The sequence below is a fragment of the Oncorhynchus nerka genome, linkage group LG7 (genome assembly GCF_034236695.1).
Source record: "Oncorhynchus nerka isolate Pitt River linkage group LG7, Oner_Uvic_2.0, whole genome shotgun sequence".
Lineage (NCBI taxonomy): Eukaryota > Metazoa > Chordata > Actinopteri > Salmoniformes > Salmonidae > Oncorhynchus > Oncorhynchus nerka.
Window position 1 is genome coordinate 19,170,228 of NC_088402.1, and position 143,253 is coordinate 19,313,480.

The 143,253-nt window shown below is 44.4% G+C and overlaps 1 protein-coding gene across 1 annotated transcript; it reads right to left on the bottom strand.

Annotated features, from left to right (window-relative positions):
- Positions 1–21,378: 21,378 nt before the first annotated feature.
- LOC115132682 (zinc finger protein 385D-like) lies at positions 21,379–118,446 on the bottom strand. Its single transcript, XM_029665403.2, has 8 exons — positions 118,311–118,446; positions 112,240–112,361; positions 34,239–34,349; positions 32,030–32,195; positions 24,188–24,439; positions 23,680–23,861; positions 23,341–23,445; positions 21,379–23,004 (listed from the first exon to the last, which is right to left on the bottom strand). The coding sequence occupies exons 1-8, from the start codon at positions 118,318–118,320 to the stop codon at positions 22,762–22,764; spliced, it is 1,191 nt and encodes a 396-aa protein (XP_029521263.2). The 5' UTR covers positions 118,321–118,446; the 3' UTR covers positions 21,379–22,761.
- Between the last annotated feature and the right edge of the window lie 24,807 nt (positions 118,447–143,253).

Below are 143,253 nucleotides of genomic sequence, written 5' to 3' on the forward strand. Positions count from 1 at the left end.
CTTGCTTGCTAATTCGGCCTGGTAACTGCTAGCTTGTTTAGCCCCGGTCCGCTAACTGCTACCTTGTTTAGCCCTGGCCTACTAACTGTTAGCTTGTTAGCACAGGCCTGCTAACCGTCTGAATCGCCGCGTCCCAAACACTCACTGGACCCATATTTACTTTCTCTTTTTGATTTTAAATTTGTTTATACCTTCCGGTAACCTGCCTCACCCAATGTGATACGGAACAGGGCTCCGGGCAGCCGAGCGGAAATGGAGGAAAACTCGCCTCCCTGCGGACCTGGCATCCTTTCACTCCCTCCTCTCTACATTTTCCTCTTCTCTCTCTGCTGATAAAGCCACTTTCTACCACTCTAAATTCCAAGCATCTGCCTCTAACCCTAGGAAGCTCTTTGCCACCTTCTCCTCCCTCCTGAATCCTCCTCCCCCCCCCCCTCCTCCCTCTCTGCAGATGACTTCGTCAACCATTTTGAAAAGAAGGTCGACGACATCCGATCCTCGTTTGCTAAGTCAAACGACACCGCTGGTTCTGCTCACACTGCCCTACCCTGTGCTCTGACCTCTTTCTCCCCTCTCTCTCCAGATGAAATCTCGCGTCTTGTGACGGCCGGCCGCCCAACAACCTGCCCGCTTGACCCTATCCCCTCCTCTCTTCTCCAGACCATTTCCGGAGACCTTCTCCCTTACCTCACCTCGCTCATCAACTCATCCCTGACCGCTGGCTACGTCCCTTCCGTCTTCAAGAGAGCGAGAGTTGCACCCCTTCTGAAAAAACCTACACTCGATCCCTCCGATGTCAACAACTACAGACCAGTATCCCTTCTTTCTTTTCTCTCCAAAACTCTTGAACGTGCCGTCCTTGGCCAGCTCTCCCGTTATCTCTCTCAGAATGACCTTCTTGATCCATATCAGTCAGGTTTCAAGACTAGTCATTCAACTAAGACTGCTCTTCTCTGTATCACGGAGGCGCTCCGCACTGCTAAAGCTAACTCTCTCTCCTCTGCTCTCATCCTTCTAGACCTATCGGCTGCCTTCGATACTGTGAACCATCAGATCCTCCTCTCCACCCTCTCCGAGTTGGGCATCTCCGGCGCGGCCCACGCTTGGATTGCGTCCTACCTGACAGGTCGCTCCTACCAGGTGGCGTGGCGAGAATCCGTCTCCACACCACGTGCTCTCACCACTGGTGTCCCCAGGGCTCTGTTCTAGGCCCTCTCCTATTCTCGCTATACACCAAGTAACTTGGCTCTGTCATAACCTCACATGGTCTCTCCTATCATTGCTATGCAGACGACACACAATTAATCTTCTCCTTTCCCCCTTCTGATGACCAGGTGGCGAATCGCATCTCTGCATGTCTGGCAGACATATCAGTGTGGATGACGGATCACCACCTCAAGCTGAACCTCGGCAAGACGGAGCTGCTCTTCCTCCCGGGGAAGGACCGTTCCATGATCTCGCCATCACGGTTGACAACTCCATTGTGTCCTCCTCCCAGAGCGCTAAGAACCTTGGCGTGATCCTGGACAACACCCTGTCGTTCTCAACTAACATCAAGGCGGTGGCCCGTTCCTGTAGGTTCATGCTCTACAACATCCGCAGAGTACGACCCTGCCTCACACAGGAAGCGGCGCAGGTCCTAATCCAGGCACGTGTCATCTCCCGTCTGGATTACTGCAACTCGCTGTTGGCTGGGCTCCCTGCCTGTGCCATTAAACCCCTACAACTCATCCAGAACGCCGCAGCCCGTCTGGTGTTCAACCTTCCCAAGTTCTCTCACGCCACCCCGCTCCTCCGCTCTCTCCACTGGCTTCCAGTTGAAGCTCGCATCCGCTACAAGACCATGGTGCTTGCCTACGGAGCTGTGAGGGGAACGGCACCTCAGTACCTCCAGGCTCTGATCAGGCCCTACACCCAAACAAGGGCACTGCGTTCATCCACCTCTGGCCTGCTCGCCTCCCTACCACTGAGGAAGTACAGTTCCCGCTCAGCCCAGTCAAAACTGTTCGCTGCTCTGGCCCCCCAATGGTGGAACAAACTCCCTCACGACGCCAGGACAGCGGAGTCAATCACCACCTTCCGGAGACACCTGAAACCCCACCTCTTTAAGGAATACCTAGGATAGGATAAAGTAATCCCTCTCACCCCCTTAAAAGATTTAGATGCACTACTGTTCCACTGGATGTCATAAGGTGAATGCACCAATTTGTAAGTTGCTCTTGATAAGAGCGTCTGCTAAATGACTTAAATGTAATGTAAATGGAATCGCCATTATTTTTAATTTTTAGAACACACTCAAGAACCTCCAGAAGCTAACCAGCTAACTAGCTACAAGCTATTTAGTCATTGTTAGCCACTGCTAACTGTTTTTTAACCTGGATAACACTCGCCAGTCCAGCTTCCCTGCCCCATCCACCGCTGCCCCCCTGGACACTGATCACTTGGCTACATAGCTGATGCATGCTAGACTGTCCATTAATCACGGTACTCCATTCTGCTTGTTTATGTTTTATCTGTCGGCCCCAGCCGCACTCAGGCTCTGTGTGTAGTTAATCCGACCCTCCCTGCCTAGCCTACGCCATTTTACCTGCTGTTGTTGTGCTAGCTGATTAGCTGTTGTTGTCTCACCTACTGTTTTAGCTACTGTTTTAGCTAGCTCTCCCAATTCAACACCTGTGATTACTGTATGTCTCTCTCAAATGTCAATATCCTTGTATACTGTTGTTCAGGTTAGTTATCATTGTTTTAGTTTACAATGGAGCCCCTAGTTCCACTCTTCATACCCCTGATACCTCCTTTGTCCCACCTCCCACACATGCGGTGACCTCACCCATTACAACCAGCATGTCCAGAGATACAACCTCTCTCATCATCACCCAGTGCCTGGGCTTACCTCCGCTGTACCCGCACTCCACCATACCCCTGTCTGCGCATTATGCCCTGAATATATTCTACTATGCCCAGAAATCTGCTCCTTTCATTCTCTGTCCCCAACGCTCTAGGCGACCAGTTTTGATAGCCTTTAGCCGCACCCTCATACTACTCCTCCTCTGTTCCGCGGGTGATGTGGAGGTAAACCCAGGCCCTGCATGTCCCCAGGCACCCTCATTTGTTGACTTCTGTGATCGGAAAAGCCTTGGTTTCATGCATGTCAACATCAGAAGCCTCCTCCCTAAATTTGTTTTACTCACTGCTTTAGCACACTCTGCTAACCCTGATGTCCTTGTCGTGTCTGAATCCTGGCTCAGGAAGGCCACCAAAAATTTGGAGATTTCCATACCCAACTATAACATCTTCCGTCAAGATAGAACTTCCAAAGGGGGAGGAGTTGCAGTCTACTGCAGAGATAGCCTGCAAAGTAATGTCATACTTTCCAGGTCCATACCCAAACAGTTCGAACTACTAATCTTGAAAATTACTCTCTCCAGAAATAAGTCTCTCACTGTTGCCGCCTGCTACCGACCCCCCCTCAGCACCCAGCTGTGCCCTGGACACCATTTGTGAATTGATTGCCCCCCCATCTAGCTTCAGAGTTTGTTCTGTTAGGTGACCTAAACTGGGATATGCTTAACACCCCGGCAGTCCTACAATCTAAGCTAGATGCCCTCAATCTCACACAAATCATCAAGGAACCCACCAGGTACAACCCTAAATCTGTAAACAAGGGCACCCTCATAGACGTCATCCTGACCAACTGGCCCTCCAAATACACCTCCGCTGTCTTCAACCAGGATCTCAGCGATCACTGCCTCATTGCCTGTATCCGCTACGGAGCCGCAGTCAAACGACCACCCCTCATCACTGTCAAACGCTCCCTAAAACACTTCTGTGAGCAGGCCTTTCTAATCGACCTGGCCCGGGTATCCTGGAAGGACATTGACCTCATCCCGTCAGTTGAGGATGCCTGGTCATTCTTTAAAAGTAACTTCCTCACCATTTTAGATAAGCATGCTCCGTTCAAAAAATGCAGAACTAAGAACAGATATAGCCCTTGGTTCACTCCAGACCTGACTGTCCTCGACCAGCACAAAAACATCCTGTGGCGGACTGCAATAGCATCGAACAGTCCCCGCGATATGCAACTGTTCAGGGAAGTCAGGAACCAATACACGCAGTCAGTCAGGAAAGCTAAGGCCAGCTTCTTCAGGCAGAAGTTTGCATCCTGTAGCTCCAACTCCAAAAAGTTCTGGGACACTGTGAAGTCCATGGAGAACAAGAGCACCTCCTCCCAGCTGCCCACTGCACTGAGGCTAGGTAACACGGTCACCACCGATAAATCCATGATTATCGAAAACTTCAACAAGCATTTCTCAACGGCTGGCCATGCCTTCCGCCTGGCTACTCCAACCTCGGCCAACAGCTCCACCCCCCCCGCAGCTACTCACCCAAGCCTCTCCAGGTTCTCCTTTACCCAAATCCAGATAGCAGATGTTCTGAAAGAGCTGCAAAACCTGGACCCGTACAGGTCAGCTGGGCTTGACAATCTGGACCCTCTATTTCTGAAACTATCCGCCCCCTATTACCAGCCTGTTCAACCTCTCTTTCATATCGTCTGAGATCCCCAAGGACTGGAAAGCTGCCACAGTCATCCCCCTCTTCAAAGGGGGAGACACCCTGAACCCAAACTGTTACAGACCTACATCCATCCTGCCCTGCCTATCTAAGGTCTTCGAAAGCCAAGTCAACAAACAGGTCACTGACCATCTCGAATCCCACCGTACCTTCTCCGCTGTGCAATCTGGTTTCCCGAGCCGGTCACGGGTGCACCTCAGCCACGCTCAAGGTACTAAACGATATCATAACCGCCATCGATAAAAGACAGTACTGTGCAGCCGTCTTCATCGACCTTGCCAAGGCTTTCGACTCGGTCAATCACCATATTCTTATCGGCAGACTCAGTAGTCTCGGTTTTTCGGATGACTGCCTTGCCTGGTTCACCAATTACTTTGCAGACAGAGTTCAGTGTGTCAAATCGGAGGTCATGCTGTCCGGTCCTCTGGAAGTCTCTATGGGGGTGCCACAGGGTTCAATCCTCGGGCCGACTCTTTTTTCTGTATATATCAATGATGTTGCTCTTGCTGCGGGCGATTCCCTGATCCACCTCTACGCAGACGACACCATTCTATATACTTCCGGCCCGTCCTTGGACACTGTGCTATCTAACCTCCAAACGAGCTTCAATGCCATACAACACTCCTTCCGTGGCCTCCAACTGCTCTTAAACGCTAGTAAAACCAAATGCATGCTTTTCAACCGTTCGCTGCCTGCACCCGCACGCCTGACCAGCATCACCACCCTGGATGGTTCCAACCTTGAATATGTGGACATCTATAAGTACCTAGGTGTCTGGCTAGACTGTAAACTCTCCTTCCAGACTCATATCAAACATCTCCAATCGAAAATCAAATCAAGAGTCGGCTTTCTATTCCGCAACAAAGCCTCCTTCACTCACGCCGCCAAACTTACCCTAGTAAAACTGACTATCCTACCGATCCTCGACTTCGGCGATGTCATCTACAAAATTGCTTCCAACACTCTACTCAGCAAACTGGATGCAGTTTATCACAGTGCCATCCGTTTTGTCACTAAAGCACCTTATACCACCCACCACTGCGACTTGTACGCTCTAGTCGGCTGGCCCTCGCTACATATTCGTCGCCAGACCCACTGGCTCCAGGTCATCTACAAGTCCATGCTAGGTAAAGCTCCGCCTTATCTCAGTTCACTGGTCACGATGGCAACACCCATCCGTAGCACGCGCTCCAGCAGGTGTATCACTGATCATCCCTAAAGCCAACACCTCATTTGGCCGCCTTTCCTTCCAGTTCTCTGCTGCCTGTGACTGGAACGAATTGCAAAAATCGCTGAAGTTGGAGACTTTTATCTCGCTCACCAACTTCAAACATCTGCTATCTGAGCAGCTAACCGATCGCTGCAGCTGTACATAGTCTATCGGCAAATAGCCCACCCATTTTCACCTACCTCATCCCCATACTGTTTTTATTTATTTACTTTTCTGCTCTTTTGCACACCAATATCTCTACCTGTACATGACCTTCTGATCATTTATCACTCCAGTGTTAATCTGCAAAATTGTAATTATTCGCCTACCTCATGCCTTTTACACACAATGTATATAGACTCCCCTTTTTTTCTTCCTTTTGTGTTATTGACTTGTTAATTGTTTACTCCAAGTGTAACTCTGTGTTGTCTGCTCACACTGCTATGCTTTATCTTGGCCAGGTCGCAGTTGCAAATGAGAACTTGTTCTCAACTAGCCTACCTGGTTAAATAAAGGTGAAATAAAAAAAAAAAAATAAAAATTTTGTAAATATTTTTTATAATGAATCAATTATGGTATTTCTTCCATACAAACGTGTTGTTTTAAGAATGAACAATTAATATAGCTAATTAATATCATCAGAATCCAGCACGGAGTAGCAAGATTGGGTGCTTGTCCAGGATAGCGCTACCATCTGGTGAAATGCTGATCCTAAAACTGGGTGATACAGATGTCAGAGCTGCCATGAAGACTGCAAGAGTTATCCAGAGAGCTGAGGCTACAGGGACGACTTTGAGAGTCACCAGAGAGCAGATTAAGACATCCAGTATCCAGTAATGATGGTAAAGTGTCACAAGATTATTTGGAATCTTCAGAAACAGTTATTTTTATTTATTTAACCTTTATTTAACTAGGCAAGTCAGTTAAGCACAAATTCTTATTTTCAATGACAGCAGAGGAACAGTGGGTTAACTGACTTGTTCAGGGGCAGAACAGATTTTTTCATTGTCAGCTCAGGGATTTGATCTTGCAACCTTCCAGTTACTAGTCCTACCCTCTAACCACTAGGCTACCTGCCGCCCATCAATGAATGGAAGCCAGCTGCACACACTATCAATGGCACTAGACAACGAGAGCGAAAGAGACATTCCAGAGGCATCGGAGTCTAACGAACCAGAACTTTTTGACTACATCATGGGTGAGGAGATACTGAAGCTGGAGGACAAGGGATTGTCCTATCTACTTCACCTGCATGATCAACTTGAACTATTATCAGTCACAGACAATGACTGACTGATACTATTATCAGTCACTGCCCGAGACCAACAACACATCAACAACCAAAGACACACTGAGCAATGGGTCAGCACATGTAGCACCCCTGGTTGCAGAGCAGGTATCTGGGTTGATGAGGGTTACTGATGTAGCAGCACTGTTTGCCAGTAGAGAACTCTTTGCCAAGGGTTGAGATCCAAACCATTGAGACTTTGTTAACTGAAGGCCAGCTCCACATGACTGCAGCAAGCTGAACTACTGTCCCCATTGATGGATGAATTGAAGTGTCCCTGGAGCTTCTTAGTAGTAAACATGGGAAATGGCCATACGTGTGCCTGTGCTAGTTAGTCAGAGCTGTGTAGACTGTCCAGTACTAGACTTTAATGTCATAGAGGAACTCATCAGAGAAAACAGTGAACAGACTGATGGTGTCAATCTCAGTGCACTGCTGAGTGAGTTGATGAATGTAAAAGAAAAAGCGGTTGAAACCATGGTCTCTGCAATTAAAGTGATGGCCAATGAAGAAATGTCTCAGAGCTGTGTGGTAAAAGTGTGAAAGAAAGGACTTACCATTCCTACAGGTCAAATAGCTGAGTTAAAATTTAGAATCAGGGCCTGGCCGGAGGGAGGAACAATTGTGTTCGAGCCAGCCATGGACAGCCATTGCCCAGAAGGTTTTCAGCTGTTTCTATGCCTCGTGGATGTGTCCTGTGGAGCCTCGATGGTGGTAAAGATTCAAATTCAGAATTCCAGACAACATGACATGTATCTCTCTCAGAGAACTGTGTTGGGTTGGGTAGAGTTGATGGACGACATCAGACCTGTCATCACAGCACCTGACTGTCAGAAGAAGCATGTGAGTCAGTCTAGTAATGCTTTTCAATGCTCCACTCAGCTTCACCATGAGAAGAGAGTGTCACACACCAGTTGGATCCAGAGACAAATGGCACCCGCCTGTTGACTTAGAACATCTACAGGAAGAGGAACAAAAAATAGTTAGAAGAATGCTATATGAAGGATCTGATGTGTTCGCACAGGAAGATGGAGATATGGGCTGCATTCCGAACCTTAAAACTCAACTTGAAGGATCACACGCCTGTCCAGAAAAGTTACAACTCCATTCCGAAACCTCTATACAAAGAAATGAAAGAATATGTCCACAACCTACTGGAGAGAGGCTGGATCAACAAATCTTCATATTCATCCAAAGTGGTCTGCGTGTGCAAGAAGGTCAGCAGCCTGTGGTTATGTGTCAACTTCAGGGAGATGAATCGCAAGACCATCCCTGACCATCATCCGTTGCCAAGGTTTACAAGACCTGTTTGATAACCTAGGGGGACACACATGGTTCTTGATACTCGACCAAGGCAGTGCTTACCACCAAGGCTTTGTCGATGAATGCTTAAGACTAGCCATCGCGTTCAGCACCCCCTGGGGTCTATATGAGTTGGTTCGCATCCCCTTTGGTTTGACCCTTTGGTTTGACCCGCTTTCCAGAGGTGTATGGAAGGAGTTCCAGAAAGCATGAGAGACGACAGCTGATCTTCATATCTGGATGATGTTCTCTGCTATCCCAAGACGTTCAGTGAACATGTGGAAGGCCTAAGAAGAGTGCTTAGTCGGATGTGCACAGTATCAAACTGGGCCCGAAAAGTGTGAAGTCTTCAGACGCCGAGTGAGGTACATAGGTCAGATCGTATCCAGCAAGGAAGTACAAATCGACCCAAAAGACTTGGAGGCTGTGTTGCGGCTAAAGGAGACGGACCCACAGACAGCTGGAGAGGTCAGAACACTTCTGGGATTCTTCGGCTACTACATGTCGTTCATCCAAGATTTCTCCAGGATGGCCAAACCCATATTTGAGTTGCTACAAAGTCCATCAGAAGAAAAGCCCAAATCAACCAGAGGAAAAACCCAGGCCAAAAAGGTTAGCAATGGACAATGGCATCCCAAGACACCAGTTCAGTGGACGGCTGTACACAGAGCCATCATAGCCAAGTTGGTTGACATGCTAACCAATCCACCCATACCCAGACTGTGACTTACCATTTTTTTTTACCATTTTTGCTCCACACTTACGCTTCCAATGAGGGTCTAGGGGCTGTCCTTTACCAACATCAGAATGGGAGACTATGTGTAATCTGTATGGGTCCAGATCGTTAACTCCAGCAGAGAAAAACTACCACCTCCATTCTGGCAAACTTGAGTTTTTAGCAGTTAAATGGGCGATTCTGTGACAAATTTAGAGACCATCTATACTATGCACCCACCTTATACCGTAAACACAGACAACAACCCTTTGACCTATGTTCTGAGCACAGCTACACTCAATGCAGTAGGTCACCGCTGGGTTGGGGAGTTGGCTGACTTTCACTTCAACTTGAAATACAGGCCTGGGAAAATGAATGCAGACACTGACATACTGTCTCGTTGTCCTGTCGTTCTCCACAACCACGTGGGTGAATAAACAGAATCTATTTCACCAGAAGTAATCTCAGCGGAATGGCAAGGAAGCAGAGCAGTGAAAAATGAGGATTTTCCATGGGTGGCTGTGCTGCAAGTCAACTCTAGAGAGGGTGGTGTGTCACCTGAAGGCGTGCCTGCCATCACACCAGAGGATATTAAGGCTGCATAGCACGAGAATGCTGCATCATCTTACTGAAAAACAAGATGGAATCCAAATGAGAAAGAGAAAAAGCTCACGGGAACAGAAATAAAGAGACTAGTGAGTGGAACAAGATGGTCATGGAAAATGGAATCCTGTACAGAAAGGCAGTAAAACGAAAACAACTTGTACTAACCAGCAAGCTGAAGTCAGTGGTGCTGAAGTACTTACATGACGACGGAGCAGACAAAGTGATCCATCTAGTCAGGGAAACATTTCACTGGCAGCATGAAATAGAAGACTATGTGATCAAACAGTGTGCATGTATCAAGCAGAAACGTCCCTGTCACGTATACTCCCTCTCAGGCCTCTAGGTCATCAGGCTACTGATTATCCCGCACACCTGTCACCATCGTCAAGCGTACCAGCGCCTCAGGACACTCACCTGGACTCCATCACCTCCTTGATTATCTTCCCTATGTCTATCACTCCACTTGGTTCTTTCCTCAGGTGTTATTGACTCTGTTTCATGTTGGTGCATTGTTTGTGTTTCATGTTAATTGTTTTGTTTATTTATTAAAACACTCACTCCTGTTCTTGCTTCCTTACTCTCAGCGCACATCGTTGCAGTCCCTGTGTTCCAAAGAAAGCACGTATGTGTTCTATCACCATCAGTGCACCATTTGAGCTTCTCTCTGTCGACTACATGCACCTTGAGCCAAGCAAAGGAGGCTATGAATATATTATTTTTACTGGTAGATAATTTCACACGCCTTGCACAGGACTAACCAATGACGAACAAGTCAGGAAAAACTGCAGCTGAGAAGATATTCCAAGACTTCGTTCCTCTGTTTGGCTAATAAGTTTCACCACGACCAAGGCCTCGCAAACAACCGGTTCCAGAGACTCCAGCAGCTTGCAGGGATCTCACACACTCAGGGATCTCACACTCTCAGGGATCTGCAGGGATCTCACACTCTCAGGGATCTGCAGGGATCTCACACTCTCAGGGATCTGCAGGGATCTCACACTCTCAGGGATCTGCAGGGATCTCACACTCTCAGGGATCTGCAGGGATCTCACACTCTCAGGGATCTGCAGGGATCTCACACTCTCAGGGATCTGCAGGGATCTCACACTCTCAGGGATCTGCAGGGATCTCACACTCTCAGGGATCTGCAGGGATCTCACACTCTCGAAATACCCCATACCATCCACATGGTAACCCTGTGGAACGGATTAATAGAACACTCCTGCAGATGCTCCGTACTCTGCAAAAAGAGAAGAAGACAGAGTGGAAAGACCATACACCAAACATCATCCATGGCTATACCTATACAAGGCACGAGGCAATGGGATACTCACAATTTTTCCTCCTGTATGGCAGGTTCAACCTTGAACCAGAAATAGTGACAAGAACCCAACAAACATCCGTAGAGAAGTGGGCAACAAAGATGCAAGATGCAAACAAAATCGCTTCTGAGAACAGTGAAAGTGATCGAGTCCTTGTGAGGAACCTATCGGAAAGAGGTGGCCCCGGGAAACTCTGTGTTTACTGGGAGAAGACAATACATAGAGTTGTGGAGATAATTAGAGAGGGTCCAGTGTATAACATCCAGTCAGAGTCTGGAGACAACACTCTTTGTGTACCGGAACCTCCTGTTACCTGTAAATGACTTGCCAGTGCATCAAGACACTCTATCCAAACCTGTGAAAACACCAAGACAAAAACAGACAACCATCAGTAACCTGATTTACCAAGAATCTGACAGTTCAGATGAAGAGGAAAGCTACTATACTAACCAGCACAGTCCTCAGGTCCATCAGATCGATGTCAGACAACAACCAAGTCAACCAGAGTGACATACCAGACTGCAAGCTACTGCTCAGGAGTTCAGACCTACAGTGGCACAGAAAATAGAACAGATCCAGCAACAGTCTGAAGGACCTGAACAGCACGGAGTGGAGGATGAAGTGCAGGAGGAACTCCAAGATGTTGTGCTAGTACAGTGGCAAGAGGTCAATGGAAAGGAAGACTTACCTGTGAGAAGGTCCAAGCGCACTGTAAGGCTCAGAGAAATGCTTAGCTATGAGAGTCTGGGACAACTTGTTACCTGCCACGCCCTCTACTGCTCATTCTGTGTCTCATTGACCTGCCGCCACTCCCCTAGTGCTCTCTCCCTCTCCCCCTCTCTCTGTGTGTGTGTGTGATTGTGAGGGCAGAGACAGGTGTGCTGGAGTCAGAGCAGATCCCCACCAGCTGCAACCTGTTCCATAATCAAGACCTCTACAAATACTCAGCCCTGCCACTTCCACGCTGCCAGATCGTAATCTCTGGTCATTCTGCCCGCTCTGACTCTGCTTCCTCGCTCCAGCTCCAGTCCTACGTCACGTCATCCTGCTACTCTGTCCTGGTTACCCCACTGCTCCCTTGGATTCCCCTCCGGACCTGCTTACCTCTGTTCCAACCCCTCTCGCTCCAGCCTCAGCCTCCGCACCTGGTTTCCTGCAACCCGCCCGAGCTTCCCCTGGTCTGCACTCCATCTTCCCCCTGTGTATCAATAAATACCTTGGTTACTTCATCCCAGTCTTTGCGTCTGAGTCTGCTCTTGGGTTCCCCTGTTCCACTCCACGTAACACAACTGCCATACCAGTTATGAAGGCAAGGAGCAAACGCAGTTGTGCTCAATTTTTACATGGTGCCTGGAAACATAATGACTTATCTAGTGTTACAAGGAGGTTACTGGCACGAAGGAACACCACTTGTCTGGACATGCTAGACACTGAATAGAAATTGACTTATAGATGTCAGGAGTCAGGAGTCATCAAAAAGAGGAGGGGAGAGTGTACTTGTCACGAATCCCGCTTCCTGAGTCTGTGTTTGCCTGTGTTTCTGTCCTGGAGTGTGTTTCCGGTGTCCTGGAACGCACCCTGTCTGGTTGCCGGGCGAATTAGCTTGTTGGGAGATCGATGTTCACCCGCACCTGTATCCCATCAGTAATCTGCACACCTGTCCTGATCATCACCTCTCCCCTTCAAAGGCTCTGACCTGACATCCATTCCCTGCCGGATCGTTAGCCATGAACAGTATGTTGTGCCATAGTATCAGCCTCAAGTTGGATAGAATTTGTTTTGTTGTTTTTTACGTATTGCTTGCCTTAAACTTACCTCCGTTTGTTCTGTCTTCAGTTACTCACCCGGATCATTTACCCCATTCCCGCCTGGTCGTCGGAGGATTCCGCTACCCCATTGGATCCACCTATTTACTCCCATCAACTCACCACCGCTGCCCGCTACGCCACCTGGATATATCTACCCATTCACATTCACTTGTAAATAAATACTCACCTTCTTCCTACTCTCCTTGTCCTGGTCTGCTTCTGGGTTCGATTTTGAAAGAACGTGACAGAACGATCCGGCCAAGGATGAACCCAGCGGACCTGGACTCCGTTTGCCATGCCATTACCCAGCAGGGGAAGACATTGGGACAACACAAGACGGCGCTACAGGAGATAGCGGGTTCAATCCAGAACTTATCTGCTAGCTTGACACAAATCCAGGATCAGATCAGTTTGCCGGCGATTCATTCACCACCTGTTTCACCCACCTCACCTGCCGTGTCTGGTGCGGTTTCCTTCCGTGAACCCAAGGTACCGACGCCTGATAAATATGAAGGGGATTTGGGAAGATGCCGTTCTTTTCTTATGCAGTGTGGGTTAGTGTTTGATCTGCAGCCCCATTCTTACGCCACTGACAAGGCTAGGATAGCCTTTGTTATTGAACTGCTGCGTGGAAGAGCTCTGGAATGGGCTTCAGCCATTTGGGAACGACAGGAGACCTGCATGGCTTCATACCAGGAGTTCACGGGAGAGATGAGAAAGCTTTTTGACCATCCAGTCCGAGGTAAGGACGCAGCTAAACGTTTGTTCACTCTTCGCCAAGGAGCTCGCAGTGTGGCAGACTTTATGATCGAGTTCAGGACATTCTCTGTGGAGAGTGGTTGGAATGAGGAGTCACTACAAGCGGCTTTTTACCAGGGGTTGTCGGAGCAACTCAAGGACGAGCTGATATCCTATCCAGAGCCTAGTGACCTAGACAGCTTGGTCACCTTAGCTATACAGGTAGATAATAGAGTCCGAGAGAAAAGGAGGGAGAAGCAGTGGGGTCCATCTAATCAATCTGAGACTCGGTTACCATTCGGGTCAGGAAGTGGACCAGAACGTGTTGATCATTTTCCCTCACACGGGATTAGTGGAGGAGTCCTGCCGCCAGATCCTGAACCTATGCAAGTGGGGCGGCACGGGTTAACTAAGGACGAGCGCCAATGTAGACGTGAGACCAACAGCTGCCTCTACTGTGGTAGCTCGGGACATTACATCTCCGTTTGTCCTCAGCGCCCGTTAAACTCAAATCAAATCAAATCAAATTTTATTTGTCACATACACATGGTTAGCAGATGTTAATGCGAGTGTAGCGAAATGCTTGTGCTTCTAGTTCCGACAATGCAGTAATAACCAACAAGTAATCTAACTAACAATTCCAAAACTACTGTCTTATACACAGTGTAAGGGGATAAAGAATATGTACATAAGGATATATGAATGAGTGATGGTACAGAGCAGCATAGGCAAGATACAGTAGATGGTATCGAGTACAGTATATACATATGAGATGAGTATGTAAACAAAGTGGCATAGTTAAAGTGGCTAGTGATACATGTATTACATAAGGATGCAGTCGATGATATAGGGTACAGTATATACGTATGCATATGAGATGAATAATGTAGGGTAAGTAACATTATATAAGGTAGCATTGTTTAAAGTGGCTAGTGATATATTTACATCATTTCCCATTGTTAAAGTGACTGGAGTTGAGTCAGTGTCAGTGTCAGTGTGTTGGCAGCGGCCACTCAATGTTAGTGGTGGCTGTTTAACAGTCTGATGGCCTTGAGATAGAAGCTGTTTTTCAGTCTCTCGGTCCCAGCTTTGATGCACCTGTACTGACCTCGCCTTCTGGATGATAGCGGGGTGAACAGGCAGTGGCTCGGGTGGTTGATGTCCTTGATGATCTTAATGGCCTTCCTGTAACATCGGGTGGTGTAGGTGTCCTGGAGGGAAGGTAGTTTGCCCCCGGTGATGCGTTGTGCAGACCTCACTACCCTCTGGAGAGCCTTACGGTTGAGGGCGGAGCAGTTGCCGTACCAGGCGGTGATACAGCCCGCCAGGATGCTCTCGATTGTGCATCTGTAGAAGTTTGTGAGTGCTTTTGGTGACAAGCCGAATTTCTTCAGCCTCCTGAGGTTGAAGAGGTGCTGCTGCGCCTTCTTCACGATGCTGTCTGTGTGAGTGGACCAGTTCAGTTTGTCTGTGATGTGTAAGTTTGGGAGGTTTGTTAGCGAGCCAGTTTCAACCTCTCAAGAGCCCTGTCAGACCTCGTTTTCCCACTACCCTCATAAATAAGAATCAGAGTTAGCGATTAACGCTTTCATCGATTCAGGTGCCGATGACAGCTTCATTGATGCCGACTTAGTGGAACAGCTGGGGCTTTCCAAGGAGCAATTACCGGAAGCCATTGAAGCAACCACTCTGAACGGCAGTAGACTGGCACGGATCACTATGAGGACTGAACCGGTTAAGATGTTGTTGTCGGGGAATCATTCAGAGGTTATTTCTTTTTTCATTTTGCCTTCCCCCCCATGTTCCTCTGGTTCTTGGATACCCCTGGCTAAGAGAACACAATCCTTCGTTCGATTGGGTGACTTGTAAGGTAACTAGTTGGAGCATTGAGTGCCATGCTAACTGCCTCAGGACTGCCTGTTCTCATGCTGTCCCCAGTCGGGTCAGTGAGTCTGCTCCTCCTGATTTGTCCCCGGTTCGTGAAACATATCACGAGTTGGGTGAGGTGTTCAGTAAGCAGAAAGCTCAGTCACTTCCTCCCCACCGACCTTATGATTGTACAATTAAGCTGTTCCCTGGAGCTGCCTTTCCCAAGGGACGGTTATACAGTATTTCTCGACCTGAGCGGGAAGCCCTGGAGACCTACATAAAGGAGTCTCTTGCTGCAGGTCTCATTCGTCCCTCGTCATCACCCCTGGGAGCTGGATTTTTTTTTTTGTGAGTAAGAAGGATGGCTCTCTTCAACCGTGTATTGATTATCTGGGGTTGAATGATATTACGGTCAAGAACAAGTACCCCTTGCCCTTGATGAGCTCCGCTTTCGATTCTTTACAGGGTGCTACTGTGTTTACGAAGCTTGATCTACGCAATGCGTATCATCTGGTTCGGATCAAAGAGGGGGACGAGTGGTTGACTGGATTCAATACACCTATGGGACATTTCGAGTACCAGGTGATGCCGTTTGGACTTTCCAACGCTCCAGCAGTGTTCCAAAGTTTGGTGAATGACGTGCTGAGGGATATGATCGGTCTGTTTGTGTTCGTTTACCTGGATGACATCCTGATTTTCTCCAAGGAGCTTTCCAGCCACATCCAGCATGTTAAGCAGGTCCTGCAGCGGTTATTGGAGAACCGTCTGTTTGTGAAGGCAGAGAAGTGTGATTTTCACGCCCACACTACATCCTTCCTCGGGTACATCATCTCCAGGGGTGAGATCAAGATGGACCAAGAGAAGGTTCGGGCGGTTCGGGATTGGGCCCGGCCCGGTACGAGATTGCAGCTCCAGAGATTCCTGGGATTTGCGAACTTCTATCGGAGGTTTGTCCGTGATTACAGCCGGGTGGCCGCCCCTTTAACTGCTCTGACGTCTTGCACCAGAATTTTCTGTTGGACTCCTGAGGCAGACCGAGCATTTCTGAACTTGAAGAGCCGATTCACCAACGCGCCGATTCTCTCTCAACCTGACACTTCCCGTCACTTTGTTGTTGAGGTGGACGCGTCTGATGTCGGGGTGGGCGCCATCCTGTCCCAGCGTAGCTCCACTGACGGTAAACTCCATCCCTGCGCCTTCTACTCTTGTCGTCTTTCACCAGCTGAGAGAAACTACGATGTGGGTAACCGGGAGCTTCTCGCTGTGAAGCTTGCCTTGGAGGAGTGGCGTCACTGGTTGGAGGGAGCGGAGCAACCGTTTGTGGTCTGGACTGACCACAAGAATCTGGCTTACGTGCAATCGGCTAAACGTCTCAACTCCCGTCAGGCCAGGTGGGCTTTGTTTTTGGACGCTTCAATTTTTCCCTGACGTTCCGACCTGGGTCGAAGAACGGCAAAGCGGACGCCTTGTCCAGGATGTTCTCCAAGACGGATGAGAGTGGGGCCAAGACTGAGACGATTCTTCCCCAGAACCTTGTCGTGGGAGCCGTTACATGGAGGATTGAGGAGGATGTGATGGCGGCCCTTCGGACGCAGCCCGGCCCCGGTAACGGTCCACCCGGTCGGTTGTTCGTGCCTGAGTCGGTCCGTTCTGCTGTTCTTCAGTGGTCCCACGCCAGCAAGATAGCTTGTCACCCTGGCGTTGCTCGGACTATGGCGCTACTGCGCAGACGATTTTGGTGGCCTGCCATGGGAGAAGATACCCGGAGGTTTGTTGCCACATGTCCTGTTTGTGCTCAGAACAAAAGTACCAATCGGCCCAGCTCTGGGCTTCTTCACCCCCTACCTATTCCTCGGCGACCTTGGTCGCATCTGGCCCTGGATTTTGTCACGGGATTGCCCCCTTCTGTTGGGAACACGGTCATTCTGACCATTGTGGACAGATTCAGCAAGTTTGCTCATTTTGTCCCTCTCTCCAAGCTTCCATCTGCCACGGAGATGTCCGAGATCCTGGTTAGGGAGGTTTTCAGGGTCCACGGATTGCCCAGTGACATTGTTTCTGACCGTGGTCCTCAGTTTACCTCTGCTGTCTGGAGATCCTTCTGTTTGGCCATTGGAGCTACAGTCAGTCTCACTTCTGGATTTCACCCACAATCTAATGGTCAGGTGGAGAGAGCCAACCAGAAGATGGAGTCCACGCTGCGTTGTCTTGTCTCCTCTGATCCCACCTCTTGGTCATCTCAATTACCCTGGGTCGAGTATGCCCATAATACCCTTCCTTCATCTGCCACTGGGATGTCCCCTTCCAATGCCTGTACGGATACCAACCTCCCTTGTTTCCTTCTCAGGAGAGGGATCTTTCGGTTCCTTCTGTCCAGGCCCACATTCGTCGTTGCCACCGGACCTGGCATCGGGCCAGGAAGGTCCTCCTTAGAGTTTCTGACCGGTATCAGATCCAGGCGAATCGTCGCCGTATTCCTGCTCCCGCTTATACCATCGGAGATAAGGTTTGGTTGGCTACACGGGATCTTCCTCTACGGACTGAGTCGAGGAAACTGTCACCAAAGTTCATTGGTCCGTTTGTGGTGGAGAGAATCATTAACCCTGTTGTGGTCCGACTCAAATTGCCGGCAACGCTTCGAGTACACCCCACCTTTCATGTCTCCTGCCTCAAGCCGGTTCTCCTCAGTCCTCTGTTGCCCCCTCCTCCTCGTCCTCCTCCTCCTCGGATGATCGGAGGTGGTCCTGCCTACACGGTGCGCCGCATCATGGACTCCAGACAGCGGGGTCGAGGTTTCCAATATCTCGTGGATTGGGAAGGATATGGTCCAGAGGAGAGGAGTTGGATTCCTCGGCGTCAGATCCTTGATGACGACCTGCTTCGTGACTTCTACCGCCTCCACCCTGGCGCTCCAGGTAGTCCGCCCGGTGGCGTTCATCGGAGGGGGGGTACTGTCACGAATCCCGCTTCCTGAGTCTGTGTTTGCCTGTGTTTCTGTCCTGGAGTGTGTTTCCGGTGTCCTGGAACGCACCCTGTCTGGTTGCCGGGCGAATTAGCTTGTTGGGAGATCGATGTTCACCCGCACCTGCATCCCATCAGTAATCTCACACCTGTCCTGATCATCACCTCTCCCCTTCAAAGGCTCTGACCTGACATCCATTCCCTGCCGGATTGTTAGCCATGAACAGTATGTTGTGCCATAGTATCAGCCTCAAGTTGGATAGAATTTGTTTTGTTGTTTTTTACGAATTGCTTGCCTTAAACTTACCTCCGTTTGTTCTATCTTCAGTTACTCACCCGGATCATTTACCCCATTCCTGGTCTGCTTCTGGGTTCGATTTTGAAAGAACGTGACAGAACTGGGTTGAAAACAAACTCACTAAAAACAGACATATTTTTTAAACCAATTTATTTATATATTTGTCTTAATTAATCTAAATGGCATATTCTGCATGCTTTAGCATTAGTATTCCATCAGGCCAATAGATGGCGATGTTGCACTGTGGTAGTAGGAGAAACAGCAAGTTCTGGCCAAGCACATGCATCATTCTTCAGAATAAAGAAAACGGCAGAACTTTGCAGACGTTAAACTTGTGTCCATTTTTTCTACTATTACATGTATGTAATAGAACTTCCAATCATTCTAATATAGAATGAATATGTAATAACATGCTGTAAAACAACTTTGTCAAGGTATTATCACATTAGGAATGGTTTTGTGTCGAACTGAGTGAGAGAAGGACATGATTTACAATGAGTGAGAGTAGCTTGATGCTAGCTGAGGTAAAAACAATTTACAAGTCACAGAGACTATGTTTACTGAGTAGCTCACTTGATTTTTATAAAGAATCCATTTGTTAGGAATTTCTGAGTTTGTTTTACATGTTATTGGTTTTATGTAAAATTGTGCTCATGAGCTGGTAAACTGGCTGTGCACGCTCAGTCTGGACCGTGGACTTTTAGTGCAGACAGTGCGGGTGCATGAGAGAGAGACGATTTTTACAGAGGTGCCACTATTTTACAGCTGAATGTATTGTTGTCAGTTTTCTATATCAGTAGCAGCATGTAGAAATACATTCAGTTATTTTTGACTTCATATATAAGTGTTTCTGTTGTATGAATGTGATATACATTTTGGTTTTCATTTGAAATCATACAGTAAGACAGGGTTATTTGTGGAATATTTTAGAATTCTGCTTGAGGTAAAGTGCATTTATGTTGTGTAATTGAAAGTGTGCACTTGTTTGATGTGAAGGTTTTAAAAGTACAATCAAGAAAATAGACAATTGAACAAGAGGAAAAAGTTCCAGAACTTTGCAGACATAAACTTGTGTCCGTTCTTTTTATTATTACAGGTCACCTCAGTTACAGACTTAGGCCGTTTGTTTGTTTGGCTAGCTAGCTGGCAATTGTTTTGATTCGAATGCCAGCCAGTGTCCGGAGGTTGAGGATGGAGAGAAGCGGAAAGCAAGACGGCACAGTAGATTTGTGCAGTGATGAGGATCTAAGGGAAGACTAAGTTGGAAGGCTACTTTTGAGTTATTATTGAAATGTGGTGTGCTTTCCGGCACCACTTGACTGCCACAGCTTCACTCAAGTGGGTGATTCATTTTGTTAGTACTGAAGGAGTAGCTAACTAGCTACACTTATACAGAGTCCATGAACTGGAGTAGGTGAGTTTAAACTCAATCCAAATCCTACCATGGAGAAGCCACACAGACAGCAGGGATGGTGAGACACCTAGATGACACCGTGCTGCCTGCCGGCCCCCCAGACTTGCTTCAGAGACCATCTTTGTTTGCTTGCCCTCTTTGACCACCTTCCTCCAATGAACATTCAAGCCATGAACTTTCCCGACCCTCTTATGACCTTCCATCTCATGAATTAAATCGTTTTTCTCTAAAGTTCTTGTATTTTTTTGTTGCTTTAAAGCACTTTCAGATTCTTCATGTGTTGAGTAGCTCTTTAAAAGTTGAATCAATTATTATTTTTTATTGTGTGCGTGCGTGTGAGTGAGACTGCAAGAGAGAGATTGAGACGGAGGAGGAGAGAAAGAAAGGGAGAGGAAGTGAGAGACAGAATGAGGTGAAGAGCAGAGCAGCCCGGCTTGGCCAGAGGGCTAAAAGGGGGTCTGTTGTCTGACAAGCGCTGGAATATTAAATATTACCCTGAGTATCCCACACACAGATGTTCTCAATCACGGCTCCAGAGAATGAATGTAAGCAATATGGCAGCCATGTTGAGAGGGAGGATGAGGATGCTGCTGTGATCGAGCGAGGGGTGCTGTGTGATCGAGCGAGTAGATATTAGCATTAGTGGCGGACTTCGGTGATATAGCAGGAATCGGGTTTATTTCTGAGAGACTGATGACCACTCCATGAGCAATGCAGTAGGTTCAAAGGTAACATAAAGGTCATGACCTCTGAAATGAATGAAGTGGTAAATTGAAGCATATCTAAAATGTTACATACACACACACAATCCATCTTGTTAATCTCATCTCAAACCACTGAGTTGAAGAGAATGGGCTTCTTAGATCCTTCAAGCACATCCGTAAGAGCAGCAGAAGATCTGATCTAATGAGTGGGACGTTGTTTATATAAGAGCCTTCCTTCATCGTGGCCATTAGGCTAAAAGCACTTTACATGTACGACTAGAATCCCCCAAAAGCACTTCTACTTTTCTCTCAGATGTATGCTGGTATTCTTAGTCACTGAAGGTCGACTGGGATTGAGCTGATTATAAACATGTCTTCCTCTGAAACAGTTCCTTAGATGAAGTACATTTGAAAATAATTCAGACCCCTTGACTTTTTCCACATGTTGTTATATTACAGCCATATTCAACAAAACAAAAATCATTAATCTACACAAATTACCCCATAATGACAAAGCAAAAACAGATTTTTAAATTTTTATTTGCAAATGTATAAAAAACAAACTGGAAATATCACATTTACAGAAGTATTCAGACCCTTTATTCAGTACTTTGTTGAAGCACCTTTAACAGCAATTACAGCCTCAAGTCTTCTTTAGTATGACGCTACAAACTTGGCACACCAATGGGGAGTTTCTCCCATTCTTCTCTTCAGATCCTCTCATGCTCTGTCAGGTTGGATAGGAAGCGTCACTGCACAGCTTTCAAGTCTGGGCCACTCAAGGACATTCAGAGACTGGGCCCGAAACCACTTCTGCATTGTCTTGGCTGTGTGGTTCAGTTCGTTGTCCTGTTGGAAGGTGAACCTTCACCCCAGTCTGAGGTCCTGAGCGCTCAAGAGCAGGTTTTCATCAAGGATATTTTTTTACTTTGACTAGTCTCCCAGTCCCTGCTGTTGAAAAACATCCCCACAGCATGATGCTGCCACCACCATGCTTCACTGTAGGGATGGTGCCAGGTGTCTTCCAGACGTGACGCTTGGCATTCAGGCCAAAGAGTTCAATCTTGGTTTCATCAGACCAGATAATCTTCTTTCACATGATCAGAGTCCTTTAGGTGCCTTTTGGTAAACTTCAAGGGGGCTGTCATGTGCCTTTTACTGAGGAGTGGCTTCCGTCTGGCCACTCTACCATAAATGCCTGATTGATGGAGTGCTGCAGAGATGGTTGTCCTTCTGGAAGGTTCTCCCATCTCCACAGAGAATATATGATAATATGTATATTGTAAAAAATCCTGTTAAGGATGTCTTTATCAAATAGTTGTATTTGATAGGGGTTAACCGTTAACCCCTTCTTATAGACTACCTCCCACCAAAACATTAGATATACCAACATATGTGTGATTAAATGGATCTCTACAGAGATTCATGGGGCCTGGGTCCTCCTGTGCACAGCAGCATCTCCCAGACAATAAAGTCACGGTCAAGGAGCACATTCCTGTTGTGATTTATCTGAAGAAGTAAAGCCAAGGGGATTACCTGTAAGTAATAAATAATTGAGGCCCATCGTTTGAAGCCAAAATGAAGGATCTGCGTCTCTTAATTCATTTCAGTTTTTCAGAAATTCTTGAACGGGACCCAAAGAGGGATTAGTATCAAGGTAAGCAACAAATTCTTTATTGAAAAACAATACTCATATTTCATGACAAACACACAAACGAACACATGAACACACACCCACACACGCACACACGCACACACTCAAGCATCGCACAAAAACCAACATAGACACCCTGGTCCAAGATGGTCAGTAGAGATAAATACTCTGAATCTGATCCCAACTCTGTTTCCAACTTTACAGACTGCAGTTTGTCTGTACTGGTCCCACAGAGTTAAGTTCTGGTCCATCTGACATGGGTCTGAGTCAGGAGTAGACCAAATCTGGTTCAGGTCTGTGTCAGTACGGTGAGAACAGAACTGATGTATGTGCCATACGGAGAGGTCCTGGGGCAGGATGTAATAGGGGCTGGTGGAGGAGGGGCTGAGTCTGAAAGAGGGCGGAGCCAGATGTAGGGGCAGGGCACAAATGGAACGGGGACAGGGTTGCCATGGCAGCAGCAGCAGCGAGGGAGAGATGGCTCTGTAAGAGGCGCGAGACGAGAGGCTTTGCCAAGTCCTCCTTCCTCAGAGTGATCCCAACCTGGAAACCACACACAGCGTGATCAAAACACTTCTACAATTAAATCACAACCAGTCTACAATTAAAATCACAACATGATCACAACATGATCACAACCAGTCTACATTTAAATCACAACATGATCACAACCTGTCTACATTTAAATCCCAACATGATCACAACCGGTCTACAATTAAATCACAACGTGATCACAACCATACCGCTATCACACCTATTCCACAATCTACAACACTTTGCAAAACAACTCCAATCCAATCATACCAGATGTAAACCACAAACAGTCCACAACAAAACCTCCAGTAAAGTACTGCCAAAAGACAATAATGTGGTACTCACTGTCTGCAGATTCTGGTTGCATTGAGGCGGCAGACCATAGGGGCTAAACTTGGGCTTGGCTGGCTTCCCTGCTGCACGGTCTTTATGCCTTCTACTGCTGATGTGCTGAGGAGAGAGAGAGGGGCGGGTGGAGAGAGTAGTGGGGGCGACACTGATGAGGGAGAAGGAGATGTCTTAGCCACATGGGTCAGTCTAGCTCATAGATTCATCAGGTCACAGGAAATGAACGGAAACACTAAACCTAATTAAAATCCATCTTTTTCCTCTCATCTCTGGAACGCAGATGTATATATAGTCATAAAAGGGCGGATTTCAGTTTAAATACAGTATACAACTAACCTGTTTGAGTTGTGTCTCGGAGTTGACGTGCACATCGCAGATCTCACAGTGGAAAGTTTTGTTCTGTAGCCCAGTCGACACCTCAGTGGGAGTGGCCAGCTTGGCTTTGACCCCTGACCTGGGGAATGACTTTATGGCTCCGTCGCCGCTCCTGGCCTCCAGCATTGTCTTGTGTTTCGTGCCTGACAGGGTGAAAGGTCAGATGGGTCAAAGGTTAGAAGCAGAGACGCCAACTAAGTACAGTATTAAAAAAGTGGGACATCACACTCTAGGAGCTCAGAAGCAAAAATGTAATATGCGTTATTTAAAAAAAAAATTCAGATACAAATATTTAATATCCAACGTTTCGACAGCCAAGCTAGCCAAGCTGGCCCTTGGGAATAGGGAGTGAGTGATCGATTGGTGTGGTATTGACCCGATGAGAGCAATGATTAAGAAGACGGACTTGTTGCAACATGATGATGACACACACCTGTGCACAAACAGGTCAGTAAAGCTTCATTCTCACCACTGTTGTGAGCCTGTAGCTGGGATGCAGAGTTGACCGCCACCTTGCAGAGAGAACAGTATAGTAGTCTCTTAGCCTTCTTTTCCTCCGACTCCACAACCTCCTCCACCTCTCCCTCCATCTCCTTCTCCACCAGGGGACAGAGTGACAGAGAGGGGTCAGAGGGCATTTCCATGGATACAGATGGGCTGCAGGTCGATGGAACCACCCTAGAGGCAGAGGGTGGTGACAACATGGCTCCGGCTGTGACATCTACACAGAAGATTAGAAAAGAGCATCGTGATAAGGGTTTATCCCTCCATTTTCTGTCATCGTAAAATGAAAACAAATTTGAGTGTGGTGAATGGTGAATTAGTGGGGAGAGTGTTTGTGTGTGTGACAGTGGTGGTGAGAGAGAGGGGAGATAAGTTAACTCTGATGCTTTCTTCTCTCCTACATCAACCTCTAACAGAGTCTCTAATGCTGATTACCACTGCAGGGTCTGCGTCCCAAACGAGCCCCTATTCACTATCTAGTGTACTACTTTTGACCAGGGCCCATTTTCGCAAGCATCTCAAGTTTCTCAACTCTTACCATAACTCACGGAGACAGATAAAAGAACACCAGTGTGTATGAGATTCATTAGCTGTAATCTTGGTAATAATCCAAGACTTCCTATGGGTAAATCCACTTGAATTCAATCGCTTTTTGACAGCACCCCTTTTGATTTGAACAAAACCTTCATTACATACAGTATTTGCCCATTGTTGACTTGCTCAGAAAGTTACTTTTTGGAACATTCAAAACATTCAAGAGATAGAAGTCCGGAAAGTTGACCTTTTTTGATCACTGGAAAAGATAAACGGTTGAGATTGATGTCTTTTAAAAGTTGTCAAATAATTCTATAATTTATTGAATGTTTTATTGATTTATAGCAATTATGGCATTTTTTTTTTGCCTTAAGCATCAATTATCTAAAATGTGTCCAAATGTTTTCATATTCGCATATGTTGTAGCTTAGACCCTATTTGACATCATCTGAGGTGTTTGTGTTGTGCCAGCCATCTGTTGAGACAGCATGCTCTTGAATACAGTGTCATATTTTGACTGTTAAATGTACTAAAATGGGAATGAAATAGAAATTTTGACTTTCAAATAGTACCACAAAGATGGTTGGACATCCACACATCAGAGAATGTTGAGTTGAATGGGAAGATCTGTGGTTTTAAATTATACTGTCAATCCTCCATAGGAGACCTACAGATGTAGGATCTTAATTTGATCACTCTTTTATTTCTGAGAATCTTCCTGCCTAGTAGGAAATGCAAACTTGTGGGGTATTTGAGTTTTGAAAGGCTTCTAAAGTTAAAGTTAAAATGTAAATTAAATGTCAATGGTGTACCAGCTGAATTGCAATAGTCCAAAGGGATAGCTCCATTCTATGAATTCTATTTCTATGATTGAAATGACACCCTGTATTCAAGACCATGTTGTGTCTCAACCAATGGCGGGCACAGCACAAAAACCTCACATCGGTTCAAGGCTACAACATATGCGAATATGAGAAGAATCTGAGATTAAAGGTTAAAAAATATATTGTATTCATTAAAAAAATGTTTTCTTTCAAGATGTTTCAAAATAGATGGACAACTCTGTTAATAAGCTTTTAAATTATATTAAACTCAACTGTTTATCTTTTCCAGTGATGAAGACATAGATGTCTCATTGTATGAGCGGGAATACAAAATGGGTCAACTTTGAGCACCTGTTTAGGCATTCAGGTCCAAAAGGTCCCTTTCTGACCACTTCTTCCATGGTCTTAATTCATCTGGATTTACCCCTATGGGAATCTGATTCCATTTCTCAGAGTAGTTCTTCCATGGTCTTAATTCATCTGGATTTACCCCTATGGGAATCTGATTCCATTTCTCAGAGTAGTTCTTCCATGGTCTTAATTCATCTGGATTTACCCCTCTGGGAATCTGATTCCATTTCTCAGAGTAGTTCTTCCATGGTCTTAATTCATCTGGATTCCATTTAGTTCTTCCCTTAATTCATGGGAATCTGATTCCATTTCTCAGAGTAGTTCTTCCATGGTCTTAATTCATCTGGATTTACCCCTCTGGGAATCTGATTCCATTTCTCAGAGTAGTTCTTCCAAGGTCTTAATTCATCTGGATTTTTGGGAACCCCTCTAGGGAATCTGATTCCATTTCTCAGAGTAGTTCTTCCATGGTCTTAATTCATCTGGATTTACCCCTCTGGGAATCTGATTCCATTTCTCAGAGTAGTTCTTCCATGGTCTTAATTCATCTGGATTTTTATCCCCTCTAGGGAATCTGATTCCATTTCTCAGAGTAGTTCTTCCATGGTCTTAATTCATCTGGATTTTGGATTTACCCCTCTGGGAATCTGATTCCATTTCTCAGAGTAGTTCTTCCATGGTCTTAATTCATCTGGATTTACCCCTCTGGGAATCTGATTCCATTTCTCAGAGTAGTTCTTCCATGGTCTTAATTCATCTGGATTTTGGGAATCTGATTCCCTCTGGGAATCTGATTCCATTTCATTTCAGAGTAGTTCTTCCATGGTCTTAATTCATCTGGATTTTAGTAGTTCTTCCATGGTCTTAATTCATCTGGATTTCTGGGAATCTGATTCCATTTCTCAGAGTAGTTCTTCCATGGTCTTAATTCATCTGGATTTACCCCTCTGGGAATCTGATTCCATTTCTCAGAGTAGTTCTTCCATGGTCTTAATTCATCTGGATTTACCCCTCTGGGAATCTGATTCCATTTCTCAGAGTAGTTCTTCCATGGTCTTAATTCATCTGGATTTACCCCTCTGGGAATCTGATTCCATTTCTCAGAGTAGTTCTTCCATGGTCTTAATTCATCTGGATTTTCCCCCTCTGGTCTTAATTCATCTGGATTTCTGAATCTGATTTATCTGATTTACCTCTCAGAGTCCATCTGATTCCATTTCTCAGAGTAGTTCTTCCATGGTCTTAATTCATCTGGATTTACCCCTCTGGGAATCTGATTCCATTTTCAGAGTAGTTCTTTCCATGGTCTTAATTCATCTGGATTTACCCCTCTGGGAATCTGATTCCATTTCTCAGAGTAGTTCTTCCATGGTCTTAATTCATCTGGATTTACCCCTATGGGAATCTGATTCCATTTCTCAGAGTAGTTCTTCCATGGTCTTAATTCATCTGGATTTACCCCTATGGGAATCTGATTCCATTTCTCAGAGTAGTTCTTCCAAGGTCTTAATTCATCTGGATTTACCCCTCTGGGAATCTGATTCCATTTCTCAGAGTAGTTCTTCCAAGGTCTTAATTCATCTGGATTTACCCCTCTGGGAATCTGATTCCATTTCTCAGAGTAGTTCTTCCATGGTCTTAATTCATCTGGATTTAGTTCTTCCCCTCTGGGAATCTGATTCCATTTCTCAGAGTAGTTCTTCCATGGTCTTAATTCATCTGGATTTACCCCTCTGGGAATCTGATTCCATTTCTCAGAGTAGTTCTTCCATGGTCTTAATTCATCTGGATTTACCCCTCTGGGAATCTGATTCCATTTCTCAGAGTAGTTCTTCCATGGTCTTAATTCATCTGGAATCTTTCCATTTCTCAGAGTAGTTCTTCCATGGTCTTAATTCATCTGGGAATCTGATTCCATTTCTGTAGTTCTTCCATGGTCTTAATTCATCTGGATTTCCCCTCTGGGAATCTGATTCCATTTCTCAGAGTAGTTCTTCCATGGTCTTAATTCATCTGGATTTATGGTCTTAATTCCTGGATTTACCCTCTGGGAATCTGATTCCATTTCTCTCTCAGAGTAGGGAATCTGATACCATTTCTCAGAGTAGTTCTTCCATGGTCTTAATTCATCTGGATTTACCCCTCTGGGAATCTGATTCCATTTCTCAGAGTAGTTCTTCCATGGTCTTAATTCATCTGGATTTACCCCTCTGGGAATCTGATTCCATTTCTCAGAGTAGTTCTTCCATGGTCTTAATTCATCTGGATTTACCCCTCTGGGAATCTGATTCCATTTCTCAGAGTAGTTCTTCCATGGTCTTAATTCATCTGGATTTACCCCTCTGGGAATCTGATTCCATTTCTCAGAGTAGTTCTTCCATGGTCTTAATTCATCTGGATTTACCCCTATGGGAATCTGATTCCATTTCTCAGAGTAGTTCTTCCATGGTCTTAATTCATCTGGATTTACCCCTATGGGAATCTGATTCCATTTCTCAGAGTAGTTCTTCCATGGTCTTAATTCATCTGGATTTACCCCTCTGGGAATCTGATTCCATTTCTCAGAGTAGTTCTTCCATGGTCTTAATTCATCTGGATTTACCCCTATGGGAATCTGATTCCATTTCTCAGAGTAGTTCTTCCTTGGTCTTAATTCATCTGGATTTACCCCTCTGGGAATCTGATTCCATTTCTCAGAGTAGTTCTTCCATGGTCTTAATTCATCTGGATTCCATTTTAAGTTCTTCCATGGTCTATGGGAATCTGATTCCATTTCTCAGAGTAGTTCTTCCATGGTCTTAATTCATCTGGATTTATTCCCCAGAGTAGTTCTTATGTCTTAATTCATCTGGAATCTCTGGGAATTCCATTTCTCAGAGTAGTTCTTCCATGGTCTTAATTCATCTGGATTTACCCCTCTGGGAATCTGATTCCATTTCTCAGAGTAGTTCTTCCATGGTCTTAATTCATCTGGATTTACCCCTATGGGAATCTGATTCCATTTCTCAGAGTAGTTCTTCCATGGTCTTAATTCATCTGGATTTACCCCTCTGGGAATCTGATTCCATTTCTCAGAGTAGGAAAATTAGAGGCTTGGATTGAGATGATTATACTCCATTATCTGCAGTGAGACAGACTGGAAATAGGGAATTTGGGAACTTTGCCTTGGTAATGGTGATTAGGCCTGTGAGGGTTTGTTTGTCTGTTTTCATTGACTGTCTCTCTAAAATGGCAATAAGGCTGTTTGACAAAGTCATCATCACAAAGCTCCCCTGTTTCTTCCACACACAGAAAAACTCACTCTATCGCTATCGCATGAAATCAAAATGGTCTCTTACTATGTCGCATATTTATCAAACAATATGCCTCCCACTCTCTAAAACACTCATGCACACCAACAAATATGATAAGGGAATGTATCAAACACCTGGAAACCATGGAAACCATGGATTTGATACCATTTCACTGATTCCGCTCCAGCCATTACCCCAATTAAGGTGCCACCAACCTCTTGTGATATAAAGACACATACACACTCCCAGATCTGCAGAGATTAACAAGCAACGCAAACTCCTACGGCTGTGGATGCATACATACTCACAGATCTGCATACATTACAAACACACAAGCAAAGTGCTGCGTTTGAACCTCTAAAGACTGAGAATATACAGTTGAAGTCGGAAGTTTACATACACTTAGGTTGGAGTTATTAAAACTCGTTTTTCAACCACTCTATAAATGACTTGTTAACAAACTATAGTTTTGGCAAGTCTGTTAGGACATCTACTTTGTGTAGTAATTTTTCCAACAATTGTTTACAGACAGATTATTTCACTTATAATTCATGGTATCACAATTCCAGTGGGTCAGAAGTTTACATAAACTAAGTTGACTGTGCCTTTAAATAGCTTGGAAAATTCCAGAAAATGATGTCATGGCTTTAGAAGCTTCTGATAGGCTAATTGACATCATTTGAGTCAATTGGAGGTGTACCTGTGGATGTATTTCAAGGCATACCTTCAAACTCAGTGCCTCTTTGCTTGACATCATGGGAACATCAAAAGAAATCAGCCAAGACCTCAGAAAAAACATGTAGACCTCCACAAGTCTGGTTCATCCTTGGGAGTAATTTCCAAACGCCTGAAGGTACCACATTCATCTGTACAAACAATAGTACGCAAGTATAAACACCATGGGACCACGCAGCCGTCATACCGCTCAGAAAGGAGACACGTTCTGTCTCCTAGAGATTAACGTCCTTTGTGCGAAAAATCAATCTGAGAACAACAGCAAAGGACCTTGTGAAGATGCTGGAGGAAACTGTTATAAATGAATCTATATCCACAGTGAAACGAATCATATATCTACATAACCTGAAAGGCCGCTCAGCAAGGAAGAAGCCACTGCTCCAAAACTGCCATAAAAATTCCAGACTAGGGTTTGCATCTGCACATGGGGACAAAGATTGTGCTTTTTGGAGAAATGTCCTCTGGTCTGATGAAACAAAAATGGAACTGTTAGGCCATAATGACCATTGTTATGTTTGGAGGAAAAAGGGGGAGGCTTGCAAGCCGAAGAACACCATCCCAACCGTGAAACACCGGGATGGCAGCATCATGTTGTGGACTGGTGCACTTCACAAAATAGATGGCATGAGGATGGAAAATGATGTGAATATATTGAAGCAAGATCTCAAGACATCAGTCAGGAAGTTAAAGCTTTGTCGCAAATGGGTCTTCCAAATGGACAATGACCCCAAGCATACTTCCAAAGTTGTGGCAAAATGTCTTAAGGACAACAAAGTCAAGGTATTGAGTGGCCATCACAAGCCCTGACCTCAATCCTATAGAACATTTTTGGGCAGAACTGAAAAAGCGTGTGTGAGCAAGGAGGCCTTACAAACCTGACTCAGTTACACCAGCTCGGTCAGGAGGAATGGGCCACAATTCACCCAACTTATTGTGGGAAGCTTGTGGAAGGCTACCCGAAACGTTTGACCGAAGTTAAACAATTTAAAGGCAATGCTACCAAATACTAATTGAGTGTATGTAAACTTCTGACCCACTGGGAATGTGATGAAAGAAATAAAAGCTGAAATAAATCATTCTCTCTACTATTATTCTGACATTTCACATTCTTAAAATAAAGTGGTGATCCTAACTGACCTAAGACAGGGAATTTCTACTAGGATTAAATGTCAAGAATTGTGAAAAACTGAGTTTAAATGTGTTTGGCTAAGGTGTATGTAAGAATCAGACTCAACTGTATGTATGTATACAGGGTATATAGGGTCTGAAAACTTCTAAAAACCTGTTTTTGCTTTGTCATTATAGTGTATTGTTTGTAGATTGATGAGGGAAAAAAATATTTAATTCATTTTAGAATAAGGCTGTAATGTAATAAAATGTGGAAAAAGTAAATGGGTCTGAATACTTTCCTGAATGCACTGTATTTAATATGTATTTAGGGTAAGGTAGAGGAAGGAGTGTTTAATGCCTTTCAGCCTTTTAGTCCATCTGCACTTTTTGACAGTGAGGATAGACAGGTGCACACAAACACGTGCACATGCACTCATGAACGCACGCACACACACACACACACACACACACACACACACACACACACACACACACACACACACACACACACACACACACACGCGTATGCACGCAGTGCACACAAGGGGAAAGACTGCCCCCTCTCATTGAAGCCACTGAAGTTCAAGGCACGGTACAGTCATTGAAATCAAATCAAATCAAATCTTATTTGTCACTTTGTACACACGGTTAGCAGATGTTAATGCGAGTGTAGCGAAAATCTTGTGCTTCTAGTTCCGACAATGCAGTAATAACCAACGAGTAATCTAACCTAACAATTCCACAACTACTACCTTATAGACACAAGTGTAAAGGGATAAAGAATATGTACATAAAGATATATGAATGAGTGAAGGTACAGAACGGCATAGGCAAGATGCAGTAGATGGTATCGAGTACTGTATATACATATGAGATGAGTAATGTAGGGTATGTAAACAAAGTGGCATCGTTTAAAGTGGCTAGACACACACACACACACCACACCACACACACACTAACCTGTTGAACTGGGTTCTGAGCCGGGCGGCACAAGGCAGGGTGATATGCTCTTGGTCGTGGTTTCCTTGGATACTGTGTCGGGGGCTCTGGTCTTGCAGTCCAGTGGGTTGAGGGCTTTGAGCCTCTTGAAGTGTTTGGTACCATTGTAATGGGATGAGGCCTGGCTCTACACAGAGAGAATAGAACCAGAACCACTGAGTCACACAAGCGACAACAACTCCAATGACCATGCAGTAGTAAGAACTCAAGTCATCAAGTCATATAGCCACAGGGTCAAGCCAGAGATCTAACATTATTAGTGTTTCATCAGTTATCAGATGCTCTTATCCAGAGCAACTTATAAACTCTGAGATTTTCATCTCATACATCTCATCCAATATCAAACCTGTGCCATCCGCAAAGTATATGTACTGGTTAACACCACACAACACTTGGTATATATGTACTGGTTAACACCACACAACACTTAGTATATATCTACAGGTCAACACCACACAACACTTAGTATATATCTACTGGTCAACACCACACAACACTTAGTATATATCTACTGGTCAACACCACACAACACTTAGTATATATCTACTGGTCAACACCACACAACACTTAGTATATATCTCTGGTCAACACCACACAACACTTAGTATATATTTATTGGTCAACACCACACAACACTTAGTATATATCTACTGGTCAACACCACACAACACTTAGTATATATGTACTGGTCAACACCACACAACACTTAGTATATATCTACAGGTCAACACCACACAACACTTAGTATACATCTACTGGTCAACACCACACAACACTTAGTATTTATATATACTGGTCAACACCACACAACACTTAGTATATATGTACTGGTTAACACCACACAACACTTAGTATATATTTATTGGTCAACACCACACAACACTTAGTATATATCTACTGGTCAACACCACACAACACTTAGTATATATCTACTGGTCAACACCACACAACACTTAGTATATATCTACAGGTCAACACCACACAATATATTTACTTCAACACCACACAACACTTAGTATATATCTACAGGTCAACACCACACAACACTTAGTATATATCTACTGGTCAACACCACACAATACTTAGTATATATGTACTGGTTAACACCACACAACACTTAGTATATATCTACAGGTCAACACCACACAACACTTAGTATATATCTACTGGTCAACACCACACAACACTTAGTATATATCTACTGGTCAACACCACACAACATTTAGTATATATTTATTGGTCAACACCACACAACACTTAGTATATATCTACTGGTCAACACCACACAACATTTATTATATATCTACTGGTCAACACCACACAACATTTATTATATATCTACTGGTCAACACCACACAACACTTAGTATATATGTACTGGTTAACACCACACAACACTTAGTATATATCTACTGGTCAACACCACACAACATTTATTATATATCTACTGGTCAACACCACACAACATTTATTATATATCTACTTGTTAAGTTCAAACTCTGCAAGCATCCCTGGTACTGCCCTGTATGTGGTGAAACTCTGCAGCATCCCTGGTACTGCCCAGTATGTGGTGAAACTCTGCAGCATCCCTGGTACTTCCCTGTATGTGGTGAAACTCTGCAGCATCCATGGTACTGCCTTGTATGTGGTGAAACTCTGCAGCATCTCTGGTACTGCCCTGTATGTGGTGAAACTCTGCAGCATCCCTGGTACTGCCCTGTATGTGGTGAAACTCTGCAGCATCCCTGGTACTGCCCTGTATGTGGTGAAACTCTGCAGCATCCCTGGTACTGCCCTGTATGTGGTGAAACTCTGCAGCATCCCTGGTGCTGCCCTGTATGCGGTGAAACTCTGCAGTATCCCTGGTCCTGCCCTGTATGTGGTGAAACTCTGCAGCATCCCTGGTGCTGCCCTGTATGCGGTGAAAGTCTGCAGCATCCCTGGTCCTGCCCTGTATGTGGTGAAACTCTGCAGCATCCCTGGTACTGAACTGTATGTGGTGAAACTCTGCAGCATCCCTGGTACTACCCTGTATGTGGTGAAACTCTGCAGCATCCCTGGTACTGCCTTGTATGTGGTGAAACTCTGCAGCATCCCTGGTACTGCCTTGTATGTGGTGAAACTCTGCAGCATCCCTGGTACTGCCCTGTAAGAGGTCAAACTCTGCCTACCTCTGAGTTGAACCTCAGTCGGCAAACGACACACGATGAGCTGGGTTTCCTCATAAAGGGCGTGGTTAGTCCAAATCCTGGACCAAAACGGGATTTGTGATCACGGTCCATCTGCAACAACAAGAGTGAAAAGGTGTTGAATTACTTTGGTATGGCTAGGGCTGAGGCAGAAGTGAAGGTTGAGCAAGATGTCAATGTTAAAGTGTACCTTAAATACTCTCACACTAGGGCTGTGGGGGTCATGACATTTTGTCAGCTGGTGATTGTCAAGCAAATAACTACCAGTCTCACGGTAATTGACCATTAATTAACATAAACACATTTAGCATCTCGTGGCTTCCACACATAGCCTACAAGCCACTGACATAAATCTTTGGAATATCTACATTTAAAAAAGTCTAATAAATCAATATAATATAGCTTACACCATAAATACACATAAATCCATTATTTATTTTAGACCAGTCTAAAGATATTAAAACATATTTTTCAGTTGAACAGAATAGCATACTCTGAGCTATCCTTATGTTAGGCCCAGGTCTGGCTATGCCATATGGCCGTATACACTAGTTAATTTAAGGTAGTAGACAAGATTTGCAGAGAATTCAGTGGCATTATTTTATATTATAGTATGAAGAATACAATTGAACATAGCTGAATAAAATAGAAAGGAAATTTTCTCCAAATTATTTGAGGGAGTGTCACATGCGGCTTTTCTGTGTTGAGTGAGTAACAAAGAAACTGGTCCTCCTATATGCTTAATTTAGGGTTATTTATGCAACTTGAGTTGTGATACAAACATTGGGCTGTATGTTTTGATTTTAATACATTCGAAGGCTGCATGATGCGACTCTAATGATGATTTGAAAAGGCATGAGCTCTGCTTTATTTTTTGTGCAGGCTGCACACACTTTATCAGTCTCTCATTCACAATTTGACAAGCACTTGATAATGTCTCGATTTTCCCGGCAGCATCCCCTTTGTGTGGTAGTTGGGCTGAATATAATAATTATAATACCCTTCTCCCGGCTGAGTGCTCCGAAGCACCTCTCACTCACATGGCTCTCTCAGATATCTAAATTCTTATTAAGCCCGTCATGTGATCGGGTCCTTCTCACAGGCTACAAGTGAAGACAGACACATCAGGGATGCAACTGCGAAATTCCGAGGCGCATATTGAAGAATTATCCATATTTACTATTCATCAGCCAACAAGATGAGTAAGCCTAACGAATATCAAAAGCACTAGCCTATGTCAATATACTATCCTGCATAGTATAAAAATTCACTTATTCTATTCTGTGCGAGAAATAAATATTCCAAACATAGTCTGGGATGGGATAGATCCCAAATGAATACAACCACTAGCATCAAAAACAAAAAACAATGAGGCGGATGCAACAGATCAGAAAGTTTAGCTTAAAATGTTGATAAACTATTAGGCAATTTCTTCACATTAAGCGCAGCAATGCACACACGGTAGTAAGCTCAAATGTTCCAAAATGCAATCAATTAGCGGGAATTCTCAAAAGTGATCACAAATGCAATTATGCATGTAAAGCTTTTATTATAAAGGTGTATTTTTATGGTGAAAACTATGTTCCCCAAACTTTAAACTCAACCACTGCGTGTGTTAGGCACTATACCTGTTGTAAAGCGGATTAATGTGCTTCGTTTTAAGAAGTAATTTGGCCCCTTCAGTTGTGATACAAAACTCAAAACATATAGGCATATGGGCTAGGCTACATGAGGTGTGCGATTATGATTTGAACAAAAACAACAAAAAAGGCATATGCTGTTTCTTGCCTTACTGCTATGGTGGCAAGATTAGAAACATTATTATGCAAATGCACTGTATGAGCCTTAAACCTGTACATTTCCACTGTCTGTTTCTCTCATGTAAGAAGCCATTGTATTTTCCTCTCTTGTTTCTGAGAGACTTGGTCATGCGGCCAAAGACAAAGAGCCTCTAAGAATGACCACAGATTTTGGTCCATCCTGTTCTTTTCGTATCTTTCAAGGGCACAGCTGTGTGGAGATATGAAGAGAACAGAGACTAGCTTGAGCAGCAGAGAACATTCTACCAGCAGAAAGGAGTAACAAAACTGGCGTTATCACTAGTTTGTGCACTATGTTCCCACCATGATCCTCACACATCTGCTAAACTGCCATGTAGACAGTGGTTGTATTTTCCTATAAAGGCTGAGACCCAACTCTTGCTTGTTTGGCTCTTAACTCTGCAATGTTGTTGGGTGGATTGTTAACCGGCTCCAGATTTGTAAACCTTATAATAAGAAGTGAAGAATCTGCAGTCTCTCTTCCTTTTGATTAGAATTTCCACGACACTGCACAAGCTGGGCATCATTCACAAATGATAATATAATAGGCTAATATTGTCACCCATCAGACTAATCTTGATTTAATCTTGTCTTTACATATACTAAATAATATACAGTACCAGTCAAAAGTTTGGGCACACCTACTCATTCAAGGGTTTTATCTTTATTTTTACAATGTTCTACATTGTAGAATAATATTGAGGACATTAAAACTATGAAATAACACATATGGAATCATGTAGTAACCAAAAAAGTGTTAATCAAATCAAAATAGATTTTAGATTTTAGATCCTTCAAAGTAGCCACCCTTTGCCTTGATGACAACTTTGTACACTTTTGGCATTCTCTCAACCAGATTCACCTGGAATGCTTTTCCAACAATCTTGAAGGAGTTCCCACATATGCTGAGCACTTGTTGGCTGCTTTTCCTTCACTCTGCGGTCCAACTCATCCCAAACCATCATGGGTTGAGGTCAGGTGATTGTGGAGGCCAGGTCATCTGATGCAGCACGCCATCACTCTCCTTCTTGGTCAGATATCCCTTACACAGCCTGGAGGTGTGTTGGGTCATTGTCCTGTTGAAAAACAAATGATAGTCCCAGTAAGCGCAAACCAGATGGGATGGCATATCCCTGCAGAATGCTGTGGTAGCCATGATGGTTAAGAAATTGAATTCTAAATAAATCACAGACAGTGTCACCAGCATAGCACCCCCACACCATCACACCTCCTCCTCCATGCTTCATGGTGGGAACCACACATGCGGAGATCCGTTCACCTACTCTGCGTCTCACAAAGACATGGCGGTTGGAACCAAAAATCTCAAATTTGGACTCATCAGACCAAAGGACAGATTTCCACCGGTCTAATGTCCACTGCTCGTGTTTCTTGGCCCAAGCATGTCTCTTCTTATTATTGGTGTCCTTTAGTAGTGGTTTCTTTGCAGCAATTCGACCATGAAGGCCTGATTTACACAGTCTCCTCTGAACAATTGCTGTTGAGATGTGTCTGTTACTTGTACTCTGTGAAGCATTTATTTGGGCTGCAATCTGAGGTGCAGTTAAATCTAATGAGCTTGTCCTCTGCAGCAGAGGTAACTCTGGGTCTTCCTTTCCTGTGGCGGTCCTCATGTGAGCCAGTTTCATCATAGCACTTGATGGTTTCTGCGACTGCACTTTCAAAGTTCTTAACATTTTCCAGATTAACTGATCTTCATATCTTAAAGTAATGATGGACTGTCATTTCTTTTTGCTTATTTGAGCTGTTCTTGCCATAATATGGACTTGGTATTTCACCAAATAGGGCTATCTTCTGTATACCACTCTTACCTTGTCACAACACAACTGATTGGCTGAAACGCATTAAGAAGGAAAGAAATTCCACAAATCAACAAGGCACTCCTGTTAATTGAAATGCTTTCCAGGTGACTACCTCATGAAGCTGGTTGAGAGAATGCCAAGAGTGTGCAAAGCTGTCATGAAGGCAAAGGGTGGCTACTTTGAAGAATCTCAACTTTAACATATATTTTGATTTGTTTAACACTTTTATGGTTACTACATGATTCCATATGTGTTATTTCATAGGTTTGATGTCTTCACTATTATTCTACAATGTTGAAAATTGTAAAAAAAAATAAAGAAAAACCCTAGACTGAGTAGGTGTGTCCAAACCTTTTAATTGTACAATATTTGAAGAATCTCAAATATAAAATATATTTATTTAACACTTTTTTGCTTACTATAATAAAGAAATAATGAAAACCCTTGAATGGTACTGTATGTTGGAATTTGTTTTGATTTAGAATAGACCATTATCATGCTCCTTTCTCAAAACAGGGGCAGGGGAAAAAATACATGTAATCTATGCACATAAATAGCGAATGGAGGACACATTTCCCATGGTTCATTTTCATGCCAGCCAGATACTGTAGGCTATACTCCTGTTGTAAAGACAAGCAATTTGCTAAATATTATGAAAGTTGACAAATAGTTATTGTAGGCCTAGCCTATAGAAAGCTGATGGGTTCCTCCTCTTTTTAATAGAGGCCATCAAAACTCTATCTTCTCATGCAATTGCATACCCTATAGAAATGTTGCACAACATGAGCTCATGGGCTCTCATTAAGTGTTTGATTAGATTTTCAATTACATTTGCATTGATGCAGAGTGATAAGAGGGACAATAGAGTGCTGAGTACCAAGCAGTTAGCACATTTGGTAGGCTACTAATGACCATAAGCAGCATCAGAGCTTGGAGAAGCCTAATTACTGTGACTAAATGGTCACGGGGAATTTGACTGCCGTCATGACTCGTGACCACCGGTGTGGCGTTAATATGGTTACCGTAACAGCCCTATCTCAGTCTTAAACAGGCTTAGAGTAATGGTCCTTCCTTTACTTATAACATATGGTGACCTATGCAGACCTACCTTCCCAAACCAAACCAGAGGGAAAATGTGGTATGGATAGGGTTAAGAGAAGGGTTAAAAGAAGACTTAAGAATATCAAATCAAATTGTATTTTTTATTTGTCATATACACATGGTTAGCAGATGTTAATGCGAGTGTAGCGAAATGCTTGTGCTTCTAGTTCCGACCATGCAGCAATATCTAACAAGTAATCTAACCTAAAAATTTCACAACAACTACCTTATACACACAAGTGTAAAGGAATGAATAAGAATATGTACATAAAAATATATGAATGAGTGATGGCCGAACAGCATAGGCAAGATGCAGTAGATGGTATAGAGTACAGTATATACATATGAGATGAGTACTGTAGAGTCTGTAAACATTATATAAAGTGCCATTGTTTAAAGTGGCTAGTGATACATTTATTACATCAATATTTCCATTATTAAAGTGGCTAGAGTTGAGTCAGTATGTTGGCAGCAGTCACTCAATGGCTGTTTAACAGTCTGATGGCCTTGACATACAAGCTGTTTTTCAGTCTCTCGGTCCCTGCTTTAAATGCACCTGTACTGACCTCGCCTTCTGGATGATAGCGGGGTTAACAGGCAGTGGCTCGGGTGGTTGTTGTCCTTGATTATCTTTTTGGCCTTCCTGTGACATCGGGTGGTGTAGGTGTCCTGGAGGGTAGGTAGTTTGCCCCCGGTGATGCGTTGTGTAGACCTCAGTACCCTCTGGAGAGCCTTACCGTTATGTGCGGAGCAGTTGCCGTACCAGGCGGTAATACCCGACAGGATGCTCTCGATTGTGCATCTGTAAAGGTTTGTGAGTGTTTTTGGTGACAAGCTGAATTTCTTCAGCCTCCTGAGGTTGAAGAGGCGTTGCTGCGCCTTCTTCACCACGCTGTCTGTGTGGGTGGACCATTTCAGTTTGTCCGTGATGTGTATGCTGAGGAACTTAAAACTTTCCACCCTCTCCACTCCTGTCCTGTCTATGTGGATAGGGGGCTGTACCATCTGCTGTTTCCTGAAGTTTACGATCATCTCCTTTGTTTTGTTGACGTTGAGTGTGAGGTTATTTTCCTGACACCACACTCCGAAGGCAATCACCTCCTCCCTGTAGGCCGTCTCATCATTGTTGGTATTCAAGCCTACCACTGTAGTGTCGTCTGCAAACTTGATGATTTGAGTTGGAGGCGTGCATGGCCAAGCAGTCGTGGCTGAACAGGGAGTACAGGAGAGGGCTGAGAACACACCCTTGGAGGCCCCAGTGTTGAGGATCAGAGGGGTGGAGATGTTGTTACCTACCCTCACCACCTGGGGGGGGGCGGCCCGTCAGGAAGTCCAGGACCCAGTTGCACAGGGCGGGGTCGAGACTCAGGGTTTCGAGCTTAATGACGAGTTTGGAGGGTACTAAGGTGTTAAATGCTGAGCTATAGTCGATGAACAGCAGGGAGTGACTAGCACACACACATTGTGGAGCCAAGAGATAATTGGTTCCCCCTCAATCATCCCTTCACATGGTTTAAAAGATACGTTCACATATGAAGACAAGCCTGACCTCTCCCCTCTCTGGGGCCCAAGTAACTTTTTCCACATAAGCATACTTATGAACATTGATAAAACATCTTATTTATCAATGTTACCTAACTAATTCTGATTCAGCCACGACAATGAACAACATTCTTACATAGGTATTCATCTTGTCCAGATGGGTTAGGGCAGTATGCAGGGTGATTGAGATTGCGTCATCTGTGGACCTATTGGGGAGGTAAGCAAATTGGAGTGGGTCTATGGTGTCAGGTAGGGTGGAGGTGATATGATCCTTGACTAGTCTGTCAAAGCACTTCATGATGACGGAAGAGAGTGCTACGGGGATGTAGTCATTTAGCTCAGTTACCTTCGCTTTCTTGGGAACAGGAACAATGGTGGCCCTCTTGAAGCATGTGGAAACAGCAGACTGGGATAAGGATTGATTGAATATGTCTGTAAACACACCAGCCAGCTGGTCTGCACATGCTCTGACGACGCAGCTAGGGATGCCGTCTGGGACTGCAGCCTTGCAAGGGTTAACACATTTAAATGTTTTACTCACTTTGGCTGCAGTGAAGGAGAGCCCGCAGGTTTTGGTAGCGGGCCGTGTCAGTGGCACTGTATTGTTCTCAAAACAAACAAAGAAGTTGTTTAGTCTGTCTGGGAGCAAGGCATCGTGGTCCGCAACGGGGCTGGATTTTCTTTTGTAGTCCGTGATTGACTGTAGACCCTGCCACATACCTCTCGCGTCTGAGCCGTTGAATTGCGACTCTACTTTGTCTCTATACTGACGCTTAGCTTGTTTGATTGCCTTGCGGAGGGAATAGCTACACTGTTTGTATTCGGTCATGTTTCCGGTCACCTTGCCATGATTAAAAGCAGTGGTTCGCGCTTTTAGTTTTGCGCGAATGCTGCCATCAATCCACGGTTTCTGGTTGGAGAATGTTTTAATAGACGCTGTGGGTACAACATCACCGATGCACTTGCTAATAGACTTGCTCACCGAATCAGCGTATTCATCAATGTTGTTGTTTGACGCTATGCGGAACATATCCCAGTCCATGTAATCGAAGCAATCTTGAAGCGTGGAATCCGATTGGTCGGACCAGCGTTGATCAGCCCTGAGCGTGGGTGCTTCCTGTTTTAGTTTCTGTCTATAAGCTGGGAGCAACAAAATGGAGTCATGGTCAGCTTTTCCGAAAGGAGGGCGGGGAGGGCCTTATATTCATTGCGGAAGTTAGAATAACAATGATCCAGGGTTTTGCCAGCCCGGGTTGCGCAATCGATATGCTAATAGAATTTAGGGAGCCTTGTTTTCAGATTAGCCTGTTAAAATCCCCAGCTACAACAAATGGATCCTCAGGATATGTAGTTTCCAGTTTATATAGAGTCGAATGAAGTTCTTTCAGGTCAGTCGATGTGTCTGCTTGGGGGGGAATATACACGACTATGATTATGATTGAAGAGAATTCTCTTGGTAGATAATGCGGTCGGCATAGGGTTAAGCAACAGGTCAATGTTGAGCAAGAAGACCAGAAATGGTCATCTGTAGCTCAGTTGGTTGAGAATTGCGCTTGCAACGCCAGGATAGTGTGTTTGATTCCAGGGACCACCTATATTTAAAATGTATCCAGACATGACTAAGTCACTTTGTATAAAAGCGTATGCTAAATGGCATTTAATATTATTATATATTCAATGCTCCCTTGACTAATTAGCCAGATGTTATGTTCCAAATGGCACCCTATGTACTGGACCACTTTTGTGCACTACTTTTGACCAGATTCTGCCAGACACTAAAAATAATGATTTTGTTCCTTATAACAGGGCGCAGGGTGACCAACTCCTACCTTTCAACAGTGAGCAAGTGGTAAAATGGGGTTAGTTTTAGGGTTGATCAAGAGGTCCCGGTTGAGAAAAATCTTATCGCTCCATAACTGATTACACGGTACATGGTACCTTTCAACAGTAAATACCCCTAAACACCTCAAAGTGCACTTAAAAGGTGGGCAGGTCCAACATCCCTTACTGGACACCTCTCTAAAGGGTGACGGTCATTATTGGCTACAGAGACGGGCTTTGAAAACTGGGTTGAGACGAGCATCTCTGAGTTCACCTCGACAAGTTCAAAAATAAACTCTTGAATTTGGCCAAAAAGCACTTTAATTGTATGGTAAACCTACAGGTAGAATAGTAATGAAGGAGGCGGTTGATTCTACGGACTCTCCTGATTCTCCTGATTCTACTGCTTCTACTGACATCTGAATCAGGTGTGTTATCGTAGGGCTGGAGCAAAAGCCTGCACACCCAGTAACTCTCAAGGAGGAAAATTGACCACCACCTCTCTAGAGGAATACAATTCAGGACTTGACAAGATCACATTCACAACACATAACGTTTAATCTAAATCTGACCTCTTATAGTTAAATAAAATAGTTTTTATTTAGTTTATTAACCAACTTTGTCTCCCTCTGCCTGTGGTCACTGGGAAGCATTGTACCGTGGCTTAAAGGGATACTTCGGAATTTTGGCAATTAGGAACCTTTATTTACTTCAACAGAATCAGATGAACTAGTGGATATCATTTTTATGTCTCTGTGTCCAGTTTGAGTGTCATGGTCGTCATATGGAGGAGACCAAGGCGCAGCGTGGTAAGCGTACATACTTCTTTAATAAAGAAAGAACACTGAACAAACTATACAAAGCAACAAAACGAACCGTGAAGCTAATATGGCTAGTGCAGACAGGCAACTAAACATAGAATAAGAACCCACAAACTATCCAAGGAATATAGCTACCTAAATATGGTCCCCAATCAGAGACAACGATAAACAGCTGCCTCTGATTGAGGACCAATAAACCCCTAGATATACAAAAACCCTAAAACCCTTAGACATACAAAAAACCCTAGACAATACAAAAACTAAACAAACCACCCTCGTCACACCCTGACCTAACCAAAATAATAAATAAAACAAAGATAACTAAGGTCAGGGCGTGACAGTACCCCCCCATCCCCAAAGGTACGGACTCCAGGCCGCAAACCTAAACCTATATCGGAGGGTCTGGGTGGGCATCTAACTTCAGTGGGGGCTCTGGTTCTGGACGCCGCCCCCCTTCTTTACACTGATCCCTCCGCCCTTGTAGCACTGACCCGTGGATCATCGCCGGAGGCTCTGGACTGCGGATCCTCGCCGTAGGCCCCGGGCTGGGGACCCTCGCTGGGTGGATCATCGCTGGAGGTTCTGGACTGGGGACCGTCGCTGGCGACACCGGACTGGGGACCGTCGCTGGAGACCCCGGACTGGGGACCGTCGCTGGGGACCGTAGCTGGAGGCCCCGGGCTGGGGATCGTCGCTGGAGGCCCCGGGCTGGGGATCGTTGCTGGAGGCCCCGGACTGGGGATCGTCGCTGGAGGCCCCCAACTGTGGCCCATCGCCGGAGGTTCTGGTCTGTAAACTGTCGGACGCTGGACACTCTGGACTGGGTACTGTCGCCGGACACACTGGACTGGGTACTGTCACCGGACGCTCTGGAATGCCGAGGCGCACTGGAGGCCTGGTGCGTGGTGCCGGCACTGGTGGTACTGGGCTGGTGACACGCACCTCAGGGCGAGTGCGGGGAGCAGGCACAGGACGTACTGGACTGTGGAGGCGCACTGGAGGTCTGGAGTGTAGAGCTGACGCAACCCGTCCTGGCTGGATGTTTATGGCACAGGATGCACTGGGCTGTGCAGACATTGTGCGCAGAGCCGGCGCAGGATATCCTGGTCCAAGGAGGTATACTGGAGACCAGGAGCGCTGAGCCGTCACCCACCTTCCTGGCTGGATGTCCATTCTAGCCCGGCCAATGCGAGGAGCTGGAATAGAGCACACCGGGCTAGAATAGCGCACTGGAGACACCGTGCGCTCCACCGTGTAACACGGTGCCTGACCAGTAACACTCTCCCCACAGTAACCACAGTAAGGTCTCCATCCTGACTCATGCAATCTCCTCGTGTGCCACCCCCCCCCCCCAAAGATTTCTTGGCGCCTCCTTATCGGGCCTCCGTGCTAGCCGTGTACCCTCATATCATCGCCGTTCCTCTATGCTCCGGTATTTCTCCTCGTAGTATCGCCGTTCCGCTTTCGCTGCCTCTATCTCCTCCTTAGGACGGCGATACTCCCCCGGCTGCGTCCAGGGTCCTGCTCCATCTAGTATCTCCTCCCATGTTCATTTCCCCATTAAACACTGCTCCTCCTTTTCATGCTGCTTGGTCCTGTTATGGTGGGTTCTTCTGTCACGGTCGTCATATGGAGGAGACCAAGGCGCAGCGTCGTAAGCATACATACTTCTTTAATAAAGAAAGAACACTGAACAAACTATACAAAACAACAAAACGAACCGTGAAGCTAATATGGCTAGTGCAGACAGGCAACTAAACATAGAATAAGAACTCACAAACTACCCAAGGAATATGGCTACCTAAATATGGTCCCCAATCAGAGACAACGATAAACAGCTGCCTCTGATTGAGAACCAATCTAGGCAACCACCCCCTAGACATACAAAAAAACCTAGACAATACAAAAACTAAACAAATCACCCTCGACACACCCTGACCTAACCAAAAAAATTAAGAAAACAAAGATAACTAAGGTCAGGGCATGACATAGAGGCAGTTTTGCGAGCTAATGCTAAATAGCGTTAGCGCAATAACTTGAAGTCTATGAGTTTCTGCTAGCATGCTCACATAATCTAATTTAAAAGTATGTATTAAGGTATCTGTAATATAACAACTATGACAAAAATGAATGTAGACATAAATAAATACATTTCTACAGCTTACAAAATATTTTATACAATGGTGAGGGAGTGCCAAGATGGAGGCACGGTAGCTTCAACACAGTCATCTATAAATCATTGCTCCTAACCCTTCAGCACCCCCCCACACACAACCCTTCAGCTCCATTTTTACTGGAGGCAAGCTGAAGTTCGGGAGCCAAAAACTACACCCCTTCGTCTGTGATTGGTCAACGGTAGGGAATGTTTTTCCTTATTTTTCAAGAAAAGGTATTTTAAGGGAGTATGCGAGCACATTCATTCGGTTCACCATGTCAAGTTCAGCTAGGTGCCAGCAGAACTGAAGCCTTAACCCTTCAGCACCCTCAACCCTTATATCACCCTCTGACCCATCTCTGAGCCGGCACTCCACATTCCAACCCCAACCCACACTCTATTTGCTCCACTATGAACCTTCTCCACTTCTTTACCCTCTCTATCCTTCTTTCTCACCTCCTCTGTCTTTGTCTGATCAAAGTCACCTTCAGGTCTCCCCAAGGAGCTGTTGTCTCAGACACTCTCCTCTGAGTGTGATGGACTGTCTTCCACATGTGGTTACTGCTGTCGTGTCTTTACTATCATTACATTCAAGACTTAGTTTTATCAAAGATTCTCTGTAATTATTATTACGCGATCAAACTGATTAATTATGTAACTGTAATTAACTAGGAAGTCGGGGCACCAAGGAAAATATTCAGATTACAAGATTACTTGTATCATTTCCTAAAATAACTTCTCAGATATTTTCATATCTGATCCATAGTCTTCTGATTAATGAATGATTTACTATACCTCACGTTAGTCTCATTCCAAACGTTGTAAATTGTTGGTTATCTGCATGAACCCAGTCTTCACTATGAGTCACCCATACATCAATTGTCTTAAATCATTTATTTATTACTAACTAAGCAATTCGCAGAAATGCATAAACAAACAAACAAGGTAAATATGGTTACAAGAAATGATAGGAGAATGTGCCCTAGTAGGCTAAACCGGCATGGCGGCTTGTTAGACAAAAGGGAAGTGGTGGTTGACCAAGAAGTCACTACAGGGTTAATAATTATAACAATTGAAATGCTAATCCTTTACACATGAACGCTCACTTATTCGGGAACAATTGCAATCAATATATATATTTACGCTCAGTGTGTCGTCTTGATCGCTGTTGAAAAGTTTGTTTCTGTTGGAGAGTTTTCGTCCTCTCTCTCTCTCTCTCTGTGGTTAGGATGGATCGTTCAGAGTAACATTCATTCATTTTGTTATAGGATGGATGTTTCGGCGGATGTCGTTCTTCGCGTTCAATGATACCGAATTCCTAGCTGCAGACTAGTAATTAAAATCAAAGACTTGTTCTTATTCTGTCGGTATCAATAGTCTAAGAGTTTAACCACGTGGTATGGTTAAAAGATTCAGCAATGGTCTACAACCTTTGTACTCCCGTGATTGAGAGAAACGTGGTGGTGGTGGTAATTTCTCAAAGTTGGGTTTTATTCGGAATTGCAGAAAAGGGGCTGTCCCAGGATGCCTGACCCTAACTGAGCTCAGGGGCGGTCCTCTGATTTAGTTAAACTCAAAAGGGAATTGGAGTTTCCTTCATTAAACAGTCCAAAATCACATTGTAAAATTGTGTAAACAGTATCATACTCACTCATTCATCTTATCCAACAATTAGATGTAAACCTCATATCTGAGGCTATTATATAAACAGCGTTATGGTAATGTGGCCACACCGTCTCCCATGAGCTTCCCCAAGTTGTGACAAACGGACCAGTTCGTAGCTGGATTCTTCACCGATCTTTTATACCTTCTCCGGAACATGACATTTGTTCAGACCTCAAGTTCTGTGAGGTGGAAGAAATTCCTTTGTTCTCGAGGAAAATTCACTCTGTCTCTTATACTGTGTGGCCATGAGGCAGGTCTTCTCCTCAGGAATTTACGACCTCTCTTTGACCACAGCAGCCTAGTTGAAGGAGGCAGAGGGAGACAGGAAGAGGGGGATTGGGGCTTGCTGTACCCAAAGAGGGCAACGTCATGACACTGCACTGTATCACTCTCTAGCTCTTATTACTCTCTAGCTCTTATTACTCTCTAGCTCGTATCACTCTCTAGCTCTTATCACTCTCTAGCTCTTATTACTCTCTAGCTCTTATTACTCTCTAGCTCGTATTACTCTCTAGCTCTTATTACTCTCTAGCTCTTATTACTCTCTAGCTCTTATTACTCTCTAGCTCTTATTACTCTCTAGCTCTTATCACTCTCTAGCTCTTATTACTCTCTAGCTCTTATTACTCTCTAGCTCTTATTACTCTCTAGCTCTTATTACTCTCTAGCTCTTATTACTCTCTAGCTCTTATTAAGGCACCTGCATGCTTCCCATCCGAAACAGTATCTTGCATATATTATGACAACATTTTCTGACGTTTTTGTTCGTTTTGGTCTTCAGCCAGGTTTTTTTGGGCTGTTTGTGCACACCCCCAGAAAATTAGCGAGGCAAGTCGGATTTCGGTAGCCAAGCCCACACCGTCAGTCATTTCTCCATTGGTCAACCGTAGGTATTCTTCAATTAAGTGTTTGAGGTCATTCAACGATATAGGATTCATTTTCATGCAAATTTTTCCACTTGTGAAATACTGCACCAAACATTTAGTTAGTTAGATGTAAAATTGCGTGACTATGATCTCCTCGGCAAAAACGTAAATGAATGAGTTGTCATAGATTAGTTCTGACTATTTTAAGATGTATATAGTGGCTACGGTGTCTCAAGCTGGACAAACATTACTATTGCTGCTTTTTTACTCTCTCTTTCTCTTCCTGCCTTTCTCTCGCTTTCTCCTCTACACTGTCAATTTCTCTCCTTTTCTCTCTCTGTCTGTATATATCTTCCTCTATTCACACTTACAAATCTCACCTCTCAATCTCTCCATCCCTCATATAATCTCTCTTTGTCTATTTATTGTTCTTTAGGAGAAAGAGTTATGGGCTATGTGTCAGTAGATGGAAACACATCATACATCGTGTAAATACTGCTGTACTGGAGCTCACACTTCCTTGTCCCTTTCTGAGGGAGGTGACAGACAGAGTTATGAGTTAGAGATGATCATGGTCATTACAGTCATTAGCATGAGTTATGGACTGTTATTACATCTCTCGACTGTTATTACATCTCTCGACTGTTATTACAGCTCTCGACTGTTATTACATCTCGACTGTTATTACATCTCGACTGTTATTGCATCTCTCGACTGTTATTACATCTCTCGACAGTTATTATATCTCTCGACTGTTATTACAGCTCTCGACTGTTATTACATCTCGACTGTTATTACATCTCGACTGTTATTGCATCTCTCGACTGTTATTACATCTCGACTGTTATTGCATCTCGACTGTTATTGCATCTCGACTGTTATTGCATCTCGACTGTTATTGCATCTCTCGACTGTTATTACATCTCTCGACTGTTATTGCATCTCTCGACTGTTATTGCATCTCGACTGTTATTGCATCTCGACTGTTATTGCATCTCTCGACTGTTATTGCATCTCTCGACTGTTATTGCATCTCTCGATTGCATCTCTCGACTGTTATTGCATCTCTCGACTGTTATTGCATCTCTCGACTGTTATTGCATCTCTCGACTGTTATTGCATCTCTCGACTGTTATTGCATCTCTCGACTGTTATTGCATCTCTCGACTGTTATTGCATCTCTCGACTGTTATTGCATCTCTCGACTGACTTATTGCATCTCGACTGTTATTGCGACTGTTATTGCATCTCGACTGTTATTGCATCTCTCGACTGTTATTGCATCTCTCGACTGTTATTGCATCTCTCGACTGTTATTGCATCTCTCGACTGTTATTGCATCTCTCGACTGTTATTACATCTCTCGACTGTTATTGCATCTCTCGACTGTTATTGCATCTCTCGACTGTTATTGCATCTCTCGACTGTTATTGCATCTCTCGACTGCTATTGCATCTCTCGACTGTTATTGCATCTCTCGACTGTTATTGCATCTCTCGACTGTTATTGCATCTCTCGACTGTTATTGCATCTCTCGACTGTTATTGCATCTCTCGACTGTTATTGCATCTCTCGACTGTTATTGCATCTCTCGACTGTTATTGCATCTCGACTGTTATTACATCTCTCGACTGTTATTGCATCTCTCGACTGTTATTGCATCTCTCGACTGTTATTGCATCTCTCGACTGTTATTGCATCTCTCGACTGTTATTGCATCTCGACTGCTATTGCATCTCTCGACTGTTATTGCATCTCGACTGTTATTGCATCTCTCGACTGTTATTGCATCTCTCGACTGTTATTGCATCTCTCGACTGCTATTGCATCTCTCGACTGCTATTGCATCTCTCGACTGTTATTGCATCTCGACTGTTATTACATCTTGACTGTTATTGCATCTCTCGACTGTTATTGCATCTCTCGACTGTTATTGCATCTCTCGACTGCTATTACATCTTGACTGTTATTGCATCTCTCGACTGTTATTACATCTTGACTGTTATTGCATCTCTCGACTGCTATTACATCTCTCTACTGTTATTACATCTCTCGACTGTTATTGCATCTCTCGACTGTTATTGCATCTCTCGACTGTTATTGCATCTCTCGACTGCTATTGCATCTCGACTGTTATTGCATCTCGACTGTTATTGCATCTCGACTGTTATTGCATCTCTCGACTGTTATTGCATCTCTCGACTGTTATTGCATCTCTCGACTGCTATTGCATCTCTCGACTGCTATTGCATCTCTCGAATGTTATTGCATCTCGACTGTTATTGCATCTTGACTGTTATTACATCTTGACTGTTATTGCATCTCTCGACTGTTATTGCATCTCTCGACTGTTATTGCATCTCTCGACTGCTATTACATCTTGACTGTTATTGCATCTCTCGACTGTTATTACATCTTGACTGTTATTGCATCTCTCGACTGTTATTACATCTTGACTGTTATTGCATCTCTCGACTGCTATTGCATCTCGACTGTTATTGCATCTCGACTGTTATTACATCTTGACTGTTATTGCATCTCTCGACTGTTATTGCATCTCTCGACTGCTATTGCATCTCTCGACTGTTATTACATCTCTCGACTGCTATTACATCTCTCGACTGTTATTACATCTCTCGACTGTTATTACATCTCTCGACTGTTATTACATCTCGACTGTTATTACATCTCGACTGTTATTACATCTCTCGACTGTTATTACAGCTCTCGACTGTTATTGCATCTCGACTGTTATTACAGCTCTCGACTGTTATTGCATCTCGACTGTTATTACATCTCAACTGTTATTGCATCTCTCGACTGTTATTACATCTCGACTGTTATTGCATCTCGACTGTTATTGCATCTCGACTGTTATTGCATCTCGACTGTTATTGCATCTCTCGACTGTTATTGCATCTCTCGACTGTTATTGCATCTCTCATATTGCATCTCTCGACTGTTATTGCATCTCTCGACTGTTATTGCATCTCTCGACTGTTATTGCATCTCTCGACTGTTATTACATCTCGACATCTCGACTGTTATTGCATCTCTCGACTGTTATTGCATCTCTCGACTGTTATTATTGCATCTCTCGACTGTTATTGCATCTCTCGACTGTTATTGCATCTCTCGACTGTTATTGCATCTCTCGACTGTTATTGCATCTCTCGACTGTTATTGCATCTCTCGACTGTTATTGCATCTCGACTGTTATTGCATCTCTCGACTGTTATTGCATCTCTCGACTGTTATTGCATCTCTCGACTGTTATTGCATCTCTCGACTGTTATTGCATCTCTCGACTGCTATTGCATCTCTCGACTGTTATTGCATCTCTCGACTGTTATTGCATCTCGACTGTTATTGCATCTCGACTGTTATTGCATCTCGACTGTTATTGCATCTCTCGACTGTTATTGCATCTCTCGACTGTTATTGCATCTCTCGACTGTTATTGCATCTCTCGACTGTTATTGCATCTCTCGACTGTTATTGCATCTCTCGACTGTTATTGCATCTCTCGACTGCTATTGCATCTCTCGACTGTTATTGCATCTCGACTGTTATTGCATCTCTCGACTGTTATTGCATCTCTCGACTGTTATTGCATCTCTCGACTGTTATTGCATCTCTCGACTGTTATTGCATCTCTCGACTGTTATTGCATCTCTCGACTGTTATTGCATCTCTCGACTGCATCTTATTGCATCTCTCGACTGTTATTGCATCTCTCGACTGTTATTGCATCTCTCGACTGTTATTGCATCTCTCGACTGTTATTGCATCTCTCTGTTATTGCACTGACTGTTATTGCATCTCTCGACTGTTATTGCATCTCTCGACTGTTATTGCATCTCGACTGTTATTGCATCTCTCGACTGTTATTGCATCTCTCGACTGTTATTGCATCTCTCGACTGTTATTGCATCTCTCGACTGTTATTGCATCTCGACTGTTATTGCATCTATTGCATCTCTCGACTGTTATTGCATCTCTCGACTGTTATTGCATCTCTCGACTGTTATTGCATCTCTCGACTGTTATTGCATGCATCTCGACTGTTATTGCATCTCTCGATCTCGACTGTTATTGCATCTCGACTGTTATTGCATCTCTCGACTGTTATTGCATCTCGACTGTTATTGCATCTCGACTGTTATTGCATCTCTCGACTGTTATTGCATCTCTCGACTGTTATTGCATCTCTCGACTGTTATTGCATCTCTCGACTGTTATTGCATCTCTGTTATTGCACTGTTATTGCATCTCTCGACTGTTATTGCATCTCTCGACTGTTATTGCATCTCGACTGTTATTGCACTGTTATTGCATCTCTCGACTGTTATTGCATCTCTCGACTGTTATTGCATCTCTGTTATTGCATCTCTCGACTGTTATTGCATCTCTCGACTGTTATTGCATCTCTCGACTGTTATTGCATCTCGACTGTTATTACATCTCGACTGTTATTGCATCTCGACTGTTATTGCATCTCTCGACTGTTATTGCATCTCTCGACTGTTATTGCATCTCTCGACTGTTATTGCATCTCGACTGTTATTGCATCTCGACTGTTATTGCATCTCTCGACTGTTATTGCATCTCGACTGTTATTGCATCTCGACTGCTATTGCATCTCTAGACTGTTATTGCATCTCTCGACTGTTATTGCATCTCTCGACTGTTATTGCATCTCTCGACTGTTATTGCATCTCTCGACTGTTATTGCATCTCTCGACTGTTATTGCATCTCTGTTATTGCATCTCTCGACTGTTATTGCATCTCTCGACTGTTATTGCATCTCTCGACTGTTATTGCATCTCTCGACTGTTATTGCATCTCTCGACTGTTATTGCATCTCTCGACTGTTATTGCATCTCTCGACTGTTATTGCATCTCTCGACTGTTATTGCATCTCTCGACTGTTATTGCATATTGCATTCATCTCTCTGTTATTGCATCTCTGTTATTGCATCTCGACTGTTATTGCATCTCTCGCTGTTATTCTCTCGACTGTTATTGCATCTCTCGACTGTTATTGCATCTCGACTGTTATTGCATCTCTCGACTGTTATTGCATCTCTCGACTGTTATTGCATCTCGACTGTTATTACTGTTATTGCATCTCTCGACTGTTATTGCATCTCTCGACTGTTATTGCATCTCTCGACTGTTATTGCATCTCTCGACTGTTATTGCATCTCTCGACTGTTATTGCATCTCGACTGTTATTGCATCTCTCGACTGTTATTATTGCATTACATCTCTCGACTGTTATTGCATCTCTCGACTGTTATTGCATCTCTCGACTGTTATTGCATCTCTCGACTGACTATTGCATCTCTCGACTGTTATTGCATCTCGACTGTTATTGCATCTCTCGACTGTTATTGCATCTCTCGACTGTTATTGCATCTCTCGACTGTTATTCTCACTGTTATTGCATCTCGACTGTTATTGCATCTCTCGACTGTTATTATTGCATCTCTCGACTGTTATTGCATCTCGACTGTTATTGCATCTCTCGACTGTTATTGCATCTCTCGACTGTTATTGCATCTCTCGACTGTTATTGCATCTCTCGACTGTTATTGCATCTCTCGACTGTTATTGCATCTCGACTGTTATTGCATCTCTCGACTGTTATTGCATCTCTCGACTGTTATTGCATCTCTCGACTGTTATTGCATCTCTCGAGGCTGTTATTGCATCTCTCGACTGTTATTGCATCTCTCGACTGTTATTCTCGACTGTTATTGCATCTCTCGACTGTTATTGCATCTCTCGACTGTTATTGCATCTCTCGACTGTTATTGCATCTCTCGACTGTTATTGCATCTCTCGACTGTTATTGCATCTCGACTGTTATTGCATTGCATCATCTCGACTGTTATTGCATCTCTCGACTGTTATTGCATCTCTCGACTGTTATTGCATCTCTCGACTGTTATTGCATCTCTCGACTGTTATTGCATCTCTCGACTGTTATTGCATCTCTCGACTGTTATTGCATCTCTCGACTGTTATTGCATCTCTCGACTGTTATTGCATCTCGACTGTTATTGCATCTCTCGACTGTTATTGCATCTCGACTGTTATTGCATCTCGACTGTTATTGCATCTCTCGACTGACTTATTGCATCTCTCGACTGTTATTGCATCTCGACTGTTATTGCATCTCTCGACTGTTATTGCATCTCGACTGTTATTGCATCTCTCGACTGTTATTGCATCTCTCGACTGTTATTACATCTCGACTGTTATTACATCTCAACTGTTATTACATCTCTCGACTGTTATTACAGCTCTCGACTGTTATTGCATCTCTCGACTGTTATTGCATCTCTCGACTGTTATTGCATCTCTCGACTGTTATTGCATCTCTCGACTATTGTCTATTGCATCTCTCGACTGTTATTGCAGCTCTCGACTGTTATTGCATCTCGACTGTTATTGCATCTCTCGACTGTTATTGCATCTCTCGACTGTTATTGCATCTCTCGACTGTTATTGCATCTCTCGACTGCTATTGCATCTCTCGACTGCTATTGCATCTCGACTGTTATTGCATCTCTCGACTGTTATTGCATCTCGACTGTTATTGCATCTCTCGACTGTTATTGCATCTCTCGACTGTTATTGCATCTCTCGACTGTTATTGCATCTCTCGACTGTTATTGCATCTCTCGACTGACTGTTATTGCATCTCTCGACTGTTATTGCATCTCTCGACTGTTATTACATCTCTCGACTGTTATTGTCTCTCGACTGTTATTGCATCTCGACTGTTGCATTGCATCATCTCGACTGACTGTTATTGCATCTCTCGACTGTTATTGCATCTCTCGACTGTTATTGCATCTCTCGACTGTTATTGCATCTCTCGACTGTTATTGCATCTCTCGACTGTTATTGCATCTCTCGACTGTTATTGCATCTCTCGACTGTTATTGCATCTCTCGACTGTTATTGCATCTCTCGACTGTTATTGCATCTCTCGACTGCTATTGCATTCGCATTCATCTCGACTGTTATTGCATCTCTCGACTGTTATTGCATCTCTCGACTGTTATTGCATCTCTCGACTGTTATTGCATCTCTCGACTGTTATTGCATCTCTCGACTGTTATTGCATCTCTCGACTGTTATTGCATCTCTCGACTGTTATTGCATCTCTCATATTGCATCTCTCGACTGTTATTGCATCTCTCGATCTCTGCTGTTATTGCATCTCTCGACTGTTATTGCATCTCTCGACTGTTATTGCATCTCTCTCCTGTTATTGCATCTCTCGACTGTTATTGCATCTCGACTGTTATTGCATCTCGACTGTTACATTCATCTCTCGACTGTTATTGCATCTCTCGACTGTTATTGCATCTCTCGACTGTTATTACATCTCTCGACTGTTATTGCATCTCTCGACTGTTATTGCATCTCTCGACTGTTGCATTACATCTCTCGACTGTTATTGCATCTCGACTGTTATTGCATCTCTCGACTGTTATTGCATCTCTCGACTGTTATTGCATCTCGACTGTTATTGCATCTCTCGACTGTTATTGCATTCGACATGCATCTCGACTGTTATTGCATTCATCTCGACTGTTATTGCATCTCTCGACTGTTATTGCATCTCTCGACTGTTATTGCATCTCTCGACTGTTATTGCATCTATTGCATCTCGACTGTTATTGCATCTCGACTGTTATTGCATCTCTCGACTGTTATTGCATCTCTCGACTGTTATTACATCTCTCGACTGTTATTGCATCTCTCGACTGTTATTGCATCTCTCGACTGTTATTGCATCTCTCGACTGTTATTGCATCTCGACTGTTATTGCATCTCTGTTATTGCATCTCTGACTATTGCATCTCTCGACTGTTATTGCATCTCTCGACTGTTATTGCATCTCGACATCATCTCGACTCTCGACTTATTGCATCTCTCGACTGTTATTGCATCTCTCGACTGTTATTGCATCTCTCGACTGTTATTGCATCTCTCGACTGTTATTGCATCTCTCGACTGTTATTGCATCTCTCGACTGTTATTGCATCTCTCGACTGTTATTGCATCTCTCGACTGTTATTGCATCTCTCGACTGTTATTGCATCTCTCGACTGTTATTGCATCTCGACTGTTATTGCATCTCTCGACTGTTATTGCATCTCTCGACTGTTATTGCATCTCTCGACTGTTATTGCATCTCGATCTCTGACTGTTATTGCATCTCTCGACTGTTATTGCATCTCTCGACTGTTATTGCATCTCTCGACTGTTATTACATCTCTCGACTGTTATTGCATCTCTCGACTGTTATTGCATCTCTCGACTATTGCATCATCTCGACTGTTATTGCATCTCTCGACTGTTATTGCATCTCTCGACTGTTATTGCATCTCTCGACTGTTATTGCATCTCTCGACTGTTATTGCATCTCTCGACTGTTATTGCATCTCTCGACTGTTATTGCATCTCTCGACTGTTATTGCATCTCTCGACTGTTATTGCATCTCTCGACTGTTATTGCATCTCTCGACTGTTATTGCATCTCTCGACTGTTATTGCATCTCGACTGTTATTGCATCTCGACTGTTATTGCATCTCTCGACTGTTATTGCATCTCTCGACTGTTATTGCATCTCTCGACTGTTATTGCATCTCTCGACTGATTATTACATCTCTCGACTGTTATTGCATCTCTCGACTGCTATTGCATCTCGACTGTTATTGCATCTCTCGACTGTTATTGCATCTCTCGACTGTTATTGCATCTCGACTGTTATTGCATCTCTAGACTGTTATTGCATCTCTCGACTGCTATTGCATCTCTCGACTGCTATTGCATCTCGACTGTTATTGCATCTCTCGACTGTTATTGCATCTCTCGACTGTTATTGCATCTCTCGACTGTTATTGCATCTCTCGACTGTTATTGCATCTCTCGACTGTTATTGCATCTCTCGACTGCTATTGCATCTCTCGACTGTTATTGCATCTCGACTGTTATTAAATCTCGACTGTTATTACATCTCGACTGTTATTGCATCTCTCGACTGTTATTGCATCTCTCGTTATTGCATTACTGTTATTGCATCTCTCGACTGTTATTACATCTCTCGACTGTTATTGCATCGACTGTTATTACATCTCGACTGTTATTACATCTCGACTGTTACATCTCGACTGTTATTACATCTCTCGACTGTTATTGCATCTCTCGACTGTTATTGCATCTCGACTGTTATTGCATCTCGACTGTTATTGCATCTCGACTGTTATTACATCTCAACTGTTATTGCATCTCTCGACTGTTATTGCATCTATTGCATCTCTACTGTTATTGCATCTCGACTGTTATTGCATCTCTCGACTGTTGCATCTCGACTGTTATTGCATCTCGACTGTTATTGCATCTCTCGACTGTTATTGCATCATCTCACTGTTATTGCATCTCTCGACTGTTATTGCATCTCTCGACTGTTATTGCATCTCTCGACTGTTATTGCATCTCTCGACTGTTATTATTGCATCTCTCGACTGTTATTGCATCTCTCGACTGTTATTGCATCTCTCGACTGTTATTGCATCTCTCGACTGTTATTGCATCTCTCGACTGTTATTGCATCTCTCGACTGTTATTGCATCTCTCGACTGTTATTGCATCTCTCGACTGTTATTACATCTCTCGACTGTTATTGCATCTCTCGACTGTTATTGCATCTCTCGACTGTTATTATCTCGACTGTTATTGCATCTCTCGACTGTTATTGCATCATCTCGACTGTTATTGCATCTCTCGACTGTTATTGCATCTCGACTGTTATTGCATCTCGACTGTTATTGCATCTCTCGACTGCTATTGCATCTCGACTGTTATTGCATCTCTCGACTGTTATTGCATCTCTCGACTGTTATTGCATCTCTCGACTGTTATTGCATCTCTCGACTGTTATTGCATCTCTCGACTGTTATTGCATCTCTCGACTGTTATTGCATCTCTCGACTGTTATTGCATCTCTCGACTGTTATTGCATCTCTCGACTGTTATTGCATCTCTCGACTGTTATTGCATCTCGACTGTTATTGCATCTCTCGACTGTTATTGCATCTCTCGACTGTTATTGCATCTCGACTGTTATTGCATCTCTCGACTGTTATTATTGTTATTGCATCTCGACTGTTATTCATCTCGACTGTTATTGCATCTCTCGACTGTTATTGCATCTCTCGACTGTTATTGCATCTCTCGACTGTTATTGCATCTCTCGACTGTTATTGCATCTCTAGACTGTTATTGCATCTCGACTGTTATTGCATCTCTCGACTGCTATTGCATCTCTCGACTGCTATTGCATCTCGACTGTTATTGCATCTCTCGACTGTTATTGCATCTCTCGACTGTTATTGCATCTCGACTGTTATTGCATCTCTCGACTGTTATTGCATCTCTCGACTGTTATTGCATCTCTCTGTTATTGCATCTCTCGACTGTTATTGCATCTCTCGACTGTTATTGCATCTCTCGACTGTTATTGCATCTCTCGACTGTTATTGCATCTCTCGACTGTTATTGCATCTACTGTTGCATCATCTCGACTGTTATTGCATCTCTCGACTGTTATTGCATCTCTCGACTGTTATTGCATCTCTCGACTGTTATTGCATCTCTCGACTGTTATTGCATCTCTCGACTGTTATTGCATCTCGACTGTTATTGCATCTCGACTGTTATTGCATCTCTCGACTGTTATTGCATCTCTCGACTGTTATTGCATCATCTCGACTGTTATTGCATCTCTCGACTGTTATTGCATCTCTCGACTGTTATTGCATCTCTCGACTGTTATTGCATCTCTCGACTGTTATTGCATCTCGACTGTTATTGCATCTGCTGTTATTGCATCTCGACTGTTATTGCATCTCTCGTTATTGCACTGTTATTGCATCTCTCGACTGTTATTGCATCTCTCGACTGTTATTGCATTGCATTCATCTCGACTGTTATTGCATCATCTCGACTGTTATTGCATCTCTCGACTTTATTGCATCTCTCGACTGTTATTGCATCTCTCGACTGTTATTGCATCTCTCGACTGTTATTGCATCTCTCGACTGTTATTGCACTGTTATTGCATCTCGACTGTTATTGCATCTCGACTGTTATTGCATCTCTCGACTGTTGTTATTGCATCTCGACTGTTATTGCATCTCTCGACTGTTATTGCATCTCTCGACTGTTATTGCATCTCTCGACTGTTATTGCATCTCTCGACTGTTATTGCATCTCGACTGTTATTGCATCTCGACTGTTATTGCATCTCGACTGTTATTGCATCTCTCGACTGTTATTGCACTGTTATTGCATCTCTCGACTGTTATTGCATCTCTCGACTGTTATTGCATCTCGACTGTTATTGCATCTCGACTGTTATTGCATCTCTCGACTGTTATTGCATCTCTCGACTGTTATTGCATCTCGACTGTTATTGCATCTCTCGACTGTTATTGCATCTCTCGACTGTTATTGCATCTCGACTGTTATTGCACTGTTATTGCATCTCGACTGTTATTGCATCTCTCGACTGTTATTGCATCTCTCGACTGTTATTGCATCTCGACTGTTATTGCATCTCGACTGTTATTGCATCTCTCGACTGTTATTGCATCTCTCGACTGTTATTGCATCTCTCGACTGTTATTGCATCTCTCGACTGTTATTATTGCATCTCTCGACTGTTATTGCATCTCTCGACTGTTATTGCATCTCTCGACTGTTATTGCATCTCTCGACTTGCATCTCTCGACTGTTATTACATCTCGACTGTTATTGCATCTCGACTGTTATTACATCATCTGTTATTGCATCTCGACTGTTATTGCATCTCGACTGTTATTGCATCTCTGTTATTGCATCTCTCGACTGTTATTATTGCATCTCTCGACTGTTATTGCATCTCGACTGTTATTGCATCTCTCGACTGTTATTGCATCTCTCGACTGTTATTGCATCTCTCGACTGTTATTGCATCTCTCGACTGTTATTGCATCTCTCGACTGTTATTGCATCTCTCGACTGTTATTGCATCTCTCGACTGTTATTGCATCTCTCGACTGTTATTGCATCTCTCGACTGTTATTGCATCTCTCGACTGTTATTGCATCTCTCGACTGTTATTGCATCTCTCGACTGTTATTGCATCTCTCGACTGTTATTGCATCTCTCGACTGTTATTGCATCTCTCTGACTGCATTATTGCATCTCTCGACTGTTATTGCATCTCTCGACTGTTATTGCATCTCTCGACTGTTATTGCATCTCTCGACTGTTATTGCATCTCTCGACTGTTATTGCATCTCTCGACTGTTATTGCATCTCTCGACTGTTATTGCATCTCTCGACTGTTATTGCATCTCTCGACTGTTATTGCATCTCGACTCGACTGTTATTGCATCTCTCGACTGTTATTGCATCTCTCGACTGTTATTGCATCTCTCGACTGTTATTATTGCATCTCTCGACTGTTATTGCATCTCTCGACTGTTATTGCATCTCTCGACTGTTATTGCATCTCTCGACTGTTATTGCATCTCTCGACTGTTATTGCATCTCTCGACTGTTATTGCATCTCTCGACTGTTATTGCATCTCGACTGTTATTGCATCTCGACTGTTATTGCATCTCTCGACTGTTATTGCATCTCTCGTTATTGCATCTCTCGACTGTTATTGCATCTCTCGACTGTTATTACATCTCTCGACTGTTATTGCATCTCTCGACTGTTATTGCATCTCTCGACTGTTATTGCATCTCTCGACTGTTATTGCATCTCGACTGTTATTGCATCTCTCGACTGTTATTGCATCTCTCGACTGTTATTGCATCTCGACTGTTATTGCATCTCTCGACTGTTATTGCATCTCTCGACTGTTATTGCATCTCTCGACTGTTATTGCATCTCTCGACTGTTATTGCATCTCTCGACTGTTATTGCATCTCGACTGTTATTGCATCTCGACTGTTATTGCATCTCTCGACTGTTATTGCATCTCGACTGTTATTGCATCTCTCGACTGTTATTACATCTCTCGACTGTTATTGCATCTCTCGACTGTTATTGCATCTCTCGACTGTTATTGCATCTCTCGACTGTTATTGCATCATCTCGACTGTTATTGCATCTCTCGACTGTTATTGCATCTCGACTGTTATTGCATCTCGACTGTTATTCATCTCGACTGTTATTGCATCTCTCGACTGTTATTGCATCTCTCTCGACTGTTATTGCATCTCGACTGTTATTGCATCTCTCGACTGTTATTGCATCTCTCGACTGTTATTGCATCTTGACTGTTATTGCATCTCGACTGTTATTGCATCTCTCGACTGTTATTGCATCTCGACTGTTATTGCATCTCGACTGTTATTGCATCTCTCGACTGTTATTGCATCTCTCGACTGTTATTGCATCTCTCGACTGTTATTGCATCTCTCGACTGTTATTGCATCTCTCGACTGTTATTGCATCTCTCGACTGTTATTGCTGTTATTGCATCTCGACTGTTATTGCATCTTCGACTGTTATTGCATCTCTCGACTGTTATTGCATCTCTCGACTGTTATTGCATCTCTCGACTGTTATTGCATCTCTCGACTGTTATTGCATCTCTCGACTGTTATTGCATCTCTCGACTGTTATTGCATCTCGACTGTTATTGCATCTCTCGACTGTTATTGCATCTCTCGACTGTTATTGCATCTCTCGACTCATCTCTCGACTGTTATTGCATCTCTCGACTGTTATTACATCTCTCGACTGTTATTGCATCTCTCGACTGTTATTACATCTCATCTCGACTGTTATTGCATCTCTCGACTGTTATTACATCTCTCGACTGTTATTGCATCTCTCGACTGTTATTGCATCTCTCGACTGTTATTGCATCTCTCGACTGTTATTACATCTCTCGACTGTTATTGCATCTCTCGACTGTTATTACATCATCTCGACTGTTATTGCATCTCGACTGTTATTGCATCTCGACTGTTATTGCATCTCGACTGTTATTGCATCTCTCGACTGTTATTGCATCTCTCGACTGTTATTGCATCTCTCGACTGTTATTGCATCTCTCGACTGTTATTGCATCTCTCGACTGTTATTGCATCTCTCGACTGTTATTGCATCTCTCGACTGTTATTGCTGTTATTCATCTCGACTGTTATTGCATCTCTCGACTGTTATTGCATCTCTCGACTGTTATTGCATCTCGACTATTGCATCTCTCGACTGTTGCATTGCATCTCTCGACTGTTATTGCATCTCTCGACTGTTATTGCATCTCTCGACTGTTATTGCATCTCGACTGTTATTGCATCTCTCGACTGTTATTGCATCTCTCGACTGTTATTGCATCTCTCGACTGTTATTGCATCTCTCGACTGTTATTGCATCTTGCATCTCTGTTATTGCATCTCTCGACTGTTATTGCATCTCTCGACTTATTGCATCTCTCGACTGTTATTGCATCTCTCGACTGCTATTGCATCTCTCGACTGTTATTGCATCTCTCGACTGTTATTGCATCTCTCGACTGTTATTGCATCTCTCGACTGTTATTGCATCTCTCGACTGTTATTGCATCTCTATTGCATCTCGACTGTTATTGCATCTCTCGACTGTTATTGCATCTCTCGACTGTTATTGCATCTCTCGACTGTTATTGCATCTCTCGACTGTTATTGCATCTCTCGACTGTTATTGCATCTCTCGACTGTTATTGCATCTCTCGACTGTTATTGCATCTCGACTGTTATTGCATCTCTGACTTATTGCATCTCTCGACTGTTATTGCATCTCTCGACTGTTATTGCATCTCTCGACTGTTATTGCATCTCGACTGTTATTGCATCTCTCGACTTATTGCATCTCTCGACTGTTATTGCATCTCTCGACTGTTATTGCATCTCTCGACTGTTATTGCATCTCTCGACTGTTATTGCATCTCTCGACTGTTATTGCATCTCTCGACTGTTATTGTTATTGCATCTCTCGACTGTTATTGCATCTCTCGACTGTTATTGCATCTCTCGACTGTTATTGCATCTCTCGACTGTTATTGCATCTCTCGACTGTTATTGCATCTCTCGACTGTTATTGCATCTCGACTGTTATTCTCTCGACTGTTATTGCATCTCTCGACTGTTATTGCATCTCGACTGTTATTGCATCTCTCGACTGTTATTGCATCTCTCGACTGTTATTGCATCTCGACTGTTATTGCATCTCTCGACTGTTATTGCATCTCTCGACTGTTATTGCATCTCTCGACTGTTATTGCATCTCTCGACTATTGCATCTATTGCATCTCTCGACTGTTATTGCATCTCTCGACTGTTATTATTGTTATTGCATCTCTGTTATTGCATCTCTCGACTGTTATTGCATCTCTGACTGTTATTGCATCTCTCGACTGTTATTGCATCTCTCGACTGTTATTGCATCTCTCGACTGTTATTGCATCTCTCGACTGTTATTGCATCTCTCGACTGTTATTGCATCTCGACTGTTATTGCATCTCTCGACTGTTATTGCATCTCTCGACTGTTATTGCATCTCTCGACTGTTATTGCATCTCTCGACTGTTATTGCATCTCTCGACTGTTATTGCATCTCTCGACTGTTATTGCATCTCTCGACTGTTATTGCATCTCATCGACTGTTATTGCATCTCGACTGTTATTGCATCTCGACTGTTATTGCATCTCGACTGTTATTACATCTCTCGACTGTTATTGCATCTCTCGACTGTTATTACATCTCTCGACTGTTATTACATCTCGACTGTTATTCATCTCGACTGTTATTACATCTCTCGACTGTTATTGCATCTCTCGACTGTTATTGCATCTCTCGACTGTTATTGCATCTCTCGACTGTTATTGCATCTCGACTGTTATTGCATCTCTCGACTGCTATTGCATCTCGACTGTTATTGCATCTCGACTGTTATTACATCTTGACTGCTATTATTGCATCATCTCGACTGTTATTGCATCTCGACTGTTATTGCATCTCTCGACTGTTATTGCATCTCGACTGTTATTGCATCTCGACTGTTATTGCATCTCGACTGTTGCATTACTGTTATTGCATCTCTCGACTGTTATTGCATCTCTCGACTGTTATTGCATCTCTCGACTGTTATTGCATCTCTCGACTGTTATTGCATCTCGACTGTTATTGCATCTCTCGACTGTTATTGCATCTCTCGACTGTTATTGCATCTCTCGACTGTTATTGCATCTCTCTCTATTGCATCTCTGACTTATTGCATCTCTCGACTGTTATTGCATCTCTCGACTGTTATTGCATCTCTCGATCTCTCGACTGTTATTGCATCTCTCGACTGTTATTGCATCTCTCGACTGTTATTGCATCTCTCGACTGTTATTGCATCTCTCGACTGTTATTGCATCTCTCGACTGTTATTGCATCTCTCGACTGTTATTGCATCTCTCGACTGTTATTGCATCTCGACTGTTATTCGACTGTTATTGCATCTCTCGACTGTTATTGCATCTCTCTGTTATTGCATCTCGACTGTTATTGCATCTCGACTGTTATTATTGCATCTCTCGACTGTTATTGCATCTCTCGACTGTTATTGCATCTCGACTGTTATTGCATCTCTCGACTGTTATTGCATCTCGACTGTTATTGCATCTCTCGACTTATTGCATCTCGACTGTTATTGCATCTCTCGACTGTTATTACATCTCTCGACTGTTATTGCATCTCTCGACTGTTATTGCATTGCATCTCTCGACTGTTATTGCATCTCGACTGTTATTGCATCTCTCGACTGTTATTGCATCTCTCGACTCTATTGCATCTCTCGACTGTTATTGCATCTCTCGACTGTTATTGCATCTCTCGACTGTTATTGCATCTCTCGACTGTTATTGCATCTCTCGACTGTTATTGCATCTCTCGACTGTTATTGCATCGACTGTTATTCATCTCGACTGTTATTGCATCTCTCGACTGTTATTGCATCTCTCTGTTATTATTGCATCTCTCGACTGTTATTGCATCTCTCGACTGTTATTGCATCTCTCGACTGTTATTGCATCTCTCGACTGTTATTGCATCTCGACTGTTATTGCATCTCTCGACTGTTATTGCATCTCTCGACTGTTATTGCATCTCTCGACTGTTATTGCATCTCTCGACTGTTATTGCATTGCATCTCTCGACTGTTATTATTGCATCTGCTCGACTGTTATTGCATCTCTCGACTGTTATTGCATCTCTCGACTGTTATTGCATCTCTCGACTGTTATTGCATCTCTCGACTGTTATTATTGCATCTCTCGACTGTTATTGCATCTCTCTATTGCACTGTTATTGCATCTCTGACTGTTATTGCATCTCTCGACTGTTATTGCATCTCTCGACTGTTATTGCATCTCGACTGTTATTGCATCTCTCGACTGTTTGCATTGCATCTCTGTTATTGCATCTCTGTTATTGCATCTCTCGACTGTTATTGCATCTCTCGACTGTTATTGCATCTCGACTGTTATTGCATCTCTCGACTGTTATTGCATCTCTCGACTGTTATTGCATCTCTCGACTGTTATTGCATCTCTCGACTGTTATTGCATCTCTCGACTGTTATTGCATCTCGACTATTGCATCTGTTATTGCATCTCGACTGTTATTGCATCTCGACTGTTATTGCATCTCGACTATTGCATCTCTCGACTGTTATTGCATCTCTCGACTGTTATTGCATCTCTCGACTGTTATTGCATCTCTCGACTGTTATTGCATCTCTCTCGACTGTTATTGCATCTCGACTGTTATTACATCTCTCGACTGTTATTGCATCTCTCGACTGTTATTGCATCTCTCGACTGTTATTGCATCTCTCGACTGTTATTATCTGCGACTGTTATTGCATCTCTCGACTGTTATTGCATCTCTCGACTGTTATTGCATCTCTCGACTGTTATTGCATCTCTCGACTGTTATTGCATCTCTCGACTGTTATTGCATCTCTCGACTGTTATTGCATCTCTCGACTGTTATTGCATCTCTCGACTGTTATTGCATCTCTCGACTGTTATTGCATCTCTCGCACTGACTGTTATTGCATCTCTCGACTGTTATTGCATCTCTCGACTGTTATTGCATCTCTCGACTGTTATTGCATCTCTCGACTGTTATTGCATCTTGCTGTTATTGCATCTCGACTGTTATTGCATCTCTCGACTGTTATTGCATCTCTCGACTGTTATTGCATCTCTCGACTGTTATTGCATCTCTCGACTGTTATTGCATCTCTCGACTGTTATTGCATCTCTCGACTGCATCTCTGACTGTTATGCATCTCTCGACTGTTATTGCATCTGTTATTGCATCTCTCGACTGCTATTGCATCTCTCGACTGCTATTGCATCTCTCGACTGTTATCTCTCGACTGTTATTGCATCTCTCGACTGTTATTGCATCTCTCGACTGTTATTGCATCTCTCGACTGTTATTGCATCTCTCGACTGTTATTGCATCTCGACTGTTATTGCATCTCTCGACTGTTATTATCATCTCGACTGTTATTACATCTCTCGACTGTTATTGCATCTCTCGACTGTTATTGCATCTCTCGACTGTTATTGCATCTCTCGACTGTTATTGCATCTCTCGACTGTTATTGCATCTCTCGACTGTTATTGCATCTCGACTGTTATTACATCTCTCGACTGTTATTGCATCTCTCGACTGTTATTGCATCTCGACTGTTATTGCATCTCGACTGCATCTTATTGCATCTCTCGACTGTTATTGCATCTCTCGACTGTTATTGCATCTCGACTGTTATTACATCTCGACTGTTATTGCATCTCTCGCACTGTTATTACATCTCTCGACTGTTATTGCATCTCTCATGCATCTCGACTGTTATTGCATCTCTCGACTGTTATTGCATCTCTCGACTGTTATTGCATCTCTCGACTGTTATTGCATCTCTCTGTTATTGCATCTGCTGTTATTGCATCTCGACTGTTATTGCATCTCTCGACTGTTATTGCATCTCGACTGTTATTGCATCTCTCGACTGTTATTGCATCTCTCGACTGTTATTGCATCTCTCGACTGTTATTGCATCTCTCGACTGTTATTGCATCTCTCGACTGTTATTGCATCTCTCTGTTATTGCATCTCTCGACTGTTATTGCATCTCTCGACTGTTATTGCATCTCTCGACTGTTATTGCATCTCGACTGTTATTGCATCTCTGTTATTGCATCTCTCGACTGTTATTGCATCTCTCGACTGTTATTGCATCTCTCGACTGTTATTGCATCTCTCGACTGTTATTGCATCTCTCGACTGTTAGCATCTCTCGACTGTTATTGCATCTTGCTCGACTGTTATTGCATCTCTCGACTGTTATTGCATCTCTGTTTGCATCTCTCGACTGTTATTGCATCTCTCGACTGCATCTCGACTGTTATTGCATCTCTCGACTGTTATTGCATCTCGACTGTTATTGCATCTCTCGACTGTTATTGCATCTCTCGACTGTTATTGCATCTCTCGACTGTTATTGCATCTCTCGACTGTTATTACTGTTATTGCATCTCGACTGTTATTGCATCTCTCGACTGTTATTGCATCTCTCGACTGTTATTGCATCTCTCGACTGTTATTGCATCTCTCACTCTATTGCATCTCTCGACTGTTATTGCATCTCTCGACTGTTATTGCATTGTTATTGCATCTCGACTGTTATTGCATCTCTCGACTGTTATTGCATCTCTCGACTGTTATTGCATCTCTCGACTGTTATTGCATCTCTCGACTGTTATTGCATCTCTCGACTGTTATTGCATCTCTCGACTGTTATTGCATCTCTGTTATTGCATCTCGATCTTATTGCATCTATTGCATCTCTCGACTGTTATTGCATCTCTCGACTGTTATTGCATTCGACTGTTATTGCATCTCGACTGTTATTGCATCTCTCGACTGTTATTGCATCTCTCGACTGTTATTGCATCTCTGTTATTATTGCATCTCTCGACTGTTATTGCATCTCGACTGTTATTGCATCTCTCGACTGTTATTGCATCTCTCGACTGTTATTGCATCTCTCGACTGTTATTGCATCTCGACTGTTATTGCATCTCTCGACTGTTATTGCATCTCTCGACTGTTATTGCATCTCTCGACTGTTATTGCATCTCGACTGTTATTGCATCTCTCACTGTTATTCATCTCGACTGTTATTGCATCTCTCGACTGTTATTGCATCTCTCGACTGTTATTGCATCTCTCGACTGTTATTGCATCTCTCGACTGTTATTGCATCTCTCGACTGTTATTGCATCTCGACTGTTATTGCATCTCTCGACTGTTATTGCATCTCTCGACTGTTATTGCATCTCTCGACTGTTATTGCATCTCTCGACTGCTATTGCATCTCTCGACTGTTATTACATCTCTCGACTGTTATTGCATCTCTCGACTGTTATTGCATCTCTCGACTGACTGTTATTGCATCTCTCGACTGTTATTGCATCTCTCGACTGTTATTGCATCTCTCGACTGTTATTGCATCTCTCGACTGTTATTGCATCTCTCGACTGTTATTGCATCTCTCGACTGTTATTGCATCTCTCGACTGTTATTGCATCTCTCGACTGTTATTGCATCTCTCGACTGTTATTGCATCTCTCGACTGTTATTGCATCATCTCGACTGTTATTGCATCTCTCGACTGTTATTGCATCTCTCGACTGTTATTGCATCTCTCGACTGTTATTGCATCTCTCGACTGTTATTGCTATTGCATCTCTCGACTGTTATTGCATCTCGACGACTGTTATTGCATCTTATTGCATCTGCTGTTATTATTGCATCTCTCGACTGTTATTGCATCTCTCGACTGTTATTGCATCTCTCGACTGTTATTACATCTCTCGACTGTTATTGCATCTCTCGACTGTTATTGCATCTCGACTGTTATTGCATCTCGACTGTTATTGCATCTCTCGACTGTTATTGCATCTCTCGACTGTTATTGCATCTCTCGACTGTTATTGCATCTCTCGACTGTTATTGCATCTCTCGACTGTTATTGCATCTCTCGACTGTTATTGCATCTCTCGACTGTTATTGCATCTCTCGACTGTTATTGCATCTCTCGACTGTTATTACATCTCTCGACTGTTATTGCATCTCTCGACTGTTATTGCATCTCTCGACTGTTATTGCATCTCTCGACTGTTATTGCATCTCTCGACTATTGCATCTCTTGCATGCATCTCGACTGTTATTGCATCTCTCGACTGTTATTGCATCTCTCGACTGCTATTGCATCTCTCGACTGTTATTACATCTCTCGACTGCTATTGCATCTCTCGACTGTTATTGCATCTCTCGACTGTTATTGCATCTCGACTGTTATTACATCTCTCGACTGTTATTGCATCTCTCGACTGTTATTGCATCATCTCGACTGTTATTGCATCTCGACTGTTATTGCATCTCTGTTATTGCATCTCTCGACTGTTATTGCATCTCTCGACTGTTATTGCATCTCTCGACTGTTATTGCATCTCTCGACTGTTATTGCATCTCTCGACTGTTATTGCATCTCTCGACTGTTATTGCATCTCGACTGTTATTGCATCTCTCGACTGTTATTTGCATCTCTGCATCTCTGTTATTGCATCTCTCGACTGTTATTGCATCTCGACTGTTATTACATCTCGACTGTTATTGCATCTCTCGACTGTTATTGCATTGACATTCATCTCGACTGTTATTGCATCTCTCGACGACTGTTATTGCATCATGCATCTCGACTGTTATTGCATCTCTCGACTGTTATTGCATCTCTCGACTGTTATTGCATCTCTCGACTGTTATTGCATCTCTCGACTGTTATTGCATCTCTCGACTGTTATTGCATCTCTCGACTGTTATTGCATCTCTCGACTGTTATTGCATCTCTCGACTGCTATTGCATCTCGACTGTTATTGCATCTCTGACATTCTCTCGACTGTTATTGCATCTCGACTGTTATTGCATCTCTCGACTGTTATTACATCTCGCACTATTGCATCTCTCGACTGTTATTGCATCTCTCGACTGTTATTGCATCTCTCGACTGTTATTGCATCTCTCGACTGTTATTGCATCTCTCGACTGTTATTTGTTATTCATCTCGACTGTTATTGCATCTCTCGACTGTTACATCTGACTGTTATTGCATCTCGACTGTTATTGCATCTCTCGACTGTTATTGCATCTCTCGACTGTTATTGCATCTCTCGACTGTTATTGCATCTCTCGACTGTTATTGCATCTCTCGACTGTTATTGCATCTTATTGCATCTCGACTGTTATTGCATCTCTGTTATTGCATCTCGACTGTTATTGCATCTCTCGACTGTTATTGCATCTCTCGACTGTTATTGCATCTCTCGACTGTTATTGCTCGACTGTTATTGCATCTCTCGACTGTTATTGCATCTCTCGACTGTTATTGCATCTCTCGACTGTTATTGCATCTCTCGACTGTTATTGCATCTCTCGACTGTTATTGCATCTCTCGACTGATTGCATCTCGACTGTTATTGCATCTCGACTGTTATTGCATCTCGACTGTTATTGCATCTCTCGACTGTTATTGCATCTCTCGACTGTTATTGCATCTCTCGACTGTTATTGCATCTCTCGACTGACTGTTATTGCATCTCTCGACTGTTATTGCATCTCTTGCATCTCGACTGTTATTGCATCTCTCGACTGTTATTGCATCTCGACTGTTATTGCATCTCTCGACTGTTATTGCATCTCTCGACTGTTATTGCATCTCTCGACTGTTATTGCATCTCGACTGTTATTGCATCTCTTATTGCATCTCGACTGTTATTGCATCTCGACTGTTATTGCATCTCGACTGTTATTGCATCTCTCGACTGTTATTGCATCTCGACTGTTATTGCATCTCTCGATCTCTCGACTGCATCTATTGCATCTCGACTGTTATTGCATCTCTCGACTGTTATTGCATCTCTCGACTGTTATTGCATCTCTCGACTGTTATTGCATCTCTCGACTGTTATTGCATCTCTCGACTGTTATTGCATCTCTCGACTGTTATTGCATCTCTCGACTGTTATTGCATCTCTCGACTGTTATTGCATCTCTCGACTGTTATTGCATCTCTCGACTGACTGTTATTGCATCTCTTGCTATCTGTTATTGCATCTCGACTGTTATTGCATCTCTCGACTGTTATTGCATCTCTCGACTGTTATTGCATCTCTCGACTGTTATTGCATCTCGACTGTTATTGCATCTCTCGACTGTTATTGCATCTCTCGACTGTTATTGCATCTCTCGACTGTTATTGCATCTTATTGCATCTCTCGACTGTTATTGCATCTCTCGACTGTTATTGCATCTCTCGACTGTTATTGCATCTCTCGACTGTTATTGCATCTCTCGACTGTTATTGCATCTGACTGTTATTGCATCTCGACTGTTATTGCATCTCGACTGTTATTGCATCTCTCGACTGTTATTGCATCTCTGCATCTCTCGACTGTTATTGCATCTCTCGACTGTTATTGCATCTCTCGACTGTTATTGCATCTCTCGACTGTTATTGCATCTCTCGACTGTTATTGCATCTCTCGACTGTTATTGCATCTCGACTGTTATTGCATCTCGCATCTCTCGTTATTGCATCTCTCGACTGTTATTGCATCTGTTATTGCACTGTTATTGCATCTCTCGACTGTTATTGCATCTCTCGACTGTTATTGCATCTCGACTGTTATTGCATTCATCTCGACTGTTATTGCATCTCTCGACTGTTATTGCATCTCTCTCTGCGACTGTTATTGCATCTCTCGACTGTTATTGCATCTCTCGACTGTTATTGCATCTCGACTGTTATTGCATCTCTCGACTGTTATTGCATCTCTCGACTGTTATTGCATCTCTCGACTGTTATTGCATCTCTCGACTGTTATTGCATCTCTCGACTGTTATTGCATCTCGACTGTTATTGCATCTCTCGACTGTTATTGCATCTCGACCGACTGTTATTGCATCTCTCGACTGTTATTGCATCTCTCGACTGTTATTGCATCTCTCGACTGTTATTGCATCTCTCGACTGTTATTGCATCTCTCGACTGTTATTGCATCTCTCGACTGTTATTGCATCTCTCGACTGTTATTACATCTCTCGACTGTTATTGCATCTCTCGACTGTTATTGCATCTCTCGACTGTTATTGCATCTCTCGACTGTTATTGCATCTCTCGACTGTTATTGCATCTCTCGACTGTTATTGCATCTCTCGACTGCTATTGCATCTCTCGACTGTTATTATTGCATCTCGACTGTTATTGCATCTCTCGACTGTTATTGCATCTCGACTGTTATTGCATCTCTCGACTGCTATTGCATCTCGACTGTTATTGCATCTCTCGACTGTTATTGCATCTCTCGACTGTTATTGCATCTCTCGACTGTTATTGCATCTCTCGACTGTTATTGCATCTCGACTGTTATTGCATCTCTCGACTGTTATTACATCTCTCGACTGTTATTGCATCTCTCGACTGTTATTGCATCTCTCGACTGTTATTGCATCTCTCGACTGTTATTGCATCTCTCGACTGTTATTGCATTGCATCTCTCGACTGTTATTGCATCTCTCGACTGTTATTGCATCTCTCGACTGTTATTGCATCTCTCGACTGTTATTGCATCTCTCGACTGTTATTACATCTCTGACTGTTATTGCATCTCGACTGTTATTGCATCTCTCGCATCTGACTTATTGCATCTCTGACTGTTATTGCATCTCTCGACTGTTATTGCATTATTACATTCATCTCGACTGTTATTGCATCTCTCGACTGTTATTGCATCTCTCGACTGTTATTGCATCTCGACTGTTATTGACATTCTCTCGACTGTTATTGCATCTCTCGACTGCTATTGCATCTCGACTGCTATTGCATCTCGACTGTTATTACATCTCTCGACTGTTATTGCATCTCTCGACTGTTATTGCATCTCTCGACTGTTATTGCATCTCTCGACTGTTATTGCATCTCTCGACTGTTATTTGCATCTCGACTGTTATTGCATCTCTCGACTGTTATTGCATCTCTCGACTGTTATTGCATCTCTCGACTGTTATTGCATCTCTCGACTGTTATTGCATCTCTCGACTGTTATTGCATCTCTCGACTGTTATTGCATCTCTCGACTGTTATTGCATCTCTCGACTGTTATTGCATCTCTCGACTGTTATTGCATCTCTCGACTGTTATTGCATCTCTCGACTGTTATTGCATCTCTCGACTGTTATTGCATCTCTCGACTGTTATTGCATCTCTCGACTGTTATTGCATCTCTCGACTGTTATTGCATCTCTCGACTGTTATTGCATCTCTCGACTGTTATTGCATCTCGACTGTTATTGCATCTCTCGACTGTTATTGCATCTCTCGACTGCTATTGCATCTCGACTGTTATTGCATCTCTCGACTGTTATTGCATCTCTAGACTGTTATTGCATCTCTCGACTGCTATTGCATCTCTCGACTGTTATTGCATCTCTCGACTGCTATTGCATCTCTCGACTGTTATTGCATCTCTCGACTGTTATTGCATCTCTCGACTGTTATTGCATCTTGACTGTTATTCATCTCGACTGTTATTGCATCTCTCGACTGTTATTGCATCTCTCTGTTATTGCATCTCTCGACTGTTATTGCATCTCGACTGTTATTGCATCTCGACTGTTATTGCATCTCTCTGTTATTGCACTGTTATTGCATCTCTCGACTGTTATTGCATCTCTCGACTGTTATTGCATCTCGACTGTTATTACATCTCTCGACTATTGCATCTCGACTGTTATTGCATCTCTCGACTGTTATTGCATCTCTGTTATTGCATCTCGACTGTTATTGCATCTCTCGACTGTTATTGCATCTCTCGACTGTTATTGCATCTCTCGACTGTTATTGCATCTCTCGACTGTTATTGCATCTCTCGACTGCTATTGCATCTCTCGACTGTTATTACATCTCGACTGTTATTACATCTCGACTGTTATTACATCTCGACTGTTATTGCATCTCTCGACTGTTATTACAGCTCTCGACTGTTATTGCATCTCGACTGTTATTACATCTCAACTGTTATTGCATCTCTCGACTGTTATTACATCTCGACTGTTATTACATCTCAACTGTTATTACATCTCTCGACTGTTATTACAGCTCTCGACTGTTATTGCATCTCGACTGTTATTGCATCTCTCGACTGTTATTGCATCTCTCGACTGTTATTGCATCTCGACTGTTATTGCATCTCTCGACTGTTATTGCATCTCTCGACTGTTATTGCATCTATCTGCATCTCTCGACTGTTATTGCATCTCTCGACTGTTATTGCATCTCTCGACTGTTATTGCATCTCTCGACTGTTATTGCATCTCTCGACTGTTATTGCATCTCTCGACTGTTATTGCATCTCTCTGTTATTGATCTCTGCTATTGCATCTCTCGACTGTTATTGCATCTCTCGACTGTTATTGCATCTCTCGACTGTTATTGCATCTCTCGACTGTTATTGCATCTCTCGACTGTTATTGCATCTCTCGACTGTTATTGCATCTCTCGACTGTTATTGCATCTCTCGACTGTTATTGCATCTCTCGACTGTTATTGCATCTCTCGACTGCTATTGCATCTCGACTGTTATTGCATCTCTCGACTGTTATTGCATCTCTCGACTGTTATTGCATCTCTCGACTGCTATTGCATCTCTCGACTGTTATTACATCTCTCGACTGTTATTGCATCTCTCGACTTATTGCATCTCTCGACTGTTATTGCATCTCTCGACTGCTATTGCATCTCGACTGTTATTGCATCTCTCGACTGTTATTGCATCTCTCGACTGTTATTGCATCTCGACTGTTATTGCATCTCTCGACTGTTATTGCATCTCTCGACTGTTATTGCAGCTCTCGACTGTTATTGCATCTCTCGACTGTTATTGCATCTCTCGACTGTTATTGCATCTCTCGACTGTTATTGCATCTCGACTGTTATTGCATCTCTCGACTGTTATTGCATCTCGACTGTTATTGCATCTCTCGACTGTTATTGCATCATCTCGACTGTTATTGCATCTCGACTGACTGTTATTTATTCGACTGTTATTGCATATTGCATCTCGACTCGACTGTTATTGCATCTACTGTTATTGCATCTCTCGACTGTTATTGCATCTCTCGACTGTTATTGCATCTCTCGACTGTTATTGCATCTCGACTGTTATTGCATCTCGACTGACTATTTATTACATCTCGACTGTTATTGCATCTCTCGACTGTTATTGCATTACATCTATTGCATCTCTCGACTGTTATTACATCTCTCGACTGTTATTGCATCTCTCGACTGTTATTGCATCTCTCGACTGTTATTGCATCTCTCGACTGTTATTGCATCTCTCGACTGTTATTGCATCTCTACTGCTATTGCATCTCTCGACTGTTATTGCATCTCTCGATTGCTATTGCATCTCTCGACTGTTATTGCATTCGACTGCATCTCTCGACTGTTATTGCATCTCTCGACTGTTATTGCATCTCTCGACTGTTATTGCATCTCTCGACTGTTATTGCATCTCTCGACTGTTATTGCATCTCTCGACTGTTATTGCATCTCTCGACTGTTATTGCATCTCTCGACTGTTATTGCATCTCTCGACTGTTATTGCATCTCTCGACTGTTATTGCATCTCTCTGTTATTGCATCTCTCGACTGTTATTGCATCTCTCGACTGTTATTGCATCTCGACTGTTATTGCATCTCTCGACTGTTATTGCATCTCTCGACTGTTATTGCATCTCTCGACTGTTATTGCATCTCTCGACTGTTATTGCATCTGACTGTTATTCATCTCGACTGTTATTATTGCATCTCTCGACTGTTATTGCATCTCTGCTGTTATTGCATCTCGACTGTTATTGCATCTCTCGACTGTTATTGCATCTGCATCTCGACTGTTATTGCATCTCTCGACTGTTATTGCATCTCTCGACTGTTATTGCATCTCTCTGTTATTGCATCTCTGACTTATTGCATCTCTCGACTGTTATTGCATCTCTCGACTGTTATTGCATCTCTCGACTGCTACTGTTATTGCATCTCTCGACTGTTATTGCATCTCGACTGTTATTGCATCTCGACTGTTATTGCATCTCGACTGTTATTGCATCTCTCGACTGTTATTGCATCGACTGTTATTGCATCTCTCGACTGTTATTGCATCTCTCGACTGTTATTGCATCTCTCGACTGTTATTGCATCTCTCGACTGTTATTGCATCTCTCGACTGTTATTGCATCTCTCGACTGTTATTGCATCTCTCGACTGTTATTGCATCTCTCGACTGTTATTGCATCTCTCGACTGTTATTGCATCTCTATTGATCTCTGTTATTGCATCTCTCGACTGTTATTGCATCTCTCGACTGTTATTGCATCTCTCGACTGTTATTGCATCTCTCGACTGTTATTGCATCTCTCGACTGACTGTTATTGCATCTCTCGACTGTTACTGCTATTGCATCTCTCGACTGTTATTGCATCTCTCGACTGTTATTGCATCTCTCGACTGTTATTGCATCTCTGACTGTTATTGCATCTCTCGACTGTTATTGCATCTCTCGACTGTTATTGCATCTCTCGACTGTTATTGCATCTGTTATTCGACTGTTATTGCATCTCTCGACTGTTATTGCATCTCGACTGTTATTGCATCTCTCGACTGTTATTACATCTCTCGACTGTTATTGCATCTCTCGACTGTTATTGCATCTCTCGACTGTTATTGCATCTCTACTGTTTGCATCTCTCGACTATTGCATTCATCATCGACTGTTATTGCATCTCTCGACTGTTATTGCATCTCTCGACTGTTATTGCATCTCTCGACTGTTATTGCATCATCTCGACTGTTATTGCATCTCGACTGTTATTGCATCTCTCGACTGTTATTGCATCTCTCGACTGTTATTGCATCTCGACTGTTATTGCATCTCGACTGTTTATTGCATCTCTCGACTGTTATTGCATCTCTCGACTGTTATTACATCTCGACTGTTATTACATCTCGACTGTTATTGCATCTCTCGACTGTTATTGCATCTCGACTGTTATTGCATCTCGACTGTTATTACATCTCAACTGTTATTGCATCTCTCGACTGTTATTACATCTCGACTGTTATTACATCTCAACTGTTATTACATCTCTCGACTGTTATTACAGCTCTCGACTGTTATTGCATCTCGACTGTTATTGCATCTCTCGACTGTTATTGCATCTCTCGACTGTTATTGCATCTCTCGACTGCTATTGCATCTCTCGACTGCTATTGCATCTCGACTGTTATTGCATCTCTCTGACTGCATATTGCATCTCTCGACTGTTATTGCATCTCTCGACTGTTATTGCATCTCTCGACTGTTATTGCATCTCTCTCTCGACTGTTATTGCATCTCTCGACTGTTATTGCATCTCTCGACTGTTATTGCATCTCTCGACTGTTATTGCATCTCTCGACTGTTATTGCATCTCTCGACTGCATCTCTGACTTATTGCATCTCTCGACTGTTATTGCATCTCGACTGCTATTGCATCATCTCGACTGTTATTGCATCTCTCGACTGTTATTGCATCTCTCGACTGTTATTGCATCTCTCGACTGTTATTGCATCTCTCGACTGTTATTGCATCTCTCGACTGTTATTGCATCTCTCGACTGTTATTGCATCTCTCGACTGTTATTGCATCTCTCGACTGTTATTGCATCTCTCGACTGCTATTGCATCTCTCGACTGTTATTGCATCTCTCGACTGCTATTGCATCTCGACTGTTATTGCATCTCTCGACTGTTATTACATCTCTCGACTGTTATTGCATCTCTCGACTGCTATTGCATCTCGACTGTTATTGCATCTCTCGACTGTTATTGCATCTCTCGACTGTTATTGCATCTCTCGACTGTTATTGCATCTCTCGACTGCTATTGCATCTCTCGACTGTTATTGCATCTCTCGACTGTTATTGCATCTCTCGACTGTTATTGCATCTCTCGACTGTTATTGCATCTCTCGACTGTTATTGCATCTCTCGACTGTTATTGCATCTCGACTGTTATTGCATCTCTCGACTGTTATTGCATCTCTCGACTGTTATTGCATCTCTCTGTTATTACATCTGTTATTGCATCTCTCGACTGTTATTGCATCTCTCGACTGTTATTGCATCTCTCGACTGTTATTGCATCTCTCGACTGTTATTGCATCTCTCGACTATTGCATCTCTATTGCATCTCTCGACTGTTATTGCATCTCTCGACTGCTATTGCATCTCTCGACTGTTATTGCATCTCTCGACTGTTATTGCATCTCTCGATTATTGCATCTCTCGACTGTTATTGCATCTCTCGACTGTTATTGCATCTCTCGACTGCTATTGACATCATCTCGACTGTTATTGCATCTCGACTGTTATTGCATCTCTCGACTGCTATTGCATCTCTCGACTGTTATTACATCTCGACTGTTATTGCATCTCGACTGTTATTGCATCTCGACTGTTATTGCAGCTCTCGACTGTTATTGCATCTCGACTGTTATTGCATCTCTCGACTGTTATTACATCTCGACTGTTATTGCATCTCGACTGTTATTGCATCTCGACTGTTATTGCATCTCGACTGCTATTGCATCTCGACTGCTATTGCATCTCTCGACTGCTATTGCATCTCTCGACTGTTATTGCATCTCTCGACTGTTATTGCATCTCTCGACTGTTATTGCATCTCTCGACTGCTATTGCATCTCTCGACTGCTATTGCATCTCGACTGTTATTGCATCTCTCGACTGCTATTGCATCTCGACTGTTATTGCATCTCTCGACTGTTATTGCATCTCTCGACTGTTATTGCATCTCTCGACTGCTATTGCATCTCTCGACTGTTATTGCATCTCGACTGTTATTGCATCTCTCTGTTATTGCATCTCTCGACTGTTATTGCATCTCTCGACTGTTATTGCATCTCTCGACTGTTATTGCATCTCTCGACTGTTATTGCATCTCTCGACTGTTATTGCATCTCTCGACTGTTATTGCATCTCTCGACTGTTATTGCATCTCTCGACTGTTATTGCATCTCTGTTATTGCATCTGACTTATTGCATCTCTCGACTGTTATTGCATCTCTCGACTGTTATTGCATCTCTCGACTGCTATTGCATCTCTCGACTGTTATTGCATCTCTCGACTGCTATTGCATCTCTCGACTGTTATTGCATCTCTCGACTGTTATTGCATCTCTCGACTGTTATTGCATCTCTCGACTGTTATTGCATCTCTCGACTGTTATTGCATCTCTCGACTGCTATTGCATCTCTCGACTGCTATTGCATCTCTCGACTGTTATTGCATCTCTCGACTGTTATTGCATCTGCATTATTGCATCTCGACTGTTATTGCATCTCTCGACTGTTATTGCATCTCTCGACTGTTATTGCATCTCTCGACTGTTATTGCATCTCTCGACTGTTATTGCATCTCTCGACTGTTATTGCATCTCTCGACTGTTATTGCATCTCTCGACTGTTATTGCATCTCTCGACTCGACTATTGCATCTCTCGACTGTTATTGCATCTCTCATCTCTCGACTGTTATTGCATCTCTCGACTGCTATTGCATCTCTCGACTGTTATTGCATCTCTCGACTGTTATTGCATCTCGACTGTTATTGCATCTCGACTGTTATTGCATCTCTCGACTGTTATTGCATCTCTCGACTCTATTGCATCTCTCGACTGTTATTGCATCTCTCGACTGTTATTGCATCTCGACTGTTATTGCATCTCTCGACTGTTATTGCATCTCTCGACTGTTATTGCATCTCTCGACTGTTATTCATCTCGACTGTTATTGCATCTCGACTGTTATTGCTCTCGACTGTTATTGCATCTCTCGACTGTTATTGCATCTCGACTGTTATTGCATCTCGACTGTTATTGCATCTCGACTGTTATTGCATCTCGACTGTTATTGCATCTCTCGCTGTTATTGCATCTCGACTGTTATTGCATCTCTCGACTGTTATTGCATCTCTCGACTGTTATTGCATCTCTCGACTGTTATTGCATCTCTCGACTGTTATTGCATCTCTCGACTGTTATTGCATCTCTCGACTGTTATTGCATCTCTCGACTGTTATTGCATCTCTCGACTGTTATTGCATCTCTCGACTGTTATTGCATCTCTCGACTGTTATTGCATCTCTCGACTGTTATTGCATCTCTCGACTGTTATTGCATCTCTCGACTGTTATTGCATCTCTCGACTGTTATTGCATCTCTCGACTGTTATTGCATCTCTCGACTGTTATTGCATCTCTCGACTGTTATTGCATCTCTCGACTGTTATTATTGCATGCATCTCGACTGTTATTGCATCTCTCGACTGTTATTGCATCTCGACTGTTATTGATCTCGACTGTTATTGCATCTCTCGACTGCTATTGCATCTCTCGACTGTTATTGCATCTCGACTGCATCTCGACTGTTATTGCATCTCTCGACTGTTATTGCATCTCTCGACTGTTATTGCATCTCTCGACTGTTATTGCATCTCTCGACTGTTATTGCATCTCTCGACTGTTATTGCATCTCTCGACTGTTATTGCATCTCTCGACTGTTATTGCATCTCTCGACTGTTATTGCATCTCTCGACTGTTATTGCATCTCTCGACTGTTATTGCATCTCTCGACTGTTATTGCATCTCTCGACTGTTATTGCATCTCTCGATATTTGCATCTCTCGACTGTTATTGCATCTCTCGACTGTTATTGCATCTCGACTGTTATTGCATCTCTCGATCTCTCGACTGTTATTGCATCTCTCGACTGTTATTGCATTCTCATCTCATCTCGACTGTTATTGCATCATCTCGACTGTTATTGCATCTCTATTGCACTGTTATTGCATCTCTCGACTGTTATTGCATCTCGACTGTTATTGCATCTCTCGACTGTTATTACATCTCACTCTTATTGCATCTGACTGTTATTGCATCTCTCGACTGTTATTGCATCTCTCGACTGTTATTGCATCTCTCGACTGTTATTGCATTACATCTCTCGACTGTTATTGCATCTCTCGACTGTTATTGCATCTCTCGACTGTTATTGCATCTCGACTGTTATTGCATCTCTCGACTGTTATTGCATCTCTCGACTGTTATTGCATCTCTCGACTGCTATTGCATCTCGACTGTTATTGCATCTCTCGACTGTTATTGCATCTCTCGACTGTTATTGCATCTCTCGACTGTTATTGCATCTCTCGACTGTTATTGCATCTCTCGACTGTTATTGCATCTCTCGACTGTTATTGCATCTCTCGATCTCTCGACTGTTATTGCATCTCGACTGTTATTGCATCTCTCGACTGTTATTGCATCTCGACTGTTATTGCATCTCTCGACTGTTATTGCATCTCGACTGTTATTGCATCTCTCGACTGTTATTGCATCTCTCGACTGTTATTGCATCTCTCGACTGTTATTGCATCTCTCGACTGTTATTGCATCTCGACTTGCATCTCTGCATCTATTGCATCTCTCGACTGTTATTGCATCTCTCGACTGTTATTGCATCTCTCGACTGTTATTGCATCTCGACTGTTATTGCATCTCGACTGTTATTGCATCTCTCGACTGTTATTGCATCTCTCGACTGTTATTGCATCTCTCGACTGTTATTGCATCTCTCGACTGTTATTGCATCTCTCTGTTATTGCATCTGTTATTACATCTCGACTGTTATTGCATCTCTCGACTGTTATTGCATCTCGACTGTTATTGCATCTCTCGACTGTTATTGCATCTCTCGACTGTTATTGCATCTCTCGACTGTTATTGCATCTCTCGACTGTTATTACATCTCGACTGTTATTACATCTCGACTGTTATTACATCTCGACTGTTATTGCATCTCGACTGTTATTACATCTCGACTGTTATTGCATCTCTCGACTGTTATTACATCTCTCGACTGTTATTACATCTCGACTGTTATTACATCTCGACTGTTATTACATCTCAACTGTTATTACATCTCTCGACTGTTATTACAGCTCTCGACTGTTATTGCATCTCGACTGTTATTACAGCTCTCGACTGTTATTGCATCTCGACTGTTATTATCATCACTGTTCTCGACTGTTATTGCATCTCGACTGTTATTGCATCTCGACTGTTATTGCATCTCGACTGTTATTGCATCTCTCGACTGTTATTGCATCTCTACTGCATCATCTCGACTGTTATTGCATCTCTCGACTATTATTGCATCTCTCGACTGTTATTGCATCTCGACTGTTATTGCATCTCTCGACTGTTATTGCATCTCTCGACTGTTATTGCATCTCTCGACTGTTATTGCATCTCTCGACTGTTATTGCATCTCTCGACTGCTATTGCATCTCTCGACTGTTATTCGACTGTTATTGCATCTCTCGACTGTTATTGCATCTCTCGACTGTTATTGCATCTCTCGACTGTTATTGCATCTCTCGACTGTTATTGCATCTCGACTGTTATTGCATCTCTCGACTGTTATTGCATCTCTCGACTGTTATTGCATCTCTCGACTGCTATTGCATCTCTAGACTGTTATTGCATCTCTCGACTGTTATTGCATCTCTCGACTGTTATTGCATCTCTCGACTGTTATTGCATCTCTCGACTGTTATTGCATCTCTCGACTGTTATTGCATCTCTCGACTGTTATTGCATCTCTCGACTGCTATTGCATCTCTCGACTGCTATTGCATCTCTCGACTGTTATTGCATCTCTCGACTGCTATTGCATCTCTCGACTGTTATTGCATCTCTCGACTGTTATTGCATCTCTCGACTGTTATTGCATTGCATCTCTCGACTGTTATTGCATCTCTCGACTGCTATTGCATCTCTCGACTGCTATTGCATCTCTCGACTGTTATTGCATCTCTCGACTGTTATTGCATCTCGACTGTTATTGCATCTCTCGACTGTTATTGCATCTCGACTGTTATTGCATCTCTCGACTGTTATTGCATCTCTCGACTGTTATTGCATCTCTCGACTGCTATTGCATCTCTCGACTGTTATTGCATCTCTCGACTGTTATTGCATCTCTCTATTGCATCTCTGCTATTGCATCTCTCGACTGCTATTGCATCTCTCGACTGTTATTACATCTCTTGACTGTTATTACATCACACACACACACACACACACACACACACACACACACACACACACACACACACACACACACACACACACACACACACACACACACACACACGGCCAGAGTTCAGTTCAACTGTACACACTTACGCAACTGAAACACCTACAGGTTCAAATCATCCGTGCTGCGTTCGAGAAAGGGGGCAGATTCCCATTACCCTAGCCAGGTCTCATTAACATTCTGACAAAACCTACCTACCACAATCATCATATCAACACCACCATATAGACAGACATACGCACGGACGGAGGGACGGGAGGGAGAGAGGGGAGGAAAGGTAAGAGGGTGTGATGGATGGAGAGAAACAGAGAGAGAGAGAAACTGAGAGTAAGAGAAACCATGAGAGAGGTTTATGTAGGAAGTGAGAGGGGACATGGAGGGAGTGAGAGAGGGATATGTAGGAAGTGAGAGGGGACATGGAGGGAGTGAGAGGGGGACATGGAGGGAGTGAGAGGGGACATGGAGGGAGTGAGAGGGGACATGGAGGGAGTGAGAGGGGGACATGGAGGGAGTGAGAGGGGACATGGAGGGAGTGAGAGGGGTTATGTAGGGAATGAGAGGGGACATGGAGGGAGTGAGAGGGGGACATGGAGGAGTGAGAGGGGACATGGAGGAGTGAGAGGGGACATGGAGGGAGTGAGAGGGGGACATGGAGGGAGTGAGAGGGGACATGGAGGGAGTGAGAGGGGACATGTAGGGAATGAGAGGGGACATGGAGGGAGTGAGAGGGGGACATGGAGGGAGTGAGAGGGGGGACATGGAGGGAATGAGAGGGGGACATGGAGGGAATGAGAGGGGACATGGAGGGAATGAGAGGGGACATGGAAGGAGTGAGAGGGGACATGGAGGGAGTGAGAGGGGGACATGGAGGGAGTGAGAGGGGACATGGAGAGGGGACATGGAGAGAATGAGAGGGGACATGGAGGGAGTGAGAGGGGGACATGGAGGGAGTGAGAGGGGACATGGAGGGAGTGAGAGAGGGGTTATGTAGGGAATGAGAGGGGACATGGAGGGAGTGAGAGGGGGACATGGAGGGAGTGAGAGGGGACATGGAGGGAGTGAGAGGGGTTATGTAGGGAATGAGAGGGGACATGGAGGGAGTGAGAGGGGGACATGGAGGGAGTGAGAGGGGACATGGAGGGAGTGAGAGGGGATATGGAGGGAGTGAGAGGGATATGTAGGAAGTGAGAGGGGACATGGAGGAAGTGAGAGGGGACATGGAGGAAGTGAGAGGGGATATGGAGGGAGTGAGAGGGGACATGGAGGAAGTGAGAGGGGATATGGAGGGAGTGAGAGGGGATATGGAGGGAGTGAGAGGGGATATGGAGGGAGTGAGAGGGGGACATGGAGGGAGTGAGAGGGGACATGGAGGGAGTGAGAGGGGATATGTAGGAAGTGAGAGGGGACATGGAGGGAGTGAGAGGGGATATGGAGGAAGTGAGAGGGGGACATGGAGGGAGTGAGAGGGGACATGGAGGGAGTAATAGGGGACATGGAGGGAGAGAGGGATATGTAGGAAGTGAGAGGGGACATGGAGGGAGTAAGAGGGGATATGTAGGAAGTGAGAGGGAACATGGAGGGAGTGAGAGGGGACATGGAGGGAGTAAGAGGGGATATGTAGGAAGTGAGAGGGGACATGGAGGGAGTGAGAGGGGACATGGAGGGAGTGAGAGGGGACATGGAGGGAGTAAGAAGGAATATGTAGGAAGTGAGAGGGGACATGGAGGGAGTGAGAGGGGACATGGAGGGAGAGAGAGGGGACATGGAGGGAGTGAGAGGGGACATGGAGGAAGTGAGAGGGGTCATGGTGGAAATGAGAGGGGACATGGAGGGAGAGAGGGATATGTAGGAAGTGAGAGGGGACATGGAGGGAGTGAGAGGGGACATGGAGGAAGTGAGAGGGGACATGGAGGAAGTGAGAGGGGACATGGAGGGAGTGAGAGAGGGATATGTAGGAAGTGAGAGGGGACATGGAGGAAGTGAGAGAGGACATGGAGGGAAGGAGAGAGGGATATGTAGGAAGTGAGAGGGGACATGGAGGGGGTGAGAGGGGACATGGAGGGAGTGAGAGGGGACATGGAGGGAGTGAGAGGGATATGTAGGAAGTGAGAGGGATATGTAGGAAGTGAGTGGGATATGTAGGAAGTGAGAGGGATATGTAGGAAGTGAGAGGGGACATGGAGGAAGTGAGAGAGATATGTAGGAAGTGAGAGGGGACATGGAGGAAGTGAGAGGGGACATGGAGGGAAGGAGAGAGGGATATGTAGGAAGTGAGAGGGGACATGGAGGGAAGGAGAGAGGGATATGTAGGAAGTGAGAGGGGACATGGAGGGAGAGAGGGATATGTAGGAAGTGAGAGGGGACATGGAGGGAGAGAGGGATATGTAGGAAGTGAGAGGGGACATGGAGGGAGTGAGAGGGGACATGGAGGGAGTGAGAGGGGACATGGAGGGAGTAAGAGGGGATATGTAGGAAGTGAGAGGGGACATGGAGGGAGTGAGAGGGGACATGGAGGCGAAGAGAGGGGACATGGAGGGAGGAGAGGGGACATGGAGGGAGTGAGAGGGGACATGGAGGAAGTGAGAGGGGTCATGGAGGAAATGAGAGGGGACATGGAGGGAGAGAGGGATATGTAGGAAGTGAGAGGGGACATGGAGGGAGTGAGAGGGGACATGGAGGAAGTGAGAGGGGACATGGAGGGAGTGAGAGGGGACATGGAGGAAGTGAGAGGGGACATGGAGGGAAGGATAGAGGGATATGTAGGAAGTGAGAGGGGACATGGAGGGGGTGAGAGGGGGATATGTAGGAAGTGAGAGGGAGGGGACATGAAGTGAGAGGGGACATGGAGGGAGGAGAGAGAGGGATATGGTAGGAAGTGAGACGGATATGTAGGAAGTGAGAGGGGACATGGAGGAAGTGAGAGGGGATATGTAGGAAGTGAGAGGGATATTTAGGAAGTGAGAGGGGACATGGAGGGAGTGAGAGAGGGATATGTAGGAAGTGAGAGGGATATGTAGGAAGTGAGAGGGGACATGGAGGAAGTGAGAGGGGACATGGAGGGAAGGATAGAGGGATATGTAGGAAGTGAGAGGGGACATGGAGGGGTGAGAGGGGACATGGAGGGAGTGAGAGAGGGATATGTAGGAAGTGAGAGGGATATTTAGGAAGTGAGAGGGGACATGGAGGAAGTGAGAGAGGGATATGTAGGAAGTGAGAGGGATATGTAGGAAGTGAGAGGGGACATGGAGGAAGTGAGAGGGGACATGGAGGGAAGGATAGAGGGATATGTAGGAAGTGAGAGGGGACATGGAGGGGGTGAGAGGGGACATGGAGGGAGTGAGAGAGGGATATGTAGGAAGTGAGAGGGATATGTAGGAAGTGAGAGGGGACATGGAGGAAGTGAGAGAGGGATATGTAGGAAGTGAGAGGGATATTTAGGAAGTGAGAGGGATATGTAGGAAGTGAGAGGGTTATGTAGGAAGTGAGAGGGGACATGGAGGAAGTGAGAGAGGGATATGTAGGAAGTGAGAGGGGACATGGAGGAAGTGAGAGGGATATGTAGGAAGTGAGAGGGGACATGGAGGAAGTGAGAGGGGACATGAAGGGAAGGAGAGAGGGATATGTAGGAAGTGAGAGGGGACATGGAGGGAAGGAGAGAGGGATATGTAGGAAGTGAGAGGGGACATGGAGGGAGAGAGGGATATGTAGGAAGTGAGAGGGGACATGGAGGAAGTGAGAGGGGACATGGAGGGAGAGGGGGATATGTAGGAAGTGAGAGGGGACATGGAGGGAGAGAGAGGGGACATGGAGGGAGAGGGATATGTAGGAAGTGAGAGGGGACATGGAGGAAGTGAGAGGGGACATGGAGGGAGAGAGGGATATGTAGGAAGTGAGAGGGGACATGGAGGGAGAGAGGGATATGTAGGAAGTGAGAGGGGACATGGAGGAAGTGAGAGGGGACATGGAGGAAGTGAGAGGGGACATGGAGGGAGAGAGGGATATGTAGGAAGTGAGAGGGGACATGGAGGGAGAGAGGGATATGTAGGAAGTGAGAAGGCAAACACGTGAATACTTTTTTTGTATTTGTGTTGTGAGTTTAAAGTTTGGGGAAGCTACCATTTCTACTGACCTGTGTGCCAGTTATGATTATTTTTGTATGAGCATTTTTGTGTAAATGTTCATAATAAAGTTGAAGTTTCTCAAAATCACTGTCACGTGGTTAATCATAAAAAGCGGAACACATGTTTTAAGTAAAAATGTAACTAATGCAATAGCATAAGTGCAATGTATATGCCGCGAGTCAGGAAACCAGTGCAGAAGGTGAGTTTAATAAAGAACCGGTGCAGATGAACAAACACGAGACGCGTACTGAACGTGAGAGAAAACAATAACACCTATTGACTGAAGGCTAAATAAAGGGGGAGAAATCAAGGAGGCAATGACGACCAGGTGTGCATAATGGTGGGGAACAGGTGTGCATAATGGTGGGGAACAGGTGTGCATAATGATGGGGAACAGGTGTGCATAATGATGGGGAACAGGTGTGCATAATGGTGGGGAACAGGTGTGCATAATGATGGGGAACAGGTGTGCATAATGGTGGGGAACAGGTGTGCGTAATAATGAAGCCATGGCCAGTGGTTAGTAGACCGGTGACGTTGGACGCCAGGAGGGAGCAGGAGTCGTTGTGACAATCAGCCTCCATCATATGGGCACATTGATAAACTGTGACGTTGAACGCCGGGAGGGAGCAGGAGTCGTTGTGACAATCAGCCTCGGTCATATGGGCACATTGACAAACTGTGACGTTGAACGCCAGGAGGGAGCAGGAGTCGTTGTGACAATCAGCCTCGGTCATATGGGCACATTGACAAACTGTGACGTTGGACGCCAGGAGGGAGCAGGAGTCGTTGTGACAATCAGCCTCCATCATATGGGCACATTGATAAACTGTGACGTTGAACGCCAGGAGGGAGCAGGAGTCGTTGTGACAATCAGCCTCCATCATACGGGCACATTGATAAACTGTGACGTTGAACGCCGGGAGGGAGCAGGAGTCGTTGTGACAATCAGCCTCGGTCATATGGGCACATTGATAAACTGTGACGTTGGACGCCAGGAGGGAGCAGGAGTCGTTGTGACAATCAGCCTCGGTCATATGGGCACATTGACAAACTGTGACGTTGAACGCCGGGAGGGAGCAGGAGTCGTTGTGACAATCAGCCTCGGTCATATGGGCACATTGACAAACTGTGACGTTGAACGCCGGGAGGGAGCAGGAGTCGTTGTGACAATCAGCCTCCATCATATGGGCACATTGACAAACTGTGACGTTGGACGCCAGGAGGGAGCAGGAGTCGTTGTGACAATCAGCCTCGGTCATATGGGCACATTGACAAACTGTGACGTTGAACGCCAGGAGGGAGCAGGAGTCGTTGTGACAATCAGCCTCCATCATATGGGCACATTGACAAACTGTGACGTTGGACGCCAGGAAGGAGCAGGAGTCGTTGTGACAATCAGCCTCGGTCATATGGGCACATTGATAAACTGTGACGTTGAACGCCAGGAGGGAGCAGGAGTCGTTGTGACAATCAGCCTCCATCATATGGGCACATTGACAAACTGTGACGTTGAACGCCGGGAGGGAGCAGGAGTCGTTGTGACAATCAGCCTCGGTCATATGGGCACATTGACAAACTGTGACGTTGAACGCCGGGAGGGAGCAGGAGTCGTTGTGACAATCAGCCTCGGTCATATGGGCACATTGACAAACTGTGACGTTGAACGCCGGGAGGGAGCAGGAGTCGTTGTGACAATCAGCCTCGGTCATATGGGCACATTGATAAACTGTGACGTTGAACGCCAGGAGGGAGCAGGAGTCGTTGTGACAATCAGCCTCGGTCATATGGGCACATTGATAAACTGTGACGTTGGACGCCAGGAGGGAGCAGGAGTCGTTGTGACAATCAGCCTCCATCATATGGGCACATTGACAAACTGTGACGTTGGACGCCAGGAGGGAGCAGGAGTCGTTGTGACAATCAGCCTCGGTCATATGGGCACATTGATAAACTGTGACGTTGGACGCCAGGAGGGAGCAGGAGTCCTTGTGACAATCAGCGTCCATCATATGGGCACATTGACAAACTGTGACGTTGAACGCCGGGAGGGAGCAGGAGTCGTTGTGACAATCAGCCTCGGTCATATGGGCACATTGACAAACTGTGACGTTGAACGCCGGGAGTTAGCAGGAGTCGTTGTGACAATCAGCCTCGGTCATATGGGCACATTGACAAACTGTGACGTTGGACGCCAGGAGGGAGCAGGAGTCGTTGTGACAATCAGCCTCCATCATATGGGCACATTGACAAACTGTGACGTTGAACGCCAGGAGGGAGCAGGAGTCGTTGTGACAATCAGCCTCGGTCATATGGGCACATTGACAAACTGTGACGTTGAATGCCGGGAGGGAGCAGGAGTCGTTGTGACAATCAGCCTCCATCATATGGGCATATTGACAAACTGTGACGTTGGACGCCAGGAGGGAGCAGGAGTCGTTGTGACAATCAGCCTCGGTCATATGGGCACATTGATAAACTGTGACGTTGGACGCCAGGAGGGAGCAGGAGTCCTTGTGACAATCAGCGTCCATCATATGGGCACATTGACAAACTGTGACGTTGAACGCCGGGAGGGAGCAGGAGTCGTTGTGACAATCAGCCTCGGTCATATGGGCACATTGACAAACTGTGACGTTGAACGCCAGGAGGGAGCAGGAGTCGTTGTGACAATCAGCCTCCATCATATGGGCACATTGACAAACTGTGACGTTGACGCCAGGAGGAGCAGGAGTCGTTGTGACAATCAGCCTCGGTCATATGGGCACATTGATAAACTGTGACGTTGGACGCCAGGAGGGAGCAGGAGTCCTTGTGACAATCAGCGTCCATCATATGGGCACATTGACAAACTGTGACGTTGAACGCCGGGAGGGAGCAGGAGTCGTTGTGACAATCAGCCTCGGTCATATGGGCACATTGACAAACTGTGACGTTGAACGCCGGGAGTTAGCAGGAGTCGTTGTGACAATCAGCCTCGGTCATATGGGCACATTGACAAACTGTGACGTTGGACGCCAGGAGGGAGCAGGAGTCGTTGTGACAATCAGCCTCCATCATATGGGCACATTGACAAACTGTGACGTTGAACGCCAGGAGGGAGCAGGAGTCGTTGTGACAATCAGCCTCGGTCATATGGGCACATTGACAAACTGTGACGTTGAACGCCGGGAGGGAGCAGGAGTCGTTGTGACAATCAGCCTCCGTCATATGGGCACATTGACAAACTGTGACGTTGAACGCCGGGAGGGAGCAGGAGTCGTTGTGACAATCAGCCTCGGTCATATGGGCACATTGACAAACTGTGACGTTGAACGCCGGGAGGGAGCAGGAGTCGTTGTGACAATCAGCCTCGGTCATATGGGCACATTGACAAACTGTGACGTTGAACGCCGGGAGGGAGCAGGAGTCGTTGTGACAATCAGCCTCGGTCATATGGGCACATTGATAAACTGTGACGTTGAACGCCGGGAGGGAGCAGGAGTCGTTGTGACAATCAGCCTCGGTCATATGGGCACATTGACAAACTGTGACGTTGAACGCCGGGAGGGAGCAGGAGTCGTTGTGACAATCAGCCTCCATCATATGGGCACATTGACAAACTGTGACGTTGAACGCCGGGAGGGAGCAGGAGTCGTTGTGACAATCAGCCTCGGTCATATGGGCACATTGACAAACTGTGACGTTGAACGCCGGGAGGGAGCAGGAGTCGTTGTGACAATCAGCCTCGGTCATATGGGCACATTGACAAACTGTGACGTTGAACGCCGGGAGGAGCAGGAGTCGTTGTGACAATCAGCCTCGGTCATATGGGCACATTGATAAACTGTGACGTTGAACGCCTGGAGGAGCAGGAGTCGTTGTGACAATCAGCCTCGGTCATATGGGCACATTGATAAACTGTGACGTTGAACGCCGGGAGGGAGCAGGAGTCGTTGTGACAATCAGCCTCGGTCATATGGGCACATTGATAAACTGTGACGTTGAACGCCGGGAGGGAGCAGGAGTCGTTGTGACAATCAGCCTCGGTCATTTGGGCACATTGATAAACTGTGATCCATTGGAAGCTAAAGAAATGAGCGCATGGAACTCAGAGATATCCTATTGGCCAATGTAGCAGTAGGCCTTTCACTTCCATCATCAACTAAGTAAAATACATAGGCCTAAAGCTGAGAAATAAAATAGAAAATATCCTGATGAAAATTCAGATTCTTTCAATCGTATTAATCTCTCTACGCCGCCAGTCGGCCGCCTCTCTATCGGTGTTTACTTGAGCTATCACTAGTGAAGTGCAACAAGGCTATCAGATAAATCAACTGGGTCCAGCTGAAGCTGTTACTAGTGAACTTGCAACATTGTATCAACTAGTCCAGGGGTTCCCAAACTTTTTCACTCAGACCCCCATTGCAGAAAAAGGTTATTTCTTGCAATTCCACACATATGGTCATGGGGTGTACAGAACATATTGCCGTTGTATAGCCCTTTTTTCTTGCAATTCTATACATTCTGACGTGACTATTGTGTATTCATTTGATATGAGTGACTTGAACATTACTACAACAAACAATGCATTCGGTAAGTATTCAGACCTCTTGACTTTTTCCACATTTTGTTACGTTACAGTCTTATTCTAAAATGGATTCAATTGTATTTTTCCCCTCATCAATCTACACACAATACCACATAATGACAAAGCAAAAACAGGTTTTTACAAATGACCCTGAAAAACATCCCACAGCATGATGCTGCCACCACCATGCTTCACCGTAGGGGTGGTGCCAGGTTTTCTCCAGACGTGATGCTTGGCATTCAGGCCAAAGAGTTCAATCTTGGTTTCATCAGAGCAGAGAATCTTGTTTCTCATGGTCTGAGAGTCTTTAGGTGCCTTTTTGGCAAACTCCAAGCAGACTGTCATGTGCCTTTTACTGAGGAGTGGCTTCTGTCTGGCCACTCTAACCTAAAGGCCTGACTGGTGGTGTGCTGCAGAGATGGTTGCGATTCTGGAAGGTTCTCCCATCTCCACAGAGGAACTGTGGAGCTTTGTCAGAGTTACCATCAGGTTCTTGGTCACCTCCCTGACCAAGGCCCTTCTCCCCCGATTGCTTAGATTGGCCGGGCGGCCAGCTCTAGGAAGAGTCTTGGTGGCTCTAAACTTCTTCCATTAAAGAATGATGGAGGCCACTGTGTTCTTGGGGACCTTTTTGGGGACCTTTCACCAGATCTCTGCCTCAGCACAATACTGTCTCGGAGTTCTATGGGCAATTCTTTCAAACCTCATGGCTTGGTTTTTGCTCTGACATGCACGGTGGGACCTTATATAAACAGGTGTGTGCTTTTCCAAATCATGTCCAATCAATTGTATTTACCACAGGTGGAATCCAATCAAGTTGTAGAAACATCTCAAGTATGATCAATGGAAACAGGATGCTGCTGAGCTCAATTTCGAGTCTCATAGCAAAGGCTCTGAATACGTAAATAAGGTATTTCTGTTTTATATTTGTAACACATTTGCAAACATTTCTAAAAACCTGTTTTTGTCCATTCTACTATTACAACTTTCAAGAGTGAAACTGGCCGCGCCCCACAGTTTGGGAACCACTGAACTAGCCTATTCCGCGGGCGCTAATAGTTTCCCACTGCCAGTGAGCTCAGTGCAGAAAGCTGTTTTTTAGGACATTTCCGCTGGATATTTGGGATGAACATGATATTTTGCTTTCACACCGAGGCTTGGTGATTATCGAAGCCGGGATGTAAAAAAAAAAAGAATACCTTTTTGACTTATTGTGTGAGGTGAAGGAAAAATGACTTAGAAGCTCAGGTTATTAGTGGTGGTAGTGGTGAGTTAAGACAATCAGAAATCAGACATCCCCAAATGGGAAAATGTCTACATTATCCCGCAGCAGGCCGGGTACTTCTATGCGTGCTCAGGCGCGCTCTCCCTAAACGTTATCATAACAGAGAAACCAGTCACATTCTCATGGCTCACATGGAGTAGACGATGAAAACATTTACAAAAGTCATTTCTCACAAGTGTAGTAGGTTGTGAACTCGGCAACCATTTCCATTCCAAGAATGACAACAGTAAATGACTTTAATTAATACATGCGTGGACAGAAATGAATTAACAGTACATTTATTAGGCCTACTGGTGACATGTGTAATAGGGAATTTATAAAAAAAAATAAACAATCAAAGGGCAAACAATTCACACAAACAAATGAATGCGCAAGAACTGTCAGGAGACAGCTGAGTGCATTATGGAGAGTTGAGTGCATGCATTCTGTAGAGAGACCTGGCCTTAAAAAACAACTTGTGGGCTTCCAAATGAAATAGGCCTAAACACTTGTGATTTGAAACAATCTTCAACTATTTTTAAAAGAAGCTAAGGATCCTCAGTCGTTCTCTAGTGAAAGATTTTGAATTATTTTATTGAGACAGGAGTAATTATATCATTTTGGCAAAAACGTCAATTTACTTTAGGGGAAGTGAGCATCCGAACACTGCACTGGCACCAGTGGTGTAAAGTGCTTAAGTAAAAATATTTTAAAGTACTACAAAAGTAGTTTTTGGGGGTATACATACTATTTCTATTTTTGACAACTTCAACTGTTCATTCACTACATTCAAAAAGAAAATAATGTACTTTTTACTCCATACATTTTCCTTGACACTCAAAATACTCTACACAATTTGAATGTTTAGCAGTACAGGAAAAAGGCCCAATTGACACACTTATCAAGACAACGTCCTTGGTCATCCCTACTGCCTCTGATCTGGCAGACTCACTAAACACAAATGCTTAGTTTGTAAATTATGTCTGAGGGTTGGAGTGTGCCCCTGGCTGTCAAAAAATAAATACAAATTATAATAATAATAATAATATTAATAATAATGTGTAGCATTTACTTTTAGTTTTTACTTTCACTCAAGTATGACAATTGAGTACTTTTTCCAGCACTGTACTTAAGTACATTTAAAACCAGATACTTTTAGACTTTTACTCAAGTAGTAATTACTGGGTGACTCACTTTTACTTGAGTCATTTTATAATAAGGTATCCCCATAGAAACGCATTTGGCTTATTATAGACAGGTTTGGTCAAGCATGAGCCCTCTCGCTTTGCCTTTTCTCTCTGGTAAAACTACTGTATCTCACCAGAGAAAGCATCCGAGCAGGAAACAGCGCCCCTCTATCTTACTATAGGTAACCAATGTATCTGATGCTGTATGGACAGAAATAGTATGACATGCCATACTATTTTTGTCCAGACAGCATCAGATACATGGTCTACACATACGCAGACAGAGGAGCGCAGTTCAAATCAAATCAAATCAAAAATCAAATCAAATCAAATCAAATTTATTTGTCACATACACATGGTTAGCAGATGTTAATGCGAGTGTAGCGAAATGCTTGTGCTTCTAGTTCCGACAATGCAGTGATAACCAACAAGTAATCTAACTAACAATTCTAAAACTACTGTCTTATACACAGTGTAAGGGGATAAAGAATATGTACATAAGGATATATGAGTGAGTGATGGTACAGAGCAGCATACAGTAGATGGTATCGAGTACAGTATATACATATGAGATGAGTATGTAGACAAAGTAAACAAAGTGGCATAGTTAAAGTGGCTAGTGATACATGTATTACATAAGGATGCAGTCGATGATGTAGAGTACAGTATATACGTATGCATATGAGATGAATAATGTAGGGTAAGTAACATTATATAAGGTAGCATTGTTTAAAGTGGCTAGTGATATATTTACATCATTTCCCATCAATTCCCATTATTAAAGTGGCTGGAGTTGGGTCAGTGTCAATGACAGTGTGTTGGCAGCAGCCACTCAATGTTAGTGGTGGCTGTTTAACAGTCTGATGGCCTTGAGATAGAAGCTGTTTTTCAGTCTCTCGGTCCCAGCTTTGATGCACCTGTACTGACCTCGCCTTCTGGATGATAGCGGGGTGAACAGGCAGTGGTTTGGGTGGTTGATGTCCTTGATGATCTTTATGGCCTTCCTGTAACATCGGGTGGTGTAGGTGTCCTGGAGGACAGGTAGTTTGCCCCGGTGATGCGTTGTGCAGACCTCACTACCTCTGGAGAGCCTTACGGTTGAGGGCGGAGCAGTTGCCGTACCAGGCGGTGATACAGCCCGCCAGGATGCTCGATTGTGCATCTGTAGAAGTTTGTGAGTGCTTTTGGTGACAAGCCGAATTTCTTCAGCCTCCTGAGGTTGAAGAGGCGCTGCTGCGCCTTCTTCACGACGCTGTCAGTGTGAGTGGACCAATTCAGTTTGTCTGTGATGTGTATGCCGAGGAACTTAAAACTTGCTACCCTCTCCACTACTGTTCCATCGATGTGGATAGGGGTGTTCCCTCTGCTGTTTCCTGAAGTCCACAATCATCTCCTTAGTTTTGTTGACGTTGCGTGTGAGGTTATTTTCCTGACACCACACCCGAGGGCCCCTCACCTCCTCCCTGTAGGCCGTCTCGTCGTTGTTGGTAATCAAGCCTACCACTGTTGTGTCGTCCGCAAACTTGATGATTGAGTTGAGGCGCGTGGCCACGCAGTCGGGTGAACAGGGAGTATAGGAGAGGGCTCAGAACGCACCCTTGTGGGGCCCCAGTGTTGAGGATCAGCGGGGTGGAAATGTTGTTGCCTACCCTCAGTTTCGCTCACTCGGATGATTTATCTGAGATTGATGCGTCTTTTCTACGCACGTGTTAATCAAATAGATTACCAATATTTTATTTGGACTGGCAAGGAGGTACAGTTGGGCAGGCCAGGCCCCCTGAGGCCCAACCATAACGCCGGCACTGTGGGGAACCAGCTTGCTCTTCATAGTAATCAGGCGGCTGATACAAATACTATGCATGCCAGTCTCTCTTGGCTAAGAGTTGGGGATAGACTGACTGCATAACTTCTTTTTTTATAAGAAACATTAATGGTTTGAAAATCCCAAATTGTTTGCATAGTCAACTTACACACGGCCCTGACACACACTTACCCCACCAGACATGCCACAATGGGTCTTTTCACAGTCCCCAAATCCAGAACAAATTCAAGAAAGCGTACAATATTATTTAGAGCCATTATTGCATGGAACTCCGTTCCATCTCATATTGCTCAAATGAACAGCAAACCTTGTTTAAAAAAACGGATAAAGCATCACCTCACGGCACAAAGCCTTTCCCCTATTTGACCTAGATAGTTTGTGTATTGTTATTGATAAGTAGGCTACGTGTGCCTTTTGAAAAATGTATTTTTTAAATTATGTAGTTCTGTCCTTGAGCTGTTCTTGTCTATTAATGTTCTGTATTATGTCATGTTTCATGTTTTGTGTTGGAACCCAGGATGAGTAGCTGCTGCTTTTGCAACAGCTAATAGGGATCCTAATAAAATACCCCCAAAATCACGAAGGATCTATCATGGTCCAAACACACCAGCACAGTCGTGAAAAGGCCGTCCAGGACCTCTATACAAGGTGGTGTCAGAGGAAGTGTTCAACATTTTCAACGATTCCAGCCACCCAAGTCATAGACTGTTCTCCCTGCTACCGCACGTGAAGCGAGACTAATGCACCGTCTGGGACCAACAGGATCGTGAACAGCTTCTACCCCCAAGCCGTAATACTGCTAAATAGTTATTTAAATAGTTAGCCAAAAGCCTTGCAGGTGGCGCAGTGATCTAGGGCACTGCATCGCAGCGCTAGCTATGCCACCAGAGACTCTGGGTTCGCGCCAAGGCTCTGTCGCAGCCGGCCGTGACTTGGAGGTCCGTGGGGCGATGCACAATTGGCCTAGCGTCGTCCGGGTTAGCGAGGGTTTGGCCGGTAGGGATATCCTTGTCTCATCGCGCACCATCGACTCCTGTGGCGGGCGCAGTGCAGGTGCACGGTGTTTCCTCCGAAACATTGGTGCGGCTGGCTTCCGGGTTAGATGCGCACTGTGTTAAGAAGCAGTGCGGCTTGGTTGGGTTGTGTTTCGGAGGACGCATGACTTTCGACCTTCATCTCTCCCGAGCCCGTATGGGAGTTGTAGCGATGAGACAAGATAGGAACTACTAATAATTGGATACTACGAAAAAGGGGGTAAAATTAAAAATAAATAAATAATCATAGTTAACCAAATAGCTACCTGGACTGTCTGCAGTCCACTTTGACTCATCACATATGCTTCTACTAGTGTTTACTATCTGTCACTTTATTCCTAAACTCAGCAGAAAAAGGAACATCCTGCGTTTATTTTTTAGAAAACTTAACATGTGTAAATATTTGTATGAACATAACAAGATTCAACAACTGAGACATACACTGAACAAGTTCCACAGACATGTGACTAATAGAAATTGAATAATGTGTCCCTGAACAAAGGGGGGCGAGATCAAAATCAAAAGTAACAGTCAGTATCTGGTGTGGCCACCAGCTGCATTAAGTACTGCAGTGCATGTCCTCCTCATGGACTGCACCAGATTTGCCAGTTCTTGCTGTGAGATGTTACTCCACTATGTTACCCCACTCTTCCACCAAGGCACCTGCAAGTTCCCGGACATTTCTGGGGGGAATGGCCCTAGTGTTATGAAGGTGAGTGAGGACCCAAAAGCGGTTTAACAAAAACAGAGTCCTTTAATGTCAAAACACAGGGAAGACATAGATCCTCTTCAGATGTATAGATTGACAAAAATAGACAACCCGCAGAGAGGGCGACAAATCAATCATAAAGTCCTCTGATATTTACTGAAGAGTCCCCTTCTTAGCAGCAGAGGAGAATAGCAGGGTTAGCGGCGACAGACTGCTGGTCTCTCTGGGTAGGCGCGGGTTGTAGAGGACAGAGGTACCTGATCACACGTAGCATCAGATGATCAGGACGATTCCGACAGGACGGGACAAGGGTGAAGCAAACGAGACGATAGTTTGGTTCTGGCATGAGAAACTCAAACGAGAATCTGACAAAGACAGAAGCAGGAACAGAGAGAGAAATAGAGACCTAATCAGAGGGAAAAAGGGAACAGGTGGGAAAAGGGTGAACGAGGTAGTTAGAGAAGATAAGGAACAGCTGGGGGAAGGAAAGGAAGAGAAGGTAACCTAATACGACCAGCAGAGGGAGACGGAGTGAAGAGAAAGAACAGGAACAAGACATAATATGACAATACATGACAGTACCCCCACTCACCGGCGCCTCCTGGCGCACTCGAGGAGGAAACCTGGCGGCAACGGAGGAAATCATAGATCAGCGAACGGTCCAGTACGTCCCGAGAGGGAACCCAACTCCTTTCCTCAGGACCGTACCCCTCCCAATCCACTAGGTACTGATGACCACGGCCCCGAGGACGCATGTCAAAAATCTTACGGACCCTGTAGATAGGTGCGCCCTCGACAAGGATGGGGGGGGGGGGAGACGAGCGGGGGCGCGAAGAACGGGCTTAACACAGGAGACATGGAAGACCGGGTGGACGCGACGAAGATATCGCGGGAGAAGAAGTCGCACTGCGACAGGATTAATGATCTGAGAAATACGGAACGGACCAATGAACCGCGGGGTCAACTTGCGAGAAGCTGTCTTAAGGGGAAGGTTTTGAGTGGAGAGCCATACTTTCTGACCGCGACAATATCTAGGACTCTTAGTTCTACGCTTATTAGCGGCTCTCACAGTCTGCGCCCTATAACGGCAAAGTGCAGACCTGACCCTCTTCCAGGTGCGCTCACAACGTTGGACAAAAGCCTGAGCGGAGGGGACGCTGGACTCGGCGAGCTGAGACGAGAACAGCAAAGGCTGGTACCCGAGGCTACTCTGAAAAGGAGATAGCCCGGTCGCAGACTTAGGAAGCGAGTTGTGGGCGTATTCTGCCCAGGGGAGCTGTTCTGACCAAGACGCAGGGTTACGAAAAGAAAGACTGCGTAAGATGCGACCAATAGTCTGATTGGTCCGTTCTTCTTGACCGTTAGACTGGGGTGAAAGCCGGAAAGAGACTGACGGAAGCCCCAATCAAACGGCAAACTCCCCTCCAAAATTGAGACGTGAATTGCGGACCCCTGTCCGAAACGACGTCTGACGGAAGGCCATGAATTCTGAAAACATTCTCGATGATGATTTGTGCCGTTTCTTTAGCAGAAGGAAGCTTAGCGAGGGGAATAAAATGAGCCGCCTTAGAGAACCTATCGACAACCGTAAGAATAACAGTCTTCCCCGCTGACGAAGGCAGTCCGGTGATAAAGTCTAAGGCGATGTGAGACCACGGTCGAGAGGGAATGGGAAGCGGTCTGAGACGGCCGGCAGGAGGAGAGTTACCGGACTTAGTCTGCGCGCAGACCGAACAAGCAGCCACGAAACGACGCGTGTCACGCTCCCGAGTGGGCCACCAAAAACGCTGGCGAATGGAAGCAAGCGTACCCCGAACGCCGGGGTGGCCGGCTAACTTGGCAGAATGAGCCCACTGAAGAACGGCCAGACGAGTAGGAACGGGAACGAAAAGAAGGTTCCTAGGACAAGCGCGCGGCGACGGAGTGTGAGTGAGTGCTTGCTTTACCTGCCTCTCAATTCCCCAGACAGTCAACCCGACAACACGCCCCTCAGGGAGAATCCCCTCGGGGTCGGTGGAGGCTACTGAAGAACTGAAGAGACGTTATTAGTGGTGGTAGTGGTGAGTTAAGACAATCAGAAATCAGACATCCCCAAATGGGAAAATGTCTACATTATCCCGCAGCAGGCCGGGTACTTCTATGCGTGCTCAGGCGCGCTCTCCCTAAACGTTATCATAACAGAGAAACCAGTCACATTCTCATGGCTCACATGGAGTAGACGATGAAAACATTTACAAAAGTCATTTCTCACAAGTGTAGTAGGTTGTGAACTCGGCAACCATTTCCATTCCAAGAATGACAACAGTAAATGACTTTAATTAATACATGCGTGGACAGAAATGAATTAACAGTACATTTATTAGGCCTACTGGTGACATGTGTAATAGGGAATTTATAAAAAAAATAAACAATCAAAGGGCAAACAATTCACACAAACAAATGAATGCGCAAGAACTGTCAGGAGACAGCTGAGTGCATTATGGAGAGTTGAGTGCATGCATTCTGTAGAGAGACCTGGCCTTAAAAAACAACTTGTGGGCTTCCAAATGAAATAGGCCTAAACACTTGTGATTTGAAACAATCTTCAACTATTTTTAAAAGAAGCTAAGGATCCTCAGTCGTTCTCTAGTGAAAGATTTTGAATTATTTTATTGAGACAGGAGTAATTATATCATTTTGGCAAAAACGTCAATTTACTTTAGGGGAAGTGAGCATCCGAACACTGCACTGGCACCAGTGGTGTAAAGTGCTTAAGTAAAAATATTTTAAAGTACTACAAAAGTAGTTTTTGGGGGTATACATACTATTTCTATTTTTGACAACTTCAACTGTTCATTCACTACATTCAAAAAGAAAATAATGTACTTTTTACTCCATACATTTTCCTTGACACTCAAAATACTCTACACAATTTGAATGTTTAGCAGTACAGGAAAAAGGCCCAATTGACACACTTATCAAGACAACGTCCTTGGTCATCCCTACTGCCTCTGATCTGGCAGACTCACTAAACACAAATGCTTAGTTTGTAAATTATGTCTGAGGGTTGGAGTGTGCCCCTGGCTGTCAAAAAATAAATACAAATTATAATAATAATAATAATATTAATAATAATGTGTAGCATTTACTTTTAGTTTTTACTTTCACTCAAGTATGACAATTGAGTACTTTTTCCAGCACTGTACTTAAGTACATTTAAAACCAGATACTTTTAGACTTTTACTCAAGTAGTAATTACTGGGTGACTCACTTTTACTTGAGTCATTTTATAATAAGGTATCCCCATAGAAACGCATTTGGCTTATTATAGACAGGTTTGGTCAAGCATGAGCCCTCTCGCTTTGCCTTTTCTCTCTGGTAAAACTACTGTATCTCACCAGAGAAAGCATCCGAGCGAGCGAAACAGCGCCCCTCTATCTTACTATAGGTAACCAATGTATCTGATGCTGTATGGACAGAAATAGTATGACATGCCATACTATTTTTGTCCAGACAGCATCAGATACATGGTCTACACATACGCAGACAGAGGAGCGCAGTTCAAATCAAATCAAATCAAAAATCAAATCAAATCAAATCAAATTTATTTGTCACATACACATGGTTAGCAGATGTTAATGCGAGTGTAGCGAAATGCTTGTGCTTCTAGTTCCGACAATGCAGTGATAACCAACAAGTAATCTAACTAACAATTCTAAAACTACTGTCTTATACACAGTGTAAGGGGATAAAGAATATGTACATAAGGATATATGAGTGAGTGATGGTACAGAGCAGCATACAGTAGATGGTATCGAGTACAGTATATACATATGAGATGAGTATGTAGACAAAGTAAACAAAGTGGCATAGTTAAAGTGGCTAGTGATACATGTATTACATAAGGATGCAGTCGATGATGTAGAGTACAGTATATACGTATGCATATGAGATGAATAATGTAGGGTAAGTAACATTATATAAGGTAGCATTGTTTAAAGTGGCTAGTGATATATTTACATCATTTCCCATCAATTCCCATTATTAAAGTGGCTGGAGTTGGGTCAGTGTCAATGACAGTGTGTTGGCAGCAGCCACTCAATGTTAGTGGTGGCTGTTTAACAGTCTGATGGCCTTGAGATAGAAGCTGTTTTTCAGTCTCTCGGTCCCAGCTTTGATGCACCTGTACTGACCTCGCCTTCTGGATGATAGCGGGGTGAACAGGCAGTGGTTTGGGTGGTTGATGTCCTTGATGATCTTTATGGCCTTCCTGTAACATCGGGTGGTGTAGGTGTCCTGGAGGACAGGTAGTTTGCCCCCGGTGATGCGTTGTGCAGACCTCACTACCCTCTGGGAGAGCCTTACGGTTGAGGGCGGAGCAGTTGCCGTACCAGGCGGTGATACAGCCCGCCAGGATGCTCTCGATTGTGCATCTGTAGAAGTTTGTGAGTGCTTTTGGTGACAAGCCGAATTTCTTCAGCCTCCTGAGGTTGAAGAGGCGCTGCTGCGCCTTCTTCACGACGCTGTCAGTGTGAGTGGACCAATTCAGTTTGTCTGTGATGTGTATGCCGAGGAACTTAAAACTTGCTACCCTCTCCACTACTGTTCCATCGATGTGGATAGGGGGGTGTTCCCTCTGCTGTTTCCTGAAGTCCACAATCATCTCCTTAGTTTTGTTGACGTTGCGTGTGAGGTTATTTTCCTGACACCACACTCCGAGGGCCCTCACCTCCTCCCTGTAGGCCGTCTCGTCGTTGTTGGTAATCAAGCCTACCACTGTTGTGTCGTCCGCAAACTTGATGATTGAGTTGGAGGCGTGCGTGGCCACGCAGTCGTGGGTGAACAGGGAGTATAGGAGAGGGCTCAGAACGCACCCTTGTGGGGCCCCAGTGTTGAGGATCAGCGGGGTGGAAATGTTGTTGCCTACCCTCAGTTTCGCTCACTCGGATGATTTATCTGAGATTGATGCGTCTTTCTACGCACGTGTTAATCAAATAGATTACCAATATTTTATTTGGACTGGCAAGGAGGTACAGTTGGGCAGGCCAGGCCCCCTGAGGCCCAACCATAACGCCGGCACTGTGGGGAACCAGCTTGCTCTTCATAGTAATCAGGCGGCTGATACAAATACTATGCATGCCAGTCTCTCTTGGCTAAGAGTTGGGGATAGACTGACTGCATAACTTCTTTTTTTATAAGAAACATTAATGGTTTGAAAATCCCAAATTGTTTGCATAGTCAACTTACACACGGCCCTGACACACACTTACCCCACCAGACATGCCACAATGGGTCTTTTCACAGTCCCCAAATCCAGAACAAATTCAAGAAAGCGTACAATATTATTTAGAGCCATTATTGCATGGAACTCCGTTCCATCTCATATTGCTCAAATGAACAGCAAACCTTGTTTAAAAAAACGGATAAAGCATCACCTCACGGCACAAAGCCTTTCCCTATTTGACCTAGATAGTTTGTGTATTGTTATTGATAAGTAGGCTACGTGTGCCTTTTGAAAAATGTATTTTTTAAATTATGTAGTTCTGTCCTTGAGCTGTTCTTGTCTATTAATGTTCTGTATTATGTCATGTTTCATGTTTTGTGTTGGAACCCAGGATGAGTAGCTGCTGCTTTTGCAACAGCTAATAGGGATCCTAATAAAATACCCCCAAAATCACGAAGGATCTATCATGGTCCAAACACACCAGCACAGTCGTGAAAAGGCCGTCCAGGACCTCTATACAAGGTGGTGTCAGAGGAAGTGTTCAACATTTTCAACGATTCCAGCCACCCAAGTCATAGACTGTTCTCCCTGCTACCGCACGTGAAGCGAGACTAATGCACCGTCTGGGACCAACAGGATCGTGAACAGCTTCTACCCCCAAGCCGTAATACTGCTAAATAGTTATTTAAATAGTTAGCCAAAAGCCTTGCAGGTGGCGCAGTGATCTAGGGCACTGCATCGCAGCGCTAGCTATGCCACCAGAGACTCTGGGTTCGCGCCAAGGCTCTGTCGCAGCCGGCCGTGACTTGGAGGTCCGTGGGGCGATGCACAATTGGCCTAGCGTCGTCCGGGTTAGCGAGGGTTTGGCCGGTAGGGATATCCTTGTCTCATCGCGCACCATCGACTCCTGTGGCGGGCGCAGTGCAGGTGCACGGTGTTTCCTCCGAAACATTGGTGCGGCTGGCTTCCGGGTTAGATGCGCACTGTGTTAAGAAGCAGTGCGGCTTGGTTGGGTTGTGTTTCGGAGGACGCATGACTTTCGACCTTCATCTCTCCCGAGCCCGTATGGGAGTTGTAGCGATGAGACAAGATAGGAACTACTAATAATTGGATACTACGAAAAAGGGGGTAAAATTAAAAATAAATAAATAATCATAGTTAACCAAATAGCTACCTGGACTGTCTGCAGTCCACTTTGACTCATCACATATGCTTCTACTAGTGTTTACTATCTGTCACTTTATTCCTAAACTCAGCAGAAAAAGGAACATCCTGCGTTTATTTTTTAGAAAACTTAACATGTGTAAATATTTGTATGAACATAACAAGATTCAACAACTGAGACATACACTGAACAAGTTCCACAGACATGTGACTAATAGAAATTGAATAATGTGTCCCTGAACAAAGGGGGGCGAGATCAAAATCAAAAGTAACAGTCAGTATCTGGTGTGGCCACCAGCTGCATTAAGTACTGCAGTGCATGTCCTCCTCATGGACTGCACCAGATTTGCCAGTTCTTGCTGTGAGATGTTACTCCACTATGTTACCCCACTCTTCCACCAAGGCACCTGCAAGTTCCCGGACATTTCTGGGGGGAATGGCCCTAGTGTTATGAAGGTGAGTGAGGACCCAAAAGCGGTTTAACAAAAACAGAGTCCTTTAATGTCAAAACACAGGGAAGACATAGATCCTCTTCAGATGTATAGATTGACAAAAATAGACAACCCGCAGAGAGGGCGACAAATCAATCATAAAGTCCTCTGATATTTACTGAAGAGTCCCCTTCTTAGCAGCAGAGGAGAATAGCAGGGTTAGCGGCGACAGACTGCTGGTCTCTCTGGGTAGGCGCGGGTTGTAGAGGACAGAGGTACCTGATCACACGTAGCATCAGATGATCAGGACGATTCCGACAGGACGGGACAAGGGTGAAGCAAACGAGACGATAGTTTGGTTCTGGCATGAGAAACTCAAACGAGAATCTGACAAAGACAGAAGCAGGAACAGAGAGAGAAATAGAGACCTAATCAGAGGGAAAAAGGGAACAGGTGGGAAAAGGGTGAACGAGGTAGTTAGAGAAGATAAGGAACAGCTGGGGGAAGGAAAGGAAGAGAAGGTAACCTAATACGACCAGCAGAGGGAGACGGAGTGAAGAGAAAGAACAGGAACAAGACATAATATGACAATACATGACAGTACCCCCCCACTCACCGAGCGCCTCCTGGCGCACTCGAGGAGGAAACCTGGCGGCAACGGAGGAAATCATAGATCAGCGAACGGTCCAGTACGTCCCGAGAGGGAACCCAACTCCTTTCCTCAGGACCGTACCCCTCCCAATCCACTAGGTACTGATGACCACGGCCCCGAGGACGCATGTCAAAAATCTTACGGACCCTGTAGATAGGTGCGCCCTCGACAAGGATGGGGGGGAGACGAGCGGGGGCGCGAAGAACGGGCTTAACACAGGAGACATGGAAGACCGGGTGGACGCGACGAAGATATCGCGGGAGAAGAAGTCGCACTGCGACAGGATTAATGATCTGAGAAATACGGAACGGACCAATGAACCGCGGGGGTCAACTTGCAGAAGCTGTCTTAAGGGGAAGGTTTTGAGTGGAGAGCCATACTTTCTGACCGCGACAATATCTAGGACTCTTAGTTCTACGCTTATTAGCGGCTCTCACAGTCTGCGCCCTATAACGGCAAAGTGCAGACCTGACCCTCTTCCAGGTGCGCTCACAACGTTGGACAAAAGCCTGAGCGGAGGGGACGCTGGACTCGGCGAGCTGAGACGAGAACAGCAAAGGCTGGTACCCGAGGCTACTCTGAAAAGGAGATAGCCCGGTCGCAGACTTAGGAAGCGAGTTGTGGGCGTATTCTGCCCAGGGGAGCTGTTCTGACCAAGACGCAGGGTTACGAAAAGAAAGACTGCGTAAGATGCGACCAATAGTCTGATTGGTCCGTTCTTCTTGACCGTTAGACTGGGGGTGAAAGCCGGAAGAGAGACTGACGGAAGCCCCAATCAAACGGCAAACTCCCTCCAAAATTGAGACGTGAATTGCGGACCCCTGTCCGAAACGACGTCTGACGGAAGGCCATGAATTCTGAAAACATTCTCGATGATGATTTGTGCCGTTTCTTTAGCAGAAGGAAGCTTAGCGAGGGGAATAAAATGAGCCGCCTTAGAGAACCTATCGACAACCGTAAGAATAACAGTCTTCCCCGCTGACGAAGGCAGTCCGGTGATAAAGTCTAAGGCGATGTGAGACCACGGTCGAGAGGGAATGGGAAGCGGTCTGAGACGGCCGGCAGGAGGAGAGTTACCGGACTTAGTCTGCGCGCAGACCGAACAAGCAGCCACGAAACGACGCGTGTCACGCTCCCGAGTGGGCCACCAAAAACGCTGGCGAATGGAAGCAAGCGTACCCCGAACGCCGGGGTGGCCGGCTAACTTGGCAGAATGAGCCCACTGAAGAACGGCCAGACGAGTAGGAACGGGAACGAAAAGAAGGTTCCTAGGACAAGCGCGCGGCGACGGAGTGTGAGTGAGTGCTTGCTTTACCTGCCTCTCAATTCCCCAGACAGTCAACCCGACAACACGCCCCTCAGGGAGAATCCCCTCGGGGTCGGTGGAGGCTACTGAAGAACTGAAGAGACGAGATAAAGCATCAGGCTTGGTGTTCTTAGAGCCCGGACGATAAGAAATTACGAACTCGAAACGAGCGAAAAACAGCGCCCAACGAGCCTGACGCGCATTAAGTCGTTTGGCAGAACGGATGTACTCAAGATTCCTATGGTCAGTCCAAACGACAAAAGGAACGGTCGCCCCCTCCAACCACTGTCGCCATTCGCCTAGGGCTAAGCGGATGGCGAGCAGTTCGCGGTTTCCCACATCATAGTTACGTTCCGACGGCGACAGGCGATGAGAAAAATACGCGCAAGGGTGGACCTTGTCGTCAGAAAGGAAGCGCTGAGAAAGAATGGCTCCCACGCCCACCTCTGACGCGTCAACCTCGACAACGAACTGTCTAGAGACGTCAGGTGTAACAAGGATAGGTGCGGATGTAAACCGATTCTTGAGGAGATCAAAAGCTCCCTGGGCGGAAACGGACCACTTAAAGCACGTCTTGACAGAAGTAAGGGCTGTGAGAGGAGCTGACACCTGACCGAAATTACGGATGAAACGACGATAGAAATTCGCGAAGCTGAGAAAGCGCTGCAGCTCGACGCGTGACTTAGGGGCGGGCCAATCGATGACAGCTTGGACCTTAGCGGGATCCATCTTAATGCCTTCAGCGGAAATAACAGAACCGAGAAATGTGACGGAGGAGGCATGAAAAGAGCACTTCTCAGCCTTCACATAAAGACAATTCTCTAAAAGGCGCTGGAGGACACGCGAACGTGCTGAACATGAATCTGGGTGACGGTGAAAAAATCAGGATATCGTCAAGGTAAACGAAAACAAAGATGTTCAGCATGTCTCTCAGGACGTCATTCACTAATGCCTGAAAGACAGCTGGAGCGTTAGCGAGGCCGAAAGGAAGAACCCGGTATTCAAAGTGCCCTAACGGAGTGTTAAACGCCGTTTTCCACTCGTCCCCCTCCCTGATGCGCACGAGATGGTAAGCGTTACGAAGGTCCAACTTAGTGAAAAACCTGGCTCCCTGCAGGATCTCGAAGGCTGAAGACATAAGAGGAAGCGGATAACGATTCTTAACTGTTATGTCATTCAGCCCTCGATAATCTATGCAGGGGCGCAGGGACCCGTCCTTCTTCTTAACAAAAAAAACCCCGCTCCGGCGGAGAGGAGGAGGGGACTATGGTACCAGCGTCGAGAGCTACAGACAAATAATCTTCGAGAGCCTTACGTTCGGGAGCCGACAGAGAGTATAGTCTACCCCGGGGGGGAGTGGTTCCCGGAAGGAGATCAATACTACAATCATACGACCGGTGCGGAGGAAGAGAGGTGGCCCTGGACCGACTGAACACCGTGCGCAGATCGTGATATTCCTCCGGCACCCCCGTCAAATCACCAGGCTCCTCCTGTGAAGAAGAGACAGAGGAAACAGGAGGGATAGCAGACATTAAACATTTCACATGACAAGAGACGTTCCAGGAGAGGATAGAATTACTAGACCAATTAATAGAAGGATTATGACAAACTAGCCAGGGATGGCCCAAAACAACAGGTGTAAAAGGTGAACGAAAAATTGAAAAAGGAATGGTTTCGCTATGATTACCAGAGACAGTGAGGGTTAGATGGACCGACAAGGTAGTACAGGATCTTGAAGGAGAGACCTGAGTAGTAGCGCTCACCTGTAGCCCTCCGCTTACTGATGAGCTCTGGCTTTTACTGGACATGAAGTGACAAAATGACCAGCGGAACCGCAATAGAGACAGAGGCGGTTGGTGATTCTCCGTTCCCTCTCCTTAGTCGAGATGCGGATACCCCCCAGCTGCATAGGCTCAGCACCCGAGCCGGCGGAGGAAGATGGTAGTGATGCGGAGAGGGGGGCAACGGAGAACGCGAGCTCCTTTCCACGAGCTCGGTGATGAAGATCAACCCGTCGCTCTATGCGAATAGCGAGTTCAATCAAGGAATCCACGCTGGAAGGAACCTCCCGGGAAAGAATCTCATCCTTTACCTCCGCGCGGAGACCCTCCAGAAAACGAGCGAGCAAAGCCGGCTCGTTCCAGTCACTGGAGGCAGCAAGAGTGCGAAACTCAATAGAGTAATCTGTTATGGATCGATTACCTTGACATAGGGAAGACAGGACCCTGGAAGCTTCCTCCCCAAAAACAGAACGATCAAAAACCCGTATCATCTCCTCCTTAAAGTCCTGATACTGGTTAGTACACTTAGCCCTCGCCTCCCAGATTGCCGTGCCCCACTCACGAGCCCGTCCAGTAAGGAGAGATATGACGTAGGCGATACGAGCTGTGCTCCTGGAGTAAGTGTTGGGCTGGAGAGAAAACACAATAGCACACTGGGTGAGGAACGAGCGGCATTCAGTGGGCTCCCCAGAGTAACACGGCGGGTTATTGATTCTGGGCTCCGGAGATTCGGAAGCCCTGGAAGTGGCCGGTGGATCGAGGTGGAGATGGTGAATCTGTCTTGTGAGGTCGGAGACTTGGGCGGCCAGGGTCTCAACAGCATGTTGAGCAGCAGACAATTCCTGCTCGTGTCTGCCTAGCATCGCTCCCTGGATCTCGACGGCTTGAGTGGAGAGGATCCGAAGTCGCTGGGTCCATTCTTGGTCAGATTCTTCTGTTATGAAGGTGAGTGAGGACCCAAAAGCGGTTTAACAAAAACAGAGTCCTTTAATGTCAAAACACAGGGAAGACATAGATCCTCTTCAGATGTATAGATTGACAAAAATAGACAACCCGCAGAGAGGGCGACAAATTAATCATAAAGTCCTCTGATATTTACTGAAGAGTCCCCTTCTTAGCAGCAGAGGAGAATAGCAGGGTTAGCGGCGACAGACTGCTGGTCTCTCTGGGTAGGCGCGGGTTGTAGAGGACAGAGGTACCTGATCACACGTAGCATCAGATGATCAGGCAGATTCCGACAGGACGGGACAAGGGTGAAGCAAACGAGACGATAGTTTGGTTCTGGCATGAGAAACTCAAACGAGAATCTGACAAAGACAGAAGCAGGAACAGAGAGAGAAATAGAGACCTAATCAGAGGGAAAAGGGAACAGGTGGGAAAAGGGTGAACGAGGTAGTTAGAGAAGATGAGGAACAGCTGGGGGAAGGAAAGGAAGAGAAGGTAACCTAATACGACCAGCAGAGGGAGACGGAGTGAAGAGAAAGAACAGGAACAAGACATAATATGACAATACATGACACCTAGCCCTCACCCTCCGATCCAACAGGTCCCAGACGTGCTCAATGGAATCTTCGCTGGCCATGGCAGAACACTGACATTCCTGTCTTGCAGGAAATCACACACAGAACGAGCAGTATGGCTGGTGGCATTGTCATGCTGGAGGGTCATGTCAGGATGAGCCTGTAGGAAGGGTACCACATGAGGGAGGAGAATGTCTTCCCTGTAACACACCGTGTTGAGATTGCCTGCAATGACAAGTTCAGTCTGATGATGCTGTGACACACCGCCCCAGACCATGACAGGCCCTCCACCTCCAAATCGATCCCTCTCCAGAGTACAGGCCTCGCTGTAACACTCATTCCTTCGACGATAAACACGAATCCAACCATTACCCCTGGTGAGACAAAACCTCGACTCGCCAGAGAAGAGCACTTTTTGGAATTGTGCGTTCCTGGTGTAACTCGGGCAGTTGTTGTTGACATCCTGTACCTGTCCCGCAGGTGTGATGTTCGGATGTACCGATCCTGTGCAGGTGTTGTTACACGTGGTCTGCCACTGCGAGGACGATCAACTGTCCGTCCTGTCTCCCATGTAGTGCTATCTTAGGCATCTCACAGTACGGACATTCCAATTTATTGCCCTGGCCACATCTGCAGTCCTCATGCCTCCTTGCAGCATCCCTAAGGCACGTTCACGCAGATGAGCAGGGACCCTGGGCATCTTTCTTTTGGTGTTTTCCAGAGTCAGTAGAAAGGCCTCTTTAGTGTCCTAAGTTTTCAAAACTGTGACCTTAATTGCCTACCGTCTATAAGTTGTTAGTGTCTTAACAACCGTTTCACAGGTGCATGTTCATTAATTATTTAAGGTTCATTGAACAAGCACGGGAAACAGTGTTTAAACCCTTTACAATGAAGATCTGTGAAGTTATTTGGATTTTTACGAAATATCTTTGAAAGACAGGGTCCTGAAAAATGGACGTTTCTTTTTGTGCTGAGTTTAATTATATGTACAGTACATATCTACGTCAATTACCTCGTACTCCTACACATCGACTCTAAGTTATTGTTTCTCATTGTGTATCTATTATTACGTGTTTTACTTTTCTATTATTTCTCTATTTTCTCTCTCTGCATAGTTGGGAAGGGCCCGTAAGTAGGCATTTCACTGTTACACCTGTTGTTTACCAAGCATGTGACGAAACACATTTGATTTGATTTGAGAAGAAAATCTTGATTTTTAAACCAGGTGATACAGAGAATCCTATCTACACTGTTTGGCTGTCTATCTCTGAAACTTGTCATGAGGTAAGTTTCCATCCAATTGGCGAAAGATTTTCATACGAATATAAAAGAATCTGCATAAAAACAATATGCACATTTTCCATCAAATTGACTTGTTGCCGATAAAAGGCTGTGCGTGATGAAGTAATGCACATTAAAATACTTTTTGTATTAAAATTCCCATGTACCGAATAAAAAAATACTACTTAAATGGGTTTCCATCTCATTTTGAACTATACTGATGGTTGTCTCACAAAAACTGTTGCATTATACAGTGAGTGTGCCCACTCTGGTATTGTGAGCACCACAACAGCTCTATCTGTGCGCTTGGCTAGAGTGCACGTGTAGCCTATAGGCTAGAGTGCACGTGTAGCCTACATGATGAGATTATTATTATGGACAAAAATAGCGAGATTATTTATAATTGTCAAACGACAGCAAAGCATCAATCACCATGTCACAAGAATAAGACCCTTGATATGTATTGAAAGGAGCATCAAGCTCATCTCCGTGCACTTTCACCACCCTGTGAAGTTCATCATAACTTATTTCATCTGCAGCCTAATAAACTGCATGCTTTCCTGACGAGTCATAGTGAGAGGACCACACAACATGTCATCGCATGACTCCAAGTTTACTTAGAAACGATGGTTATTATATCAATATTTGTGCATAAAAGCGTTTACACTGACATTTCTCACATAATACATTTTACAGCCACAAAAAGATTCCACCTTGTCTAGCGTGACCTGGACAGAGTTCTAAGAAAAGCTTGGTGCAGAAACAACAGGGTAAAGCTCACCTCAGGTTGTGTGGAAAAATGTCAAAGCATTGTGTACTACTAACTAACTATGGTGATGGTAGTGATAGACACTACTCACTTCAGTGAAACCATGGAACAGGCTGAGCGGGAGGAGGGGCTTCAGCGCCATGGATTGGTGGACTCCTCCCACAGGAGGCCCAAGGTCCAATGAAGGCAGGGTAGCGGTCTGACAGACGTTACCTAGGAGACAGTCATCACGTCAATTCTAAACAGATTAATACAGTTTAAAAAGAGGGTGAGGGCGAGGAGCTAATCACACTCACTCACGCACACACATACTGGCCCACAGACACACACAGAGTTTGGTTCAATAAGGTCATTAGTGCATCCTCTGTGATTAGCTCTGTTTGTGTGGGTGACTTCCTGATTATGGAGAGTTTGTTTTGTTTTGGGATTTCCACTGAGCCTGATTACAGTTTGATAATCATAACAATCACAGCCCCACCCATGTACACCCTGCTGCACAAACATTTGGCCTGATTACCTTAAGTGTGTGTGTGTGTGTGTGTGTGTGTGTGTGTGTGTGTGTGTGTGTGTGTGTGTGTGTGTGTGTGTGTGTGTGTGTGTGTGTGTGTGTCTGAGCGAGAGAGAAAGAGAAAGAGAATGAAGACTAAAGAGGACTAGCAAGTACAAGAGCTAATAAGAGAAAGATGAGTGTTAGAGCACAAGCTGATTGTGTGTTTTCTCTCTGTCTGTCCCTACCTCGCTCCCTCCGTCCTCTCATCTTCTCTTGATCTCTCTGTCTGTCACTACCTCGCTCCCTCCGTCCTCTCATCTTCTCCTGATCTCTCTGTCTGTCACTACCTCGCTCCCTCCGTCCTCTCATCTTCTCTTGATCTCTCTGTCTGTCACTACCTCGCTCCCTCATCTTCTCTTGATGTCTCTGTCTGTCCCTACCTCGCTCTCTCCGTCCTCTCATCTTCTCTTGATCTCTCTGTCTGTCCCTACCTCGCTCCCTCCGTCCTCTCATCTTCTCTTGATCTCTCTGTCTGTCACTACCTCGCTCCCTCATCTTCTCTTGATGTCTCTGTCTGTCCCTACCTCGCTCTCTCCGTCCTCTCATCTTCTCTTGATCTCTCTGTCTGTCCCTACCTCGCTCCCTCCGTCCTCTCATCTTCTCTTGATCTCTCTGTCTGTCCCTACCTCGCTCCCTTCGTCCTCTCATCTTCTCTTGATCTCTCTGTCTGTCCCTACCTCGCTCCCTCCGTCCTCTCATCTTCTCTTGATCTCTCTGTCTGTCACTACCTCGCTCCCTCATCTTCTCTTGATGTCTCTGTCTGTCCCTACCTCGCTCCCTCCGTCCTCTCATCTTCTCTTGATCTCTCTGTCTGTCCCTACCTCGCTCCCTCATCTTCTCATGATCTCTCTGTCTGTCCCTACCTCGCTCCCTCATCTTCTCTTGATCTCTCTGTCTGTCCCTACCTCGCTCCCTCATCTTCTCTTGATCTCTCTGTCTGTCGCTACCTCGCTCCCTCATCTTCTCTTGATCTCTCTGTCTGTCGCTACCTCGCTTCCTCATCTTCTCTTGATCTCTCTGTCTGTCCCTACCTCGCTCCCTCATCTTCTCTTGATCTCTCTGTCTGTCGCTACCTCGCTCCCTCATCTTCTCTTGATCTCTCTGTCTGTCGCTACCTCACTCCCTCATCTTCTCTTGAACTCTCTGTCTGTCCCTACCTCGCTCCCTTCATCCTCTCATCTTCTCTTGATCTCTCTGTCTGTCCCTCCCTCGCTCCTTCATCTTCTCTTGATGTCTCTGTCTGTCCCTACCTCGCTCCCTCGGTCCTCTCATCTTCTCTTGATGTCTCTGTCTGTCCCTAACTCGCTCCTTCCGTCCTCTCATCTTCTCTTGATCTCTCTGTCTGTCGCTACCTCGCTCCCTCCCTCCTCTCTCGATGTCTCTGTCTGTCTGTCTGTCTGTCTGTCTGTCTGTCTGTCTGTCTGTCTGTCTGTCTGTCTGTCTGTCTGTCTGTCTGTCTGTCTGTCTGTCTGTCTGTCTGTCTGTCTGTCTCTCAATTAAATTCAATTCAAGGGGCTTTATTAGCATGTGAAACATACATTACCATTGCCAAAGCAAGTGAAGTAGATAATATACAAAAGTTAAATAAACAATAAAAATGAACTGTAAACATTACACTCATAGAAGTTCAAAAAGAATCATGTGTATACAGTGTTGTAACGATGTGTAAATGGTTAAAGTACAAAAGGGAAAATAAATAAACATAAATATGGGTTGTATTTACAATGGTGTTTGTTCTTCACTGGTTGCCTTTTTCTTGTGGCAACAGGTCACAAATATTGCTGCTGTGATGGCACACTTTGGTATTTTACCCAGTAGATATGGGAGTCTCCCTCTCTCTCTCAGTCAATTTCTCTGTCTTGCTCTGTCTGTCTCTCTCTATTTCTGTCTCTCTTTCTCCCTCTTTGTCTCTCCCTCTCTCTGACTCCCTCTCCGACTCCCTCTCTGTCTCACTCTGTTTTTCTCTCTATGTCTGTCTGTCTCTCTTTATGTCTCTCACTCTGTCCCTCACTGTCTCTTTCTCCCTCTCTCTGACTCCCTCTCTCTATCTCGCTCTGTCTCTCTCTCTTTCTGTCTCACACTCTGTGTGATTCTGCAGTCTTCTAATATAAAATGTATAGATAGTAATATCATTCCCTTTGGCTGAGAGACATGCAGGGAGAACAATGCATCCTACTTTTTTCCCCCTTCTAAATCCCATTGATCCCTCCCATCGGACTTTGGTCAAAACCAGTGCACTATGTATGGAACAGGGGTCGATTTGGGAAGCAGACTGAGAAGGTTTATTATGTAGCACCAGGCATGACAGCATGGAGCAAAGTCACACTTTATCATCAAATAGAGTTGGAGGCAGAAGCCCTGAGTTGAGTAAACAAGAGCAATATGATATTTCTGTACTTAGTGTATTCTGAAAATATTCAGACCCATTGTCATTATGGGGTATTGTGTGTAGTTTGATGAGGAAAAACATGTTTTAATTCCATTTTAGAATAAGGCTGTAACGTAATAAAAGGTGGAGAAGTCAAGGGGTCTGCATCCTTTCCGAATGCACTGTTTGTACAGTGCCTTGCGAAAGTATTCGGCCCCCTTGAACTTTGCGACCTTTTGCCACATTTCAGGCTTCAAACATAAAGATATAAAACTGTATTTTTTTGTGAAGAGTCAACAACAAGTGGGACACAATCATGAAGTGGAACGACATTTATTGGATATTTCAAACTTTTTTAACAAATCAAAAACTGAAAAATTGGGCGTGCAAAATTATTCAGCCCCTTACTTTCAGTGCAGCAAACTCTCTCCAGAAGTTCAGTGAGGATCTCTGAATGATCCAATGTTGACCTAAATGACTAATGATGATAAATACAATCCACCTGTGTGTAATCAAGTCTCCGTATAAATGCACCTGCACTGTAATAGTCTCAGAGGTCTGTTAAAAGCGCAGAGAGCATCATGAAGAACAAGGAACACACCAGGCAGGTCCGAGATACTGTTGTGAAGAAGTTTAAAGCCGAATTTGGATACAAAAAGATTTCCCAAGCTTTAAACATCCCAAGGAGCACTGTGCAAGCGATAATATTGAAATGGAAGGAGTATCAGACCACTGCAAATCTACCAAGACCTGGCCGTCCCTCTAAACTTTCAGCTCATACAAGGAGAAGACTGATCAGAGATGCAGCCAAGAGGCCCATGATCACTCTGGATGAACTGCAGAGATCTACAGCTGAGGTGGGAGACTCTGTCCATAGGACAACAATCAGTCGTATATTGCATAAATCTGGCCTTTATGGAAGAGTGGCAAGAAGAAAGCCATTTGTTAAAGATATCCATAAAAAGTGTTTAATGTTTGCCACAAGCCACCTGGGAGACACACCAAACATGTGGAAGAAGGTGCTCTGGTCAGATGAAACCAAAATTGCACTTTTTGTCAACAATGCAAAACGTTATGTTTGGCGTAAAAGCAACACAGCTCATCACCCTGAATACACCATCCCCACTGTCAAACATGGTGGTGGCAGCATCATGGTTTGGGCCTGCTTTTCTTCAGCAGGGACAGGGAAGATGGTTAAAATTGATGGAAAGATGGATGGAGCCAAATACAGGACCCTTCTGGAAGAAAACCTGATGGAGTCTGCAAAAGACCTGAGACTGGGACGGAGATTTGTCTTCCAACAAGACAATGATCCAAAACATAAAGCAAAATCTACAATGGAATGGTTCAAAAATAAACATATCCAGGTGTTAGAATGGCCAAGTCAAAGTCCAGACCTGAATCCAATCGAGAATCTGTGGAAAGAACTGAAAACTGCTGTTCACAAATGCTCTCCAGCCAACCTCACTGAGCTCGAGCTGTTTTGCAAGGAGGAATGGGAAAGAATGTCAGTCTCTCGATGTGCAAAACTGATAGAGACATACCCCAAGCGACTTACAGCTGTAATCGCAGCAAAAGGTGGCGCTAGAAAGTATTAACTTAAGGGGGCTGAATAATTTTGCACGCCCAATTTTTCAGTTTTTGATTTGTTAAAAAAGTTTGAAATATCCAATAAATGTCGTTCCACTTCATGATTGTGTCCCACTTGTTGTTGATTCTTCACAAAAAAATACAGTTTTATATCTTTATGTTTGAAGCCTGAAATGTGGCAAAAGGTCGCAAAGTTCAAGGGGGCCGAATACTTTCGCAAGGCACTGTATGTCGTTTTTTGTGGTGTGGTTTTCAAATACAGTGCCTTTAGAAAGTATTCAGACCACTTGAAGTTTGGGAGCCCCTGCTCTATGCTTATGCGCGAGTGAAGTGAGTTCGGAAAACATTATTCATTCTATGAATTTTAGGGGGATTTTACACCGAAATGATTGTGAGGTTTTTCCGAAATCTGGTGTTCTATCCGCACTCGGGAACGCACTAAACAACGCGCCGTGGTACACTCAAAAAGGGTGGTCTCGGTCCGATTCAATTCGTACTGTGGTGCCGTTCGCTCACGGTGAGAACAGATCGCAGTCCGTAGCGAACACAGGAAAATAACCAGTCACGCATTATTATTGGTTGTTTGACTGCGCTCATTGGTTGTTTTTGACACAGCAAATGTACACAGCATCTTCATTTGAGATCTCAGAAATATGTGAGTAGTAGCAGCGCATTTATGAGGGCATCCGATTCGGATTCGTGGGAGAAGGGGGCTATATATAGGCTGAATATAGCCTACTCACGTAGCAGATTGAGATATTGCGCTGTTGTTGGATGACCAAAGTGAACTCCTCAAAACTATGTGTGAAATAGTTCACATAGAAACTTTGTGTCCAACTCATAATCAAATAGTCTTCCCCAAAATAACATGGTCGCTGTGGTAGAACGTTTATTTTGATTGGCGATTTTGTGCATTTATCAAAATCCCATCAAGTAGCCTGATTTCAAATTACATGTAAACAATATTTTTGGGGAATCGTTCTTTTTGCACATCATAAACGTTTAAAAAATTGACAATTATATTAATCTGACTATTCCGTACTACTGTGTGCATACTACTCAATGCCAGCCGTTTTCCTATTGGTCAGTCACTCTGATCGTTGTGTAACAGCAGCCGCATTACACTATAAAGGCTAAACATTCTGACACTACCAGAACTTTTGTCGGAGCCTACAATCTCACGTAGTGGTACTTAATCGGCAGACCTAGACCCTGCCACACTGAACGGTCCAAGACGTTCGACAATCCTTTACGACCTAAGAATTTTCCCACGACGTGGAAATCAATCTTGTCTGGGGATGCAATCGGGGCATAAAACGGCTAAAATCGTATAGTCTGCAAAAGCATGTATGTATGTACATACTAAAGGACGTAGACAGATCCACAGACCCCTCCCGATTTCATCGTTGGGGACAACAAAACAAAAAGGTGGACTCAACTTGTCAGGATGGGCAACAGGCTATTTATGTGACCCATACGTCTGCATCCTTACAGCAGACATTTACATGAATAATCTAACTGTGCATTTACTGAGCCTTAAATTGTAATGAACCTAACCCGTTTGAGTAGGCAATGTTTTATTTATTTGAGGCTACCTAAATGCATTCTGGTAATTTCCTACTATACTTGAAGTAAAAAATAAGTATCTCCTTACCAAAATACATGCTGGTCTTATCAACAATCAATATTCCTTTTGCATGCAACTTCACCACCCCCTGGTCAAGTCTTCAATCGATTCTAGCTGAGCATGGTAGTATGATGGGTCCAGAATGAGTCTCCTCTCCTCCACAATAGGCTACCACTCACTGCTGAGGTAGGCTACTCTCCCTCCTCTAAACTCCCTCTCTCTCTCTAACCTTGTTTACACCTTGAGCTAACATGTGGTCCCAATCACTATCGGCTTAAGGTTCGTTTACACATGGAGGTAAAATGTCTCTCTTTCCCGTCCACTGTGCTCGCATTGTGACTAGATTTCCTGGTGCCTTCCTCTATACAAATTATTTGACTTTCTTTCAAAATAATATGAATGTATTTATTTTAAGACAATTATTGATGCCATACGCCAATGGTGCAACCTGTCAATGATTTGAGAGGCCGGTATAATAATGATTTAAATGATTTGACCATCCAGATCTGTTAAAACTTGATTGATATCCATGTACAATGGGTCCCTGAATACCTCTTGAGGCTGGTCTTTTAGTCGTCTACACCTGCCTGAAAATGTGGGCACAATCAGAATGTAAACAAGATCAGAAAAAATGATACATGTTAGAACCAGGTGTAAACATGGCTTCTGTTTCCCTCCCCCTCCACCTCCCTCTGTCTTGCTCTGAGATGTGTGAAGAATTTTACTTTATTGGAGTGTAGGCTCCATATGCAGGGTGTGTCTGTGTCATCTGTAGTATGCTATTTGAGGTTATTGGTCAAGTCCTCACTGAGTCAGGTGCTCTTGTTAACCTATTGACATGCACGCGTGTGCGTGCACACATAGAAATAGAGAGAGAGAGAGAGAGGGAGGGAGGGAGGGACGGAGGGAGGGAGGGCAGAGAACTGATGTCATCTGATGCGGCATATGGGATACCATGGTCACCATCCAGCCCTAAAAATGGGGAAATCCCTGCCTCCTCACTGTGATTCATTCACTCCACTGTGAGTCTATGGAGGCTGACAAGGCTGTTGTCTTTGGATGAGCCTGTGTGTAAATCCTTTAACATCCTCACTCCATTCCTCCAGTGGCTGGTATTTTTAGATGCTCCCTGTGTTCACTGGTTCAGAAGGAAACCACATACAGCATGCAGATACAGTGCATTTGGAAAGTATTCAGGCCCCTTGACTTTTTCCATATTTTGTTACGTTACAGTGTTATTGTAAAATTGCTTAAATAAAAATGCAAATTCAAACAGAAATACCTTATTTACATAAGTTTTCAGACCCTTTACTATGAAAGACACACACCTGTCTATATAAGGTCCCACAGTTGACAGTGCATATCAGAGCAAAAACCAAGCCATGAGGTCGAAGGAAATGTCCATAGAGCTCCGAGACAGGATTGTGTTCGAGGTACAGATCTGGGGAAGGGTAACAAAACATTTCTGCCATATTGAAGGTCCCCAAGAACACAGTGGCCTCCATCATTCTTAAATGGAATAAGTTTGGAACCACCAAGACTCTTCCTAGAGCTGGCTGCTCAACCAAACTGAGCAATCGGGGGAGAAGTGCCTTGGTCGGGGAGGTGACCGAAAACCTGATGATCACTCTGACAGAGCTCCAGAGTTCCTCTGTGGAGATGGGAGAACCTTCCAGAAGGACAACCATCTCTGTAGTACTCCACCAATCAGGCCTTTATGGTAGAGCGGCCAGACGGAAGCCACTCCTCAGTAAAATGCAGTAAAACCAAGATTGAACTCTTTGGCCTGAATGGCAAGTGTCACTTCTGGAGGAAACCTGGCATCATCCCTACGGTAAAGCATGGTGGTGGCAGCATCATGCTGTCGGGACGTTTTTCAGTGGCAGGGACTGGGAGACTAGTCAGGATCAAGGGAAAGATGAACGGAGCAAAGTACAGAGAGATCCTTGATAAAAACATGCTCCAGAGCGCTCAGGACCTCAGACTGGGGTGAAGGTTCACCTTCCAACAGGACAACAACCCTAAGTACACAGCCAAGACACCACAGGAGTGATTTCGGGACAAGTCTCTGAATGTCTTTCAGTGGCCCAGCCAGAGTCCAGACTGGAACCCGATCGAACATCTCTGGAGAGACCTGACAGATCTTGATCTGCAGAGAAGAATGGGAGAAACTCCCAAATACAGGTATGCCAAGCTTGTAGCATCATACCCAAGAAGACTTGAGGCTGTAATCAATGTCAAATGTGCTTCAACAATGTACTGTGTAATGGTTCTGAATAGTAATGTAAATATGATATTTCAGTTGTTTGCTTTTTATAAATGAGCAAAAATGTATAAAAATCTGTTTTTCTTTTTCATTATGATGTATTTTGTGTAGATTGATGAGTGGAAAAAGCAATTTAATCCATTTTAGAATGAGGCTGTAACGTCACAAAATGTAGAAAAGGTCAAGTGGTCTGAATACTTTCTGAATGCACCGTATGTCCCACACACATAACAGGTGCTATCATCATCACCATCATCATCACATGTGCACATGCCTAGACTCTCTCTCTCTCTCTCTCTCTCTCTCTCTCTCTCTCTCTCTCTCACACCACACACACACACACACACAGTCTTGTGGAACTAAACTTGTGGGGACACAATTCATCCAATTCAAAATCCTATTTTCCCTAACCCCTAAACCTAACCCTACCTCCTAACCCTAAAACGATCCCTAGCTCCTAACCCTAATTCTAACCCTAACACTAATTCTAACCCTAACACTAATTCTAACCTTAACCCTAAAGCCCCTAGAAATAACATTTCACCTTGTGGGGACAAAGCAAAATGTACTCTCGTGGTAGTAAACCACAAGTATAGTTAAAGATGTCCACACACACACGCACACGCACGTTGTTTCAAGCATGGCACTTAAATACACTCTTCTCATCAGAAAGTGTTCATACCCCTTGACTTATTCCACAGTTTGTTGTGGTATACAGCCTGAATTAATTCAAAATGGATTAAATACATTTGATTTTCTCTCACCCATCTACACATAATACCCGATAATGACAAAGTGAAAACATGTTTTTAGAAATGTTTGCAAATTTATTGAAAATAAAATACAGGAATATCTCATTTACATAAGTATTCACACCCTTGAGTCAATATTTTGGAGAAGCACCACTCACGATTACAGCTGTGAATCTTCTAACAGGCTGACTACACCGCTCGCGTGCGCAACCGTGAGCGCGAGCGTTGCAAAATAGATTTAGACATACATGTTATTCAATTATTGCACCCACACTGCTCCTGCACACCAACAAGCGTCTGCGTTGCCAAGGGCTAAAATAGAAATCAGTTCTATTTCTGACGCATATCGCGCAGCAAGTCCTGCCTCTCCCATCTCCTCATTGGTTTAACAAAGCAGGTACCCACATGCCATCTCCTCATTGGTTATACCCACGTGGGTGACTGAAAGATGAAAGAGGTCGGTAGTGGTAATGCACCTAATTTATGAAAGTTGCCAATCGCAATATAAAGAAAACATTTGACCTCTGTCATTGCCAACAAAGGGTATATAACAAAGTATTGAGATAAACTTTTGTTATTGACCAAATACTTATTTTCCACCATAATTTGCAAAAAAAATCATTAAAAATCCTACATTTTGTCTGTCATGGTTGAAGTGTACCTATGATGAAAATTACAGGCCTCTCTCATCTTTTTAAGTGGGAGAACTTGCACAATTGGTGGCTGACTAAATACTTTTTTGCCCCACTGTATGCACGATGGCGCATGCGCGCATCCGGTTTGGGTTCGGTGTAAGAGCTTCCACACCTGGATTGTGCAACTTTTGCCCATTCTTTTTACAATTCTTCAAGTTCTGTCAAATTCGTTGTTGATCATTGCTAGACAACCATTTTCAGGTCTTGCCATAGGTTTTCAAGTAGATTTAGGTTAAAGCTGTAACTCGGCCACTCAGGAACATTCACTGTCTTCTTAGTAAGCAACTCCAGTGTAGATTTGGACTTGTGTTTTAGGTTATTGTCCTGCTGAAAGGTGAACATCTCCCAGTCTCGGGTGGAAAGCAGACTGAACCAGGTTTTCCACTAGAAGTTTGCCTGTGCTTAGCTCCATTCCATTTATTTTTTATCCTGTAAAACTCTCTAGTCCTTAATGATTACAAGCATACCCTTAACATGATGCAGCCACCACTATGTTTGAAACTATGGAGAGTGGTACTCAGTAATGTGTTGTGTTAGATTTGCCCCAAACATAACACTTTGTATTCAGGACAGAAAGGGAATAGCTTTGCAACATTTTTTGCAGTACTACTTAATGCCTTGTTGCAAACAAGATGCATGTTTTGGAATATTTTTATTCTGTACAGGCTTCCTTCTTTTCACTCTGTCAATTAGGTTACTATTGTGGAGTAACTGCAATGTTGTTGATCTGTCCTCAGTGTTCTCCTTTCACAGCCATTAAACTCTGTAACTAAAGTCACCATTGGCCTCATGGTGAAATTAGGAAGGGCACCTGTATCTTTGTAGTGTATTGATACACCATGTATTGACACACCATCCAAAGTGTAATTAATAACTTCATGCTCAAAGGGATATTCAGTGTCTGCTTTTTTAATTATTACCCATCTACTAATAGGTGCCCTTCTTTGTTCAAAAACCTCCCTGGTCTTTGTGGTTGAATCTGTGTTTGAAATTCACTGCTTGACTGAGGGACCTTACAGATAATTGTATGTGTGGGGTACAGAGATGAGGTAGTCATTCAAAAATCATGTTAAACACTATTATTGCACACAGAATGAGTCCATGCAATTTATGTGACTTGTTAAGTAATTGTTTACTCCTGAACTTATTTAGGCTTGCCATAACAAAGGGATTGAATACTTATTGACTAACATTTTTTTGAAAAAACAAAATTCCACTTTGACATTAGGGGCTATTGTGTGTAGGCAAGTGATAACATTTTAAAATGTAATCCATTTTCAATTCAGGCTGTAACACAAGAAAATGTGGAACAAGTGAAGGGGTGTGAATACTTTCTGAAGGCACTGTGCACTCATAGTCAGAGAATATACATTTGTTTTGGCCTGTCTGCTCCAATCTCCCCTCCAGTTTTTGTGAAGAGGACAATAACATGTTTTCTCACAATCTATGGCACCTGGGGCAGATTCATCAGAATTAGTGGCATTTAAATAGAATGGTGTCTTGGTTCTGCCACATAATACAATGCAGTGTTTTGGTTTAAACATCCTTTTAATTAAGAAATTAATCTACTTAGCATCACATGATAAATCATTCACACTTCACACAAATATAAGGAAGCCCTTAGTAACAGTAACAGCTCAACATCCAGCATCCTCCCAGAGTATCTCCCACTGACCTGAGTTATTTAGCGTGTTTCTGTCCAGCTCCATGGAACAACAGCAGAGAGAGAAGAAGAAAAGTACACAGATGGAAATATCTGCTCATAAACTAAATGTAATGCTCCTTTGTCACTTACTGTTATGCCAGACCAGACACTTTCTGTTCTCGGAAAAGAACAGAATGCTTTAAGTCTTGGTGGTATTATTCATTTTTTTCTCCCTCCAGAGTGAAGTCAAAACGTTTCCCAATTCTCTAGTCTCAGGACTAAGCTTTGTTTCAGACTTGGGTTGGGAAAGTTTGAGTGTAGCAGTCTTACTGTAGCCTGGAGCTAGTCTCAGACCTGTAGGTACTTTAGCCAGTTCCTTGGGCATGGCATGGGCTACCGAGTGACGAAGCAGTCTAAGGCACTGCGTCTCAGTGCTAGAGGCGTCACTACAGACACCCTGGTTCGATTCCGGGCTATATCACAACCGGACGTAATTGGGAGTCCCATAGGGCGGCGCACAATTGGCCCAACATCATCCAGGTTTAGCCGGAGTAGGCCGTCATTGTAAAAAATTAATTTGTTCTTAACAGACTTGCCTAGTTAAATAAAAAACTACAAATGGGCTACATGTATGTTGGTTAAAGCACATACAGACTGGGTCCAGGCTAGTCTTAGTCAGAATCCACAGGTGTTTCTCTTGGCTCCTCTGCCTAAGAGCAGAAATGAGATAGTAATTAAATTCACCATTAGCAGGCTGGTGTGAAAATTGGTACATACTAGATCTGCTTTGAGACAACCACAGCTCTAGGTTGCATTGCTGGGTTAAGGCTAGCAATAATGTTAATGACATCCCTGGTCCAAACTTGCCTGACGACTCAAATTGAATTCTTCCGCTGCTTTATGTTTGCTACATACAGAACTTCAGTCTGAGACTGCCATCGTTGAAGTCGTCTGTGGTGACGTCAAAATGAGGGGTGTCGTACACAAAGTCATCAGCAATTGGATAATCTCTAACCAATCAGAGTATCAAAGCTGCTTTACCCACGTGTGTCCTGTCTCTGGCTCAACCAATCGGTTTCTGGGACCAATCAGAATGGTTAGCATGTGTTTCCATTCTAGAAATCGTCAGAGAGGTACTCTGATCCAGACTCATTTAGAAAAAGAAACAAACGTCCGTGGGCGTAGCGTTAGGCCAGAGCAAGGAGTTTGGGTAGCCAGGCAAGGGCCAAACCATCCAGATGTTAAAAGCCTATTTCACATTACTATCTGCGTTTGTGTTTATGGGCTGGGGGATATCACCTCGAGATACTGGGTCCATCACTTCATGGGTTGGGGGCTATCACCTCGAGATACTGGGTCCATCACTTCATGGGTTGGGGGCTATCACCTCGAGATACTGGGTCCATCACTTCATGGGTTGGGGGCTATCACCTCGAGATACTGGGTCCATCACTTCATGGGTTGGGGGCTATCACCTCGAGATACTGGGTCCATCACTTCATGGGTTGGGGGCTATCACCTCGAGATACTGGGTCCATCACTTCATGGGTTGGGGGCTATCATCACTCAAGATACTGGGTCCATCACTTCATGGGTTGGGGGCTATCACCTCGAGATACTGGGTCCATCACTTCATGGGTTGGGGGCTATCACCTCAAGATACTGGGTCCATCACTTCATGGGTTGGGGCTACTGGGTCATCACTTCAAGATACTGGGTCCATCACTTCATGGGTTGGGGGCTATCACCTCGAGATACTGGGTCCATCACTTCATGGGTTGGGGGCTATCACCTCAAGATACTGGGTCCATCACTTCATGGGTTGGGGGCTATCACCTCGAGATACTGGGTCCATCACTTCATGGGTCCATCACTTTGGGGGGGCTATCACCTCAAGATACTGGGTCCATCACTTCATGGGTTGGGGGCTATCACCTCGAGATACTATGTCCATCACTTCATGGGTTGGGGGCTATCCCCTCGAGATACTGGGTTCATCACTTCATGGGTTGGGGGCTATCACCTCAAGATACTATGTCCATCACTTCATGGGTTGGGGGCTATCACCTCGAGATACTGGGTCCATCACTTCATGGGTTGGGGGATATCACCTCGAGATACTGGGTCCATCACTTCATGGGTTGGGGGCTATCACCTCAAGATACTGGGTCCATCACTTCATGGGTTGGGGGCTATCACCTCAAGATACTGGGTCCATCACTTCATGGGTTGGGGGCTATCACCTCGAGATACTGGGTCCATCACTTCATGGGTTGGGGGCTATCACCTCAAGATACTGGGTCCATCACTTCATGGGTTGGGGGCTATCACCTCGAGATACTATGTCCATCACTTCATGGGTTGGGGGCTATCCCCTCGAGATACTGGGTTCATCACTTCATGGGTTGGGGGCTATCACCTCGAGATACTGGGTCCATCACTTCATGGGTTGGGGGCTATCACCTCAAGATACTGGGTCCATCACTTCATGGGTTGGGGGCTATCACCTCAAGATACTGGGTCCATCACTTCATGGGTTGGGGGCTATCACCTCGAGATACTGGGTCCATCACTTCATGGGTTGGGGCTATCACCTCAAGATACTGGGTCCATCACTTCATGGGTTGGGGCTATCACTGGGTCCCTCGAGATACTGGGTCCATCACTTCATGGGTTGGGGGCTATCACCTCGAGATACTGGGTCCATCACTTCATGGGTTGGGGGCTATCACCTCAAGATACTGGGTCCATCACTTCATGGGTTGGGGCTATCACCTCCTATCACCTCAAGATACTGGGTCCATCACTTCATGGGTTGGGGGCTCACCTCACTGGGTCCATCAAGATACTGGGTCCATCACTTCATGGGTTGGGGGCTATCACCTCAAGATACTGGGTCCATCACTTCATGGGTTGGGGGCTATCACCTCAAGATACTGGGTCCATCACTTCATGGGTTGGGCGCTATCATCTCAAGATACTAGGTCCATCACTTCATGGGTTGGGGGCTATCACCTCAAGATACTAGGTCCATCACTTCATGGGTTGGGGGCTATCACCTCAAGATACTATGTCCATCACTTCATGGGTTGGGGGCTATCACCTCAAGATACTGGGTCCATCACTTCATGGGTTGGGGGCTATCACCTCAAGATACTGGGTCCATCACTTCATGGGTTGGGGGCTATCACCTCAAGATACTGGGTCCATCACTTCATGGGTTGGGGGATATCACCTCAAGATACTAGGTCCATCACTTTATGGGTTGGGAGCTATCACCTCAAGATACTAGGTTCATTATTCTATGGGTTGGGGGCTATCCCCTCGAGATACTAGGTCCATCACTTCATGGGTTGGGGGCTATCACCTCAAGATACTAGGTCCATCACTTCATGGGTTGGGGGCTATCACCTCAAGATACTAGGTCCATCACTTCATGGGTTGGGGAATATCACCTCAAGATACTAGGTTCATTATTCTATGGGTTGGGGGCTATCACCTCAAGATACTATGTCCATCACTTCATGGGTTGGGGGCTATCACCTCAATGTACTATGTCCATCACTTCATGGGTTGGGGGCTATCACCTCAAGATACTAGGTCCATCACTTCATGGGTTGGGGGCTATCACCTCGAGATACTCGGTCCATTACTTTAGGGGTTGGGAGCTATCACCTCGAGATAGTAAATCCATTCCTTTATGGGTTGGGGGGCTATCACCATGAGATATTCAGATCCATCACTTTATGGGTTGAGGGCTGTCCCCTCGAGATACTCAGTCCATTACTTTAGGGGTTGGGAGCTATCACCTCGAGATAGTAAATCCATTCCTTTATGGGTTGGGGGGCTATCACCATGAGATATTCAGATCCATCACTTTATGGGTTGAGGGCTATCACATCCAGATATTCAGATCCATCACTTTATAGTTTGGGAGCTCTCGCCTCGAAATACTAGATCCATCCCTTTACACCAGAGACCATTTAGTGTCACAGATACAGCAATAAACACTCTGGCTGCTATGGCAACTGATGTATGATAAATGGAAGGGGAACTATGTGCTGCTCCCATAGTTTGTGTCTGGCCTGTTGCTAATTGCTAGACAGAGTAGGTGTTGACCTCAATTGCCCCTTGTGTGAATATGGGAAGATACATCCAGCTCTGTAACAATGTTCCTGTCTCTTGTCAGTTAAAGAACAAATTCTTATATTGCAATGACGGTCTACCCCGGCCAAACCCTCCCCTAACCCTGACGATGCTGGGCCAATTGTGTGCAGCCCTATGGGACCCCCGTTCACAGCCAGTTGCGATACAGCCCGGGATCGAACCAGGGTCTGTAGTGACGCCTCTAGCACTGAGATGCAGTGCCTTAGATGGCTTCGTCACTCGGTAGCCCAATTTTCTGACTGGCCTATGTGGGTGATGTTTTTTCTCGCCTCAGTGATCTGAATCTAAGATTACAGGGACTCTCCGCAACTATATTCAATGTGCAGGACAAAATTGAGGCTATGATTAAGAAGTTGGAGCTCTTCTCTGTCTGCATTAACAAGGACAACACACAGGTCTTCCATCATTTAATTATTTTTTGTGTGCAAATGAACTCAAGCTTACGGACAATGTCAAATGTGATATAGCGAAGCACCTGAGTGAGTTGGGTGCGCAATTACGCAGGTACTTTCCCCAAACGGATGACACAAACAACTGGATTCCTTATCCCTTTCATGCCCTGCCTCCAGTCCACTGGTATCTGAACAAGAGAGCCTCATCGAAATTGCAACAAGCAGTTCAGTGAAAATATAATTGAATCAGAATCCACTGGCAGATTTCTGGATTGGGCTGCGCTCAGAGTATCCTGCCTTAGCAGATCGCGCTGTTAAGTCACTGATGCCCTTTGCAACCACGTACCTATGTGAGAGTGGATTCTCGGCCCTCACTAGCATGACAACTAAATACAGGCACAGTGTGTGGAAACTGATTTACAACCCAACATTGCAGAGTTATATACATCTTTTCAAGCACACCCTTCTCATTAACCTGTGATGAGTTAATCACCATTTTTGATGAACAAATAAAGTTTTATATGTAATTATTGATTATTATTTGTGCCCTGGTCCTATAAGAGTTCTTTGTCACTTCCCATGAGCTGCGTTGTGACAAACTCCTACTCATTCTTATGTTTAATAAATGTATCGTATAGTGTGTGTGGCAGGCTTACAATGATGGCAAAGAAAACTACATTTGAGAGTGCGCTGACCCTGGTGCTAGAGGGGGTACGCAGGTGGAGGTTGCATGTGTGAAGGGGTACGGGACTATAAAAAGTTTGGAAACCACTGTTCCAAACAATTAAGTAGCTACACTACATGACCAACAGTATGTGGATACCTGCTCGTCGAACATCTCATTTCAAAACCATGGGCATTAATATGAAATTGGTCCCCCCTTTGCTGCTATACTCTCTACTATTTGGCTTTCCGCTAGATGTTGGAACATTGCTGCGGGAACTTGCTTCCATTCAGCCTCAAGAATTAGTGAGGTCGGGCACTGATGTTTGATGTTTAGGCCTGGTTCACCAAAAGGTGTTGGATGGAGTTGAGGTCAGGGCTCTGTGCAGGCCAGTCAAGTTTTTCCACACTGATCTCGACAAACCATTTCTGTATGGACCTCGCTTTGTGCATGGGGGCATTGTCATGCTGAAACAGGAAAGGACCTTCCCCAAACTGTTGCCACAAAGTTGTAAGCAAAGATTCATCTGTGGTTTTCTCTTCTCTAAAAGTAGACAGATGGAGTCACTTGCCGATTTTAACTCTAAAAGGTCAGAAAATTGATAGGGTCACCTCCTATAAGTATCTTGGGATTTGGTTAGATGAAAAGCTGAATTTTAAACAGCACATTAATAACTTGACCAAGAAACTGAAGTTGAAATTGGGTTTCTATTTTTGTAACAAATCTTGCTTTTCAATGTCAGTCAGAAAGGATATTATTCAAAGCACTTCGTTATCAGTGCTGGATTACGGTGATATTGTCTATATGCAGGCCTCAGCAAGTACCTTAAACTCTGAACACAGTGTATCATGGTGCTTTAAGATGTATTACCAATACTAGATCCCTCACCCATCACTGTGATCTGTATGCTATGGTGCAATGGACCTCTCTTTCCACCAGGAGGCTAAAGCACTGGTACACTTTTGTGTACAAAGCATTGATAAGGCATTGATTGTATCTCTGTTCCTTACTGACCAGATCAGTCACTCAATACAGTCTTCGTTCACAGTCGCTGCTGACCTTGTCTGTTCCTAAGGCTAGAACTGAGATGGGGAAACAATATTTCTCCCATAATGCCCCTTCATCCTGGAACATGCTTCGAAAGATATTAAAGTTAGCGGAGTTTTTAAGACTCTGATCAACGACACCGTTTGTGATAGCTGCAGTTGTTTCTAGTCTTCAAATGTATCTGTAACTTGTAACACTTTGTATTTTGTGTGTATTTTGTAGTAATATTTTATGTACATGCTGCTATTTCCCTGTTTTGCCTTCCTTCTTGCCAGGTTGCCCTTGCAAAATAGTTTTTACCTAAATGGGTCTTACCTGGTTAAATAAAGGTTAAATAAAAAAAATAGGATGTCATTGTATACTGTAGCCTTAATATTTCTCTTCATTTGAACTACTGGACCTAGCCTGAACCATGAAAAACAGCCCCAGACAATTATTCCTTCTCCACCAAACTTTACAGTTGGCATTGTGCATTCACAATGCCCCATTATTCCTCCTCTACCAAACTTTACAATTGGTACTATGCATTTGGGCAGGTAGCGTGCTCCCGACGAACAGTCCTTGTGCTGATGTTGCTTCCAGAGGCAGTTTGGAACTCGGTAGTGAGTGTTGCAAACAAGGTCAGGCGATTTTTACGTGCTACGCGCTTCAGCATTCGGCTGTCCCGTTCTGTGATATTGTGTGGCCTACCACTTCACTACTGAGACATTGTTGCTCCTAGATGTTTCCACTTCACAATAACAGCACTTACAGTTGACAGGGCAGATCGAGCAGGGAAGAAATTTCACGAACGGACTTGTTGGAAAGGTGGCATCCAATGACGGTGCCACGTTGAAAGTCACTGAGCTCTTCAGTAAGGCCATTCTACTACCAACGTTTGTCTATGGATTTGGCTGAAATAGCCCAATCCACTAATTTGATGGGGTGTATATATAGTGTACTTCCTACAGTACTCCAGACTCACTCTAGATCTCCTGTTTGAGAGGATTGAAATGTTACTTCAACAATCATTCAGCCCACCTGATTGGTCACCACAACAACATCACCATGGTGATCTGCAGATCATTAGATAATGTGTTTATGTGATGACATTAGTCAAAGAAATGGGCAATAGGTTTTCCAACAAACGCAGACATTGGAGACATTCCAATGGTAAATCTTCTGCGGGGGAACTTGGAATGGGAACTTGGAATGGGAACTTGGAATGGGAACTTGGAATGGGAATTTGGAATGGGAACTTGGAATGGGAACTTGGAATGGGAATTTGGAATGGGAACTTGGAATGGGAATTTGGAATGGGAACTTGGAATGGGAACTTGGAATGGGATCTTGGAATGGGAACTTGGAATGGGAACTTGGAATGGGAACTTGGAATGGGAACTTGGAATGGGAACTTGGAATGGGAACTTGGAATGGGAATTTGGAATGGGAACTTGGAATGGGATCTTGGAATGGGAACTTGGAATGGGAACTTGGAATGGGAACTTGGAATGGGATTCTGCATCAGATGACTGCTAAATGAGAATACACACAGTAGACACAGCTAACACACGCCAGTAGGCTATATAATGTATGTTGTAAATTACACTGTCCAACACAGAGTGATAACATTTGATATTTCTTACACATGTAGCTGTCAGTAGGCATATTGTATGTACTGGAAGGTGTAAAGTAATGTCTCCAGCTGAGCAGCAGCTCACGGTGTCCAGTCTCCTGTACATCTGAGCAGCAGCTCATGGTATCCAATCTCCTGTACATCTCAGCAGCAGCTCATGGTATCCAATCTCCTGTACATCTCAGCAGCAGCTCATGGTATCCAATCTCCTGTACATCTCAGCAGCAGCTTACGGTATGCAGTCTCCTGTGCCTTGTGATGTGTGAGATGGGATGAAGGAACTTCTAGATGGTTTCCATTCACTCCTGCGTTTCCTCAAGGTCCCCATCCCACTGTGGGTGACTGACAGACTGTGTAAGTACGCCTGTGTGAGTCTGTGTGATGAGTGTGTCTGTGACTCTGTTCTTCCTAAAAAAAAATTGTTCTACCTGTGTGTGTGTGTGTGTGTGTGTGTGTGTGTGTGTGTGTGTGTGTGTGTGTGTGTGTGTGTTTTGTCCATTGGTTTTGTCTTGTCTTCTGTGACGACCCTCCCACTCTGTCTGCCGTATTCTGTCTTTGTTCTTGTTTCCTTATTAGGATGCCGGTGGGCGGAGTTGAGAGGGTCGTCAGCTACATGGGAAACACCTGGGCCAGGTGTCTCCCAGGATAAATAGACCTCTTCCACATTCATGGAGGAGACTCTCTCCATGCAGACACCTTTTGTAGATTGTGTTGTGGTTCTTGGTGGCCTTTTGTTTGTTTGCTTTGGCACCTTTCAACACCCTGCATTATCACATTCATGCATGCAAAACACTCACTTACACTACTGATTACACACACCATTGTATATTATACTTAGTTGCTTTAGTTAATAAATATATATTTTGCTACTCCTTATCTCCACGTTGTCTCCCTTTGTTACGGGCTTTGAGCCGGTTCGTGACACTTCCCACACATCTGATTTCAATCCCATTCATCACCTGTTGTGTATTTACCCTCTGTTTCCCCTCATGTCTTTGTCAGAGATTGTTTTATTGTCAGTGTAGTTTGTTTGTGTTTGTGTTTGTTTATGTCTGTACATTTTAGTGCTATGGAGCATGTTACGTGGACATTTATTAAAAAACTCCATTTTGACTCTCCTGTGCCTGACTTCCCTGCCACCTATACACAAATTGTTGACAGAGTGTGTGTGTGTGTTTCCTCTCCTGTGCCTGACTTCCCTGCCACCTATACACAAATCGTTGACAGAGTGTGTGTGTGTTTCCTCTCCTGTGCCTGACTTCCCTGCCACCTATACACAAATCGTTGACAGAGTGTGTGTTTCCTCTCCTGTGCCTGACTTCCCTGCCACCTATACACAAATCGTTGACAGAGTGTGTGTGTGTGTTTCCTCTCCTGTGCCTGACTTCCCTGCCACCTATACACAAATCGTTGACAGAGTGTGTGTGTGTTTCCTCTCCTGTGTGTAGGGTAAATGTGCAGAGATCGCCTCTGGCAGAACAAGACAAACTATTTTAGGAAGAACAGAGTCACACACACTGGGAAATCTGCAGACCTCCTTTCCAGTGGGCCCAAACTGGTGGAATCAACCTTTGTCAACATACTGTGATTTGGAATCAGCATGGAAAATACACTGTATTTGAAAAAAGTAATCAACCATTACGGTTTTCATCTCATTTCAACCAGTGTTGTAAACATTGAAATTAGGGTAAAACTTTAACTTAAAACATTAACTCCTAAGTCAAAGGGTGTTTATAGTTTCTGATGGCACCGTACGTGTGATTAAAGCTAGCACAACCAGTCAGCTTTCCATACACATGTAGGAGTATATGGAGGGGAGGACGGAATAGAATGAAGCTCCCTGTGGTTTGAACCATGATCCTTGCCTGTGACATGGAGATTCAGAGTTAGAGCTGAGCAGGGTAGCACAAACTCCCTGTCAAACCTCAGGAGCCACAATGGTCTGTCCCTAGGCTGAACCCTAACACCAGATGAACCATAAACACAGCTAATGCACACATCACTTCACAGTTAACCTTATAGTATACACTGCTAGAGGGGCTGTAGAGATAGCTTATGGCTGCATTCTGTCTGGGGATACTGTAGATAATAGAAGGGTCTCCACCAGATTACAGAGAGAGATCCACATTATACATGGCATCAGTGGATTGGAAAGATTCCCCGCCGAGGTTTGGTCGGAGGGGGGTTCCATGCGCTCTGTGGTCAAGGATCAGGATGAACGCAGGGGTCATAGGGGTCGTGATAAAACATAGGTGTGGTGCGACGATCGTAAATCAACACAGGGATAACGCCAATCGAACGGAGTGGACGGACAGCAACTACTCACGTCAAAACTCAACCAGTAGATATACGACCAGTCTTGCTGTTTTAGAAGCTCAACCATTAGCCATGGATGCATCCCAAGATTTACACATGGTTTTACGGGCTGCATGTCAAGTGGCGTAATGGCCACCATGGACGTTTTAAATCCCCACTTTTCCCCGCATTCACTCAGGCCACTCTCAAACTTAACTTCGATAGTGAAGGGTCAAAACGCGGTCAAAATATTTACTGTCCTGTGCAGAAAGTTCAGTGACTATTCATAAAATATTTTTTATGAAACCTTTGTGATCATTTCATTATAGAAAACACACACACACACACACACACACACACACTGTAAAAGTCCTTTGTGCACATCTGTGAGACACAGATAGAGCAGTTTCTATCATGAATGTCACTAATCAACAATACTGGAGATTTATACTCTCTTGGCCGAGCTACACAAAAATACTCATTTAAACCATGGTCCACAGATGAGCTACAGACAGTTGTATACATGTGCACATGCCCACACACACTCAAAATGCTTGATTCAAAACCAGGTTTATGAAGGCCATTTTATAAATATTGTACAATTAAAAAGTTTGGACACACCTACTCAGTCTAGGGTTTTTCTTATTTTTTAAAACTATTTTCAACATTGTAGAATAATAGTGAAGACATCAAACCTATGAAATAACACATATGGAATCATGTAGTAACCAAAAAAGTGTTAAACAAATCAAAATATATGTTAAAGTTGAGATTCTTCAAAGTAGCCACTCTTTGCCTTGATGACAGCTTTGCACACTCTTGACATTCTCTCAATCAGCTTTGTGAGTTAGTCACCTGGAATACATTTCAATTAACATGCGTGCCTTTTTAATTTTATTTGTGGAATTTCTTTCCTTCTTAATGTGTTTGAGCCAGTTGTGTCAAGGTAGGGGTCGTATACAGAAGATAGACCTATTTGGTAAAAGGCCTTGTCCATATTATGGCAAGAACAGCTCAAATAAGCAAAGAGAAATGACAGTCCATCATTACTTTATCAAATAAAATAAAATAGTATTTGTCACATGCGCCGAATACAACAGGTGTTCACCTTACAGTGAAATGCTTACTTACAAGCCCTTAACCTGTTTGGGATAGGGGGCAACAATTTCACGTTTGGATGAAAAGTGTGCCCAGAGTAAACTGCCTGCTACTCAGTCCCAGTGTAACGGGATTCTTCCTGGGAAGGAGAGGCGGACCAAAATGCAGCGTGGTTGAAGTTCATGTTTTAAGAATGAACATAATGTATTATGAACATAATACAAAACAATAAACGTGGAAAACCCGAAACAGCCCTATCTGGTGCAACAAACACAAAGACAGGAAACAACCACCCACAAAACCCAACACAAAACAGGCTACCTAAATATGGTTCCCAATCAGAGACAATGACTAACACCTGCCTCTGATTGAGAACCATATCAGGCCAAACATAGAAATAGACAAACTAGACACACAACATAGAATGCCCACTCAGATCACACCCTGACCAAACAAAACATAGAAACATACAAAGCAAACTATGGTCAGGGTGTGACACCCAGTTGCTAATATATGCATATTATTAGTAGATTTGGATAGAAACGTTTCTAAACCTGTTTGAATGATGTCTGTGAGTATAACAGAACTGATATGGCAGGCAAAAACCTGAGAAAAATCCAACCAGGAAGTGGGAAATCTGAGGTTTGTAGTTTTTCAAAGTTTGGCCTATCGAAAACACAGTGTCTACGGGGTCAAATTGCACTTCTTAAGGCTTCCACTAGATGTCAACAGTCATTAGAAACTTGTTTGAGGCTTCTACTGTAAAGGAGGGGCTCATAAGGCCTCTTTGAGTCAGTGGTCTGGCAGAGTGCCACAAACCCGTGACACTCGTTCACGTGAGAGGTAGCTCGCGTTCCATTGCTTTTCTACAGACAAAGGAATTCTCCGGTTGGAACATTATTGAAGATATTGAAGATAATATTTTTTATTTCTCAAAAATATTTTAGAATTTCACACGCGAAATTCAAAAATATTTTTTTGAAATATGTGCAATACACCAAGTGCAATACACCAAATTAAAGCTTAGCTTCTTGTTAATCTACCCATCGTGTCCGATTTCAAAAAGGATTTACAGCGAAAGCACATATTGATGTTAGGTCAGAGCCTAGTCACAAAAACACATATAGCCATTTTCCAGCCAAAGAGAGGAGTCACAAAAAGCAGAAATAGAGATCAAATTATTGTTTCAACTGGACAATTCCTTTGTCTTTAGAAATGCAATGGAACGCAGGTCGCTCTCACGACCACGCGCCTGATTGAGCTCATGGCATTCTGCCAGACACCTGATTGAAACAGCTCTTATTCACTCCCCCTTCACAGTAGAAGCCTGAAACAAGGTTCTAAAGACTGTTGACATCTAGTGGAAGACCAAGGAAGTGCAATATGACCCCATAGACACTTCCTGGTTGGATTTTTCTCAGGTTTTCACCTGCCATATGAGTTCTGTTATACTCACAGACATCATTCAAACAGTTTTAGAAACTTCATAGTGTTTCATATCCAAATCTACTAATAATATACATATATTAGCTTCTCGGCCTGAGTAGCAGGCAGTTTACTCTGGGAACACTTTTCATCCAAATGTGAAAATGCTGCCCCCTATCCCAAACAGGTTTTAAAGCTAGTGAGGGAGATATGAGTCACCAGCTTCAGTGATTTTTGCAGTTCGTTCCAGGGGGTACCGGTACAGAGTCAATATGCAGAGGCACCAGTGCCTAGGTAATTGAGGTAATATTTTATAGTTATAAAAGTGACTATGCATAGATAATAACAGAGAGTAGCAGCAGCGTTTCAGAGGGGATGGCAATGCAAAAAGTCTGGGTAGCCATTTTATTAGCTCTTCAGGAGTCGTATGGCTTGGGGGTAGAAGCTATTTAGGAGCCTCTTAGACCTAGACTTGGCGCTCTAGTACCGCTTGCCGTGCGGTAGCAAGGAGAACAGTCTATGACTAGGGTGGCTGGAGTCTTTGACAATTTTTAGGGCCTTCCTCTGACACCACCTGGTATAGAGGTCCTGGATGGCAGGAAGCTTGGCCCCGGTGATGTACTGGGCCATTCGCACTACCCTCTGTAGTGCCTTACGGTCGGAGGTTGAGCACTTGCCATACCAGTCAGTGATGCGACCAGTCAGGATGCTCTTGATGGTGCAGCTGTAGAACCTTTTGAGGAACTGAGGATCTGGGGACCCATGCCAAATTTTTTCAGTCTCCTGAGGTGGAATAGGTTTTGTCGTGCCCTCTTCACGACTGTCTTGGTGTGCTTGGACCATGTTAGTTTGTTGGTGATGTGGACGCCAAGGAACTTGAAGCTCTAAACCTGCTCCACTACAGCCCCATCGAAGAGAATGGGCGCATGCTCAGTCCTCCTTTTCCTGTAGTCCACAATCATCTCATTTGTCTTGATTATGTTGAGGGAGAGGTTGTTGTCCTTGCACCACATGGTCAGGTCTCTGACCTCCTCCCTATAGGTGGTCTCATCATGGTCGGTGATCAGGCCTACCACTGTTGTGTCAAACCTCATGATGGTGTTGGAGTTATGCCTGGCCATGCAGTCATGAATGAACAGGGAGTACAGAAGGGGGCTGAGCACGCACCCCTGAGGGATGCGAGGATCAGCGTTGCGGATGTGTTGTTACCTACCCTTACCACCTGGGGGTGGCCGGTCAGGAAGTCCAGGATCCAGTTGCAGAGGGAAGTGTTTAATTCCAGGGTCCTTAGCTTAGTGATGAGCTTTGGGGGCACTATGATGTTGAACGCTGAGCTGCAGTCAATGAACAGCATTCTCACAAAGGTGTTACTTTTGTCCAAGTAGGAAAGGGCAGTGGAGAGTGCAATAGAGATTGCATCATCTGTGGATCTGTCGGTGTGGTATGCAAATTGGAGTGGGTCTAGGGTTTCTGGGATAATGGTGTTGATGTGAGCCATGACCAGCCTTTCAAAGCATTTCATGGCTACGGTGCTATCGGTCGGTAGTCATTTAGGCAGGTTACCTTAGTGTTCTTGGGCACAGGGACTATGGTGGTCTGCTTGAAACATGTTGTTATTATAGACTCAGACAGAGAGAGGTTGAAAATGTCAGTGAAGACACTTGCCAGTTGGTCAGCACATGGTCGGAGTACACGTCCTGGTAATCCGTCTGGCCCCTGTTTGAAGGTCTTACTCACATCGGCTGCGGAGAGCGTGATCACGCAGTCACCCGGAACGGCTGAAGCTCTCGTGCATGTTTCAGTATTACTTGCCTAGAAACGAGTATAGAAGTTATTTAGCTCGTCTGGTAGGCTTGTGTCACTGGGCAGCTCTCAGCTGTGCTTCCCTTTGTACTCTGTAATAGTTTGTGAGCCCTGCCACATCCGACGAGAGTCAGAGCTGGTGTAGTACGATTCGATCTTAGTCCTGTATTGACGATTTGCCTGTTTGATGGTTAGTCAGAGCGGGATTTCTTATAAGCTTCCAGGTTAGAGTCCCGCTCCTTGAAAGCGGCAGCTCTACCCTTCAGCTCAGTGCAAATGTTGCCTGTAATCCATGGCTTCTGTTTGGGGTATGTACGTACAGCCACTGTGGGGACAACATCCTCAATGCACTTATTGATAAAGCCAGTGACTGATGTGGTGTACTCCTCAATGCAATCGGAAGAATCCCGAAACATATTCCAGTCTGTGCTAGCAAAGCAGTCCTGTAGTTTGGCATCTGCTTCATCTGACCACTTTATTATAGAGTGAGTCACTGGTACTTCCTGCTTTAATTTCTTCTTGTAAGCAGGAATCAGTGTGTGTTGTAAAGGTGGTCTGGATTTTGATTTCTTCCTCTGGTTGCACATTGAACATGCTGATAGAAATGAGGTAAAACTGATTTCATTTTCCCTGCATTAAAGTCCCTGGCCGCTAGGAGCGCCGCCTCTGGATGACCTGATTCCTGTTTGCTTATGGCGGTTTTAGTGCCAGTGTCAGTCTGTGGTGGTATGTAGACAGCTACGAAAAATACAGATGAAAACTCTCTAGTAGTGTGGTCTACAGCTTATCATGAGATACTCTACCTCAGGCGAGGAAAACCTCAAGACTTCCTTAGATATCGTACACCGGCAGTTGTTCACATATATGCATAGGCCCCCGCCCCGTGTTTTACCAGAGGCTGCTGTTCTGTCCTGCCGATGGAGTGTTTAAACCACCAGCTGTATGTTCTTAATTTCGTCGTTCATCCACGACTCTGTGAAACATAAGATATTACAGTTTTTAATGTCCCGTTGGTAGGATATACGTGCTTTCAGCTGGTCCCATTCATTTCCCAGCAATTAGCAGGACGGAAGGCAAGGGCAGATTAGCCACTCGTCATCTGATCTTCGCAAGGCACCCTGATCTTTTTCGACAAAATATCTGTTTCCTTCTCCGAAGAATCATGGGGATCTGGGCCTGGTCGGGTGTCTGTGGTAGTAAATCCTTCCCGTCCGACTCATTGAAGAAAAAATCTTTGTCCAGTTTGAGCAACTGCAGTTCAAATGTCCAGAGACGCTAGCAGCAACATTATGTATAAAACAAGTTACGAACAACATGAAAAAACAAACAAAAGCGTGGTTGGTTAAGAGCCGATAAGACGGCAGCACTCCCCTCCCGTGCCATCACACAGGAAGGCCAGTCAATCCGGAAAATGTCAAGAACTTCTGAAGTTTCTTCAAATGTAGTCACAAAAACCATCAAGCACTATGATGAAACTGGCTCACATGAGGACCGCCACAGGAAAGGAAGACCCAGAGTTACCTCTGCTGCAGAGGACAAGTTCATTAGAGTTACATGCAAAACAGATTGCAGCCAAATAAATGCTTCACAGAGTTCAAGTAACAGACACATCTCAACATCAATTGTTCTGAGGAGACTGTGTGAATCAGGCCTTCATGGTCAAATTGCTGCAAAGAAACCATTAATAAAGGACACCAATAAGAAGAAGAGACTTGCTTGGGCCAAGAAACACAAGCAGTGGACATTCGACTAGTGGAAATCTGTCCTTTGTTCTGATGAGTCCAAATGTGAGATTTTTAGTTCCAACCGCTGTGTCTATGTGAGACGCAGAGTAGGTGAACAGATGATCTCCACGTGTGGTTCCCACCGTGAAGTTTGAAGTAGGAGGTGTGATGGTGCTTTGCTGGTGACACTGTCAGTGATTTATTTAGAATTCAAGGCACACTTAACCAGCATGGCTACCACAGCATTCTGCAGGGATACACTATCCCATCTGGTTTGCGCTTAGTGGGACTATCATTTGTTTTTCAACAGGACAATGACCCTACACACCTCCAGGCTGTGTAAGGACTATTTGACCAAGAAGGAGAATGATGCATTGCTGCATCAGATGACCTGGCCTCCACAATCACCCGATGGTTTGTGATGAATTGGACTGCAGAGTGAAGGAAAAGCAGCCAACAAATGCTCAGCATATGTGAGAACTCCTTCAAGACTGTTGGAATAGCATTCCAGGTGAAGATGGTTGAGAGAATGCCATGCGTGTGCAAAGCTGTCATGAAGGCAAAGGCTGGCTACTTTGAAGAATCTCAAATATAAACTATATTTTGATTTGTTTAACAATTGTGTGGTTACTACATTATTCCATATTTGTTATTTCATAGTTTTGATGTCTTCACTATTATTCTATAATGTAGAAAATAGTAAAATAAAGAAAAAACTTTGAATGAGTAGGTGTGTCCAAACTTTTGACTAGTATTGTTTGTGAGAATGAATCACTCCCTCCATTGACACTGCTGTCCTCTCTAACCAGGTACTATTAAACAGGTGTGTTTGACAGAGAACGACACAGTATGTGGGTGTTATGAGACAATGACATGGGCCTTGACCAACACAAACACTTACCTAGACACCACGCTCAGACTGCCTCAATTGAAATGTAGATGAGGTCAAAGTCCCATAATAAGACCGATCAAACATTTATCTGTGTTTATGATGTTTATTTATTCATAAAATACTGAAGGAAATATGTGTGATAAGGAATTACATATCAAATGTAGACCTATGGAGACACCACTTTGTTGAGTCCTCGCACCACTGTAGATGTATTTTAAACAGCACTGCCCTCTGGAGGATAATAGTGAGAGTGAATGACAGAGTACTCAGCAATCTCTCACATGCAGACCACACAGCCTGTGTTGCAAAATAAATGTATACATACATGTCATTCAATCGTTGCACACACTGCTCGCTCGCATCAACGAGTGTCTGCACAGCTAGGCACTAAGATAGAACGTGGTTTTATTAGTGAAGCTTGAGGCACTGCAAGTCTCCCATCTCCTCATTGGTTTTTTGGAGCATATACCAACGTGGGTGATTGAAAGATTAATTGAGGTCCACACTCCAGTCCAGCTGGGGGTAGTAATGCACCTTAAAGTTGATTGCCAAGCGCCATATAAAGTCCAAAGAAAAAGAAGGCTGAAGGAGGAGAGATTTCTGGAAATGAACTCAGTTTACCCTTTTATGTGTGGATTAATTGTCAGAGTAGAGGACCTTGTGCATTTCAGGTAAAATAACAACCCAATGTTTATATCCCAGGACAAATTAGCCTGCAACAGTAAGCTAGCTAGCTAAATTTCCATAAATGTTTAATACTTTTTGACCTGTCTCCCAAATGAATATAGTTGGTTCAGAGTTCGTTTTGATAGTTCAACCTCCATGTCCTGATTGGGTTTGGTGTTGGGGGACAAAATCCACATGTGTGCGGACTCAGGCGGCGCCGGGTCTAGTCAGCGTGTAAGAAATCTTCAATTAAAAAGAGTCATGACAAGTTGGTTGTAAAATACATGTCTATTACAAAATGTTACATACAGTGCATAGTTACTGTAATATCAAACTTCAAAATTTCAAATTCATGAATCTTTCTACTTGGTCTTCACCAAGTCTCTGAGCCAAACATACTTGTCATTAATTTAACCTTTACAAGTGTTCCCATTTTGTCAACGCAAAACCTCATACCGTTTTTTCATCTTGGTGACAAACCACACATGCGCATAGTTGTTGACACATGTCCCAGATTGTGCGGAACAGTCCCAAATTTTGGCCTTTTGTCCCACTTCCCGCAAACAATCATGTCCCACATTTTATCAACAAATTAAAACCCCACTAATTTACTAAAGGTAGAATTTGTCCCGTATTTCATTCAGACGTCCTATTCATTTGATGCGAATTGATTCCAACCTGTCTCTTTTGCTGGTAGCCTAAACCGACTGGTGATGTTAAACACTTCTCCAATCGTTGTTGAGATCTGATATTCTGCTCAGCGCACAACGAGATTTAGCACAAAATAGGTTGAGCTAATTTCTTCAAACGTGTGATGCTCATTAGTCGCTCATTCAAGATATTTGCTGCTACTTCACTCAATACCGTTTTAACCTCTCTGGGATAGGTGGGACGCAAATGTCCCACCTGGCCAATTGCCAGGGAAAATGCAGAGCGCCAAATTTAAAAAAACTACTATAAAATTCAAACTTTCATTAAATCACACATGTAAGATACCAAATTAAAGCCACACTTGTTGTGAATCCAGCCAACATGTCAGATTTCAAAAAGGCTTTTCGGCGAAAGCAGAAGAAGCTATTATCTGATGATAGCACAACAGTAAACAAAGAGAGAGTAGCATATTTCAACCCTGCAGGCACCACACAAAACGCAGAAATAAAATATAAATCATTCCTTACCTTTGACAAGCTTCTTTTGTTGGCACTCCAATATGTCCCATAAACATCATAAATGGTCCTTTTGTTCAAATAATTCTGTCAGTACATATCCAAAATGTCAATTTATTTGGCGCGTTTGATCCAGAAAAAAACAGCTTCCAATTTGCGCAACGTCACTACAAAATATCTCAAAAGTTACCTGTAAACTTTGCTAAAACATTTCAAACTACTTTTGTAATACAACTTCAGGTATTTTTAAACGTTGATAATCGATCAAATTGTAGACAGGACAATCTGTGTTCAATACGGGAAGACAACAAACTCATGCTACTTTTCCAGTCATGCGCCTTCTCAAAAATTACACTTCAAATGACACAAATTCAAGATGGCCGTACTTCTTCATTACACAAAGGAATAACCTCAACCAATTTCCAAAAACTGGTGACATCCAGTGGAAGTGGTAGGAACTGCAAACAAGTGCCTTAGAAATCTTGTTTCCCAATGAAAAATCATTGAATAGACAGTGACCTTTGCCTGCTACATAAGTTATGTTATACTCATACTAATAATATGCATTGGGCACGCTATTTATCCAAAAGTGAAAATGCTGCCCCCTATCCCAGAGAGGTTTTATGTCTCCCATCCTAACTGTTTTACATTCCCTGAG

Coding starts and splice junctions, on each gene's coding strand:
- LOC115132682 (XM_029665403.2), bottom strand. Junction 24,440..32,029: donor CTCAGAACCCAGTTCAACAG/GTTAGTGTGTGT, acceptor TCTTCTGTGTAG/ATGTCACAGCCGGAGCCATG. Junction 23,446..23,679: donor CCGAGACACAACTCAAACAG/GTTAGTTGTATA, acceptor CTCTCTCCTCAG/CACATCAGCAGTAGAAGGCA.